The sequence below is a fragment of the Delphinus delphis genome, chromosome 8 (genome assembly GCF_949987515.2).
Source record: "Delphinus delphis chromosome 8, mDelDel1.2, whole genome shotgun sequence".
NCBI lineage: Eukaryota > Metazoa > Chordata > Mammalia > Artiodactyla > Delphinidae > Delphinus > Delphinus delphis.
The window spans coordinates 14,954,778-15,096,436 of NC_082690.1; the positions used below are offsets into that span (position 1 = coordinate 14,954,778).

General features: G+C 55.2%; 1 protein-coding gene across 4 annotated transcripts; it reads left to right on the forward strand.

Annotated features, from left to right (window-relative positions):
• Positions 1-23,124: 23,124 nt before the first annotated feature.
• Positions 23,125-91,616, forward strand: NECTIN1 (nectin cell adhesion molecule 1). Of its 4 annotated transcripts, XM_069540907.1 has the most exons (7): positions 23,125-23,437; positions 62,658-62,737; positions 74,500-74,850; positions 75,383-75,685; positions 76,111-76,228; positions 77,673-77,824; positions 87,316-91,616. In XM_069540907.1, exons 3-7 carry the CDS (start codon positions 74,535-74,537, stop codon positions 87,864-87,866), a joined length of 1,440 nt encoding a protein of 479 aa, XP_069397008.1. In that variant the 5' UTR covers positions 23,125-23,437; positions 62,658-62,737; positions 74,500-74,534; the 3' UTR covers positions 87,867-91,616. The 4 variants fall into 4 exon arrangements, with proteins under 4 accessions (XP_069397008.1, XP_059873774.1, XP_069397009.1 ...); XM_060017791.1 differs by lacking the exon at positions 62,658-62,737 and having other exon boundaries at positions 23,305-23,437; XM_069540908.1 differs by lacking the exons at positions 62,658-62,737; positions 87,316-91,616 and adding an exon at positions 78,367-78,936 and having other exon boundaries at positions 23,305-23,437.
• The last annotated feature ends 50,043 nt before the right edge of the window (positions 91,617-141,659 follow it).

Here is a 141,659-nt window from a genome sequence, read left to right on the forward strand (position 1 = left end):
TTAAAGGCCATTTGTGTTCTACTCATCAGGACCACGCAGTCTAATCTTCAGGAGTCACACCATTCACCCCCTCCACCAAAATTCATTTATCCAAATGCAGTAAATGTTATAAATATCTAATGTGCTCCATTCATTCATTGCTTCAGAGAAGCAGCATAACACTGCTGCTGAAAGCATGGACTCTTGAGCCAAACTGCTTGGCTTGAATCCCAGCTTCACCAGTCGATGGCTGTGTAATCTTGGGCAAGTAACTCAACCCCTCTGTACCTTAGTTTCCTCATCTCTGAAATAGCGATAATATTAATAACTACCTCATAGGAGCACTGTGAAGTTTAAATGGGTCAATATATGTCAAGTGCCTAGGACAATGGCTGACACATAATAAAAGCTAAATAAGTGCTAACTGTTGTTATTATTTATTCAATCATCAAAAAGTTATTGAGCACTGACTGCGTGCTAGATGCTGGTCTAAACCTTAGGATCCCACGATGAGCTATCCAGACGTGGTCTCTACTCTCAGGAGCTTACATTTCAGTGGGGGAGACAAACATCCAATAATCACTAAAAAATTTACGTATTTACAGACTGTGATAAGAGCAGTTAAAGACAAAAATAGAGAGCTGGGGGACTGCCCTGGTGGCACAGTGGTTAAGAATCCGCCTGCCAATGCAGGGGACACGGGGTTGAGCCCTAGTCTGGGAAGATCCCACATGGCACGGAGCAACTAAGCCCGTGTGCCACAACTACTGAGCCTGCGCTCTAGAGCCCGCGAGCCATAACTACTGAGCCCGTGTGCCACAACTACTGAAGCCAGCGTGCCTAGAACCCGTGCTCCGCAACAAGAGAAGCCACCGCGATGAGAAGCCCGCACGCCACAACAAACGGTAGTCCCCACTGGCCGCAACTAGAGAAAGCCCGTGCGCAGCAGCAAAGACCCAACGCTGCCATAAATAAATTAAAGAATTAAAAACTAGAGAGCTGTGAGCGCGTATAGCTAACAGAATTGCAGTGCAGGGAATGCTGTCTGGGGTGTGATGCTTCTCTCACTCCTCCCCACTGAGTCTGAGCACCCTGGGTGCACCATCGCTGTCCGCAGACGCCCACTGAGGACAAAGCCCATCTGTGCCCTTCGTGGGTCTGTCCACGGCCGTGCATCCGTGCACTCTCGGTGTGAGAAGCCCAGGCAGGGCCAAGTCCCCACCACCTCACCTGCCGCCACCACCACACCATTTCTGGACCTGGTTCTGAACAGAACCATAGTCCTGCTCTGGGTGCTCACAGTGTCCAATCGAGAGCAGCCACTTGGAAGGTCATGACTATTTGTCAGGAGTCCTACCTGCTCCTTAGAGACTGTCCTAAATCTAATATCCAGCCAGGAAGATGAAGCAGGGTATTGTGCGAGGTACGTTACAATTCACTTAGCAAATTTATTCAGTTGTCTCATTTAATCATCACAACAGCTTTGTGAAGTCGATATTATTATTATTATTATTAGACCTATTTTACAGAAAAAGAAACTGAGCCTCTGAAAGGTTATACAACTTTCCCAAGGTCACACAGCTTATTTGTGGAACAGCTAGGACCCCAACCTAAGTCTGCTTGACTCCAGACCCTAAAGTCTTAAAAAGCATAGTATGGTCTTTTTAATAACATGAGTAATAATATAATAGCTAATACTTGTATAACACTTTCTATGTGGCAGTTACCATCTTATACATTTTAAGTAATTCAATCACTTAATCCCTATCATAATCCTATGAGGAAGATACTATTGTTATCCCCATTTTACAGGCGAGGAAATCGAGGCACAGAGAGGTTAAGCCGTGTGCCCAGGGCCAGTGAGATGAGTCAGGAGGTCGAGCTGACCATGCTTTGTCACAGAATGGTAGAGTTTAACAACCTTAGCAGCCTCAGCTGGAGGCTGAGAGAGGAAGAGATGGGCTCATGGCTGCGGTGGAGCTGCCGGTACCTGGGCAGAGGCTGTGCCTCTCCCCCACACGGCCTCTCTGACCCACCTGTCTCCAAGTATCCAGGTCCAGGCTTCCCTATGACCTGGCTATCTCCTCCCCTCCCCCAGGTTCACCTGTGTGAGCCAGGGCGTGGGCACCATCCCGTCCAGCTCTGTCTCCTTTCTGTGCTAGAAACACCACCTGGCCCTGGTGTCTCCATCACGGGGCTCCAACTGCAGCTGAGTCAGGTGAGGCTGGGAGTCCAGGGCCGCTGTGACGGAAGAAGCAAAGGTCAGCTGATGGCTGGCTCAGAGGCCTAGGGCAGGGTGGCCCCTCCACCCAACTTGGGTCTCTTTCTCCAGAAGGTGAACTCAACCCAGCCCAGTGGGCCTGACCTAAAAAATCAGACCCCAGAGAGCGGCATAGACATATATACACTACCAAACGTAAAATAGATCGCTAGTGGGAAGCAGCCGCACAGCACAGGGAGATCAGCTCGGTGCTTTGTGACCACCTAGAGGGGTGGGATAGGGAGGGTGGGAGGGAGGGAGACGCAAGAGGGAGGGGATGTGGGAACATGTGTATATGTATAACTGATTCACTTTGTTATAAAGCAGAAACTAACACACCATTGTAAAGCAATTATACTCCAATAAAAATGTAAAAATATAAAATCAGACCCCAGGGCAGAGTGGGGGCAAGGGGTTCCCCCTGCAGTGTCACAGGCTCCACCCAGAGGAGGGTTCAGACAACCAGCTTTCCTCTTCCCAGATACCCCTCCCCCCATTCCAGCTAAGCCTCTGCCCTTCTCAGGCCCCTTCGGCTCCAGCCCTCCCCATAGGGCACAGGCCCCTTCAGCTCCAGCCCTCCCCATAGGGCACAGGCACATCTCTGTCCTCATCACAAGAGGAGCATGGGGTGATGGACAAGGGCGAGCAGGGGGCAAGGACTAAAGGTGGCCAAGGACCTGAGAAGCTGGAGAATGCGTTTTCTTTTGTCCTTGCATCAATGGCACTGTCCTGCGGGCACCACCAGGGCCGTGGGGCCCTCCTACTCCAGCCTGCACACCTTCCAAGAGCTTAGCCTCCTGAAGGCGGAAGGATTTGATCGGGAGTCACCCCGGCAGGAAAGGGGGAGCCCTTCCAGCAGGTGGGGCGGGTGATGTGGGAGCACTGAAGGAGGGGAGCAGGGGCAGGGCGGCGAGGCGCCCGCAGCCCGGCAAGGTGACTTGCCGTCCTTTCTCCCTCCTGCGGCTCCCAGGCTCGAGCCTCCAGAGGTCTTGTGTGGAGGACAGAGCGGAGGTGACGAGAAAGGAACCGCTGTGTGGGGCTGAGAGGGCTCCACGGACTAAGTGCTGACTTTGGCGGTCCCCGTGGACAGGAAAGCAGGGCCTGTGCGGGTTGCGGCGGGAGCTGTGGATCCTGTTGAGGTGGGTTCTCCCTCTAAGTGGCCCAGAAGCATCTAGATGAGGCCTTGTGCTGAGCTGGCTTGCTTCTACCTTCCAGCTGGACCACAAAATGGGAGGAAACATTCATAAAGTGCCAGAGCCGGCTCTGTGGCCAGAAGTCCTACCAAGGGGCTGCCAGTTCCCCCTCTAACTGGTCTTAATTTCCATGATTTGCAGGTCCCAGTCTCACTGAGGGCCCATTCCCCATCATGATGGATGGGCAGGAATAGTCCAGTGAGCCGGCCCCCAAGGGCTCTGGGCCGGTCCAGCAGGGTCCTGTGGGTTGCAGGGCAACCCAGTTCTCCACCTGAGCCCCAGGCACTATGCCCACTAGAGCACAATCCTCTCTCCCAGCTAACCTCCCAGCTAGAGGGCCCCATCCCTTCATACAGCAACAGGATGTGGAAAGAGAATGAGCTTCGTACTGGAGCTTGCACTGGAGCTCTGTCAAACCTTCCCGAAACCCCTCCCGGGACCTGGCATGTAGTCGGTACTCAATAAACTTATTGAACCGCTGCTCGGCTGATCTAGGGGGACCTTGCCTTTCACCACGTGAAACGTGGACGTCTTCTGCCTCCCACTCTCTGGTTCGGCTTTTGTCACAGTGACTATAAGGTACAACTCTGGAGTCAGGCTGCCTTCATTTGAATCCCTAATATATTACCACTCGCAAGGAAACCTCCGGCAAGTTACCTAGCTTCTCTGTGTCTCAGTTTCCTTACCTTTGAAATGGGCGTAGTAACACTACCTACCTCATTGGTCCATCATATGAAAAAGTTCAATTATATTGTGGGAGCAGAATAGTGGACCCCAAAGATGTCCATGGCTAATCCCTGGGACCCGTGAAGATGTTTCCTTACATGGTAAAGGAACTTTGCAGATGTGTTTAAAGTATGGCTCTGGAGATAGATTGGTCTGGATTATCTAGGTGGGCCCAACCTAATCACATGAGAACTTAAAAGGAGAGAAGCTTTTTGGGGAGAGAGATGTGATGACAGAAGAAGCATCAGAGAGATGCAACATTGCTGGCTTTGGAGACAGAGGAGGGGGCCACAAGCCAAGGGCTGCAGGCTCTGGAAGCTGTAAAAAGAAAGGAAATGGAATCACCTCTAGAATCAGCAGGAAGGAATGCAGCCCTTCCTACACCTTGATTTTTAGCCCAGTGAGACCTGTGTCAGACTTCTAACCTGCAGAACTGTAAGATAATTTTGTGTTGCTTACATATTAGTGTGTAAGCGCTTAGAATGGGGTCTGGCACGTAGTAAGAGCTCAATAAATGTCAGCTCTCGATTATCTTCATCGTTATCACCATCGTCATCGTCACTGTTGCTGTGGTTATAATACAGGGTAGAGGACCCACTGTTGCTCCCATCCCAGGGCAGCCGCCTCTCCAGCATGAGCTGCTCCGAGCCCATGTCCCACTTCACTGGGGATCACAGACTGCATGCAAGTCAGCCAGGGGGCAGAAGACATCCTGAAAACAAAATGGCACTTGGTACAGCCACCGTGTGAGTGAGAGACACGTGACCAGCCTCCCTGCGGCCCCGTTCTTGTGGAGAACAGGAGTAGGGGCACCCGGGAGAGTGGCGTGGGCCTGCCTGGTCCGGGCATAAGGCCTGCCTGGAGTCGCCACTGCAGAGACGACAGCTCCGGGACCTAAATGCACCCCATTCCACACCCACCCACCTGGGACTGCTGAGGAGACAGCCTTGGCACCCCAAACTTGTAACTGCTGGGCTGTGTGAGTACGAACAGGACCTGCAGCGCGAACAACTTCGAATTACACAGAAGGCGGTACTTTCTCTGGTGAAGGAGCATCGAATAGCACGTGATGCGGTATTTCAGATTGACTCAGGAAGGGGGAGGGACAGGAAGTGGTCTCCAGAAGCCAGGCTGTGGTCAGCCACGGGTCACCTCACAGAACAAGCCCCCCTCAGGGCCCACTCCCATGTCCCCGCCTTCTCAGTCAGCCCCCGCCAAGTGAAAGTGAGGCTTTGCTCCCCCAGCAGAGTCCCCCAGCCTGCACACCTCCCCTCCTCCCTTCTGGAAGCCCTTCATCCCCATCCCCACCTCCAAAGTGACCCCTACATTCCCCCCGGGTGCTGGGGGCCTCAGAAACCTGTCCCCACTTGATCTCCTACTTCCCAAGGGCCACTAAGGCCCAAGGGAGTAGCCTCTCAGAGTCCCCAGATGCAGGGTAAGACCCTTTGCCTCAGACTGAACTGAGCCCAGGGTAGGGACCAGACTGGCGTCCGACAATGTCCACGGACCTCGCCATCTCAGGGGACAGGGGTCATTTCCTTTTAGACCCGTGGACAAAAGCACTGTTAGACTGTAGGTTCCCTGAGGGCAGGGTCCCTGCCTGTCCATTCACCACAGGGCCTTGCCCAGAGAGGACCTCCAAAGCCATTTGTTGGGTAAGGAACACCCTCTAAAAGTCGACAGCCCTCTCAGAGGGCCCTGGACAAAACCCAACCCCTTCCCATCTCCCTCTAAAGGAGAGCTTGGCCAAAAGAGCCACCCCAAAGGGACTGGCTGCTTTGGGGTGACAGGAGACAGGAGAGAGCTAGGCTGGGGGGGGGCGGGGGACAGAGAGAACCACTGCTCCCAGGGATACCCTGACCTCAGCCCAAGGGCCCATCCCATGTGGGTCACCCACCGTCATTTCCCTTTCTATCCAAAGTTTAGCTCTGAGCTGGCGTTTCCCCACTGCTCCCTGCTCACCCAGCACTCCCTGGACGTTCACAGACCATGGAATCTCTCCTTGTTCCTTCCTCTATCCCCCAATCGACAATGTCACTTTCTGATTAAAAGAACTCCCCTTACCAACACCCCAACTCCGACTCGCGCCACAGGGAGCCGATCTGCGTGGGGAGCTGGCAGGGTCACTGCTGATCCATGTGATTCCTCTGTGCAAATTAGAAAAAGATGCCTTTTTCTCCAGATGCATGCAGGCCCCATCATGGTGCATGGGCTGGTGAGAAGGGCATAGGCTGGATTTCAGCCCCTGTCCACCCCTTGCCTAAGTATCCTTGCACAGTGCACAACCTGCCCACCTGCACACAGCTGTTAGACTTCAGGGAGTACACCCACTGGAGGAGCCTAGTAGACCAATGAGTCTTAACCTCTCATTTTACACGTGAGGAAGTAGAGATCCAGGAAGGAAATGTAATTTACTGAAGGTCACACACCAAGCTGGAGGCAGACCCAAGGCCGAAGATCCAGGCGCCCCGACTCCCAATCTAGCACTTTTCCGTCCCGCTGCTCTATCCAGTTCTCACTCTTGGGGACAGATGGCAAAGCCGAGACAGCAGGAGAGCTCCCAAAAGCAGCGCCTGGGGAAGCCTTCTTGCACTAATTAGAGAAGAAGTGATAACCTCATCCCAAACTACACATAAAACTGAACGTAAAGCTCTCTGAACCATGTACCACTTAACCCTTGGCGGATGTGGGACGTGAATATAGCTTTTCCCCAGTTATTCCCCATCTACAACCTCATCTATCCTAGGCTACTTCACTGTGAGGATGTCCCCAATGTCTGTCTAGGCCAGTACATCTGTCTTGGCCTGGAAACTCCCAGATGAATTTCTTGCTTCCGGAGAACACATACAAGTGCTCAGAAGATGACTTTTAATGTAGATGAAGGTGAGGGCAATGGTGATGAAGAAGGAAGAGAAGTGGGGAGGAAGGGGGTTGCGAGAAGGAGAGAAAGAGAAAGAACAAGAAGGGCAATTCCTAATGTATTATATTAATTTCTTATCCTGGGATCCTAGTTGCCTATAACATCACTGAGCTGTGCTTCACGGAAATGGTGGTGAAGATACACACACGTGTATCTCTCTCTCTGTCTCTCACTCTCTCGGTGGTGCCTGCAATATAATGTGGTGATTAAGCTCAGGCAGAGCCAGACCTCCTGGTTTGGAATCCTGGCTTTGCCACTACTTGGCTGTGAAATTTCAGGCAAGGGCCTTGGCTTCTCTGTGCCTCAGTTTCCTCTTCAATAAAATGGGATAACAACAAACATGACCTCATAGAAGTTTCTGAAGATTATGAGAGTGAATATATGGGCAACACTTAATGCAGTGCTTGGCTGATAGCAGGTAGGCAGTAAACCTTGTCTGTAACTATATTGGGGTGCTGTTTCTTGACACCTTGTCCTGGCCCTATTTTCCTATGGTGTTGGGGGAATTGTCCAGGCTGCCTGGAACAATTTCCACCTCAGTATTCCAATTGTTGGAGCAGAGAGGGACTGCCTTAAGAAGTAGTGAGCTTCCTGTCACCAGGAGCAATCAAGTGGAATCCAGATGAGCACTTGGCATGGATGTGGCAGAAGCAGGGTGGGGGTGGGGGATCTCTTCCAAAGTCCCTTGCGAGCCCAATACACTACGAATATGTGAATAAACACACATCTCCTGGCACCCTCATGGGCATAACCTTGCCCACAAATGGGGACACACATACAAGGGTGCGGTCTCCACACTGGCTTTGGGGACCAGGGAGAAGTATTTTAGGCCAGGCAAGCCAACATCCCCAGCCAGCCCCCTCCCCTAGCACCCAGCCTATTCCTGTGTACACACAGGCGAGCAGGTGGCAAGCAGGAGTTTTCAGGGAGGCACCGAATGGGATTTCAAGGAGCCTGTTTCCTACCACTCCCGGTTGTCTTTTTACAGGCACCAGCTGCCAGCCTCCGCGCCCCCATTGCAGGCCAGCTCCAAGACAGCGTGGGGCAGGTGACCAGGAATGGGACAAGGTAATTGGGTGTTGGTTCTGTCTCTGATGGAGGTGGACTGATAGTGCACCTGGGGTAGCCCTGGCAGGTCTGGCCTCTAAAGGGCCGCAGTGCCCAGAATTCGGATGCTGTGAGAGGTAAGGACTTCCCCATTGCAAAAGGAATGAAGCAAGAATTCGTAGGAGGGTCAGAAGCAGCCCCCCTCCAGCCAAACCTATTCCTACCCCTGCCTTGTCCTGACTGACACCCCACCTCACGCAGTCCCCCAACACTTGTCCTGGGTGCTGTGCGCCATCCATGAGCCATTCTTTGGAGAGTGCAAAGTGCTGCAAAACCGGAGCAGCAGCACATTCGAACCTTCCTATCAGCCCGGGATGCATTACTGCATATTATTTGTCTGCAGCAGCTGCGACAGCGGCTCTTCCTTCCTAACAATATCGGCTTCGCCTGGTATTAAAAAGGGCCCCTAAGTGCCACGAACACCTTTGCTAGGAGAGGAGACCACACACTGGGGAGAATGGGGAGGTGGACCACCCTGGGATGAACATTTTGCTGCGGATTAGTCCAAATGTGGATGCAAAAATTAGGTGGGGGAAGGGGAGGAGGAGGAGGCAGACGGAACAGGAGGGGGACAAGGAGCCCGCCCAGGAGGCAGAGCTTTCCCGAGGACCAGTACACCCAGCCCCACTCTGCAGGAGGCAGGGCCCCCTCCAGCTTCCCTGCCACGGCCCGGTTCCTCTTCCCAATCAATGACCTCTTTGTGGCTGAGAAGGTACGGGAACCACTACAAGAACTGGGGGTTGGGGGGAGGCCACCTCGTAAGCTCCCGGGCGCGCACGATCCCAACTTATTGCCGTCGGAGCCAGGGCTCCCGAAAAAGGTCTCCACACCTCTGGTAGCACGGGGCTGCCAGGGGCAGTGGCTGGAGCCTCTCCGACTCCGTGCGGCGGTCGCCCGTCCCCCAGTCCCGGGAAGAAGCTCTCTCCCCCGGCCCATGCCCGCTAGGTGGCGCTCGGCAGTCATGCTCCTCCCACCCCGGCATCCCAGCAGCCTGAGAGGCCCCTGGACGCCCGCTTGGAGGTGGGCGGGGGGTGGCAGGTGCACCGAGGTGGGGGAGGGAGATAGGAGCAGTATTCCCTCCTTCATTTATTCATGTCCATGGAATTTCTAAGGCCTCAGCCTTCAGTTGCATTAAAAGTGGCCAAGGACCAGGGAAGCTGGAGAATCCGTTCTACATTTTTTTTTTTTTTTTTTTTTTTTGGTACGCGGGCCTCTCACTGTTGTGGCCTCTCCCGCTGCGGAGCGTAGGCTCCGGACGCGCAGGCTCAGCGGCCATGGCTCACGGGCCCAGCCGCTCCGCGGCAGGTGGGATCCTCCCGGACCGGGGCACGAACCCGTGTCCCCTGCATCGGCAGGCAGACTCTCAACCACTGCGCCACCAGGGAAGCCCCCGTTTTACGTTTGTCCTTGCATCTATGGCGCCATTCTCTCTCTTTTTATTGAAGTATATAGTTGATTTACAATGCTGTTAGAAGTGTTAGCTTCAGGTGTACAACCAAGTGATTCAGTTATACATATATATATTCTTTTTCAGATTCTTTTCCTTTATAGGTTGTTACAAGGTATTGAATATAGTTCCCTGTGCTATACAGTAGGCCCTTGTTGTTTATCTATTTTATACACAGCAGTGTGTATCTGTTAACCCCAAGCTCCTAATTTATCCCTCCCCCCCCTTTCCCTTTTGGTAACCATAGTTTGTATCTATGTCTGTGAGTCTGTTTCTGTTTTGTAAATAAGTTCCTTTGTATCATGTTTTCAGATTCCACATATAAGTGATATCATGTGATATTTGTCTTTCTCTGTCTGACTTATGTCACTTAGTATGATCATCTCTAGGTCCATCCATGTTGCTGCAAATAGCATCATTTCATTATTTTTTATGACTGAGTAATACTCCATTGTGTGTGTGAGAGATAGATAGATAGATAGATAGATAGATAGATATCTCCCACATCTTCTTTATCCATTCATCTGTCGACATTGCATGTCCTTCTCTTGAAGGTCTAAATACCCCAGTCCTCCAGAAGCCCACAACCTCTGAGAGACAAGAGATCCAGGAAAAGTTAATCCGAGGTAATCTACGCCAAAGGCCAAGTAGGAAGTACAGCCAGTGCTCTGAGTTCAGAAACAGCCATGGGATAAGACACCACAGAGCTCGGATAGGGGTTATCTTGACCAATCTGCTCCGGACCAATCAGAGCAGAATGGGTGAGAGTCATCCTTCCCTTCCGGTGCCAGGCACTGGACTAGGCCCTGAGTATTTGATTATGACCAGATAACACAGTCCCTGTCCTCAGAAAGTGTGTGGATGAGTGAGGGAGAAAGACACCAGGCAGATAACTACACAAATAATTAACTGACTGCTACTGTCATGTGTGAACAGGTTAATATAAAGACTTCGGGAGGAAGATTTCACACCCACCCTGGGTTGCCTGCTGCAGGCCCAACCAGGGTTGGAAGTGAGGAAGTTTGCATTATACAGAACATGAGCCCACTTCCTCTTAGTAGACATAAGAAACGGTTACCTAACATCCAAAGCATAATCAAGACTAGGGCGACATTTTTCCTCTGGGTAAACTGGGAAAAGAACCCATGTTTACTGAGTGCTTAGCTCCACGTACCAGCATGGTTGATGTCTTCTCATTTAACCCTCACTTCACTCTGTGGAGTGGCTGTTAAGCCCACCTTACAGAAGAGGAGACTGACGCTCAGGGAGGTTGAGGAACTGGCCCTAGACTGGAACCCATAACTGCCTGAGTCCTAATCCCACCCCTCTTCTGCTGTAACACGCTGCCTCTGGGACCATCTCTGGATATACTGCTGGGACCCAACACAGGGAGCGTAGGGGAGGGGAGAGAGAGAGAGCAAAAGGAGCCTGGCAGGCTAGGAAGCCACCAGGTCAGGGCCCTTGTCACCACGTCCTGTTGGCATAGCCAGCCCTTTCTCAGCATCCTGACCAAACCACCACTCACTTAACATTCCGCTCAGTTTTCACTCCTTCCGACTCCAAATGTTTATCAACACATGCTGTAATGTAATCAGCTCCTGGGAAAATACACACTAGGTAACAGATGCTGACAAGAGTGTCAAACAGATGTCCCCTCCTGTCCCTCCCTCCCTCCCAGCCAGAGCCGGCACACCCAGGAGGCTGGGGAGCACCTCTTGCCACTCCACCCTTCCAGCCCCAGCAGGGGAGGCCCTCCTTCCTCAGTAGCCCAACAGTGTGAGGGTCACAGTGCTGGGGCCTCACACATCTCACCTCATGCTCATGGCAGCACTGTAAGGCTATTCTTAGGATGCCCATTTTGCAGAAGCAGGAACTAAGGCACACAGTGATGATGAAACCAAAGTGAGGCAACAGCACCATCAGAAGCAAAAGAAGGGATGATCACTCTGCCTGCTCCTTCACTAGGAGGCCACCTCCCCTGTGGAGCACAGGCCTTTGAAGAAAGCTGTCTCATCACTTTTTTTTTTTTTTTTTTTTTTTTTGTGGTACACGGGCCTCTCACTGCTGTGACCTCTCCTGTTGCGGAGCACAGGCTCCGGACGCGCAGGCTCAGCGGCCATGGCTCACGGGCCCAGCCGCTCCGCGGCATGTGGGATCTTCCCGGACCGGGGCACGAACCCGTGTCCCCTGCATCGGCAGGTGGACTCTCAACCACTGCGCCACCAGGGAAGCCCTGTCTCATCACTTTTAAAGTTGTTGGATCTGAGGCCTCAGGGCCTGGCTTCTACGGACTTGACAGGCCAAGTCAAGTCGGGCTGGCAGCCTGTTCTCCATTTCTGCCCCAACCAGGCCGGGGACAGAAAGCTCAGGACCGAGCAAAATAGGGAGGCTTCAGATGCCGTGCAAGAGGAGAGAAGGGTCTGGGGAAGGGGCAGGCGCCTTCTTTGTCCTTTTCTCTCCCCTTCTTCTACTACCAGAGCTGAAGGACCCAGAGGCCAGCCCAGACAGAGGGGAGAAGAAGGGCACAGAGATGGGGAGAGCCCTGATGGGACAGGACCGCCCCCCAGCTCAGGACCTCTGGACCCTCTGGGATCAGCTCTCTGAGGCTGGGCCATCCTAAAGGAAATCCGTATTTGCTTTTCCCTCCAACGCAGTCAGTTGCTCCTTTCATCTGACAGGAGCTGTAAATGAGACTTTATGGGATTTCTAATGATGGCGGTTTCCCTTTATCAGCCTCCAATTCCCACTTCTCAGCCCAGTTGACTCCAGGAAATGTTTTGACCAGGAATCCAGAATCTAGCACCAGGCCCCCACCCTGGTTGCCGCTTTCCAGGGCGACAGCTAGCAGTTGTCAAACAGGCATCGGAGGCCAGGAGAAGCTCACGACGGAGAAGTCAGATCTGGGTTCCAGGCTGCCTCCCAGATGGTGTATTTAACCTCTCTGGCTTTTGCTTCTTCAACCGTAAACCTGGGGTGATAATGCCTGCTCCACCCACCTACCTCACCGGGCTGCTGTGGGGATCAAATGAGATTACGGGCCTCAAAAGCCTTTGAAAAATATAAAGCAATCACCCAGCCTGGTTTTGCTATTATTATTATTGCTGTTGTGATTGTGTGTAGGTGCCACTGGGAAAGCCGATTATGGCAATCTGTGTGTCTCTGAGAGTGAGCTTGTTTGTGGGCACGGGGGTATATGCACCAGATTTGTGGAAGGACGGAGTTCTTGCATCGTCACCTGCCTTTAAAGGCGCATACAGGCAATGTATGTGGCTATGAGTATATCGGTTCATGGGCACACATTCAAGTGTCTTAGTATAATATCATACTAAAATATAGCAATATAATAATCCTATATGCCAGGCATTTTGCTAAACATTTGATATGGAGGTTGGGCCAGTGTATGTATGCAGGCATCTATGGGAGGCTAGTTGTGGAGCATTTGTACCATCTGTGTGTCAGTGTTGGGCGAGTGTAACGTGATGGGTGCCTACTCATGTCATGCACATAGCAGGGACTCTCTCCATGTGCTCACCTGAGTTGCAGTGAATCTGAGTGTGTGCATGCAAGCATGTGTATGCACGTACATGCATGTGGGCACACACCCACCTCCCTGTACCTGGGTTGATGGTGTAATTGTTCATTATTTATCAGCTGCCTGGCTGTGGGAGCCCCTGGCATGCCCTGAGCTCATTGCCAAGCAGCCATCAGGCCCACACACCCATTGTGGTGACAGCAGCCTGCCTGAGCGGGCAGGTGCCACTCTACTCTCTGGAGCCCCAGTCTGTGCCAGGCAGCAGGGCCCCTGCCAGGGGATTGACTACGCCACACTTGAAGCCGCAGGAGTGCTCAGCAGATGGGCCAGGCTCGAGGGTCTTGGGAGCAGAATAGACAGCTGGCACCTTCAGGTCCAGAGGACGTGGCTGTAACAGGCCAAACCCAGTGCCTGGCCCAGGAACACCATCTTAGCCAAACAGGGGCTGGGGCTGCCCAGTGGCCAGGTGTGAAACATCCTTGCTCTCTCTGCCACACCACCACGGCTCCTCACTGCCCTCAGGATTAAGTCCAAACTCCAGTGTACAAGGCCCACACAACCTGGGCGTGCACCTCCCAGGCCCCCCGCTTCCCACTCCTCTTGCACCACACCCGCCAGACTGAACTCTCAGTCCTTTGATGCACCCAGCCCCCTGGGCCTTCTCACTGCCTTTCCTTCTGCCTGATTTCTCCATGTGACACCCCTGGCTAGCCAGTTCTCACCCCTCAGGGATCAGCTCACCTCTGCAGGAAAGCTTCCTGACCCTAGATTAGGGAGGGGTCCCCACTCACGTGACACGCCCATAGGCCCCTAGATCTCCTTATCATCCCACTTTCTAATAGAACCTTTCTTCCTCATTAGACTTTGGCCCCAGCCACAAAGGGAGCATGTCTCAGTAGTACATGGCTTTATTCCAATGCCTAGCATGGTACCAGGTCATAGGCGGTGCATAAATATTTGTTGAATGAATTGTTTTTAAAAGCCTGTTGAGAGAGAGCGGCTGTCTCAAGCTCTCCATATATCTACATCACAGTGTGCATTTGAACAGGCTCTTGGGTTCTCAGATCTCAAGGCTGGGGAGAACCACTCCTTTCCCCACTCCGTCCCCCCATCCTACCCCACCAATCACCATCATCATCCCAACAGGGCTGAAGATGGTAGAGTTTACAAGCCACTTTTACAAAGGTCTTGGAAATCATCAGCATCCCTTTACAACTGAGGAAACTGAGGCACAGAGAGGTTAAAGTGTCTCGTTCATAGGGGCCAGCTCACTGGTTCGCCCAGAGCTTTCCTAGTTTTAGCACTGAAAGTTCCATGTCCCAGGAACCCCCTCAGCCCCAGGCAAAATGGGACAGTTGACCACCCTTCTTGTCCGGGATGCAAACCTAGGACTCCTGACTCCAAATCTCGTTTCCGCTCCCTGCCCAACTGCCTCCTGAGAGTCCTCAAAATTCAGTGACCCACCCTTTGGATGGCCTCTCCAGACCACTTGGCACTGCCCTGGAGCAAGTCTCTCCAGAAGCATGTGTCCAGGAGTACAGGTCATTAATACTAACCTCAATCAAATAGAATTCAGAGAGACGCTCATTTCTGGAGGGAAAGCACTTTACATAATATAGAAGAAAACTAAGTCTACTATTAAAATAACTTCATAATGATATTAAAGCAAATTTTTAAAATAAAAAAAAACTTCACTCACGAAGCATTTTCCTTTCTCCATGTTGCCTTTGCATTTTTCTCTTTCTAAGCGCGGGGTTGTTACAGAACCGCAATGAAGTGTAAGTATCATGCTTGTTCTCATTTTCACTCCACATTACAGAACTCTCGCTTAGGTTTGCCTCATTGTGGATCCTCCATGTCACTAACACCCATTAGCTTAGATCACAGGGAGTTTGGGCTCAGGGCTGCCTCCTTCCTGAAAGACCCGTTTCTCAGCAGGGATTGCTAACTCAGGGCCCCAGCTGGGCTCCTGCGGGTTGCCATGTAAACACCGTCCTCGGGCATGTGTGCTGTTTGCAGGGCAGAGGGACACAGCTTTCATCAGATCCTGAAAAGATCAGTGCCCTAGAGAAGGACACGCAGCTTCACGTCCACTCCCAGGGCGAGCGTCCACCATGCATTTTCTCTGCAGGGCTGGGCTGACCCAGGAACTCTGTTCCTCCCTTACAATAAATTCCATTTCTCAGCTTCCATATGGCTCTCAAAAAAAATCTGTTTCCTCTCCACGATCCTGATAATTATCCTGACCACAACGCCGCCCTCCATCCTGAATCTAAAGGCAACATGGAAGGGGAGAGAGTGTGGGTGGGAGGTTGAGTGTCTTCTTTCTTTCTCTAAGTCTTTTTCCCTTTCACCTCTTTCTGCACTGGGTATGCTCCAGGCTGGAATTTGACCCATCCTCTTCCCATCTCTTGGTCTAAGCTCCCTGGTCCATGGGTATCCTCACTGAAACCCTCTTCTTAGCACCACTGTTGAATTTTAAGTATTCCCACCCCAAATGAGGAATGATCCCCCCATCACATCCAGAATTCCCTAGGGTTTTGGATGTGGTGATTCACAGGAACGTGTTGAGGGAATTCCAACCAGAGGCAGAGTGTAGACTGATTTACCTTCTGGAATCCCTTCTTTCTGGAGAATTGGGTGGTTCGAGAGGGAACTGTGGCCTTTCAATCATCGCTCAGAGCTCCAGCCCTCAGAGCCACAGAGATGCCTAGGAAACCATGGCCCACAAGGGAGATGCTAGCTGCCTATTAGCCACTGAGGTACCACTTTGACCCAGTAGATCATCGGACCTGGGGGGCAGCTGCATTCCACTGATCTGTCATCTTCAAGAGCAATGGCAGCATGGCAATAGGGAGGCTCTGCAGGGATCTCTGTAAGAATAACAATAATTAAACGTTTCTAAGCACTATGGGATACGGGATACGGAGGCATCATCATAATCACCACAGCTACCAGGGTGATGATAACAGTAATTAGATGCTGTGGTTTCCCAACTACCCCCCGGGAGCACTGCCTGGGGTGAGGCTGGCCTGTCAGGTTAATGAAGGGGGCACCAATGCCAGCCAGTCCTCTCTGGAGCTGGCTAGGGCTTTGGCCACACTTCCTCCATGAGATTCCTCCTCTTCTCTCGCCTTGCCCTCAGCCTCCACTGACCCCAGGTTGGGGACTGGGGACACAGGAGAGGGTGACTCCCATTCAGCATATCACTCTAATGTAGGTTCAAGTTCATCCCGTCCTATCAACAGATTTCAGGGGATTGGGGAATCTTGGGGACTTCTTAACAGGACTCCCCTCACATCAAAGTGGGCTTTATTAGTCAATTAGTGAATGACACAGAGGGGCCTGGGAGATGGCCAGGAGGGGAAGTCTTTATTGTATTGACTTTGGGCCTTCCCCAAGCCCAACAGCTGCCTCTCTGGAAGAGCCTGTGGAAGCCGAGGGGGGACGGTGGGGACAGTCTCCTGGGTAGGACACCTTCCTCAGGGCTGGTCTCTGTCTAGTCACTGCCCTCAGCTGTGGAGAAGGTAAGAAAGGTGAGCCCAAGGGCCTGTCCTTTGAGCAGACTGTTATTCCTGTAGTCATTGAGTCTCAGAGCCAGGAGGGAATGTGGAATTCATCTGGTATACTCTCCGCGTCAGAGCAAGAATCCCATCCAGGGCATCCCTGATAAGTGGACCTGGGGCCTCAGTCTGAAAAGGGACAGGGAGTTCATTCCATTGTCGGTTCCCTGAACCGACAATGGTCCTGATTGAATCAATTGGTCTTGATTCTTCTCTGTGAAAGCACACAGGCTAGGCCTGTTCCTTTTCCAGTCAGGGTTTTGGGAGCTTGTTAATCACACCTCACTTCCACCTCCTTTGGCCTTCTCCTTTATGAGGTCTGAGGCCACCTTCCAGCCTCTCTCTGCAGTTAACTTCAACTCCTACTTGACTGCAATGACCTTATTATTAACTTCCCTGCTTTCCACCCCCAAAACTTCCATCTTCACTGCTCTCTTCACCTTCCCTCCAGGCTCAGAGAAAAATGAGTCCTCTCTTTTCCAAGGCTAACCCCTCCTCCACCCTAGTCCCACCAGCCACGCTTCCTCCAGGGCCTGCCCCGTGAAGTACACCCTCTTTCCCTTCTTACACTTGTTTTGCCAATCCTAGCCGTCCACTAGCTCTCTTCCTTCTGCCCCAGGATGCTCAGGGGCTTTTGAGTTCCCATCACAAAGGGGCGAATAAGCCCCTTGGTCTCTGTTGTGCGAATCCTCTTCAAGATTCTGGTCCATTTTACTCATTCTGTTCACCACCAAATTCCTCAAGAGCAGGGTGGACACCAGCTGCCTCTGCTTTTTCACCTTCCACATTCTTCTGCTCCCACTTTGATCTGGGTTCTGCCCCCAACACCACCCTTTCAAAGGTCACTGGCGTTTTTGCCACTGTATCCAAAGGCCTCCTCTGATTCCCACCTGCTCTCTGAAGCATCAGACACTATTGGAAACTTCCTCCCCCGTTAAAGTCTCTCCTCACTTGGCTTCCATGACAACCCTCTCTCCTCACCCCCCTCCTCCCTCACTGACCAGTCATCATCTGTCTGTCCTACCCACGTCATTGCCAGATTCATCTCCTGGGAGCCCAGCTCCGACAGCTCCCAACGAGCACTTCTCTGTTCAGAAACCTTCAATGGTTCACCATTGCCTGCGGGAAATAAAACAAAAATCATGGAGTTGGGCTTCCCTGGTGGCGCAGTGGTTGAGAATCTGCCTGCCAATGCAGCAGAGAAGGGATCGATCCCTGGTCCGGGAAGATCCCACATGCCACGGAGCAACTAAGCCTGTGCGTCACAACTACTGAGCCTGTGCTCTAGAGCCCGTGAGCCACAACTACTGAGCCCACGTGCTGCAACTACTGAAGCCCATGTTCCTAGAGCCCGTGCTCCACAACGAGAGAAGCCACTGCAATGTGAAGCCCGTGCACTGCAAAGAAGAGTAGCCCCTGCTCGCCGCAACTAGAGAAAGCCCATGCGCAGCAACGAAGACCCAACACAGCCAAAAATAAATAAGTAGAAACAATAAATTTATAAAAAAAAAAAAGAGAAACATCGCAATTTCTTCCAAGAAATGGTCAAGGCTAAATAACCATGACTCACCTCCCTAAAAAAAAAAAAACATGGAGTTACAAAATGATGCAACTATATGCAATGCATAATATACAATGTAATAATATGTCAGGGGGTTCAAACTTTTTAAGCAGCAGAGTCCATTCTGAAGACTCTTTCTCAGAAGCCCAATGTTGAAGAGCATGAAAACAGTATGCTCTTTAAACATGCTTCCTATTGAAGCAGGGAATAGGGATCCCAGGAAATTCTAGGGCTTTCAAACCACAGTTAGAAAACCACTGAAAAAATTAAATTCATCAGTCTGCGGGTGAGAAAACAGGCCCAGAGAGGAGAAGTGACTGGTAGAAAGTTGCACAAGATGTGTTAGTCAATCAACACATTTTCATTAAATGTGCCTACTGAGTGCCAGACACATCCTAGGTACCAGCAATAAAGCAGAGGACAAGACAGAAGTGGTCCTGCCCTGGAGGGGCTGACAGCCCAGCAGGGAGTGAACCAAGTATTATAAACAACTACTGAAAGTGGTCACAAGTATGCCAAGGAAACTGTGGGAACATATAGGAAGGGACTCGCCTGGTCTGAAGGGCAAAGTGGGCCACCCTGGGGAAGTGACACATGTAAACTGAGCCCTGAAGGATAGATACGTAGCTGGTCAAAAGAAGTAGAAGAACATTGAGGCAGCTCCAGCTTCGGTGAAGCCCAAGGAAGCAAGTTTGGTGGCTGGAACCTCAGGAAAGCCCAGCAGCTCCTACTCAAAGCCCTGGAGCAGGCTGAGAAAGGGCTGCAGAAGCAGGCAGCCTCGATGGCCTTACTGAGAACTTGACACTGGCCTCAGAGGCTGGCTGGCCAAGGAAGGCTTCTCAGGCATTGGGACCTAATCATTTGCATTGGAAGACAATCCACTGCTAAATCAGTGGGGTATTGTGTACTGGATCCTGGAACATAAAGTAGACATTAGCAGAAGAAAAAGACATCGGAATAAATTCTGTAGTTGAGTTAATAGTATTATACCAATACTTATTTCTTAGGTTTAACGAAGGTACCACGGTTATGTAAAACATTAATATTAGGGGAAGCTGGATGAAAGACACTTGAAAACTCTGTACCATTTTTACATCTCTTCCGTAAGCCCAAAACTATTTCAAAATAAGAAGTTTTAAAAATACATGTATCCCTCTGGCACTGTGGCAGAGAGGAGCGAAACTGGATGCAGGGAGAGAGATTACAGTAATAACGATGACTAACACTTAAACCGTTCTTCCTGTACACCAGGCATTGTTTCAAATACTTAATGTGTTTAACTCATTTAATCCTTGCAAGTCCATGACTGAGTATTTTATTCCCCCTCATTTTACACATGAGGAAGCTGAGGACAGAGAGGTTAAGTCAGTGGCCCAAGGACACACAGCTACTGAGTGACAGAACTGGAGTTTAAGGATTCAAATCTAGGCAGTCCAGCTCCAGAGTCCTGTGTGCTTGAGCATTACATTGTACCCCCTCCCCTCAGTGTGCACTGGCTCTACTGCAAGGATATTGCAAGGATCAGGCAGAAATCATGAGTGCACGGACTAGGGTGATAACAGTAGAAGTGGAGCCATGTCACTAGACTTAAGACATCTATTGGAGGCATACTCAACATTTGCTTTTGAATTGGAATATGATGGTCAAAGAAGAGGGAAGAAGCAAGAATGACTCCTAGGCTTCCTTCCAGCTTAAGAGTAGGGACCAGAACTTAGTCTCCTGATGCTTGGTCCTATGTTTCTTCCCATCACTGAGGGAAACATTCCAGACCTTTCACAGTCTACTTTCACTTTCTTGTCCCTTTCTCTTGTGATCTTCAAAATGCAAAACAAGCTGGACCACCTGCTGCTCCCAAACAGGCCCCAACCTCTCCAACTTTCATGTCCTTGTACAAGTTGTTCCCTCCACGGAAAGTGTCCCCTCCATCTCCCTTGGTCCAAATCTGATCAACCCTTCAAGGCCACCTCTTCCAGAAGCCTTCCCTGCTCTCCACAATGAGGAGCACTCGGTGTCTCCTCTGGACGCCAGCATCTTTTTGGCTCTCTTTGGCAGCGAACAACTTCCATCCTATAATATAGTTATTTGAGTGGGGTCGTGGCTCTTGCTGTCTTTGGTGACCTCAGTACATAGCATAGTAGATGCTCAAAAAGATATGTGTTCAGTGAATCATCTATCTGAGTAAACAAGCTCTATCTTATTTCTCTTTGTCCGTTCCTGGCTCCCTTTTCTGTCTACTGCAACCCACCGCACCCGCACACCCACGCGCGCGCACACACACACACACACAACACATACAAGCTGGCACCCATGTTGGTACTTTGCATGTTTCAGGGACTGGTTTAATCCGCCTCCATCTTCTCCACCCAACCCATCCCCAGGCAGCCATGCCAACCCCCAGGCACAGTCTCTCTGGAAGCCCATTTAATGGCAGAAGATCAAAGAAGCCTTACCCAACGATGGAGAGATGGGAGAACGTAAGCGGGGAACTAGCAGGCATTGGTGCATCTGGAACTGCCCCTTCAACCTATCCAGTCCATCTCCTACAAGTGGTCCTATCCTGGAGGAGGTGACAGCCCAATGGTGAATACATCAAGTATTCAGAAGCAGAGTCTGAGACCACTGCAGTGAACTCAATCCAGCACTGGTCCTTATAGGGCCAGACTAGACGACCACACACCAAATTGATAAGGCATTCTCCAGGTAAAACCCTCGTGGTGGCTACCTGGTATTCACTGCCGGTCTCTCCTTTCCCCGAGTCTTAGGTTCAGGTACAGCTTAATGCCTCTCTCCTCCAGCACTTGCCTCTGTCTGATAGATAACTCACTCAGCCCCTGTGTGCCTTCCCCACAGAAGCCTTCCCTGATCCCCACCCCACCCCAGACTGAACTGGGCACTTTCTCTGAGACCCGTCAAATCATGTGTGCACATCTCTGGGACACACCACACACATGAAATGCTTGTTTATAACATCTGCTTCTGTTTGTCTTCCCCCTCTGCCCCCTAACTAGACCGAGTGCGCTTAGGGCAATGACGATGTCTCTGTATCCCCAAGCCCGGTATGGTGTTTGGTACAAAGAAAGCCCAATTACATTTGTTAAATGTAAAAGATGGATGTATGAGTGTGAATATTCACATGAGCACTTTAGTCTACAGGCTTCAGCAGGAAACCAACAGACACTCCAGGACCAGATCCCAAATAATGGGAAAGCGGTGTCCTCCTTGCCCATCCTCTTTCTGCTCTGCCTACTCCCAGGAACTAGAAGTTACATTTTATCAGGAATGGGCCACTCCCCCTCTGCTCCTGCCTGCTGGGCAAAGGGCAGCAATGGGCAAAGGGAGCATTGTCTGGTCAGGCGTCCGGGAAGAACTTGCTTCTCCCTAGCGGGAAACTCTTTCTGTCTGTCTCCTCTTGAGGGAGAGGATGGGGTCCGGAGGGAAGGAACAGAGAGCAGGCGCCGGGCTGCCAAGGGCCCAGAGGGCCCAGCAGCCTTGGCAGGAAGCCAACCACACCCGGATGTGGTGGGTGGTGAATGGGATGGGGCGGAGAGTCCCTGCCTTGCCGCGGACACTGGATGGGTCCCTTTCGCGGGTATCCTGCAAATCGCTCAAAACAGAGGTTCCACAAAGGGGGCAGAGCAAGATTTCTTGCTCTATTTAGGGAGGGGAGGGGGCTTCAGTTTTTGGAAAAGGAACTCCTGAAGGGAGCGTGTATTAGAAAAGACCAGAAACCTCAGCGGCCCCATGTCACCCACGAATGCCCACCACCGACTTCCCTGGCAGCTTCCGGAGGATCCCCCCGCATAGCTGCCTCTCCATTTAGCGTTCAGGTGATGCGGAGAAGCAGGATCTTCTGGGCTCTAATCCGAACCCTGCCACTTTCTGCTCATGCCCCTGGGCGAGCCGCCTTGCCCTTCTTTGGGCCTTTGTTTCCTCATCTGTAAAGTGGGGCCAGGGTGGGAGGAGAGGGCCTGGAGAAGACCTTTCGCCTCGGACACTGCTGGATCCTGGTTTCTCCGTACTGCACGCCCGCTCCTCCACAGCCCCGCCTCCACCCAGTCCTAACTCCACCCCCACCGAGCGGCTTCTCCCCTGACGCCGGCCGCTAGGGGTCACTGCCTCCCTTTGTCAGCGACGGAGGAGGGCGGCTAGCCCTTCGGCCCCCTCCCCGGCGGAAAGGCGACCGAAGGGGCATCTCCCGAGCAGTGGGCCTGAGCGCGACCCCACGGCCCTTGCTAGGGATCCGCCTCTGCCAGGGGCCGGAAGGTGTGCGCGGCGGGGCGGAGGCCGGGGCCGAGCGCGGGCCGCGCGTGGGAGCCAGGAGGGGGTTAACGCTAACCCCTCCCCTTCGGGCTGACATCACGGGGAGAGCGGCTGAGAGGCTGGAGCTCGGCGAGTGAGAGAAAGAGAGGGAGAGGAGCGAGCGCGGCTCGACTCGGTGCCCGGGCAGCTCCACATTGTTGCGGATCGCCGGGACCCGGCAGAGCGAGCAGCTGCGGCGCTGCGGGGACGCGGCGCCCCGGATCGCTCTCCTCGCCTGGAGCCGCACCGCCCGATCGGCTGGGCCGCCGAGCCGCGCGCCCTCCGCCTGGGCCCCGAGCCCACCGCGCCGCCCGCCCGCCGCCCTCGCTCGTCCCGCCGCCCTCGGAGGACGGCCGCCCATGGACGCCTTCAAGTTGGAGCCGAGCGGGAGGGTGTGAGCGCGCCGGGGGCCGGGAGCCCGCGCCGGGCAGCCGGGCGCGCCGGGGGTGGGTCCCTCTCCCCAGCCCGGCTCTGCGTGGAAGAAGAGGGCGGGGACCGGCGCGGGGAGGAGAGCGGAGGAGGAGAAGGGGGTATGACTCGTGCAACTTGCGGCGGGCATCTGCCGAGCCTCTGAGCCGGCGGCCGCCCGGGCCCCGGATTGCGTCCGCGCCGATCCCACCCAGCCCACCCCGCCCCGGCCGACGGCTGAGGTTGACCTGGATCTTCAGAGCGCCCGCCGGCCTGCAGGGATCGCCTTCGTCTTCCGGGCTGCTTTCTGGAGCGCGAGGAGCGCTCTCCTCGCGGTCCCTCTCGCCGGACCCCCGGCCCCCGATGGCTCGGATGGGGCTTGCGGGCGCCGCTGGACTCTGGTGGGGACTCGCTCTCGGCTTGACCGCCTTCTTCCTCCCAGGTAAGCACGTTCCGCCTCTGCCTTTCCCTTCCACACCCCCCCCCCCAATCCAGTGCCTCCCCCGGGGCTGGGAGCTGGATCGCAGGCACGTCTGGGTTGTAGGGAGTGAAAGGAGCCAGAAAAGTTGGGTCACGGCTTAGGTAAGGGGGTAACGGGTGGCACGGAGGAGAAAGAGAGGTTGAGCAGCCGAACAGCCTGCCCTGCAGGGAAGCAGTAGGATGCACATCTCTGTGTAGCAAGAAAGCACTTTCTCCGCGCAGTTTTTCACACAAAAATAATAATATGTAATAGCGTTCTATTTATTCAATAACCAGCTCTCAGCTCCGGAAGCAGTTTGCAAACACTTCATGTTACATAAATGCAAAATAATCACCGTCTCGGGGTACGAGACAACAGCCCCAGGGGGAGGGCGTCAGTCTCGGATCTGGTGGGCTGCAGGGCTTGGCGGATAGCAGGGGGGCTTCGTTTCTTCTACCAGCCCCTTTGCCAGATGGTTTCGGGCGCTGCCGCACCGCGTCGCCCCACCACCGACGCGGAGAGCCCGCTCCTGCGGCAGGGCTCACCTGCGGCTCCTTTACCCGGAGGTTGAGGCCCCGGCGGCGCGAGATCGCAACCTCCCCACCTTGCGCAGGGCTGGGCTTCGCCTCGGAACTGCAATCGCAGTTTGCGGGGGCTCTCCCCGCAGGAGGCACCGCGGGCTTCGTGCCAGCCAGGTAGCTGCGTGACCCACTTTCCCGAGGGTGCCCCGCGTGTCCTTCCTTGAGATGCTGGCGGCCGAGGGGTTAACGCGACGCCCGACCCCGGGGGTGGCCCGCGGTGGCCCCTCTGACGGATGGGGTGGGGGCGGAGGCTGGGACTGGCCCGGGCGTTTTGTGCTGGGGAATGAACTGGAAAATGCGTTTAGGAGGCAAATCCGACCGAGTCCCCTCGCCTGGATTTAACCCTTTGTGTCCCTGGGGAAGCTGCCTGGCTCCCACGGTGGCTGGGGACACCGCGCGCCAGTCGGGGCTGGCGGGTGGAGTGGGGGAGGGGTTTGGGGGAGTTCCTCCAGGCTTCGTGAAGGAAACCTGAGACTACCTCCCGCGCTAGCTAGATGGGGGGCTTGGGAAGGAGGCTGGGCAGAGTGGGGGCTTGGCTGGAGCACGTGGCCCCGGCCTTAGGTGGCAAAATAAGGGGTCGAAGTACAGAGAAACCGGCTCCGCGTGGGGCGAGAATGTTGGGTCTCGGCTGTGTCTGCAGCTCCGCGGAGGAGGTACGTGCGGTGTTGCAGACTCGGAGGGCTGTCTGTTATCTGAGGGCCAGCCACGTTGTGTGTTTTGCGGGGCTGGCCTGCACTTCTGGGAGGGAGGAACCTGGCCGCATTCACTTTTGTACCCCGTCCGCCACCAGCTCACTGCCAGGGCTCCGAAAATGCCTCGGAGTGGCCGATGGCGGAGAAAATGGTTTGTGAAAGTCCGCACCACGGTGCCCCCGGCCCTGCAGCCCGGGGGGCGCTGCCCTGCTAGGTGTGCGGGGTAAGGGTAAGTTCCTGGGCACACAGGTGTCACTGCCCATTTCAAAGAGGCACGGTTGAGTCCCTCCACGCAGCAGGATGGCGGTGAGAATAAGAGGTCTTTATCTTTCCCTGGACCTCCTGGGAAGCCAGCAGGAGATGCTAGAAGCTCAGGCTCTAGCACTTGTCCGACACCGGGGTTTGGGCTTCCGGGAACCCTTCAATCCCATATTACCCACACCCAGTACCCAGCAAAAGGACAGCCTTCCTGAGGCCTGTGTGGACCAGCAAACTAGGGGTTAACCTAATCCTGGGTCAGACAAAGAGCGGGAAGGCTTGGGGAGGGGATGTTCACTGCCCCCCCCCACTCTCCCCTCCTTTTGTTACTCTCTTCCCCAGCTTTGTGGTGCTGTGCTTGGTAGTTCATTCCTTCTTTGGGGGGCTGGAGGCCTGCCCTGCTTCCTCCCACTCAGGAAGTGGGGGCAGGGAGGTGACACTGTCACCTGGCTCAAGTGTAGACACTCCTCCCACCAAAAATCCAGATTGAGGGGGTGGGACGCAGAGAAGGAACCACACAGCTCAGACAGGCAGCTAATACGCCTCCTTGATTGATCGTAATTGTCATGACTGGGTAGCGTCAGTCAGCGGGGCAGCCAGAGTTCCCTGACCCGAGAGCCTCCTCTACCCGGTGCCTGTGGCCCTGGTGCCTCTGTGAGGGGAGGAAGGTGGATGTGGTAGTGCCCACACGACACTTGGACAGAGGCTGGTGGGCCCAGAAGTTGCCCTCCCACACCCCGTTTACCATCACCCTCAGGCACCCTCCTGATTGCCCGCTGCTGCTTCTCTCTGGGGACTTGGCAGCCTGATGCTCCTTTCTGGGTTCTCCTAGGCTATGGCAGGGGGCGTGGAGGGTGGAGGAGAGGAGCCTGGTGGGGGGGGAGCCCCCCCCCCGGGCTGTGTGTGGTGGCCCACGGACTTCAAAACACTCCAAATCCGGCTCTTGATGTGTAAGCACAGAAGTATATTTTCAACAACACAGACTTTACCGGGCAGGGTGGTGAAGCCCCACAAGCCTGTGAGATGAATCTGTTCACTCAGAGGACAGGGCCAGTGGGGCACGGGGGCTGCATCCCAGAGGGACAGGAGGAGCCCGGGAGAGGAAGCAGAGAACCTGTCTTAGAAGCAGGTGCGCTGAGCTGGTGTCCCACCTACACCACACCCTCCCTAATTGGCTTCCCCAAACCTTTTGTCTGGAAAGAGAACACACGCCCCAGGTGTCACGCACACCCTCGGAAGACCTGTCGGGGCCGCAGCACCCCCTTCTCTGCAGCCTATGCAGAGCTCGCTGTCATGGTGGGAAACCTGGGGTGTCAGGACTGTTGGGTTATTCTCCTCTCTCCCCATCGCTCACAGACAGTGGTGTGCTCTGGCTTGCTGGGCAGGACGTTATGGCAAAACCAATCCTGCTAGCCTGGGGTTTGCAGTGCCGGTAAGCAGGAATCCCAGTGCCCATTTCGGAGGCAGCGCTGTGGAATGTCTCAGACTCTGATTCAAGGCCAGATCGTCAAGGCTGGAAGGGAGGAGGAGATACGGCAGAGCCTGGGCCCAGCACCCTGGGCTGAGTGGTCTAGAAAGTGTCTCTGAGCCTGACTCTCTGTGTTTACGGGACAGGCCGCCCCTTGTCGCCTGATACTGGCCTAGGCTCTGATATCCATTCCCTTCTCGGCTGCTCAGCTTTGCACAATGAATCCACCTCGTTGGCCTGACCCGGGACCCAGTTGTGCACTGCCAGGATGGTCTCCGGCCAGAACCCTAGTGCTGACGGCTGAGCAAGTGGGCCAGGCTGGGGAGGGTGGGGGGCAGGGGGGCAGCCCCAGTTGCTGTGCCCATGATACTGCCATTGTTTAGCAGCTGACTAATGTTCATTGTTCAGCACAAACAGAAAATACCCAAGGGAGGTGTGAATATACCTTCAATTTTCCTGATTGTATCTTTCCTGGTTAACCTGGTAAACTGAATGGCTCCTACCTGCTGGGGGAGTCAGTGAGGGTGTCTGTATACTCACCTGTTACGCTGATTTGTTTTTTTTTAACTTTGAAGGTTAGCCAGTGAGCCAGGCTAGAATGGCCATCAGCCAGCTGTGGGGCTTAGGCTGTAACATTTTTGACAATCTGCCTATGGCCTCACCTTCAGTATAGAGTGGGTGCACACACACATGTGCAAGACTGTGTGTGCATGTGTTGGTCATCTACAATTTACTGTGCACGTGCAGACCCATGGGGACTAGGACGAGGAGGTGTGTGCACTGGGATCTATGGGTCACCATGGTGCAGGGGCCATAAATACACATCAAATATATATTCACATGCAATTGATTTCTTATGGCTTTCCAACTAGGATTTTGTGAGTGGCCGTGAGCCTTGGTAACACCTGTGTTTATGTCAGAGTGTCAGTGAGGGTGACTTTGGAGGAGACCTAAGATTTGCCCTTAGCCAGCTCCTTCCAAGATGAGCTGTCATATCCTTTGGGGTTGGGAAGCCTGGACACTGCCTTATTTTTCTGCTCTGCCCTTGGCCTTAGACTGGGCCACTGCATCCTCACGGGGGATGCTCACCTGGAGAGACTTTCCGCTGCTTCTCAGGATTCCTGAACGGCTGGGAGGGGCCACAAGAAATAGAGTTTCAGCTACTATTTTGGCATCTTTGCTTCCTGCATGAATATTTGGGGAAAAGGATCAGCTGGAGAAAGGGGATGTACTCTGGGCATTTAAAAAGGAGCTCTTGAGTCGTGGGCTGTGAAAAGCCCTGCTGAACCATATGTGTGCCCAGGTTGGCAACATACATGTACCTGGAAGCATCCCAGTTCATTCAGCAGAAAGCAGGAGCCCCCTTGTTGAAAAGGCAAGCGGGGATGAGGGGCAAGGAGTGGGGAAGAGGCCAGTCCTGGGATCCCAGGACCCTGTGCCCGAGTCCAGCTGGTAAATGTTTCTGCCCCATGATGCCCGCCCCTCTCCATAGAGACCAGGTCTGCAGAGCCAGCAGCAGATGTGCTGGCTGGGGCAGGAGGTAACTTAAGATCTGAGCAGGGATCACCTTGCACAGGGAAAGCCCTGAGCTGGAGATAACAGCCCTTAGTCCGGTTAACCCTTTAAGCTCTGGATTCTCTTGTGCTGTTTGGAGCTGGGAAATGGGGAGAGGGAAAAGATAGGAGAAAACACATCAAACCTAATATCTGAACACTGACAAGGAGAGATGAACTCAGTGCAACAGGAGAGATTCAAGAAGGACACAAAGAAGGTCTTCCTGACAGCAGACTGCAGGCTCTTCAGGGCAATGGATAATCCCAAGGTTTATTCTGGGGTAGCAGAGGGGCAATGCTTATGTATTCTCAGGGACTCATGGGATCTGTGCCTTTCACAGTCTTCTGGGGTAGAGTAGCAGTGGTCCCAGGCCCCAGTCAAGAGGGAGCAGCACATAGCTCAGTTCCTCTTCCCACAACCTGGAGATCACCCCATCTTGGCCACCCAGCAGAGTGAGAGAGCAAAGCAAGGCCAGCTGGACTGGATTTGAATCCCATCTCCACCAATTGCCAGTTGAGTAGACTTGGTTAAGTTGCTTTGTAGGCCTCAGTTTTCCCATCCGTAAAATGGGTTTCTGCTGATACAGCTTTCAAAGGAGGTTTGTGAAGATTAGATCGACAGTAATGTATGAAAAGTGCTTAGTGCATTGCCAGGCATGCGATAAATGTTCAGTAGTGGTAGCTGCTCTTGTTCCCTACACCTTTCCTCTGAGTGGTCCTGGCCCCCACTGTGTCTGCCAGCTGGGCAGTGCCGACTTCACAGTCCCTTGAGAAAGAACCACTCAGCTGCCTGCCCACTGCTGACCTCTCTTCCCCACCCGGAAATGATGGCAAAGGCTGCAGCAGCCCTGGGGGACTCAGGTGGCCTGGTTGGCTGCAGGCACCTACCTGAGCCCAGCCCTGGTGGTCATGTATGGCACGAGCAGCAGGTGCTGTGCACCTTTGTTCTGCAGCCTGTCACCGAGCGCTCTCCCCTGCACCTGCCTCACTCCCTGGCTGGGGCCCAGCTGGGCACCATGGCCCATCTGGAGTGCTGGCTGGGGCAGCAGCCTGAGGCTGGCATGGAGGGCCTGGGACTCAGCCCCTGCAAACTTCCACACTTGGGAGAAGAGTGGGCCACAGGACCCTTTCCCAGCAGTCCACGGTACCGGCTCTTCAGGCAAGATGGTACAGTCCGAGAGGTAGAGAATCTGTCCTGGGGTCATGCCCTTCTCGCTGGCAGAAAGTCCTTTTGGTTTCTCCAGCTGAAGGCTCAGTCCTTTCACCAATAATAATAAAGATGGTTGTGACAGTCTTTTCAGTTCATAGTTTCAGCTGATCCTCTCAGTGACCCCATGTGAAGGGTATCAGTAGCTCTCCCATTTTACAGATGAGAAAGGTGAGGTGTAGGTTTAGTACCTTGCTGACCATTTCATGCCAGTGTAGCCAAATTAGATTTCAAGTCTTCTGACTACAAATTCAGTAGATGAGGAAGATGAGATGGGCTGGGCTGGACAGATGCGGAAGAGGCTGAACCAGGCCACGAGAGAATGTGTCCGGTGAGGTGGTCATTCACTTTGCCAGCAACCACCAGCTTACACTCTCCCCGACAACAAGCAGAGCATGGCGGCTCCCTGGAGAAATGAGGGATAAGTTAAGGATCTAGGTTGGAGGGTGGCAGCTGGAGCTGACCACAGAGCCCAGGTTGGCACAGAGCACAAGATGCCCAACAACAGAACAGCTTGGGGGAGGGGGCATGTCAAGGGGAGCATGTCCTTTCAGATGCTAGAGCACCACTCCCAGGGATCCGACCTGAGACGTGGGCACGACCCCTGAGGTGTAAGCACAGAGCCTCCGGGCACAGGCAGGCACACAGCCAGCGTGTGGGCCTGGCCCGGGGCAGAGCGGTGCTCAGACAGCATTGTGGACTTGACTGGAACAGTGGAGGGGGTGGGGCGGGGATTTGGTAGGCAGAGTCGATTCCCTCTCCTAGGCTATCCCCCACCCCTCTCTGGTCCACGCAGACCCCAATTTCATTCCCAGTTTATGAGAAGTCTCATTACCAAGCCACAGACAATAAAACCCGCCTGGCCACTCTGGCCCGGATCTCATTAGAGGACATTAGTTCCGCTGGCTTGGTGGCTCCGTTGGGACACAGCTGCAGGCGTGGCCCAGGCAGCAAAACAGGCCAATGGCCATGGGCACAAGCATGTCCCATTGGGAGTTCGAGTTTGATCTGTGGGCCTAAGCAGGGTCCTCCTTCCCCACCCGCACCCACACATTCCTGGAATGCACGTTCCCCAAAGCTGGGAACATGGAGTCCCTCCTGCCCACTTGGACCCTCAGTTCTGCTCCCCACCTTAAGGAGGCAAGGACACAGCTCCCTCCAGGGCTACGCATAGGAGTCCGCCTTCTCTGAGAAGCTCAGCAGATCACTGTCATTCCATAGAAGAGGGCACGGGGACAGCACGCCCACCTCCACACACAGATCTGAGAGCCACGTCCTAGCAGCAGAGGTGGCGTCTGGAGCCTTCCACACGGCCTTGGCCTGAATCTTAGCCCATCTTACTGTCCAAAAGGTGGGGGTAGAGACCTGGAGACCCCATGTGAGAAGCATTTTTCATTCCCTATAGATGCAGTTTCACCAGCTGACAGCCTCCACAGGGGCTTCCTGGCCCCTCTCCTCTCCCCAAGGTGGAGTGACTTGCCCACAGTCGCTGTGATGGAGCCCTGGTTCCATCTTGGGGTTCTTCCCACCAAAGACGGGATTCTTTCTTTCTTAGCAGATTCTGGTGTCTGTTGCCAGCCAGCCCCTCTGCCTGTGCCCTCCCCCTCTGCTTTATCTTTCTTCCCCCGCAGACCAGCCAGTCACCACCATACCACCAGGGCTCAGTGAACGTAGCCATGAAAAACAAGACGAGGGTAAAGAAAACCATGCCCCTTCTTGGAGCCTCGGTCTTGTAGAGGAAGGAGAGTGCCAGGCCGGAGTAATTGGTTCTTAGCGCACACGGGCTCACTTGGTGTTCTCCACGCGGGGGTCACACAGGCCAGCCCACACTTCAGCACGTGAGCGCCCGCCAAATCAGTCAGCGGAGGTGGGAGCGCCAAGCTGTTTGGGAAGACATCGGCAAGTCAGCCCTGCTCTGGAGAAACGGGGGCTGGAGATCTATGCCAGCCCCTGATGCTCCCCTGTAAGGCCCTGTAGCTTGTCTGGAATTCGAGCCCCAAGTGGGATTGGTGGGCTGACTCCATGGGCTCCATTCCCTGACCCCTGAGCAGCGCCCCAGGTATCCCCTCCGTCACTCCTGGTCTCTCCTGGGCAAATGCTGTCAGCTGCTGGGACAAAGGAAGTAGACGAGGTGCCTCAGAGCCGAGCCAGCCTTGCCGCCACTTGACCCACTTGACGTGGATCCCACTGCAGGAGGGGCTGGTGGCAGTGTCCTCATTCGGGGACTCCTGCAGCAGCCCCTGGCTCACCTCCATCCCCAACTCCTGGCTCTCTGGCTCCAAACTGCCTACACTGCTTCTTGGATGAATATACCTAAAACGTGCCTGAGAAGGATACTCACACGCCCAGAAGCCTTTGACGGCTGCCCCCTCTCTGGCTCAGCTCCCACCACCTCTCCGGGCATGGCAGGCCCAGCCAGCCACACACCTCATGCTTTCCCACCTCAGTGCCTTTACACGTGCTGTTCCCCCCAAAGCGCCCTTATTTCCCATATCCAAAATGAGGTCGAGAGCTACTCTTATCATGAAGCCCCCAGCTGGAGATAACCTCTCTCACTCAAAGCCCCCACCTCCCGTCCCCAGCACCTCATCCATGCCACCCAAGGCAATAACCACTCTGCATCTTGCTATAGTTATTTGGGCCTGGGATTTATCTTCATAAGACTGAGAGCTCCAAAAGGACAGGGCCCATTGTTGATAGAGCTTGGAATCCCTAGGGCCTTGCACAGGGTTGGCCACACCATGGGCTATCTGATAGCACTGTAGTAGGTGGATACATCATTGCATAGTACATGCTAAGTGGATATGTCGTTGCTTGTTTGGACAGTGATGATGATAACAATAACAGCAAACTGTTATCAAGAGTTTTTAGACACTCAGACACTGTTGTAAACATCTTACGTGTAATAACTTGTTCGGTGTCTTTAACATATGAACAAAGGAGACCTGAGCAGAGGTTAGGTAACTCACCTCTGGTCACATAGCTAGTAAGTGGCAAAGGCAGGATTCAGGTCCAGTGTCCATGATCCTACCACTTGGCTAAGCTGCCTCTCTTCTGGGTGATGGAAGAAGACAGCTTACTAAGCCTGGAGTAACACAGGACCTTGCCTCAAGAATGCCCATCCCCCGGGCTTCCCTGGTGGCGCAGTGGTTGAGAGTCCGCCTGCCGATGCGGGGGACACGGGTTCGTGCCCCGGTCTGGGAGGATCCCACATGCCACGGAGCGGCTGGGCCCGTGAGCCATGGCTGCTGAGCCTGCGCGTCCGGAGCCTGTGCTCCGCAGCGGGAGAGGTCACAACAGTGAGAGGCCCGCGTACCGCAAAAAAAAAAAAAAAAAAAAAAAGAATGCCCATCCCCGCCGCGTAGCATCTTATAGCCTACGCTCCTGCTCCCTTTGATGGTGCAGGAATGACCTGGGGCCTCCCTGGAGCATTGGGGAGTCATTAGTGCTTATCATCAGGGAGTTTCGGCTGTGGTTACTACTTATCCTTCGGATACCTTACAAGTACTAAAAGTACAGTTGTTACATTCCTGGTATATCCCGCCACCGTCACCGTTGTGTCTTGGGAGTATTAATGTGCCTGTGCTAGAGGGAAATGTCTTGACATTATTGCTCTTTCATCCCCTGAGCCTTTGAGCATCACTGATGCCGTTTGGGGGCCTCCCACCATGTTTCACTGTGAGACTAGAGGCAGGTGTAATAGCTCCTCCCAGAGAATCTGCCTGGAACTGCCACCAGCAGGTGTTCCCAGGCTGGCCCCAGATCCTGGGTGGGTCCACAGCTCAGCAAACTGATCCTATGCCAGGGCCTGTCCTAAGCTTCCGGAAGGTTCCCGTCCCTCTTGCCCTCACCCAGAGATCCCAAAAGATGGCAAGGGAGGTGGCCCCTACCTGGGGAGAGGGGCAGGGAGAGGACTTAGGGCGTTCACATGTGCCAGCTGCTTTGATCTCCTGGGATGAAAGGGCCTGGTTCTTCCTGTACCACGGGCAGGTTCAAGACAGGGAGCGGGGGACAGAGGCATTGGCCGCCTTGCAGCTGAGGTATCGAACTGTCCCAAGAAGGAGGATCGTGGGAGCGGAAAAATCAAAACCCTTTCCCAGTGTTGTGGTCGCGGACCAAGAGTGGACTCCAGATGGCTCACGTGTGATCGTCCCCTCGAGGGTCACCTGGGGCCAGTGCTCCTCCAGCACTCCCTGACCCTGCAGATTACCACGGGTGCTCAGGCCTCACAAACTCCCTTGCTTAATTAGGAAGGTAACTCAGCTGCAAAACAGTCATCTGATATGTTTCGACGCCAAAGAGAAATTCCTCCTAGACCCTCTGCTGTTCTAGATTATCCATGCTCCGTTAGTTTGAATTACGGTGCAACTTCTGTGGCCCAGACACAGGCCAGAGCTATGCGATCGGTTCCTGGAGCTGGAATCCTCCCGGCACCCGGGAAGTACTTGGAAGCATAGGAGGAAGGAGGGCTTAAGACCCATCTGCCCTCCATGCAAACCTAAGGATTGCCTTGTCAGCACAAAGGAGCCAGCTCTGCCCAGAGCCTGCCTGCCCCGGAGCCTGCGATGCCCACGGGCGCTTTTGAGTCAAGCCACTTTGGTGCCTTCTAGGCCAGGCCTCCTTTGAGGGTTTTAAGTCAATGGCAGAAGCTTCTACAGCGGCTTCTGGGTAAAACTTGGAGCAGAGGCAGGGACGGGCTTCTCCCTGAGTGTGAATAAGATCCGAGTGGAACAGCCACACTGCACTGGATTATTTTATTATGATTGCCCACCTCCCCCATCCCCAAACCATCCTGATCTCATTGGCCTAGATTGCTGCATATCTCAGAATGATGGATGGGCTGCCTCTCCCTTCCCAGGCAGGGTGGCCGGCCCTGCTACCGAGACACCTCCGCCCCAGCCCCTTCCCAGATTTATTCCCTGTGTTTACGGTGCCCGGAGAGTAATCAGTGTCCTGGGCCGGCTGCGCACCCTGATTATCTCTGCTCGGTTGATGGATGAGGCTTTGGGGAACTTAGATGACAACCCCCTGCCCCTGCTCCCCTGTGCCCTCCCCTGCCTGGGCCTCAGCACCCTTCCCAACCTTCGACGCCTCCCAGGAGTCAGATAACGGGCCTCTGGGCTGGAACCGAAGGAGCGGGTAGTCGTGGAGGAGGAGAGGTGACGGTCTTTGGCCTCCCACCTCTCAGCACTGCTGTGGGGTAACTGGAAAGGGTCTCTGTGGCTCCCCCTTCCCTCCAGGGAGCCTGGGACAGCGGGCAGACAGTGCCACCAGCTAGCTTCTCTGCAAGTCAGCCCCCCCCCCCCCACGCACACACACACAGCCCAGCTCTGCTCAGAAGCACCCTTCCCAGAAAACAGCTCCATTATCCTCTCCCATCTCCCATCACTCCATTACTCCTACCCCCTTGGCACTTGTGTACACAGTTTGCACTGTAATGATAATTTGTGCTGGTTTATGTGTTTCTTTACAAGTGTTTTTATGTCCTCTGTGTGTGTATGAGAGAGGTTTATGGTTTGTGTGTGTATGTGTGTGCCCATGCATGAGGTCACGTGCTCTGTGCGTGTGTGTGTCTCTGCTCCTGATCACACTCTGATTGCCATCTTCTCCCCCCGCGGAGGTGGGGGGCTCTCACCCAGCTCCCTGCGGGGAGGGCAGAGTCTGGATCCTGGGGGGTGAGGGGAAGAGTAGGGAGAGGTAGGCAATCAAAGATGATGGCTGTCGAGGCAGGGTCTGCACTGTCCCCCAGCCACCAGTCAGAGAATGCAGAAGGTCAATCTTAGATAACTGTTTTGTCTATAGGATCACAAACAACTGGTTTGACTATATTTTTCCCAGCAAATTGACTGAACCCACTGTTTGTTTTGGAGCCAAGCGGTCTCTGCCTTTTATTACTTACATGTGGCCGTGTATATACCTATGTCTTGTCTTCTCCAGACTTGAGTTCCCGTCACTGGAAAATGGGGATGTGATACTGGGAGGTTTAGAAGGGGTGAAGAATGCATGTGGCCACGTGGTGTGATTAGCACGGTGCCTGGTACAGAGCGAGTCTTCACACCACTTGGCTGTTATGAGCTACTGCCCGCCTGGGGACCCCGGGTCTAGAGGAAGGTCACTTCCCAGGGGCTGGGAAGCCAGGCCCAGGAGCCCTCCCAGCAGTTCATGACCCACTGGGTGGGGTATCCCTCAGCAGGGCTCCTGTGACCTCTCCATGGTGATGAACTCAGGAAGAGTCAGGCGCTCAGGCCCCTGGTCTCCTGGAAAACCACCCGCCTGCCCAGATGGTCACCTGGAAAGGTGCCTGGTGACCCTTGGAGCCATCCTGTGCCCCCTTCTTAAAGGGTAGTTAGAAGCAAGAGTTACACGCCCTCGACCAAGGTACCCCAGGTGCAGGAGTCCGGCTGCCCCCAGGGCCCGATGCCAGCCCTTATGGAACTCCCACTGCCCTGGGTGTGTGGTGGGAGAGGGGTGGTAGGCCCATTCCTGCACCCACTCAACCCCGTGTGCACTGATGCCTCCAGTACAGCATGGGACAGCGCCAGCCCTCTGACCTCACACACAGCAGGTGACACCTCAGAGTGCCACCTCTGCATGCCCGTAAGACAGTGGCCTGGCTGGGAGATGGAGAGGAGGAGCTGGGGCCTCATGAGGTAATTGCCTAAGCCCATCACTCTCCCTAAACTCTCCCTGCTGGGACATGAAGAGGCGGGGGTGACTATTAAAGGCGGGTTATACATCTGAGCCCACCTGTCCCCTCCCAGCCCCAGGTCTGGGAAGAGCCTCCCAGCCGGGCCCTCAGCTGAGGATACCTCCTGCCTTGTAGGTGAAGGTGGGGAGGACCAGAAGAGTGAGGCACAGAACCTTAGAGTCTCAGGGTTGGAAGGGGAGTCAAATAATGTAACACCCATTCGCTTCTTAAAACCCCCCAACCACATCCCTACCTGTTGGTTGATCATCCAGCTTCAGCATGAATACCCGCAGTGATGGGGAACTCACCACCCTACATGGAAGCCCATACAGCTCTAACTGCCCCCAATTCTTCCTGGTACTGAGCTGAAGCCTGTATCCCTGAAGCTCCCACCTCTTAGTCCTGTTTCTACCCCCTTGGAATCCTGTAGAACACATCTGATTCTGCACATGGGGGTCCTCCAGGCATTTAAAGATGGCCTCTGGCACCCGGAGTCTTCTCTCCCATGAACTCAGCCAGCCAAGTCTGATACCCTCTCCTTCTCAGATGCTTTCCTGGGAACCAAGTTGTCTAGATCCCCGGTAACAGGTGTGGTGCTCCAAACGCCGGCGGACTGGCCCCGGGATTTCAGCCTAGGCGCCCCCAGCTGCAATCGCTGTCCCAGGGGCCAGGAGGAGGGAGTGGGTTAGCTGCCTTCACCCGTCCCCACCTCCACCTCACCTCTTCCCAGCCCCTGTTTTCCTTTGGATTAACAATAAATTGCAGTGAAAGATCCGTTTATCTCCAGTGGGAATTAAGGAATTAAGCTGGTGAGGGGCCTGAGAGAGGGAGCATATTGCAGAGAATCAGGGCATAGAGGACAGTGGGGAGGGCGGGGGACCCTCTGCCTGCAGTCACCTCACTGTGACGGGGTGGGGGCAGCCCCCTAATTCTCCCAGCAGCCTGTGCCCTAACTGGCACAGGTGGGGACCGGTTGGAATGGGTGTGGTCACCGGTGGGAGGCGGTGCCCACAGGGATGCCTCGGGGGTGGGGGGGGTCTCCTGGCAGCCTCTCCTGTCGCCCCTTGGTGTCTCGTGCCATTGTGCAGTGGCTCTGTGGCATGTCACGGCGCTGGGAGCGCGAGCCACGGCATGTGGCGGGGTGAGGCACCTCACCATCTGACCTTGTGATACACAGACTGTGATACAGATTCTGCAGCCGCAAGCCTGTCCCCCCACCACCACCACCACCACCGCCGCAGGCAGTTCATCAGTACCGTCCAGGCACTAAAAGCGCGTCCCCTCCCCACCCCAGAAGACCCTTGCGGGCTTCTTAGCCGTGGATTCCCGTGGCCATTGGTGAAATGAGTCTTTGGCCCCTGGAGAGTCTGGCCTACTCTTTATCCTGAGGGTAAACCAGAAGCCTCCTTCCTGAACCCCAGAGGAGGTTAGTCAGGCTCCGCCCCCCAATGCGTCTCCACACGCCTGAGCCCCAGCACCCTGCCCCCCCAAACCCAGGAGGCGTGGTTTGGAGCCCCTTCTGCCCTGTCCCGCAGGCTCGCTGCTCCTTGCCAACTCCCCTCCCCACCCAGCCTCAGACGGTGGTCCCCTTGCCAAACCTGCCAAACCCTGAGGCTGAGCAGGGAGAGATAAGGAGCTGAGCTACGCTTGGAGGGAGGGGGCGGGGAGGGGAGCAGTGAAGAGGGGATGGCTCCTCCCTTGGCCGCCTCTGGGTCACCCAGACACGCCCCCATATAATATTTTCTATCGCTGCCATCCCTCTGTCTCCTGACACCCCACCCGTGTGGGGAGAAGGAGTCGATATTCAATGGTAGCAGCCACCGGGAAGGGTGGGGTAAGATAAAGAGCGAGGCGGGGCTGGGGGCAGTCTGTGGTGGGTGGGGCGGAGGTGGGGCAGCCTCCGGAGCGGGGCGGGGGAGTTCCAGAGGTGCTCGGGATTCAACACTGGTGTAGGGGTGAAGGCGCAAAGTGGGCCCTCAAGTCCAGGAGTCTAGCTGGTTAATAATTAGTAACTCTGGTTAGTAAATCATTCGTGTTTTCTCCCCAATTTCAGCTCCCCCACCTCCAGCCCTGGAGATCCTTCTAGGCTCTGCCCTCCCCCTCTCCCAGCTGCTTTCTGGTCTCTAGAGCCAGCATGGTGTTTAATCTCCAAGAGTAATTAGTGACCTGCAGGCCTGCTCCCACAGGCTCTTTGGAGCACCTAGATATTGCCTGCTGGGAGGGCAGACCCTTTGACCAGCCCAGAGAGCGTCTCAGTACTCACTCTCCTTGGCTCCCATTGACTGATTTGGTTGGGCCCTTTCTGCTGACCAGATGGGGTCCTGGGGTGATCCTGTGGGTAACTCTTCCCTAATCCTTTAGGTGAGGTCAGTTAGTCTACAGATGTTCGTTGAGCATCTATTAAGTGCCAGGTATGTCAAGAAAAAGTACTTTAAGCCATTCAAATTGACATTAAAGCCTTTATTCAAAGGCTTATGGCGGGGGGGGGGGGGGGGCACATGTCCTTGAGGTTTGGCCTTTGGGTGGCATTTTCATCTGTAACTACTGGAACACTTCCCATTGGGAGTTGTCCTGGTTTCCACACCTTTTCCTGACTCCTGGGTGCAATCCCGTCCTGGTGGCTATCAGAACAGTTCTTTCTAGAACTGTTTTTGTAAGCCGCGTGGTCAGGGGACGGGGAGGTGGCAAAGGAAGGGCAGAAAAGGGAAAGGAGACAAGGGCTGAAGCGAGGGCACCGGGAGCCTCTCCTGCCTGTTTCAGTCCTTGGCAAGAGCTGGGGCTGAGCCCAGTTGTGATGTACCGTCTGAAAACAGGTGTCCTCCTGCTCTGGGCTCTGGGATGGCACACAGAGCGGGTCTAGGGAATTACTCAAGTGATTAAAGTCTGCATAGGGCTGCACTGGGCTGCGAAGGAGACACCTGGGCCCTAACCTGGGGGAGGCTTCCTGCGGGGAAGTGACCTTGATGCTGAGACCTGGAGTCTGAGTAGGAGTGGCTGGGGGAAGCGGCAGAGGAGAATGACCAGGGCATTCTGAGGGAGACCAGATGCAGACACACATGAAAGAAGACTAGAGTCTTCTGGAATGTCTTCAGGATGGGGGAGCCGGGAGCTTGTAGCCATGGAGGGGGCTGGGAAGGCCGTGTGGGGAATTTTAGCCTTCAGAGAACAATCCCCTCTATCTGCTCTGTCCAGTTTCAGCCTGACCTGCTCCCCAGACCAGCTGGTCTTACCGCCAGCTGGACAGTCCCGCTTCAGGCCCCACGTACAATCCTCCTCTTCCTGGGACACAGCCCTCGCTGGACTCTGCCCGTTTCTGTACTTGGAACCGCAATTTTGCATTCAGTGGAGCTCTGACCAATTCTTCTCCATCCTCTGCATCTGATTTGTCGCCAGTTCTTATTGGTCCCATTTCTGTCAGACCCCCACCCCGTGCCAGTCCCGACACCATCACCCTCTGAGACGTCCGGGGGCCTCTCCCCATTCCTGGGTGGCCTGCACACACTGAGAGCAAGGAGAAGTTGGGGCGTGTCATGCTCCTGCCCTGCCTGGAGCCCTCCTGGGCTCCCCGGTGCTGCTGTCTTAAACACAGACTCCGTGATCGAGGCCAGGGCTCTAGCCGCCCCAGCTAGCACTGCTGACCTCCTGGGCCAAGTAATTCTGTGCGTTGTAGGGTGTTTAGCACCATCCCTGGCCTCTACCAGGTGGATGCCAGTAGCCTCCTCCCACCACCCCCCACCATGTGACAAGAAAAAATGTCTTTACACATTGCTGATCATCCCCTGGGGGCAAAGTTACCCCCAGGTGGGAACCACTGGTCTAGGCTCTTGCTGTAGCCAGAACCTACTTTTCCAAAGATATCTCCCCCTGCCTGACTTGGGCACATTCAAGTTTGCAGCCAGAGTTAACTGCTCCTGGCTCCTCCACTCCTGCCCCTGGGCCTTGGCTCCAGCTGCTGGCTGAGCCCAAAGCCCCAACATGTGAAAATACCTGTGAAATACCTGGTTCCCAAATGGCCCCTTCCCCAGTCTCCTGGTACTATGTTGTCTGGCGCTGTCTCGCTTTCCTCCCCTCACCCTAGACGCCGAGGTCTTTGCAGGAGAGGTCTCAGCCTTACAGTCTCTGCAGGCTCTAGCTCAGTGCCCTGTACACAGTAGGTGCCCCGTCAATGTACAGTACACCGATGGGAGCTGCTGGCTTGCCCTCCTTCTCAAGCCCAGTAAGCTCTGCGGTTTCCTTCCCCCGCGCACCTCCCCGTTTTCCTGGCACTTTGTTTAACCCCATAGCCAAGATGCGAAAACTGCTCTGCTTCCCTCTCTCCTGGCACCTCCCATACTCACGTCGTGTTGTTTGTGGCAAACAGAAGCATCTTTTTGCCATTTCGTCAGCATTTACTAAGTATTTACCTCCCACGCCTTGACCCCTAGGGAGCAGGGGGCTCTGTAGTCGCGCGTGTGTGAAGGTGTGTGTGGCTGTGTGGTTTCCCAGGGTGTGTGTTGGTGCATTGCTAGGTGCAGGTGTTTGTGTCTGACTTAGAAGTTGTGCCCTCCACGCCAGGGTTTGTTGGGGGTCTGCTCCTCCACTAGCTACTCCACTGGCCAGGCACCCTGCGCTTGTCCCCTCTACACGCCCTCCCTCACTTTTCATTCCTTTGCTCACGCTGTCCCCTCTGTTTGGTGAGCCTGATTTCACTGCCTGGTAAAGTCCCAGTCATCCTGCAAGGCCCTTTCTTCTCTAACTCCTCTCCCCAAGTTCATCATTTTCTCCCTGGTACCATCGTGGCACTTGTGAACATTCCTACCATAGCACGTGATCACGGTATTAGTTCATGGATTCCGTGTCCTTAAGCCCGGGACGATATCATTCGTGTGTGTGTGTGTGTGTGTGTGTGTGTGTGTGTGTGTGTGAGTGAGTGTGTGTGTGTGTGTGAGTGAGTGTGTGTGTGTGTGTGTGTGTGTTTATAATCCCTATTTTCAGGCACTTGATAGATTCTTAATACATGTTTATTAAGTAAGTTGAAGTAAATTGCTTATTTTCCTAAAGCATTTTCTTTGTACTGTTCTAAGAATGTCTCTGATTAATGACTTTGCTTAATCATTCTGCACGTGCCCCCATGTGTTTCTGTGCCTGCAACCGTGCACATACATCCACGTCTATAACTGCACACGTGTGCTTGGTTGGACATGCATGCGTGCGTGGGTCTCTGTTTCAGTGTTTCTGTAGATTTAAATGTGGCTCCCCACCAGTGCAGCCCCTCTCCAAGCCCCTCACCTTTGAGAATTGAAGGAGTGAGGGTGAGGGGGACTGGGTGGTGACTCCCCCCAGGCAGCTTTCTCCAGCCACCTGAGATCTTCCTCCCAGAACTTCCTTCTGACCCCAGCCCATGGTCTGTTGGAAGTGACCCAGGGCTTCCTGTCCATCCTGGGGCAGCCTAGGGTAGGCAGGTTAGGTTGGAGGGCAGAGCCTTCTGTGGCCTAGTCACATCATACCCCCTTCCCGATCCATCTCTGCCCTGTTTAATTGGAATTTGTCTAGTGGAGACCATCTGTTCCATTCCGTCCTGTTTCCATGACAACCAAGTGGCTTGAGACTGAGGTTTGTGGTGAGAGAAGTGGCCTGGGGGATGCTGGGAAAAATCAGTGATGTCCTCCCCCTCAGACCGGCTCTGCCTCGCCCTTTCCTTTCTGCCCTGCCCTCACCCCCAAGCCCAGAGCAAAAATAAAGCTATTGCCTGCCAGGGCGTGAAGTCCCCCAGCATCCCCTCTCCCAGCTCAGCCCAGCCCTGCTCTCTCCCAGGCTCCTTTGGGTTTCGTATACACGGCTCCCTCCGGCTTCCATTCATAAGCTCTTGCCACCAGCAGACTGGGGAGCTAGCCCTGTCCTTCTACCCACACCTGGGATTAGAAGGGAAATCTGGGGGCGCAAAGCCCTGCAGTTTCTGCCTGCACTTTTGAGCCTCAGCCACCCCTGCCTCCAAACCACTTCCTCGCCGCATCCGGGCATCTTAGATCTCCTTCAGCCAGGGAGGACACACATGCACACCCCTCACTTTACAAGCATCAGAACTTTCAACCCACTTTGATGGTTGATGCATTCCCCCCCCTGCCAGCCAGTGTCCAGGGAACCTCGGTCCCCACGGACCTTCCACATGACAGGACTTTGAGAGTGGGGTCCCTTGCTTCCCTCCCAAGGGAGTGAGTGCTCCCTCTGCCGCCTTAGAGACACTCAGGGCCCCCTGTACCCAGGGCTCTCCCACCCACCCCACCCCCTGGCCCTAGTGAGCAGGGTGGCCCCGGCAAGTGCGTGGCAGATAGAAGAACTCTGAGCCTGGGGGGGGGGGCGGGCAGCTCTGAAGCTGGATGGTCCCTGGATTCCCAGGGGCTCAGACAGACTCGGACACACTGGGATGAGGGTGAGGCTTTTTCTCTCCTATTTCTGGACAGACAGTTCTGTTTTCATAGTGTTATTTTCTGCCCTAATTTCCCCATCTATGGCAAAGCCTCTTCTGTGCTTGCTCTATTACCAGGGGACCCGCCAGTCTTCAAAAATAAGTGGTGTGGCTTGTCAGGTGACCCGTCTGTCGCTCTGGTCCCAGGCATAAGGTGCCACCCCACCTCCTGGATGTGGGGCAGGGAGGCTGCCCAGAGGTGGGGGTCCCAGGATCTCCCCAGTGCCCACCACCCCAGCAGAATCAGTCCGGGGCAGAGGAGGGAAGACCTCAGAACGTCGATGCTCAGAGCAGCTGTGCTGAGCAGGGGACACCCAAATGTGGGGGCTCCGCAACCTTGCAGAGGTCTCCTAGTGGCCAGCCTGCCTGTGTCGGGGTGGGATCTAGCTCCCTGCCACCATCCTTCTTCATGTGCCTCTTCTTTTATTATTGAGACATAATTCACCTACCATAAAATTCATCCTCTTAAATTGTACAATGCAGCGGGGTTTAGTATATTCACAGAGTTGTGAGCCATCACCACTCCCTCATATAGAACATTTTCGTCACCCCGAAAAGAAACCCTGTACCCATTTGCCATCATTCGCCGTTATCCCACCCCCTCCAGCTCCTGGCAATCGCTATCTACTTCTGTGTCTCTGGATTTGCCGGTTCTGCACAGTTCATGTAAGTGGAATCATACCCGGAGTGGCCTTTTGTGGCTGGTGTCTTTCACTGAGCAGCCCATGTGCCTCTTTCCATGTCACCACCCTGATTCAAGAGCACCAGTGGCTCCCAGTTGCCAGCAGGGTGAAGGGGGTGAAGTGCAGACCCTTGTCTGGTACAGAGCCCTCTTTAAACTGGCGGCCAGTTCCCTTGGGTGTCACCTCCGCACCACACAGCCAGCACATTAGCCACAGCCAGGCTTTTAAAGACCGTCTTCCCTCTTCCTGTTCCCTCTTCTGCCTCTGAGGGACTCCTGCTTATCCTGCAAGACCCAGCTAAAAATCTCACCTCTTCTGCGCTCCTCCATCACCCTCAGAATCACTCCTCATCTGAACTCCCATGGATTTTGGTTCATACTTTAAAAAACAAACAAACAAAACACAGCACTTATCACTCAGTAATTATTTGTTTTCATGTCTGGTCCTCTGCTAGACTGAGCTTGCACAGAGAAAGAAAATGTCTTATTCTCTCTTGTTCCTCTGCCTTCCTACCTCTTGCCGCTTCCACCATCGCCTCTACCCAAATGAACTAGCGCTGTGCTTGGCACACAGTATGTGTTCAGTAATGCTTCACAGACTCGAAAGAGCCCGTGTCCAAAGTATCCTGGAGGAGAGAGCCCAGTGCAGGGGACGGCGAGGGCAGCGTGAGGCTTAGGCCGGTGGGGTGAGCGGGAGGCCAGGTGCCCAGGGAGCTTTATGACAAGGTAAGGGTGGTGGCCTTTACACCTGTGTCTGATGAAAACCTCCCCATCCTTCAAGGGTCCCTTCAGGATGAATGGACTCTCCCTGACCACCCCAGCCTGCAGGGATATCAGTGGTCCTAAGTGTCCTTGCCAGATGGAAACTGCTAGAAGGCAAACGATGGATTCTAAAACCCTCTCCCTCTTCACCCAGCCCCATGGGGAAGAATTGAGGGTCCTCTGGGACCGTCTCTCCTCCTATAGACATTGGCCAACTGAGCATAAAAGCGGGATGATAATACCACGTACTTTGAGGATTTCCTTGAGGAGTAAATGAGAGGGGGCGTACAAATGCTCTGAAAGGAGGAGTAAATGAGAGGGGGCGCGCAAATGCTCTGAAAGGGCCGGGAGGACACCTATTCTCACGTGTGCTATCAACACAGATTAACTGAGGGAAGGGAGCGGAGGCCCGGGGTCTCTGGCTTGAAGGAATCACCCCTTCTCTTTTCTTGTCTTTTATGTCATTTCCAAGAGATTAGAAACCCTGATGGGGCAATCCCATACTGTTTATTTGAAACAGGCTGGAAAGCAGACAGAATTGTATTTTCTTGGGAGGACGGTGATGGGGGGGACAAACTGAGCCTCCGCGCCTACTCTGAGCGCTGGGGATGTGGAAAAAAGAGAGTGGTGCTGGGTTGGGGGCGTCGGGAGGTCCCTCCCTCTTCACAGATACCAGCAGTTCTGGAGCAGAGGGAATCGGGTCGTTCCTGCTGCCGGCGGAGCAGTGAGGGGCTGGTGGCCAGGGTGGGGCAGGACCAAGTGAGGCCGGCAGCCTTCTCCACGGGGAGTCACCGGAGCCACTGGCCCTCCCCACGGTGCGATCCGGTTCCCAAGGAGGGTGCCTGGCAGACCTTCTGCCCCTGCAGAAACAAAGCTGCCTAATTGCCTTTAATCTGGGGATGTCAGTCCGATGGTGTTGGTGCTGAATTGTAAGGGGAGATAACATCTTTCCCTTTGAGTGAAACGCTATTTGATCTCTGTGTGTCAGAGGAAGACCTGTGCCCAGGGAAGAGGTGGGACGGAAGGAAAGGTGGAAGGAGAGGAGCGAGGGCCTGGCTCCTGGCTGAGCTGAGGCTCCATTTCTCCCCATAACAATCATAAATAAAGGGGAACAAGCATCGTGCTTGTCTTGGCTCAAGGCCATTGTTAGGTGCAGGCTTCCTCCTCACCCCTGCCCCTCCCAACCTCCCTTTCAGGCCCAGGATGGGGAAGACAGATTGTCTGCAGGGAGAGAGTGGGCTGCCAGCTGTCTTACCTGGAGAGGTGGGAGAGGTGGGCTCCCAAGACCTGAGTGCACCCTCCCCTGCCCTGCCCTGCCTCTGGCCTTGGGTCTCCCTCCCCATCTTTGCAGAGGCTGCTGAGATGTCCCAGGTGATTACAAGGGCCTCCTGACCAGTGCCTCTGCCTCCACTCCCTACTGTGTCGGTAGTCTTGTCCAAACCTAACCTAGTTCTCCGCTTGCTCCCACTCCCCAACGGCTCCCGTCTCGCTCAGAGAAGAAGCCTGGGCCCTCCATCATCTGGCCCCTGCACCTCTCCCCTCCAGCCACACCCACCAAACTTACCAGGCACACGCCCGCCTCAGTGCCTTTGCACCTCTACTCCTTCTGCCTGCCATGCCCTTGTCCCAGGCGGCCACACGGTCGGCAGGCTCGCCTCCTCGGTCCTTCCCTCAAATGTCCTTCTCTCAGTGAGGCCTTCTCTGGTGACCCTTGGTCTGAAGTTAAGCAGCCCTCGCACATACCCACACAGACACACCCACACAGCCCCCCTGAAAGTCCTGCTTGCCACACCCTGCTCCAGGAGCTGTCCCTGACCTGTGCATCCCAATCCCTCCGACGGTGCCCCACTTCCTGCAGGGTTTTATAGCATCTACAGGGTGCTCTCGCCTCATCCTCCTAGCATCCTCTGCAGGTCAGGGTGGGCATCCCTGATTTACACTTGAGGAAGCTTCTGAGAGGTCCAGGACTTGCTGGAGATTTCCACATGTGAGCGGCAGGCTCTTAGCTGGAGCCGTGCACATTTTTTCTAGAAGCTTCTGCCGGGCTGAGTGGAAGAATGTCCGAGCCCTCCGCCAGCCTTGGGTCTGTCACCGTGGCCTGGGATGCAGGCTGTCCTGTCGTGGGAGCGGCTCACCGCCTGCTGCCCCGTGTCCCAGCTCATCTAGGTCCCCTCCCACCTCCTCCCCTCACTCCCTGGCGTGCACACAGGCCCAGCTGATCTTTCAGCCCTTTTTCTGCATCTGTCCACCTGGCTGGAGAGACCCTCCTGGGAGGGGGCAGGGTGTCCTGTCTTTACCCCAGCGAGGAGAGTCAGACCCCCTCTGAGCCCTCGCAACGCTTAGTACTCCAAGTTATAGATGGAGAGGTGGACACTGAGAGGGCCCGGGAGGACCCCTCCGATGCTTGGGTCGGCTCTCTGCCTCCGGAAGCCCCTCTCTCGCAGCTCTGGGCTTTCTCCATCTCAAGAAACTCTGGGGTAGCCCTGGAAAGATCCAGAGGGAGAAGGAAGACAGCCCTGCCCTCGGTGTACCAGCAGGAACACAATGGCAACCAGGGACACCAGCTATGCGGCCTTGGGTGAGGCACTCCTTCCACCCCAGGTCCACGTCCCTGGTGCTCAGGTGGGGTCCCCAAGCCTGGAGCTGGAGGGGCTCACGGGAGCAGGTTTCTGAAGGAGCTGAGCCCAGTGGGTTGGGAAGAGTGGTGACTGGTCCTGGAGAAGAGGCGTGATGCGGTGGAGTAGATGATCTGGAAGGGCCGAGCGCGCGTTAAATTAACCTGGCAGTGAGCTACCTTGCGTCGTATGCGATTGACCCTTTGGGGATCTCACTTGGAGCGTTGCAGTTGGGGGGAGTTACCTTAGCAGTAATGCAGGGTGACAGGAATCAAATGTGGAAGTCACACAGGAAGCGGGATTGCTGACATGGGCCAAGTGTGCTTTCGGGGAAAGAGCGTCAGCCTCGGGGTTAGGAGTCCTGCTCAGCCACTTGTCGCTGAGTCACCCTGGGCACTCTCTGGCCCCAGCTTTCCCATCTGTACAGCAAGAGTGTTAGACTAGGGCTTCCCTGGTGGCGCAGTGGTTGAGAGTCCGCCTGCCGATGCAGGGGGCGCGGGTTCGTGCCCCGGTCTGGGAGGATCCCACATGCCGCGGAGCAGCTGGGCCCGTGAGCCATGGCCGCTGAGCCTGCGCGTCCGGAGCCTGTGCTCCGCAACGGGAGACGCCACAACAGTGAGAGGCCCGCGTACCGCAAAAAAAAAAAAGTGTTAGACTAGCTGTCCCTGTGCAGTCCCTGCTGACCCATCCTCAGTGTACAGTGATGTGCGTGGGACCAGTGACTAGACTTCACCACTCGGGAAAGTCCAAGGCACTCAGAGACCAAGAAGGGCACAGGAGAATGTGGTGCTGGGACTTCCCAGGGGCCAGCTGGTCCCTGAGCCCTGGGGATGTCCGAATGCCTTTGCTGTCAGACATCTCTCTGTCCCTTTGGCAGCCAGCGTGAAGGCCCTTCCTGACTACCTTTGGGCCTCAGAGCAGAGCCAGGCAGGACCTGGCCCCCTCTGTCTCTGCCAGGAGCGATTCTCAAACCCACCAGCGTCCCGGACCCTTTCCACCGGGGTGGGGGAAGCTCAGCACCTTGGCCCCTCCAGTTGTACCAGCATCAATCCGTTCTCAGTGACTGATCACTAAGGCCTGCGTGCAGGCGCTGGCAGGGTGCTGGGATCCAGCCTTGAGCAGGTGGGCGCCGTCTGTGTCCTCATGGAGCTTGTGGTCTAGCAGGGAACAGTGAACAGGTTACTACAGGTGTGGCAGTAGCCAAAGAGATGGCCTGGTGAGAGCACACAGCAAGGAGGCTTAACCCAGTCTGGAGGGACCTAAAGGATGAAGGGACACTGGAGAAAGAGGAGAAGGAAAAGGGAAGAGCACACGTGGGGGCCCTGCATCTGCAGAAGGCATGGTACTCCTGGGTGCTGGTAGGCGTGACGGGCAGCAGCACCTTGAGATAACGTTTCCCGCGCCAGGCTCTGCTCTCAGTGCTTCGCTTGTAGAAATTCACTTAATCTTCCCAACAACCTGTACGGAGTTTACTGGCATTTTCTCCATCTTTATAGATGAGGAAACAAGTACAATACAGAAAGCGTATAGTCACACAGCTAGCCAGTGGCAGAGCTGGGATTTGAACCCAGGAGCCTGATGCCAGAGCCTCTCTGCTGTACAACTCGAGAGAACTGGGATCTCCAGCAGATGCCCCTGATGAGGTAGGACCAGGACAGGAGCAAGTGGCAGGGCCAGGCCTGGCCCAGCCAAACTCAAAAGGGAAGACACGCTTTCTTGCAGCACAGAGCAGGCTTGGCAGTATACAGACAGCCTCTTCCCCCAATCTGGGACTGGCCTGGATGGCATCTGGTGGTGGCTGACCCTCTCCCGGGCTCTGAATCAAAAGGCATGGGGAAATGCACTTGCTTTTCAGTGAAAGGGATCAAGATAAAACAGCAGGAAGAATTTCCCAGCTGTCATGACCATACGCTATTAAAACAGGCAGCCGAGGGAGGTGGAGGCCCCTCACGGAGAAGGTCAATGTCTTGGTTGTGCAGAGCTGCAGAAGAGGGGAGTGGAGGCTGGGGAGGTATGGGATGACCCCTCGGCTCAGCTCCGAAGGTGAGATACAGTCAGACAGATCGCAGGGCACCGTCCCACAGAAAGAGACATCCGCTGTCGCCAAGCTGGTGCCACCCTTTTCCTGGGACCCTGTCTGCCCCAGCCCTGCCATCGGACTTCATTAAATTGCATTTTCCCAGAGCAGGGCAGGCCAGTGACAGAATGAGTCAACGCCAGCTTGCTACAACTGTCGCCCCTGGAGCCGGCGGGCATGGAGGGAGATAATTGGGAGTGGTTTGACAGCTTAATGTCTGGGGTTGACTTCCCAGAGCAGTGGAGGGGTGGGGCAGGGTGGACGCAGGCAGCCAGCACGGAGGAGGCAGGGTGATGGGGGCTGCGTCCATCCAGATTGATTCCACCCCCAACACCTTTCCGTCCATTTCCTTATCAGCAGCTTGTTGGGCAGGAAAATAAACACGGGGAAGGAAATTAGATCTGGAGAATAAATGAGGCTTTCTTTATTAATTTGTCAGAACTAATTAACATCTCTACCAAATTCATCTCCTCTCCAGCTGCCCCCCTGAGCAGAAGGAAGGGAGGAGTCTGGAAGAGGCCGGATCTGGGCTTCGGGGTCCCGTTCTAGGGACTGCAGGCTGAGAGGGACCCCACCAAGTTCTCTTGTCCACTTACCTGGGGTGCTGAGTCCCGTTGTGGTCGGCACAGCTCGGGGTAAAGCCCCAGAAAACCCCAGCACCAGGTCTCAGCGACTTCACCTCTCTGAGCTTCTACCAGAAACCGAGTCAGGGCCTGCCTCTCCACCAGGGGCGTTGGGAGAACGGGAAGCAGCAACTATTGATACCTTCTGGGTGCAAACTCAGCTCTCGATGTTACTATGGGTGATGGAACATAAGTAAAGCACTGGAAAGATCTCACAGTTTCTTCGTATTCACAAGGTCATTTTGGTTTGACCCTAACAGTAACCTCAGGAGGTATTAAGAAACAGTCATTGGTGTTCCCATTTCACAAATGACCCAAAGGGAGCACAGAGTGGTTAAGGACCTTATGGAAAACACACAGCACATCGCTGTAGAGGCAAGACCAGAACTCATCTGGGCAAGTGCTCTGCTCCCCGGCACGGCCCATCCCACCCCCACCCCTGGGCTCTGCAGAGACCTGACTCATAGCCAGAGTCTCACTTACTAACAGATGCCTCACTTCCTGGGTTTGAGCTCAAGGTCTCCAGCCCAGAAGCCTGCCCTCGCTACCGGGCACTCCTTCAGGCTGGCCCTTGACGTGGGCGAGAGTGGGGGTTCGTCTTGCAGAGTGGGTGCCTTCCCTCACCACCCGCCCCCATCCCAGAACCGGGCCCAGCCCCGCCACTTTGGAGAATAACCAGCTCTGAGAAAAGCTTTCCACGCCAGGCAGAGGAGAAGCCCTCGAGAACCAGCCACGCCTTGGTTGCAAAATCCAGTCTGTTCTCTTGCCTGCCATGCTGTGGTAGCATCCTAGAGGTTCCATTCCTGCCAACCGGCTGCTCCCGGGGGGCCCTGGGAACACGTGGAGGTGAACACTGCCCAGCCGGTAGCATCAGCCCGAGAGCTCATTGCCTTCTGCGTGTGGAGCCGGTTGGGGGCTGCCTAGAGAGCAGAGGCTCCCGGACTGGTCAGGCTGGGGGGAACCGGAGGAAGCGTGGACTGTGCAGCTCCTGTATGTGAAATGAGGAAACTGAGACCTCAAAGAAGAAAGTCCCATGTTTGGCTCATGATGCCACCAGGGCCAGCACCTGGGTCTCCTGACCCCCAGCCCCGGCCCCTTCATGAACTAGGTGTTAGCGCTTGGTGAATGGCATCACAACAAGAGGAACGTGTTACATCAGGGACCCTCAGAGCCAAGAACAGGCTGAGGGCTGGTGGCAGCCGGACAGGGCAGCGTCCCTGCTGGGGGAGGGGAGGTGGGACATCTGCCTAGTGGGGCCAGACCACAAGGCCCAGGTCCAGAGGCAAGATCACTACCCCCGTGCCCTCTGGGCCTCCTGGCAGAGCTCTCAGGAGGGGCCTCACCCCTACAGGGCACACGGCCCTGCTCCATGCCCTCAAATCATGGACCGGTAGTAGCCAGGCACCTCATGGGCAGCAGCACCGTTCTCTTCAGAGCTTGTCTTATTTTGCAAATGCCCTCAGCAGACCCACTAGTGCCGGCGGGGTGGGGGTTAGAATTCCCATTGTACCGATGGGGAACGGAGACCCAGAGGCTCTGAGTTTCCCCGTCTTCGTGGGCCTGAAAAGCAGCGTCCTTGCTCTGGAGGCCTTAGAGAGCAGGGGGTTTTCGTCCATGCTCCTCTGCTCACGGACTGTGGTGGTCCAAGCACCTCTGAGCCTCGGTTTCCTCAGCTGTCTCCTAACGCCTGCTCTGGGAGGCAGTGCCCATGCCCAGTGAATCCACCAGTGTCTTTCAAAAGGCCACACCCCAGGCTCCTGCCGCCGTCCCTCACACGTCTGTGAGCGATGAGGGAGCCGGGAGAGATGTCAGAAAGGAGCCCTCCCAGCCGTCCTGTGACTCCAGCCAGGCCCAGAAGCCCGAGGTGCCAGAGCGCGGGGGTGTGGCAGGCAGCTGGGATGGGGGCCTCTGCCCTCCAGGACTCGGGGCCAGGCCCTGACAGCGCTGGATGTGGCCAGCTGGGGTGGTGGGAGAAGGACCCAGGGAGAGAGTGGAGCTGGCAGACTTGGCGTTGGCTGGCTGGATGTGGGACAGAGTCCCAGAGTTCCTGCGAGTACACTCAGAACTTCCTTAGAGGCACTGGGAAAGGAGGTCGGGAGAAGCCCCTCAGCCCTCGTCACACCTCCGGCCCCTCTGGTCCTTCTTTCTCCTGCATCTTCAGGGCCCACAGTATGAATACACGTCTGTGCTGGCACCCACCCCGGAGGCCCCTTACCCTCTGCGGGGAGCACACTCCGAGCTCTCCTGGGTCCCCAACCACTTGCCGTAGGACTCCAGGACCAGGCCACGCACCAGATTAAGGATGCTGATTTGGAAGAAGAACAATTGAGCTGAGATCTATCATGGAGCTTTGAGGCTGTCCATTCTTCTGCAGGAGGGCACAGGGCAGCTTCTAGAATCCAAACAAATGGGGGTAGCCTTAGTGTTTGGGGAGGGTCTGGAGCCTACTTTGGGATGCTAGAAAGGGCCTACTCCAGCCCTGAGGGATGGTCTCAGCTTCTTGGCTCTGTCCATGACCCCTAAGTACCTACATACCAGCTGCCACGTCCTGAGCAATTACTCTATGTCACACTATCCATGAACATACATTATTTTATTGAATCCTTATAGCCATATAGTGATCAAACATTAAGTCCATGTTACAGATAAGGAAACTTATCTCATGAGCGCTCACTGCCAGTGAGTGGAAGAGCTCAGCCCAGGTCTGTCTGCTACCACCCGCGTCCCCTCCCTACCTCTCCCGTTCTCTCCTTAAGAGGAGGACCTGCCTGATCTCCAGCTCTGGCACCTGATCCAACAGGCCCCAGCACACCACAGGATAGAGTGTGCTTCCACCGCAGTAAGAGGAATTGAGGACAGACTTTAGGAAGGACTTCTCCGTCAATGAAGTGTCTAGAACATTTTAGCAGTTTCCCAGGGAAAATGATAGGATCTCCTACTATGAAGACCTTGAAAGAAGGGGAAGAGATTTATTTAGTCACCTAGGTAGAGTTTTGGGGGGTAAAGCCTTGTCAGAGGCAGAGGGTAGTATATGACAGCCCCTCTCTCTAACCTCTGGTTGGGCAGTTCAGAGGCTCAACCTCTGCCTGGGCGTGACTGCCCTCTGTTGCTACCACATGGCCCAGAGGGTCAGGTATGGATGTCGCCTTTCTAAGGACCTGCTTTCTTGCCCAGGTCCACTTGGAGCCCTTGCCAACTGATGCCTGGGGCGGCATGTGGGGCAAGGCAGGGCCTGGGTAGGTGTGGTGCCCGGCTACCTGTCCGGGCACCAGTTGGCTCTATGGGGAGAGCTCAGCCACTCCAAAGCCCCAGACTCTGCTCCTTTTCCCTCCCTTGCTCCCAGAACTGGGCTGGGAGGAGACCCAGACTGGGCAGGTCACCGAGGACTTCAGCCTCTGATGCCCCCCCTGTCCTTTGGGGAAGTCCATCTTATTCACTTCAGCAAATCCGCAGAGAACCTACGAATGTCAGCCAATGAGTTGGGCACTGCCTGCCTAAAAAGCTGAAATCTGGTCTTAGGAGAGGTTCTAACTGAAGAGACAGAAAAACAGAGGGCAGTCTCATTCTGAAAGTGCACAGAAGCCACTTTTTAGCATTGCAAGTTGGCAAATTTCTCAACCAGTGGGCCTCGGTTTCCTCCTCTGTAAAATGGGAACGTCAGTACTTGCTCCAAAAGATGGAAGTAAGAATGATGTGAGATCCTAAACGGGAAGCACTTCCCAGTGCCTGGAACGTAGGAGTGGTTCAATCAGTATTGGAGGAACTAAAACAGCTTGCTGTTAGAATTCTGGGAGGCAGGAAGCACAAATACTAGTACTTACTTTTAGGGGTGAGGGAGCCCACAAAGGAGGGAGGACTGAGCCTCATATAAAACAGGGACACACACAATCTGTCTAATCACTTTGAAAATGAAAAGTTGCTGGGAAATGCCAACCTGTCTGATGGGAACAGGGCTGGAGCAAAGATGAAGAGACACAACAGGGCAGATTGTATAAAATAAAGTGCATATTTTTAATTGCTTGAGTTCACATCTCATAAAAGGAAAGAAACTATAGCACAAGCCTTAGCCATCCCCCCCCCACTTTCTCTGCCATGAGCCAAGAACCAGTGCCCGCCGGCCTGTCTTGGGTTCAAAGCGTCTCCCTGCCCTAGTCCTCACGCCAACCTGCCCACCCCCTGCATCCACTGCGGGTGAGAGGGGCCTTCCCCTGAGCAATGGGGGCACTGCCCCTCCCCGGGCCAGCCCCTGCCCGCTGTGGTGGGCAGCACCTAGAGTTGTCAGGCCTGCTGGGAGATGGGGAGATGGGGGTGGTGTGGGAGATAGGAGTTAAAGGCAGCTCCCCCAACCTCTGCCTGCCGGCCTCCTGTTGATTGTAGCTTGTTGTCAGGGTGAAATGGCACAGCTAGGTCCCTGTTGTTAGGCCTCGCAGGACTTTTCCCCAGACGGTGGAGGCTAGGTGCTGCTTCCTGCCTTGCCCTATCTACAGCCAGCAGTCCTGCTCCCAGGGCGTGTCTGAGCCTGTAACCTGGGAAGCCGGGGCCTTGGGCCAAAGCCCGCTGAGCCAACTCTGCTTCCTTCCCACCCTGGGAACCCACCCTTTCCGTGGTTCCTGCCAGCCCTGGTCCCCACGTCCTCTGAGGTGGGACAGACCTCCCAGCCACCTGCCTGTCGCTCTCTGTTCTCCCCTTCATTCTCCCCGCCCACCCCTGGCCCCCGAGCCCTGACTCACTCCCTCACTTCCCACTCAAGCTGTTCTCTGGGACGTGTCGGGACAGGGCGCCCGGGTTCTGGTCCTCCAGGCTCTGGCTCTGCCCACTCTCAGTGGGGGTGGGGCACGTGGGGAGGATCTGCTTTGACCTGCTTCTTCAGGCTTCCTCCCTCCTCCACCCCGAACCCCGAGGGGGCAGGCTGGTGGTGAGCTCCAGAGCGCCTCCTGATTCACCCTTAAGGGCCCCAGCCAGGGGCCACTGAGGGGAGTAGGGAAGAGGGGCGCTGGCCATCTTCGCCTTGATCTGGGCCAGCTTGGGTCTCTGAAAACAGGACGTGGGACGCCAGCCTGCCCACCAATGACTCCTACCCAGAGGCCTTCACTCAGCCAGGCGCCGTGTCTACACCATTCCTCTTCTTCATCCCTTTGGGACCAGAAGAGTAAAAGAAGCATCAGGAGACTTGGATTCACTCTCTGATCTCAGTTAATTTATTATAGAGCCTCTAGTAATCACCTCACCCTTCTGGGTCTCAATTTCAACATCTACCACATGGGCGGCACCTTCCTCTGGCTTGTTCCAGGATCCAGGATCATCAGGGTAAATGGGGCTGGAAGAGAAGACTGATGGGATTAGCCCTGGCACCCTGGACTGCAAAGGAAGGGTTGGGGTGGGGGGGGTCTTCCCACCTCCCGTTGGGGCCTGGAATTGGATGCATCTCTCACATATGGGGCCTCTCAGTCTTTCTCTTATAGAGAATCCTTCCTTTTTATACATAATCATGGCATTCTCCAGGGAGTCTTTGATCGTGAGCTTTCTAAGAAGTCTTGATTAAAAGATCTTAATGACTGGAGCAGTCAACAGAGCACCCCGTCCGAGTCTGTCCTCTGAGATGTGACTCTAGCTGGGCTCGCAGTTCACTGAGCAAACACAGATCGGGGTCCTGCCTTGTGTGGGCACTGCAGCTTCAGAGTAAGAGACAGGCCACGCTGGGCACCCGGGGAAGGCTCGTGCTGTGGGCGCTTGAGCACAGAGCTAGTGGCCAGGGGACCTGAGTGTTGAGTTGGGTGGGAGCTGGTGTGGCGGGTGGGGACCTCGGAGGGCCCAGAGGAGGAGCTGGGAATACAGGCAGGGGGACAGATTGTGAAGGCTGCTAAGCAGCTCAGATTTGCCTTAGATTTCGCCCGAGGCAGTGGAAAGTGGGGGTGGGGAGGGCACTGGTGTGACAAGGTCTGCTTTGTGTTCAAATCCACTTGTGGCTTAGACAGGCCACTTCACCAGCCTGAGCCTCAGCTTCCCAACATGAACAGGAAGGCTTCACTGGGAGGAATTTTGTGAGGGGGAAATGAGATTCCGCGCCTCACAATACCTCTTAGATAGTGAGCACTTACTAAAGGTCTGCTGTTTTTAGTGTAATCTGTGCCAGGACTCCAGATTAGAAATGGTGGAGGCCTCAATTCCCAGTTGAACTGCAGTGTCAAGGGCTGTATTCTAGAAATCCAGAGGAAGGAGAGTCAAATGGATATAATGAGGTGACTGATGCGATGGGGCCCTGGGAGGGACGGGGGTGGTGAGGGAGCAGCTGGAGAGAAGAGTTCAGTGCGGAGCTGCCCAGTTGACAGGTGCACGCGGGGGGCCCTCAGCACGGAGGCGTCATCAGGGCCTTAGGGGCACGTGGACCCACCTAGAGCTGACCAAACGTCCACAGCCAGGCAGCCGGTCCTCTCCCCTCCTTCATCTCATGCTCCTTCCTCCAGTCTCCTCCCTCCCCAGAATAGTACAAAATCTCTAGGTCACCGTGAGGTTCCAGGGGTGAATGTCTTCATCACTTCAGGATGAGGCTGGTTAGTGTGAGCCAAGCAAGAAAGATACAGGAGATGCCTTAAGAGACGCCCATCTAGGGGCTTCCCTGGTGGCGCAGTGGTTGGGAGTCCGCCTGCCGACGCAGGGGCCACGGGTTCGTGCCCCGGTCCGGGAAGATCCCACATGACGCGGAGCGGCTGGGCCCGTGAGCCACGGCCTCTGAGCCTGCGTGTCAGGAGCCTGTGCTCCGCAACGGGAGAGGCCACAACAGTGAGAGGCCCGCGTACCGCAAAAACAAAACAAAAAAAAAGAGACGCCCATCTAGCCCTTTCCATACAGACCAGACAGGAGAGAGAATCGCAGCTAGAGGAGGTGTAGAGGTCCGTAGCCTTCCGCGACCGGCCCACCGCTCTTTCTTTCTACACCTGACTTGTCTCCCGGCTTGATGAGCTATTCGCTTATCTAATGACCCAGAGGCAGGGCCTTTGTAACCACAAGAGAAACAACCACAGTATATTGCTATGGGCCGGTGTCTGGCTGATAACTGTCCCCAGGTACTCTCACACCCGCTATCACAGTATTGAGTCCAGGTGGCTACAGTCACACCTTCCCACTTCTCTTCTTCCAGGGCCCAGCCCTGCCAGCTCCCCCTTTCCCCGTTCCCACCAACTTCCTGGCGACTTTGAATGAGTTGCTCTTCTCCGCACCTCTGTTTCCTCCCCTATAAGTGGGAGCTTAGGCCAGATGGTCCCCATCTAAGGGGATGCACCACAGCTGAAGGATTCTCAGCCTGTTCCTTCCTCCCTGGGTCTGTGTGAGTTCTCTGTCCCTTTGACTTTCCTATCTATTTATACACAGAATTCACCCACAACATTTCAGTTTTCCAATAGCATCATTAATTACCCCAGTAATTAAACCCAATTAGCAGTTGTAGGGGCCTTTCTGAGTGAGGAGCCATTAGCCGGGGTGAAAATGCATGGGAATGAGAGAGAAAGAAAACCCACCCTTTCCCAGCATTAAAAATGAAAGCCCGAGACAGCACTGCAAAGCAGAGGGCCCCAATTAAAGCTGGGGCCTCACTCGTTAAGCTAATTTGACATGCCATCCCACCCAGCAGCCTCTGATGGGAAGCCCGCTGGTAGAGCTGGCTGGGAGATGTGTCCAAGCTTCCTGCTCACCTTGTGGGCTAAGCTGGGCCCCCAAGTACCCCCTCCAGCCCCCTGCTCAGGGAGGGACATGAAGAGTCTGCCCATTTTTCATTGGCACCCGCTGCCCACTTCCGGGGGCTTCAGGTAGCTAATAGCCCAGAGTGGATGGGGCGGGGCTTGTGGAGGGGACGACGTGGTGGTGGAAGTGTGGTACAGGCCAGCTGGGAGGAGCAGGGATGAGAAATGAGAAGGAAAAGAAAAACCCGACATTTCTGGGGCCTTGGGAAAGGCAGGGGTTGCAGTCACTCTCCTGTCTGGGCCCGAGGCTGAGGGGACTCCCCCCGCACACCCGGGGATGGCGATGAAGAGTAAGTGAGGTTATATATGTCAATGCCTGACACATCATAGGTGCTTAACTGATGGTGGCCAGCGTTAGCCCTTTGCACGCCTGGTCCTCCTAGCTCCACATCCCCGGAGGCCCTGGGGGAAGATGTGAACACCAGGCTTCACAGGTGCGGAATCCCAGGGACAGAAAGAGGAAGATCCAGAGCCAGAGATCAGACTGGAAGTCGAGTTTCTTAGCTCCTGGACTGGGAGGAAAAGAGAGCAGAGGAAGAATGATTTGGGAGTGCCCAGAATTATCCCTTTGGCCAGGGCTGCCCTGGGCCCAGTAGTCCCGCTAGGAGTGGTGTTGGGGGGCTCAGCCTCACCCAGAGCCTGGATGAGAGGGGGGATGGTGTCTGCCTTCCCAACGAAGAGCCCTTCCCAGCCCCATCAGCATGGCTGCCAACAGACAAGGGTCCCAGGTGTCACGTGCACCCTCACCCACGATTCTGGGGCTCGGTAGGTGTGTGCTGGCCACTCGTCTCCTCATGGAGTGGGGAGGGGGGAGGCCGCGGGCAGCCGGTGTTGTTTTGAGGAGCATAGCCTCTGGAGCCAGCCTGCCGTGTCAAATAGGCTTCACCGACTATGTGACTTTGGGCAGGTTACTTGACCTCTCTGTTTCCTCATCTGTAAGATAGAGACAACAAATGGTACGTAGCTCCCGGAGTTGTTGTGAGGATTAAGTGAGTTAATATCTGTAGACATTCAGACCTCGGCCTGGCACAGACAGGTAATATACATGTGTTAACTGTTCTTACCGTCCACTGGCAGGGGGCTGGCAGGGGCCCAGCAGGGAACGTCATCCTTTGGTACTTTCTGTGCTAGGGAGGGAGGGGAGCATGTGAGACCCCTGGCTTCTGCTGCTAAGGGGCTGGGCTCAGCCTTGGGGCAGTTGTGGGTAGCAGGCAACACCCTTCCCAGACTTAGTAGAACGTGGGGGTCTGCTCCCCACCACACGTATACGCATCCCGCCAGGGGCCACTCCTGGCTTTTGGGGGCCGCTCTCGGCAATGCGGTGGGCAGGCGAGGAGGGCATGGGAATGGGAAGGAGAGGGAGGGCGGAGAAGGGAAGGGAAGCAGGTGGCCGCAGAGGCTGGGTATTGTGCCCTGCTGACTACGTGCTAGCTCTCTGCAAGGCAGGACGAGAAGCAGGTCCTGGCATGCCGGGCCCCTACCCAGTGACTCCTGGAACCCTAACAAGTCTGAGCTGGAAGTGGGACTGGGCGAGGTTCCTGATAGATTCATGTTGGGCAGAGGGATGGCGGGGGCGAGAGGGTGGGGAGAATGGGAAAGACCACCCCCCCAGTCGAAACGACGGCACTGCCCGTGTCGGGGGAGAGTGGGCAGGGCTGGGGGGAAGTGACCAGGGCTTGGGGTTTTCGCCTCCTGCCTCTTGGGTTCCCTCTCACCCCACCTGCCCTGGCCCGACAGGGTGGGAAGAGGACAGGCTGTGACAACGGCAGGGACCTTCTCCTCTCAGCATTTTGCCAAGAAAAGGGTGATGATTTCAGCGCCGCTGACAAAGGAAGTGGTGGAGAAACGAGGGGGAGGGAAGATGGCAGCCCCATGGGGCCAGGCAGGAGGGGTCATTTGGCACAGATGCCCTCACTCCATCCTTTCCCCGGCCAAAGAGGTGGATGTGCTCAGGCCCGTTTTACAGGTGAAACAGGCTGGGCTTCGGGGAACGTGTGGGACATGATCGTGGGTCCCACTGCTAGTGACGGCTGCTGCTGAAATCACAGCAGGACAAACTGGGTAGCATGTACCCCATCACCACCCCTTTCAGCCTCCTGGGCGCCGGGGAAGGGACAGCCCAGGAACTAGACATGTCTACAAGGTCCTGGGCCATGGGGTGGCGTGGGGAGAGAGCAGGATGAGCCCCCCGTCAGGCAGATCCACCCACAGAGGGAGGCCTTCTAGCTCAGCCAGCCTATCCCTGCAACTTGATGTCAGGACCCTTTGAAGACCCTGCTTTCTCTGGCCACCCCAGTCGGGGATTACTGGGTAGGACAAAAACCGTGAGCTGTGACTGCCTTCCTTCCGGGGTACCACAGAGCTGAGGCTGAGTTCAGATCTGGAGTGAGTTGAGGTTAGAACCACATGTAGGATTGTGCTTCACTCTGTGGTTAAAAGCAGGAAGAGGTTAGCACAAGTGTTAGGGTCGTGACCCAGGTCTGCGGTCTAGGTTGGCACTGACACGGCGACTTCGCTGGGGCTGGTTTGGGGGTTCATACTGCGGCTTGAGGAGAATGCTATTCTGGGTTACCGTTGGGGTAACAGTGAGTTGGGGGTGTCACAGCTAAGGGGTGTTAGAGAGGTTGGGGATCCAGCACATCCTGCTTATGTTTGGAGGAGAAATGGTCATTTTCACTTAAGCCGTGCGCTGGGGAGAGAAGCGGGGCTGGGGGTTGCAGCTGAGCCAGAGTGGGTTGAGCATGGGGCTGTGCAAGAGGAGGGTGTTCTGGATGTGACGGAAGGACCATTGAAAGACTCTCTCTTCCCTTTTCCCAAAGTTCTGCTCACCTGTTGCATCCCGTGACCCAGGCCACCCCAGGCCTCATTCAAATGCTACTCAGAACGAAGTCCGAATTTCTGAGGCATCGGGAAGTGTCTCCTCTGTGGGGTTTGGGTTCTCCCATCAGCCAAGGGAGCATAAGGACTGAGGTTTACCTCCTCTTCTCTACCCCAGCAGGCCCTCGGCCCTGACCTGAGGGACCCTAGCAGCCTGCCTTCCTGGCCCAGCTCCAGCCCCCCACTGGAGACCCTTTAGGGGAGGCCCCTGGGGCAACACTAGCTGAAGAAGGTCAATCAGAGAGAAACTGTGACCCGAGCATTTGCCGGTTCCCTGCTTCCTGCCCTCGCCTCTTGTCTGCACCCTAGACCCTGCCCAGTACGGTGGTTTAATGCTGCCCGGTGTGCGTGAGGTCAAGACTGCTCCCCGCCCGCCTGAAGCCCAGGAGCGGAGCTCATAGGGTGGCACGGAAGGCTTTCGGGGGATGGAGACAGTCCTGAACTGGGAGGTGTGGAGAGGGAGGCTGACCTGCTGACGTCTGGGGCCAGGTTGTGGCAACCCAGACATTCAGGAGGGGCTTCACCAAGGAGGGGCTGTGCAGGGAAGGGCCCTTCTGCTGCACCCGAGACACTTCCCCTGCACCCGAGTCCAGATGCAGAGGAGGCCCCGTCTGCAGGCCCGGGAGCACCCTCTTCCCATCCCCCATCCCCACAGTCAACAGAAAGCGTCCCAGGAGCCAACGCCCAAGGCCTGGCTCTGTCCTTGTACCATCTGTACAGGGAGGGGGCCCAGCAGAGACCCGGCCCCTCCTGCCCTGCCTGGCAGTATTACGTCTGAGCTAAGCCTTGGGCTGCAGTGTGGCTACAGTATTGCTCATTTGGTCCAGACGGACCCATGTGTCCTGCCCAGGGATGAAATAGCAAGTCTGGCGCCTGCAGCAGCCACCTTCTCCCTCTCAGGCCCCTTCTCCTTCTTAAGCCTCTTCAGAAGCAGGTAGAGGGGAAGAGGTTGTCCTGGGCCCTAATCACTGACCCCACGCCCTGCCAGGAGTCCAGGGTTGCCACTGTGCTGTGGCTACAAAGCGTCGTCGCAGAGGCGGCTGCGTTTCAGCACTAGGGACCAGTGAGACCGAGGCCTTCCTGTGTCTCCCCCCCGAACCCCAGCATCCCTCCTGAGACCCTCAGTGCTGCACCAGCAGGGCAAGTCCCGTGTAGTCCTGCCGCCCTGTCATTGTCCTCTGAGCAGCAGCGGCCCCACCCACCCTGCAGCCTGGACGATCCCTCCCACTCCAGCCCTAGAGTCCCTCCCGGCAGGAAGAATTCTGACCCTAAAGCCTTGCCCAGGAGGAGCCCCCAGAGGCGGGGTGGGCGGGGGCGACAGGACACAGAGCTGCCAGCCCACGTGGAGGAGGCTGGGGTGTGGACGGAGGTGCTGGGAGCCGAAAATGCCAGTCCAGGGTGCGATGGGCACAAGGGCTGGTGCTGTAGATGCCACAGGGAGGGGTGGTGTGTGTGTGTGTGTGTGTGTGTGTGTGTGTGTGTGTGTGTGTGTGTGTGTGTGTGTGTGTGTGTGCGTGCGCACTCATCTCCTGAGGCCTCGAGGCTGAACAACCTGCACAGAAGCAATCAGGCCACCTGCCTTAAAAGGAAAGACAGAGGCGAGCCAGGCCGGGGGTGAGAGGAGCAAACGGCAAAACTTAATGACTTTAATATGAAAGAATTTGCCACTAATTAAGCACAAGCACTCCACTAACGCAGAGAACACATGTTGTGGATTTCACTTAAGCAGGAACCAAATGAGGTGACAATCCTTCCGAAATGATAGCAGTTTACCAGCCGAAGGAAGATGCTGCCGACCTCATTTCTGCTCTTAGAAACACAGCCCTTTTGTCTTTGCGGCCTCTTGGCACTGAGTGTCTCCCTGTCTGCGCCTGTCCCCGACTCCCCCTTCCCCATGCTCTTCTGTCCTCTGAGGACTGCACACCACCCTGTCACCCATGTTCTGACAGCAAGCAGCAGTCAGGTGCAAACTCCCTAGGCCTCCTGTTCTCTCCACCTGTTCCCCCCAAACACGCACCTCCTCCACCGGGTCGGGAGCAGGCTCTCCAGACAGGAGCCGGCAGCTCCTCTGCCCCGAGAGAGATCAGGACACTTCCCCTCCGGAGTGCCCCCAACCCTCTTCCCCACTCCCCTCCTCACCCAGCGGACTAAGGTCTGCCCTGCGCATGCATCCCACACCCCAACACCCCTGCCTGAGCTCCCTGCCCTTTCCTCTAGGCCAGTGGTCTTAACTGGAGGCAGTTTTGCCTCCCGGGGAACACTCGGCAATGTCTAGAGATGTTTCTGGCTGTCACACCTGAGGGAGGCTGCTACTGCGTGGAGCGGGTAGAGGCCAGCGACGCTGCTAAATGCCCCACGGTGCACAGAACGGTCCCCACAGCGAGGGGTTATCAGGCCCCACGTGTCAGCAGTGCTGAGGCTGAGGGCCCCTGCTCCGGGGGAGTGGCCTAATCACAACAGGGACTTGCCCGAGATCACATGGTGGGTTGGTAGAGCTGGGATGGAAACCAGCTTACCTGACTCCTAGGTAGCTCCTTTCCCCAAGACTATAATAGTGACAAGAATACAACCACTTGTGTAGCATAACTGTGCCAAGCACTGTGCTAAGAACTGATGTGAATTATTTAATTTTCACATCCACCCCAGGAGACAGTCCTGTAAGTGTTCCCCTTTTATCCATGAGAAAACTGAAGCACAGAGAGGTTGATGCAACTTGCCCAGTCACCCAGCGAATAAGGAGCTGATATAAGCCTGGGTCTCTCTGCATCCAAAGTCAGTGCTCATGGATGAATGAATTACTTACGTCCCCCCGCCCGCCGCCATATTCCTCTTAACCGCTTCCCCATCAGTCTCCCACCCCAACCCTGCCCTTTTAGATTGAGCCTTCCCTGAAACTGGTACCATATACCCACCTGACTGCCTTCCCTTCCCCGTACAGGCCCAGCCCCCTGCCACTGGGGAAGGCAGCTGCCTGGGCGTCTGGAGCTGGGCACTGGGGTATCCGACAGGCCCCTCCTGGTAAGAGGTAGATCAAGAGACCTCCACTTCTAAACAGGTGGTGGCCACTGGCATGGAACCCACAGGGCTGGGACAATGCATCTGTCACCCCGGAGCCTTGGGAGGCTTGGGGAATTCTCCCTGTGTTCTCGGCAGCCCCCAGCCTCTCCCACCCCACACTAGCCTTCCGAGGAGGCTGCAGCCTACACTCCCCAAAATGTGTCATTAAAAACACACATTTGCTGAGGGGAATCCGGGCTGCCGTGTGTCTGCTGCAAGATATGTCGTCTGCTGCAGCCGGGGTGGAGACGGCCGGCGTCGGCCACAGAGAGGGGACCTGTCTGAATCCTGGCCTGAGAGCCGGGTGGTTCCAGGTCTTTGAAGCCTCAAAAGCCTGACCAGGCCGGGAGAAATCCAGGCTATGTAGTGAGGGGCGTGGAGCTGGAGAGCGTGCAGGCTTTGCAGGGCTGAGACCTCAGGAGCAGGGCCTCAGGGCCTCAGGGCCGCAGCTTGCTTGGGTGAGAAGAGTATTTTTCACCTTACGGTCTGGAGTGAGGAAGGAGGTGGGGCCGGGTGCTAGGAACTGGGGCAGAGGACAGAGGAAAGAATCGGGAGGTGGCAAGTGGGAAGCAAGCGGAGGATATGGGGTTGGGGGGCAGACAAGCGGTCACCCTTTGGGGATGTAGCTTCCTGGTTTCCATCAGGAAGGAGGAGACTCAGGCCCTGACCTGCTTCCCTTCCGTGCAGATGTGAGGCCTCACCTTCTGTCTCTGTCCTCCGGCCCTACCTGGCCACACCATGCTGTGTCCTCCTGTACAGGCCCCCCTCCTTGGCTAATGTGCAATTTCCAGGAAGGTGCAGTCGGACCTGAGAAATGGCTAACCCTGGCCTGGGACCCCAGCTGGCTCACAGCCTTCTCCAACCACTTGAGGCCCCCTTATGCTTACTAGGTGCCTGGCACTGGGCTGAAGTCCTGATCTTTCCGCTCAGTAGGGGAAATGCTATGACAGGTGTATGCTGAGGTCCTGGGACCCTCGGGATGTAGGAACACGTCACTCATGGGGGAAGGGGGAAAACCTCCCCAAAAGTCAAGGCTAAGGTCATTCAGGAAGGATAAAGAGGTGTGGGCAGGTAGCAGGGTATGTGGGTTTTATTGTTTTTTGTTTGTTTGTTTGTTTTGTTTTTAATTATTATTATTTTTTTTTTTTGGCTGTGTTGGGTCTTCGTTTCTGTGTGAGGGCTTTCTCTAGTTGCGGCAAGTGGGGGCCACTCTTCATCGCGGTGCGTGGGCCTGTCACTGTCGCGGCCTCTCTTGTTGCGGAGCACAGGCTCCAGACGCGCAGGCTCAGTAGTTGTGGCTCACGGGCCTCGTTGCTCCGCGGCATGTGGGATATTCCCAGAACAGGGCTCGAACCCGTGTCCCCTACATTGGCAGGCAGACTCTCAACCACTGCGCCACCAGGGAAGCCCCGGGGTATGTGTTTTTAATGGAAGGAAGAATGTGGCAGGGACCTGGTGGTCTTGTCCCACATGGCAGGAGAGAGAGAGCAGGCAGGGGAGAGGCAACTGGAGTCTCGGATGCCCGAGACGAGGTCCAGAGCCCAAAAGGACTTTGGACTTGATCCTGAGGGCTGTAGGAAGCCATGGAAGGGTTTTAAATCGAGAATGCTTTGTATTTTAGAGAGCAGAAAATGGATTAGAGGGGGAAGCCTGGAGGCAGGTATGTGTCCTTGGCATTATAGTACAGTAGACTGGGCGAGAGATGATGGTGGCCTGCACCAGGGGCAAGGCCTGGGGAGAAGGGTGGCAGGGACGAGATGGTAAGTGCTGGGTTCAAAGGAAAGGGGTTGGGATTTACTTCACTGGGGGTTCTCGGCCCAGGAATGTTGAGAAAATAAGGAAGTGAGCCTCTGCTGGAGGTGCGGGTGGGTAGGAAAGGGGCTGAGCCGGAGGGAGGGGACTTAGGAGGAGCCTGGATTGGGGCCGGTGGGGATGGAGAACAAAGGTGGATTCAGAAGCATTTAGGAGCTGGCGCCAGCTGCGCTTGGTGATTACGTGGCCGTGGAAGAGCCCCGTGTGCCCCGGCTCTGCCGTCGTGCAGCCTGAATTTTCCTGGCATTCCACTTAATCTGGGAGGTCTTCCTTGGAGGAGATGGGCAGTATACAGAGGTAGAGCACCCACTTGGTAGAGAAGTTCCAGAGGCTGATCCAGGGAAGGTGCAGAGCAGGGGCAGAGAGAGAGCTGGACAGGTGACGTCCAAAGTGGAGTCCTCCAGGGACATGGGGCCCAGCACTCTCGTTTTACAGAAAAGGAAACTAAGGTCAGAGAAGCAAACTGCCCTACCTAAGGCCGTACAGAAAAAAATGACCAAGTAGTGGGGGCCAGAGCCCACCTCTCCCAATTTCCAGTAAGTACCCTCCCTTCCCACCATCCAGCCAGAGGAAAGGTGACAGGTACAGGATGAGCAGTACAGAGAGGACCGAGAGGTGGAGCCTGAAGGCTAGAGACGGAGGGGGCAGAGCCGAGAGAGGCTCCCTGTTTCTGGGATGCCAGGAGTGGAGTCAGGAGCTGCTCAAGACCAGCCTACCCTGGGCTTTGGGGATGGGCAGCCAGTGTGAAAACAGGCTTGGAGGAGAGCCGTCCAGGTGTCCCTGGCCACTTGCTCCTCAGTGGGAGAAGGCAACACCCAGCTCCCTGATTCATCCCCAACCCCCGACCTATCCTCCTAGGGCTCAGGGAGAGATGGGACCAGAGCAGGCCCCACCGCCACCGCTCCCCGGGGGCTTCCGCACTGCCAGAGAGCAGGGCCCGCCCAGCCCGTCTGGAAGATCCCGGGCTTCCACTCTGGCTCTTTCTGGGGCTCTTCCCAGGCTGCCGCGCCCCCTCCTCTCCCAGGCACTGTGCTCACCCGCCCCAGGCACCGGGCGCCAGCCCCACAGCCCATCATTAACCAGCTCCATGTGGGGAGTTGAGGAGGGTGTGCATTAGCCAAGAGGAAAACATTGGCAGTTGCTGTGACCCCAGATGAGGGGTGGAGACGCCTGGGTTCGGACAGTAGCAATTAGCCCCTGGCTGTGGGATCATGGGATGTTAGCACCTCTGCTGGTAAGGTGGATGTGGAGGGGACGCAAGGCTCCAGGACACCTGGGGCCGTCCCGATAGGCACTGCTCCCAGAGAGAATCCCACCAGGCAAAGCCCCTGCACTGCAGGAGGCCGGGGGGGCATTAGTGCTGAGCTAACAGTGGCACCGGGCCGGGCTGCTCAGCCTGGACTCGGCCCTCACGCCTTCTTGCCATGTCCAGGCCCAGTGAGGGGGGGCTAGGGGTGCAGGGACGAGAGCTGGGCCAGCTGCCACTTCTCTGTTTCCTCACTGAGCCCTCTGCCCTGGCTCGCCCCGGACCCCATCCTGGATGTAGAGGAGAGGCTGGAGGTTGGAGATGCAGCCTGGGCACTTGGGGAGCTCCAGAACTAATAGGGAAACATGCCCAGGGCATAGATACAAGACAGGACAAGCTCAAAGGACTTCAGTGAGAGCCCTGCTCATGTGGGTTCTTGCTGGCAGAACGATTGGGTCCAGGCGACACTGATTGGGAAAATCTTCCCAGAGGAGGGGACCGTAGGAAGGGGATTCCTTCCAAATCTCACCCTCTACCTCACTAGCCTCTCCCCCCTGAGGTTAGGCCGTGACACCAGAAAGTGAGGAGCTAGGCAGCCCTGGGAGTTGACATTTGGAGAAGTCGCTGCACTGGGAGGAGGGGACCTATAACCTTGAGGTCACTGTGCTGACTCAGCAGGGTTTCGTCTGGAGGCTCTCCCCCCTCCAATGGGTGAGTCATTCCCACTTACCACTTAGCTGGTTTCTCACCGGATTTCCTGTTCCTTTCTACCAGTTCCAGGGCAGGGAACAGGGGAGCATCCCTGGAAAGCCCTAGAGATGGATCCCAAAGGATGCCGATTTCAGAGAGGCCCCTTCTGCAGGGCCCAGTGCCTCCCACCCAGGCCAGGCCTGCCACTTCAGCCCACCCGGGCAGAGTCTCAGGAAAGGAATGGGGCACCGAAGAAGAGGTAGCCTGTGCTGAATCCCCCGGCCCCGGCCCTCCCCTTCACCCACCACATGGGCCGAGTCCCAGCCTGCTCGGCTAGGGAGAGAGGGGTCTGAGGTTTCAAAGGTGGGGACAAACTGGTCGAGGTGGGTACGGGGAGGAGAGCAGCCCCCGCTCTGGGCCACACCCCGCTGCGTGGGAACCCGTGGCCCCAGCCTCGGATTAGCTCGATGGCAGGCAGGGCGGGCGGGCAGGGCCCTGGGGAGCAGGTTTGTCGGCCACAGCTGAGGAGCCTTTGTGTTTTGTTGCTGAGCTGGGGCTTTTGCAGGTCCGTGACGTCTCGGGGGCAGGCCTGATGCCTGCCTTGTTGGCTCAGCACTTCTGAGAAGCCACGAAGGCAGCCCAAACTGCCCGACCCCAGCGCCAGTGGGGAAACTGAGGCACGTATGCACAGGTCCCCGGGACCTGGGTCCCAGACCCTGGAGCTCATAGGGTGGCCAGGGAGAAAATAGGCAGGGCATGAGGTCAGGAAAAGAAACAGACTCATTCTTTGGTATCCTTAGGATGCAAGAACTCCTCTGCTGGGACTTCCCTGGTGGTCCAGTGGTAAAGAATCTACCTTCCAATGCAGGGGATGCTAAGATCCCACATGCCATGGGACAACTAAGCCCCCATGCCACAACTACTGAGCTCACGTGCCTCAACTAGAGAGCCCACGTGCCGCAAACTACAGAGCCCACACACTCTGGAGCCCACACGCCACAACTAGAGAGAAGCCTGCATGCCGCAATGAAGAGCCCAAGAGAAGATCCCGCGTGCCACAGCTAAGACCAGACACATAGAAAAATAATTAATTAATTAATTAATTAAATAGAATAGCATTTTTAAAAAAAGAATAAGAAAACTGGAGAGAGAGAAAAAAGAACCCCTCTGCCAAGGACACAGGTCCCAGTGGATCTCTTCACCCTCACTCCCCACCGCCCTGGCTTTTTCCTGCTCTGTACATAGCAGCCTCCTGCAGGTGCCCCCAACCTTGGCTCCCAAAAGTCCCTGTTTCTGACCTTGCACCTGACACGTAGTCACTGGACTCCAATGTGGGCTCCAGCCCTGGCCCCCAGCCCCTTGACCCACCTGCCCGCCAAGCCCCGCACAGGTAGCCCGCAGGCACTGTGGCTGCAGTATTGTAACTGGTATTTTTGTGCCATTTCTCCACAGGAGCAATGGAGGCACTGAGATTACACAGGAGGGACACCACCCAGAATGAGGCCCTGGAGCATTAGATTGAGAACCTGAGTCTATTTTTTTAAATTAATTAATTTATTTATCTTTGGCTGTGTTGGGTCTTTTTTGCTGTGTGCGGGCTTTCTCTAGTTGCGGCGAGTGGGGGCCACTCTTCATTGTGGTGCGCAGGCTTCTCATTGTCGTGGCTTCTCTTGTTGCGGAACACGGGCTCCAGGCACACAGGCTTCAGTAGTTGTGGCACGTGGGCTCAGTAGTTGTGGCTCTCGGGCTCTAGAGCTCAGGCTCAGTAGTTGTGGTGCACGGGCTTAGGTGCTCCACGGCATGTGAGATCTTCCCGGATCAGGGCTCGAACCTGTGTCCCCTGCATTGGCAGGCGGACTCTTAACCACTGTACCACCAGGGAAGCCCCCCTGAGTCTATTTTTATGGCAGGTTAGGAAGAGCACTGGGCTGGGTCCTGCTGTTCTGTGTTCCTGAGCAAGTGACCCAACTGCTCTGGCCCCTTGTCTCCTCCTTTGTAAAATGATGGGTTGCATGGTCCATTGAGCTCCACTGTGCTACCATTTTGGTGGTCCTGGTTCCCACATCTGGGACAGCCTCTGCTTCTCATGTAAGAGGGAGCCTGTGGGGAAGAAGAGATGGTACCTTCTGTGGACCAGCCCTAGCTGCTTGGGGAACGAGAGAGAGTCTGTAGAGTACTCTCCAAGCCCTGGACCCTGCCAGCATCAGCCGTGACATGATCAGCTCAACCCAAGGTCAAACCTGCTCCTTCCCTCTCCCACAGAGACTTGCAGTCTATTTGGAGACGGGAGGATACAGTAGAAAACATGCCAAACACACATGCCAGGAAACAAAAAAGGGTACAGATTCATGTTATATGCAGTTGGGCAATGAATAGACGTGTCAGCTAAGTAGGAGGAGTCCAGAAGGACTTCCTGGAAGAGGGGGACTAGAAGCACACATACAGTGCCTAGTACTGGGTAGGTGCTCGATAAATATTTGTGGGTTTTTTTGTTTGTTTTTCTTTTTTGTGGTACGCGGGCTTCTCACTGCTGTAGCCTGTCCCGTTGCGGAGCACAGGCTCCGGACGCGCAGGCTCAGCGGCCATGGCTCATGGGCCCAGCCGCTCTGCAGCACGTGGGATCCTCCTGGACCGGGGCACGAACCCGCGTCCCCTGCATCGGCAGGCGGACTCTCAACCACTGTGCCGCCAGGGAAGCCCTCGATAAATATTTGTTGAATGAAGTGCCGGGAAGGGAGGCCTCCTGCTTCATAAATGAGAAATGATGATGCTGATGATGGTGATTGTGATGATGATGATGGTGATGATGGTGATGTTGATGGTGGTGATGATGATGATAGCAGCTAACATTTACTGAGCACTTAATTTTGTGCTAAGTGCTGTCCTCGAGTTTCACATTTACTCGTTTAATCATTACAACAACTTTTACAATAGGTATTATTATAATCCCCATTTTACAGATGTGCATCCTCAGTGCAAACTGAGGCACAGAGAGGCTAAGTCATTTGCCCAAATTTTCACAGCTCGTAGGTGACAGAGGGGGCATGCAAACCCACACTGTCTGGCTCTTCACAACCCACCATACTGCCTGATGGGGATGGGGACCTTCTCTTCAGAGGGTGGGAGGAGCTTGGGCAAGGTAGGGGAGACATAAGCATCAGTTTTCGGGCTGTCAGGGCTGGAGTGCTTGGTGGAGAGGCACGGACCAGCCGAGGAAGGGGGCTGTGTGGTCTCCCAGGGGACTCCCCTGCAGTGCACCCCTTCTCTCAGGCCTTCCAGAGAAGGCTTACAATCCACCTCGTCCTGCACAGAGGAGGGCCCTTCTCCTGGGTCCCTGCCCTCAACTAGCCCTGTCTCACTTTCCAGTGGCGCCTGCAGCAGTCTGACCCTGGCTGTCAGAGCCACTGCGGTAGAGTGTGCCCCGCTCTCTGAAAGCCTCCCAACCTGCCCAATCTAAACAATGAGGGACATACTCCCCTCACCCCCGCATCCCCCAACCAAGACACGTGGATTGGGTTCCGGGTCCCTAAGCCTAAAGTGGGGGGAAAGGTAAGGGAGGGTCTTCAGCCCTTACCAGTCTTCTCAGCCCCTCCCAATTCCACAGCTCTAGGATCCCCGCCCTCAGTGACCCCAAACCCCATATTCCAAGCGTTCCCTTATGCCCACCCGCCAGGGTCGCCTCACCGGCCCTGCTAACAGCAGCGGTTCTAGGTGCTTTCACCAAAAACATTTTTACTGCAAACATTTTGCCACATAATTAATTGGCCATGAGGCAATTTTGCCATGAAAGAGAAAATAACTGGTTGACAGTTTGGTTTGACAGTTCGGTTTCAACTAGCTGAGATGCGCTAGCATTTCTTCCAGTTAGTGACGTTACTGATGGCTTTATCAAGCTGACAGAAGATGACGGTTTTCCCCAAGAGTTGGTTTTGTATTTTGAAACACACTACGTTGGAGGAGAAAGAGGCCAAGGGCCTCAAAGGCACAGAGTTGAGCCTACATTTCCCATAGAACTTTTTGGAAAGTCTATCAATGGACGTAAGACAATGTGCTGAGAACACACAGCAGTGCAGAGGCTCTCCCAACGCAACACAAAGTTCAGTTACAAACATGCACCCTAGTGTTCGGAAACTGATACCTCTCTGAATGAAGGAAGGCATTTTAGCAGAAAAGAAAAAGTTCGATACCCAATGAGGAGACGAATCAACAAATGTATAAAATAATATGAACGAAAGACTTGGAAGACAAGTGCTTACTGCTTAGACAAGTACAACCCACAAAAGAAAATCAGTTCTTTGCACGGTATTGCCATGCATCTACACACATTTTATTTATTTATTTTTAATTTTTGGCTGCATTGGATCTTCATTGCTGTGCGCAGGCTTTCTCTGGGTGCAGCGAGCGGGGGCTACTCTTCGTTGCAGTGTGTGGGCTTCTCACTGCGGTGGCTTCTCTTGTTGCAGAGCACGAGCTCTAGGCGCACGGGCTTCAGTAGTTGCAGCACACAGGCTCAGTAGTTGCGGCATGCGGGCCCTAGGGCACACGGGCTTTAGTAGTTGTGGTGCGTGGGCTCAGTAGTTGTGGTACACGGGCTTAGTTGCCCCTCGGCATGTGGGATCTTCCTGGACCAGGGATTGAGCCTGTGTCTCCAGCATCGGCGGGCAGATTCTTAACCACTGCACCACCAGGGAAGTCCCTACACACATTTTAAATTCAAATATTTTGTATTTTGCAATAAGGTCTTTTTAATTTTGTTACTCATTTCTCCTGTTTCATTATGGCCTTTTTAATGTCCCTCATTTAAACTTTATTATTTTATCTTTTTCGGCAAAATTGACTTATGGACAATTAGTTATGCGGCAAGAAATGTGGCAAAGGCATCTGTGGCAAAGATGCTTACAGTGGAAATAGCAGACAAGGCTAACAGTAAGCTGTAGGCAGAGAGGCCCATGTCAGGATGCACCTGCCGGCTCCTTAGAGGTCCTCCCGCCTCCTGCCCGCTCATCTCGGGGGCAGAGGGGCAGGAGCCCAGGGAACCCACTTAGTGCGCAGTGAGCGGGCACCCAGGCACCTTCCTCGCTGCCCCGCCTGCCATGGGGTTGCTTCTGGGAGAGTCACACAGGAGAGGAGACAGCAGCCTCAACCCCAAAACAGACGTGGGATGGGGAGGGCCACCTCAGCCTGGTGAGGCGCTGATGAGAGGGGGCTTCTGGGGCACCTGAGCCCCTTGCAGAAGCCTCTCCTCCCCACGCCCAGGCCGCAGTCAGCCGTCTCCCCTCCTGGCTCACAGCTCTGCAGAGTGAGGTCACTGCTGAGGACGTGGCGAACGAATGTCAGCCTGTGCTCCAGGCCCTGAACGCTGCCTGTCCCTACCTCCCCAGGGGGTGAAAGGAGATGGGGTGGCAGCGGACTTGGTGGGCTGTGTCCCACTGTAGGCCCCACTGTGCCCTGGTACCAATCCCAAGGTAGATCTTGGTGCCCACACCCCTACCCACCCCCCCACCATGGCCCGAGCCTTCCCAACTGGCTTTTCCTGTTCCCGCCTTTGTGTGGTGAAAGTTCCCCAATTATACCCACATTATCTCAGCTGCTGGGCAGCCTCCAGCAGGCTTGGTGAGTAGAGGCTGGGCGTGTTGGAGGGAGCACCCACTTACCCTGCTGGAAGGCCTAGGGCTTAGCCGCTTGCCAACTGGCCAGTCAGCAGGAGTACTGGGCTTACTGGCCCACTGACTTCACTGTGGGACTGTGTCTGGGGTGAGGCCACAGCTGGGCTGGGCTGCAGTTCAGGGAATCAGACTGGCCAGAAGGGACCATTGGCATCGTGGAGTCCAGCCTGCTCCCTTACAGGGGAGGAAAAGAGGGCTCGGGAAGGGGAAGTGACCCGCCAAGGTGCCAGGGTGAGCTCAAGACGGAGCCGGGCTAGAAGCCAGCCCTCCTGACCCCCTGCTGGGTGTCTCCGGCATGGTTCTCCCACCAGCCCACAGTGTTCTCCACCGGGGACATGTCAGAACCCCCCAGACCGGCCAAGGGGACGGCTGGAGGGGTGGGGTGGTGGTACCCCAGGTGGACCTTGAAGGGCTGTGTGGACGTGAGCGGGCATAGAGGAGGGAACCATCAGGGAAGCTTTCAGAGCGTGGCGAGGGCCTAGCTTGGAGGGCCAAAGATATACTTATTCAGCAGGCATGTCTTGAGTGCCTACTGTGTGCCAAACACAGGGGATACCGCAGTGCCTGGAGAGACCTGGCCTGTACCTTCTTGAGGGGAGGCGTGGGGGCCAGCACACTTCACTGACCATGGTCTCGGGACCCTTCAGAAGAGTGTGGCCTGCTCACACCTCCATCACGCAGAGGCAGGCGTAAGCCCCGAGTTCCTAGTCTGCAGCAGCAGACTCCCTTGGAGGGAGGCTGTGCGTTTAGGCCATCCCTCGGGCTCTGGGTCAGTCCAGGGCCTGACACTGATGTTACTGATGGCACTCAATAAAGTAACTGAGTGAAATAAGAATGGAAGGACGGCTGATGACAGAGCTCAGGAGCGAGCCCACTGGAGTGAATGACTGAGCCAAGTTCAGAGTTAAGGAAAAGCTCAAACAGAAGCCACTTGGTAGGGAGGGAGACTAGAGGGGATTTATTCATTCATTCGATGTCACTGATCACTCCCTCCCTCTTGCAAACCTCTCCTCTCACGGCTTCCGGTGCCATTTGTCTGGCCACAAATATTTACTGAGCACCTACTGTGTGCTAGATAATGGGCTAGGCGCTGGGGCTCCAGGGATGGAAAAGACACAGACGCTGCTCTGGAGGAGCTCACCGTCTGGCAGAGGAGAAGCCAGAGGTGTGAACAACCACATTCCCAGGCAGAAAAGAGCTGTAATAGGGTTGGGAGGATCAGGGAAGCTTCCCAAAGGAGGCGGCCTGAGTGGGATATCCATAGGTGGGAAAGGGGCAGGGCCTTCCAGGGAACGAGAGGAACAGGCCTAGACATGTAGCATCTAGGGCTCTGTGCTCCTTGGAGGCTGGGACTGAATCGCTCATTGACGTAACTCCAGTGCTGATAATAGACTCAGAAATTGATACCTAAATGGGAAGAGGGAGAAGGAAACACAGAAATATGGCACGTTCTGAGCAGGGGTCCAGTCTGACCTGGTTGGAAGGCCTCATGTTTGGAGAGACGTGGACAGAAAGGCAGGACCCAGGTGATGAGGACGTCAGATGCCAAGTTAAGACATCCAGGCTTGATTGTGAAGGCGAGTTAGAGCAGAGAGGCTGAGCCTCGTGCAGCCGCCTTGCTGGGTAAGAGGGGCCAAGCCAGTGCACCCCAGGGCCCGGGCCCTCAGCCCTTCCTGAGTGGAGGTGGCCATAATGATGGCCACTGTGGGCCCCGGTGCTCCCCCAGCGCTTCCTGCCTCCTGACACTTTCTCATCCGTCGTACCATTTGGTTCTCCTAGCAACCTGTGAGCTAGAGAGGACTGCATTACCCGCCCCATTTATCAGACGAGGGAACCGAGGCCCAGGAAGGTGAAGCAGCTGGTGGCTCCTCTGCTGAGCCTCTGCTCAAAAAACAGCACATTCAACCCTCCTCAAAAATCAGGGTGTGGACGGTATTTACTGCCATGGAGTGACACTGATGATATATCACTAAGTGAAAAGACAGTTTATGGAACAGATTACGGTACGCTTCTGATTTTGTGTAAAAAAACCAGATGGTTACCTGGATATATAGAGAAGAATGTAAAAGAGAACACTTCCTATCAGATGATCAGTGATATGTCTGAGTGGTGGGATCACGGGTTGTTGCCATTTTCTTCTCAGTATATTTTAGTATTGCCCACAACAGTGTTTCTATAACAAGCAATTATTATTTTAGAGTCAGAATTTTTTAAATAATGACTACTGGAAAATAGAAGACCAGCGCACGGGGAGTTGGGGCGGGGGCTGTGGCTGTCCCTGACCCCCCTCTGCCATCTCCCTCGACCAGGCGCCCACACCCAGGTGGTCCAGGTGAACGACTCCATGTACGGTTTCATCGGCACGGACGTGGTGCTGCACTGCAGCTTCGCCAACCCGCTGCCCGGCGTGAAGATCACCCAGGTCACGTGGCAGAAGGCCACCAATGGCTCCAAGCAGAACGTGGCCATCTACAACCCGGCCATGGGCGTCTCGGTGCTGGCCCCCTACCGCGAGCGCGTGGAGTTCCTACGGCCCTCCTTCACAGACGGTACCATTCGCCTTTCCCGCCTGGAGCTGGAGGACGAGGGCGTCTACATCTGCGAGTTTGCCACCTTCCCTGCCGGCAATCGAGAGAGCCAGCTCAACCTCACTGTGATGGGTAAGCTGACCGGACCACTCCTCCCTGCTTGGGTGGGGCCTGTGGCCTGGGGGCTTGGCCATCTTCAGTGGCCCCAGATGTGCTCCTTGGGTCGGCATGTGCTCTGGGCTTAGCACTTCTGGCCTCTTCTAACCAGGCTGTCTCAGTTCACTGGGGATGGGGGCTGGGCCTTCGCTGTGGACAGAGCTGAGGATCAGTATTCAGGTTGGAGCCCCACCGTGGGGCACTTTCCAGGTGGCCAGGAAGCAGGCAGACGCCGTGGTAAGGGAGAGTGCCTCCTGAGCACAGCAGGACTCCAAGAAGACTTCCGCGTGACAAAAGGGGATACAAAGACTAGAGCAGGAAGGCTGCGGGTTAGACCCGAAGAGGTCCCTGTGAGAAGTGCTGGGAGGGGCTTCGGTGAAGCGTAGCTGAGAGGCATGGACGGCCAGGGTGACCTGAAGCAAGGCCTGGCAGGTACCTGCCCTCCTGGCCTGTGTGTCCTTGATAAGGCAACAGAGCCAGACTCATGGCTGTCTCTGGTTCCCCGCAGCCAAACCCACCAACTGGATAGAGGGCGCCCAGGCAGTGCTTCGAGCCAGGAAGGGGCAGGATGACAAGGTCCTGGTGGCCACCTGCACCTCGGCCAATGGGAAGCCTCCCAGTGTGGTGTCCTGGGAAACGCGGCTGAAGGGTGAGGCGGAGTACCAGGAGATCCGGAACCCCAATGGCACGGTGACCGTCATCAGCCGCTACCGCCTGGTGCCCAGCCGGGAGGCCCACCAGCAGTCCCTGGCCTGCATCGTCAACTACCACATGGACCGCTTCCGGGAAAGCCTCACCCTCAGCGTGCAGTGTGAGCGGGGCAGAGTGTCGGAGGGCTGGGTCTCCCGGGGTGGGGCAGGCGCCGTGGTCCCCTCCCACCACCCCCACCCTCGCCAGCCCTCCCTCCTTCGCTTCTCACCTCTCATCACTCTCCCCACCCCTCCTTCCCTCACCCCCTTATCCTTCCTCTTTTCCTTCCTCCTCCCTCTCTCTTTCTGGGGGTTCTTCGTCCTCCCCTCCTCTTCCCCCTTTGCCCACCCTCTCTTTCCCCCTTCCTCATTCCCCTGCTGTTTCTGCTCCGAGGGTCCGTGACCTCCACCCTCCCTGTCATTCTACCCCCTCCTCCTGCTGTTTCCATGTCACTTCCCCTTCCATCCCCTCCCCATCAGAGCCTCCCTCACCCAAGTTCTGCTCTCCTGACCTCACCCTTTTCAAACATCACCTCTTGTCCCACAGACGAGCCCGAGGTGACCATCGAGGGGTTTGATGGGAACTGGTACCTGCAGCGGATGGATGTGAAGCTCAAGTGCAAAGCTGATGCCAACCCCCCAGCCACCGAGTACCACTGGACCACGTAAGTGCTGCGGGGCTGGCTGGTCGCTTTGCCAGGAACCTTGCTGGTCACAGGGAGGCCCACCCACCCCACCTCCAGAAACCTTGGGCAGAGAGGAAATGAAGGTCTAGGCTCAGGTGCTCGGTGAGAAGGGGAGAGGGGCCATGAGAGACACGCACACACACGCACACATAAACCCCCTTGTTGGACAGCATCAGGGTCCGTGGGACAAACCATTCTGCCAGGGGGGCTTCCCTTGTGATCTGCCTTCCTTCTGCTCCCTAATAAAGAATGCTGTGGTGATTCAGTTTGAGTCACTCCCACCCCAGCCCCCACTATTTATTTTTATCGAGATGTCCCCAGGGAAGCTGGCTTTCTGGAGGATCCCAGATCTTTCTTTGTTCCTTTTCCTTCTCTCCAACACCCCCAGATTCTCAGGGAAGAGGCAGCAGTCAGCCCAGAATGCCTGTGTTCATAGAGTGCTCGTCCCAAGGCCCATCCTCCCATTCTTGGCTTCGTGGTCTTTGGGCCTGGACCTCAAAGGGTCTAGTCACACTCCCCCCAGAGCCAGCTCTGATGGCCTGAGCCAAGGTTCCTCCCAGAGAAGAGCTGGATGGGACACACAGAAAGCAGAAAGACAGGGGCGTGGGGAAGCTAGGAAGCAGGTTGACATGGGTGGCCAGAATACGGCTGCCCAGATCGTGTCTACGTTCTTTTTCTGGGGAGTAGAAGGCACTGACATACCTTAACTGTTTGCTACCATCCACTTCCTGGAACCAGAAGTAGTTCCGGAGGTGCGAGTGGGCAGGGCCCTGCTTGCCAAGTTCAGCTCCGGGTCCAACAGAATAATAGTTTTGTGGCATGAAGGATCGGGAGGAAGGAAAAGGTCTCCTGTGTTCAGGAACCTTCTAGGACTCTCCCCCTGTGAAAAAGACCTGTGACATGCCCAGCAAGAAAATGAGCTGGTGAGATGGAACATAATTCCTAAACGTGGGTCACATCTCGTTACCTGAGTAACTTGTTAAAATTCTAGGCCGTGACCCAAGTGGTGCAGCTTTAGTAGATTTGGGGTTAGGACCCCAGACTATTAACCAGCTACCCAGGAAACCAAGGACCAACTACCAGGAACCAGTGTGGTGGAAAGAGCACTGTGCCAAGAGTCCAGAGCTCTGGCTAGAGCTCCAACTGTCACTTTCTAGCTATGTTTCCTTGGCCTTGAACCTTGTTTCTCTTTTGTTAAGTGGAACCAGTATCTGCCTGTCCTGTCTGCCTGTCAGTGCTGCGATGAGCAAATGTGAAACACTGAATGATTGTTGTTTTTGATTGTTTTTACCCCTTCCGAGACAGATGCTGCCTATTAACTCAGCCAAAGGGCTGATTGTGTTGAAGTCCGGTGGGTGACACAGGGGCAGCTTCTCGGGGCTGGAGAGTCATAACCCTCTGCCTTGTCTCCCAATCCCTGCAGGCTGAATGGCTCCCTCCCCAAGGGTGTGGAGGCCCAGAACAGAACTCTCTTCTTCAGGGGACCTATCAACTACAGCCTGGCAGGAACCTACGTCTGTGAGGCCACCAACCCCATCGGCACCCGCTCGGGCCAGGTGGAGGTCAATATCACAGGTAGGAAGCTGCCCCCTTCCCTGCCACTCCCCGCCTCTCTGCGCCCGCCGCCTCCTCCACTGCCAGCATCTACCACCTATGGGCTGTGTCACTGTAGGAAATTTGCGTCTCCTCTCCCTGCTTCTCTGGTTCTCCCTTGAGCTCTAGCCACTGGTCTTGCTTTGCTTTTCTCTTTCCTCTCTGAAGGTTGTGTGTGAGATAGGGTGACCCCCCCGCCCCCGCCAGTCAGAGAGGGGCGGGAGGGAGGCTCCAGGAGTGAGGAAGGAAGTGCTGTTTACAGCAATGCTGTTTTGGGGGTGGGCGTGGTTAGAGCCTGCCCATGGGTCTGCACACCTGTGATGCTGCCTTGGTGGGGTGGGCTTGTGGGAGGAGCTCATCTCCTCCGAGCTTTGCTCCTGCAGTTCAGGAAACCTGCGTGGGCTGGAGGGCGAGGCTTACCTCAAGCAAAGATACAGAGGGAAAGCCAGGCTAGAGCCCAAAGCCATGGTGGTGTGTGTGCCCTGCAACTGAATTGCTATTTTCCCTGCATTTTTCTCTCTCAGGGCAGATGGGAGGGAGACAGCCTCCTGACCTCTTAGAGCAAAGGGAACACAGGGGCTGGGATGTTCTGGGGGAGACATCACATGGAACGTGAAAGGAGCATGGGCTTCCGTGTCAGACAGCTGGACAAGCCGTCATCTGTAAAACGGGCACAGTATGACATGCCTTGAAGGCTTGTCGTCAGAATTTATATAACGTAGGCCAAGCACCTAGCACAGACCAGTGTGTCAATAAATGGCTCGTGTTATTATCTTGTCTCTGTCATTATCATTATTAATGGAAAGATCAAAACAAGCCAACAGAGGGGTAAAGTACCATCACGACTTCGCAACCAGGGTGTCTTTAACCCTGTATCTGAGCCAGTTCCAGGGTGAGAAAGTGACAGAAAGACCCTCCTAGGACAGGAAGTGACATCATGCTGCTACTGAGCTGGACAGGAAGTGACCTCAGAGAGATGGTGAGCTAGGTTCAGGGATACTGGATGTTGGGCGGCGGTTCCTGGCTCCAGGCACAGAGCTTGGGCAAGTCCTGAGGATTCACTAGCTCTGAGCCTGTTTCTCAGAAGTGGGAGCCCTCACCTGTGGGTACATTCAAGGCACAGCTGCTGATAAAACAGCCCGAAGCTGTCCGAGGGCTGCACCCACCTGTCTTCGGGGCTGTTCTGTCACCTCTGTCACCAGGGTTGGAAGGAGATGGAGTCACTTGTCACTTGCTCTTTTCTTCAACTCCCTGCTCTGGGCTCTCGGACTAGCTAAGGTGGTAGAAATGTCAGAGGGGACACACAGTTTTCAAGGCGTGAGCCCGCTGTGTCCCCCTTTGCCTGGCAAAGCGATAGAGCTATTCTTTTCTACTTAACGCCCCCCCCCATAAAAAAAAGAAATGTCAGAGGTGGAGCCTGGGGAAAGCTGAGACAGCCCCTCCCCCACTCTAGGGTCTGGGCGTTCCCGTAAGTTGGCAAGGATGGTAAGGCCAGTGTCACACACTTCTCGCCCCCTGGAGAAAGTCTGAGCAAAGCTCCGTAAGAGCCTCCTAGGCGCCTGAGCTCTGGCCATGTGGCACATGAGGGTGAACAGTGTCATAAGGGAGCGTGACCACCTGGGGGGATGGGGGTCATGTGACGGACAGCACAGACTTGGCCTGAATGTGTTCACACACTGGCTCTTCCTGGCTGTGTGGCCTTCACCCCTCTGAGCCTCAGCTTCCTAGTCTGTAATACAGAGATCATCATACTTATCTCAGGCTTCTTTTGATCACACCAAGTCCGTATACCACGGCCTAGCACACAGCATGGACTTCCTGCATGGGAATACCTTCACCCAGCAGTGGAGCACCAACGCCACCACCGCATCCCCCTCCACCACTCAGGCTCTCTGGGGAAACTGCTGATTGGGAAATCAGGGGCGGAGGCCAAGAAACCCTGGAGCAATGACCTCCCATTGATCCCACCGCCCAGCATAAGCGGACCGGCCAGAGGCCCACGAAGCTTACGGGGCTAAGTGGTACTGCCCTACCCCAGAGGCAGGGCCGGGACAGGAAAGTCAGGGCCTCCCTTCTCCCAAAGCCCAGGAGAACGCAGGACCACCGTGAGCGCAGGACTGCTCAGCAGGCAGCCACAGCAGGTCCAGGAGCAGGGAGGAAGGAAAGGGAGCAACTTCCCAGGCCCAGGCTGGGAAAAGAGACGAAAGGAAGGTAGGGAAACCAGCGTGGAGGTGAGCCATCTCCTTGGGCATGTTTGCTCCAGTGGTGCCCTCAGTGGGATCTGTGGTCAGGCCTAGGTGGCCTTGCGGGGAAGGTGGGCCGGGGCCGTGCAGGGCTCCAGCTGGAAGAGGCATGCAGCGTGTCCTCGCGTGCTCGCCAGATACAGAGCGGGATGGGGGTGGTCACCAAAGCCACACACATGGGTGGTGAGAAGGGCCTTGCGTAAGGGGACTCTGTCGTTGACAGCCCAGTTAGGCAGGAGCCAGGGAAGTGTGATGCTCCCTGAATCATCGATGGGCCCAGGAGCTGTTTCACTGGCCGTCCCGAGGGAAGGTCTCTCGGCCCCCTCAGGAAGACTCAGCCGGCCGGCCTGAACCTTTTCAGAGCTGTTCGCTCTGTTCACTCTCGTACTCACGGGCAGCCGCCGACCCCATCAGCCTTCCTCCCACATCGGCTGGTCTCCGGGGGGCACAGCCGTGCCCTGTGCTCCAAGCCCCGCTGGTCTGGAGGGAATGCATGAACGAGATGGATAAGTGGAAATTTAATTTTTCATTCTGGGCGTCGTACAGGTAATAGCTTTGCCCTGGGCGCATCTGGTGAGGGAAATGAAGAGCAGAGCAGAGGAAGGCGTGCAGCAGGGTGCGTGCCAGACACACGTGTGCGCAGGGCACACCTGCACAGACACACTTTGTCACAGGCTTCTTGGGATCGCAGATCCCGGAGGAGGTGGCCTTTGAGTTGTTCCTCGAAGGATGAGTGGCGGGTGAGCCGCAGCGATGGAGGAAGTGTGTGGGAGGAGAGTGGCTGGGGCCGAGGGGGCGGGGACAGAGGGAGCAGAGCTTCCTCTCTGTTGGCCACGGGCGCCCTCCGAAAGCAGCAGCGTGGCAAGGAGGGTGGTCGAGACTGAGCGCCTGGGAGGCTGTGTGGATAGCACCTGGGGGACCAGTAAGGGGCTGTATGTACAAGGAGTGTTCTTCTAGAGGGAAACGACAGGTCCAGGCTGTGGCCGTGCAACTGACAGCAGAAGAGACAAACACACCGGAATTTGCGGATACACTTCACGGGGCCCGGGCCCGCAGAGAAGCCCATTTCCCAGGGGCGGTTTCATGGGGTTGGCCCCTAGTCACAAAACAAACCTGTGAGCTCCCCTCCGTCCTCCCTCTGGGGGCAACGCTGAGGACGGGGAGGGCTGTGAGGGTATGGCCTTGACCAGACGAAAGAGGCCAAAGAAGGCAGCATCTGCCCCTGGGACTGGGTTTGTCCAGAGAAGAGTGTCCAGGGCACTCCCAGGAGCCAGGCAGGAAGGCCACCGGGATGCAGGGTGTCCCCAGTTTCCATTTCCAGCGCTGAGCCGGCTCAGCCACCGGGGGTGAAGGCAACAGGGTCTGCGCTTTAGGCCGGGAGTCCTTCAGACCAAGGGCTGGTGGGGCTTGGAGGTCCATCTAGAAGGGAGGGCTGTGTGAGCCTGCGAGCGTGCGTGCCCGGGCGTGCGTGTGGGCGTGTGCCTCTGAGCGTGTCAACGTGCACAGGCGAGCAGGCGAGCGATGTCTGCGTGCTGAGTGTGCAGAAGGGGCCCGCAGCTGTGCTGTGAGCAAATGTGGCCGCCTCCGGGCCGCCCGTGGCAGCACTGAGGAGCCTGTGGGGAGGCAGCTGCGTCCACACCCCTGGGAGGATTCAGTTCCCCTCCACCGCGATGAGGCCCTGCCCACTGGTCTGCGCAGTGCACGGCTGCTGCAGCTGCAGGAGCAGGAGAAGGGCTTCCCAGAGCTTGACCTCAGGCCTTCCCCCCTCCCTGGGCCCGCAGCACTGCACACTGGGAGGTGTAGTTCTCACAGCTTCCCGGCCTAGGCTTCTGGTGCCAGAGCACTGCCTGCCTGCCTGCCTGCCTGCGGAAGCAGCAGGCGTTGGTTTGAGAAGCCCGAACATTCTCTTTGACCTCAAACCTCCTCTGGATCCTAGAACCAGACTAAACCCTAACCCTCGCTCCACCTCCCATCCATCCAAAGCCCCTGTACTAGCCCACCCACCTCAGTCAGGAGACCCCCGGCCCCAAAGGAATGCGGAGCCTCCACTGCCCCAGGGTCCCAGCCAGCCTGCCATCCCTGAGGGGAGGCTGCAAGCCTTCAGCAATGGGGCTGGGCTGCCCCCTTCGTAAGAGGAAGTGAGGGGAGCCGGCTGGTCCCCCACCAGGAAGCGCAGATGACCCCACGGCCCAGCTCTTCTCTCCCACCAGCTGCGGCTTTGAGGCTCTGCGACTGGCACAAAGACGGGAGCTACTGGCTGAATGTGACAGCTGGAGGGGTGGAAGGGGAGGGCGCTCCGTTCCACACCAGACAGCCACCTCTGCTTACAAATGAGTTAGGTCCCCACGTGCACTCCTTCTGCACCCTCACTTGGCATCTCCACACAAGTCTGCGTTGCTGGAAGGTCACCTTAACCGGTCTTCTGCCTCTAGGCAGGCTGGCCCTAAAGTAGGCAAAATAACCAGGGTTCCCTTTGGTCCCAAAAATCTCCAGGGAAGAGTAAACATACTTAGGACTCAGGTGGGGAAAAGGTAAACAGAAGGCCCTAGAGAGGAAAGAGACCCAGAGGCTCCCCTCTGAGCCATGGCCTTGCCTTTGTAGAATTCATTCACCAAATGTTCTTGAACTCCGGCCACGTGCCAGGCCGTCCAGGGGGCGGGGGCTACGTCAATGAGCCAAAGTCCCTGTCCCCGTGGAGCTTACGCTTTAGCAAAGGAGGACGGACAACAAAGAGCAGATAAAGTACGTTTGAAAAGTTATGTGGTCATTTTGAAGGTGATCAGGAAAAAAGAAAAGCAGGGTGAGGGGTTCACAGTGCTGGGGGCGGGAGTTGGTGAGCTGTGATTTTCGATAAGGTAGTCAGGGGAGGCCTTGGCGAGAAGGTGACCCCCGTGAGAAGTTGGAGCCAAGCCCCGAAGGCGTTGAGGCAGTGAGCATGGGACACCGGGGGGAGGAGCTTTCCAGGGTGCAGAGCCGCCAGTGCAAAGGCCCTGAGGAAGCTGGGAGTGGAGCGAGCTGGGACGAAAGCACGAGATGAAGGTAGAGGCACAGATCATGCAGAGCATTTTCAGCTCAGGTTTCACAGGATCTTTGTGGCTGCCGAGCTGAGAAGAGCCTGTACAGGGAAGGAGTGGAATTGGGGAAGCCAGTTAGGCAGCTACTGCAACCATCCAGGTGAGAGATGATAGTGGCTGGGATCAGAGTAGTAGTGATGGAGATGGTGAGAAGAGGTCAGGTTCGAGATTTACTTTGAATTCGAATTTACAGACTAGTTGGGACAGCAGCCACTCTCGTGAAACAGGCAATACAGTAAACTCTACCATACTGTGATTAGTGGGGCCCAAAAAATTCAGTCTAGTCAAGTGAAATGTAGGAGGGATTTACTTCTCCTTGGGTCTCTGTTGCTACTGAAGGCATAAAAGTAAATATAGTTGAACTAATATTGTACACAATGGGAACACACCGAATTGAGTCGGTCCCAAATTATCATGACACTGCCGCTTCCTCAACCCCTCTCCCTGTTCCTGCAGAAGAAAAGAACTTTAGCCGCTTGAAAACTGGCAGAAGGACCAGAGCCAATCATGGTAGATCCTAATTTGCATTTACTGTGGGTTGTTCTGTCAGGCCTTACTGTAATATGTCAGTGTATGATTAACGAAATGGAGTAAGCTATTGTTTATACCAGAATGAAAGCTGCAGACCACTGGTATGTAAACATTCTAAAGAGAAAGAGAAGTGTGAGCTGGAGAAGAGAAGGCTGCACAGAGAAGGGAACCGAAGCACTGAAATAGGCAGAAGGAGATGAGGAAGGGCATTCCTGGCAGGGGAAACAGCATGAGCAAAGGTCTGCAGTAAAGAATCTACTTGGGGGCTTCCCTGGTGGCGCAGTGGTTGAGAATCCGCCTGCCAATGCAGGGGACACGGGTTCGAGCCCTGGTCTGGGAAGATCCCACATGCCGCGGAGTAACTAGGCCCGTGAGCCACAACTACTGAGCCTGCGCATCTGGAGCCTGTGCTCCGCGACAAGAGAGGCCGCGATAGTGAGAGGAAGCCCTCGCACAGAAACGGAGACCCAACACAGCCCAAAATAAATAAATAAATTTAAAGGAAAAGAATCTACTTGGACAGCAAGAACGGTGAGTTGGCCAGACCCAAGATCAAGTTGCGTGATGGAAGCTTTGAAGACCAGACTGACGTGGTCCAACAGGCAATGGGGAAGTCATTGCTAGTCTTTTGAGAAAGGGAATGGTAGTGTCTACACAGTGAAAATTAACCTGGTGACTGTGGATGGAGTGACTAAAGGCGGGGCAGAGACCAAATGAAGGTGGGAGATTCACGGATCTGCTGTAAAAGTAAAACCTGGTGTCAAGTGAGAAGCGATTGAACAGGAAGAGCCAACAAGATTCGGGGGCAGATTTTGACCCAGGAGATGGAGAAGGAAGAGTCAAAGGTCAATAAGATTCTAAACTGGAAGAGCAGACAAATGATGGTGGAGCTGTGGTGCTGAATGGAGTGGGTTTGGAGGGAAGACGGTGAACCATGTTGGGAAGGATGGGCCTTGAGTGGGTGGAGAGAATTCCAAGTGAGGTTGTGCTAGATAGAAGAGTGTTCAAAGTGTGTCCCCAAATACTTCTCCTGTGAATGGTCTTTGAGTCAGGAGGCTGGGGTTTGTGTTCCAGTAGGCTGGGAAACTCTTTGTGTTCCTCTTACAGTCCACAGTGTGCATGAGAAGATGAAAGGGCTCCGATGCTCTGTCTCCACAGACATTTCCCGAAGCGTTTGACCCCAGTATTTTTGCCAGCCCTCTGAGCCAATGGCTTGAGGTTCCATGGCCACAGCTTGGGAACTGCTGTCCCAGAGGCCTTTGGAGATAAAGCCCCAGAGTTGGGGGAGAGCTAGCTACCCGAGATGGTTTGGAGAGCCAGCAGGATCAAGGGAACTCATGATACTGAGGCCAGGTCTGTCCCTAGGACAGAAAGCAGAGGGTAAGGTCCAAGGATGGAGCCCCCAGCCAGGCGGCTGGAGCAGAGAGAAGGCCCAGCAGTGCAGTCTGCAGACAGAAGGCTCCAAAAAGAAAGCTGAAGGTCAAGGACTCCTTGTATGTATTGGAAGGCAAAGGAAACATGTCAGAGAGGAAGGGCAGGTTCCTCCACCTGATGCCTTTCTTATTCCGCTGGCCTCTCCAAGTCCTAGTCATCCTTCAAGGCTTGGCCTAAGTCTTCTCTCCTCCAAGAAGCCTTTTCAAACTCCAGGCCGCAGGACTTTCCTGCACTGCACTCCTGAAGCCCTTATCGGCCAGCGCCCTTGATGTCCACATGCTGCTTTGCCTAAGAGTGTCATCTGGTTCCTCAGCTGGGCTGTGAGTTCCTTGTATCCTGTGACTAGCGAAATAGATGCTCGGTACATGTTTGCTGAGTGGATGGGTGGGTGGGTGGATGGAGCGATGATGAGGCAGGTGGCGAGAGGAGAGAGCACACAGGTACGGGGTAAGAACTGAAGAGGGAGCCGGCAGGTTGAACGTACAGAGGTGGCTACGTTCCCGCCAGCTGCCTCTTGGGCATTTCTTGTGGCAACATCTCCCACCTCGCGGGAAGCAAGTGTGCAGCCCTTTTCAGGGCGGTAAACAGATGGGACCTGGTGAACCAGGAGAAGACGCTTGAGGTTCAGGGAGACTGTTCTGGAAGTGGGCGGTGAGGACAAATATTCACTAAATATTTATTGGGCGGCCACTCGGTGACCTGCACTGAGGACACAGTGGTGACAGTGGGAAGCTGAGTCCTCAGTGGTCGTGCTTCTCTCTGCCAACTCCCGCCCGTGGAGAGGCCCGAGCAGGAGCCTCTGGGTGGTCCCAGCTCAGCCGTGTGACGCAGGCAAGTCGCCTCCCTTCTTCGGCCCCCGTGTTTAATTAGCCCTTCCAGCCCGAACTCGTGGAATGCCCTTCCTCTTCTCTTCTAGAATCCTTGCCCTGCTCCCGCTGCAGACAGCACCCCACAGGCTCACACACCAGACCGGCTCCACCTCTGGGAGGAGGGACTGGTCTCATAGGAGGAACAGGATTCCCACGGAGTGAGTGATGCTGAATCGGGGGGTGAGCTGGCAGAAACAGATTCCCAAAGGCCAGAACATATGCCCAGATTGACCGCCTCCCTTGGCCTGAAGAGAGGAGGGCTGAGAGCAGCCGAGGTCAGCCCTCCAGGCCTGCCCTGGACCTGCCCACCGGCTCCTCCTGTCCAAGGCCAGCCGTGGTCTCCGGTGCCACCCTGTGGTGGTGCTGGGAACCGCCTCCCTCAGCCTCACCTGGGGACCCCTTCGGCCTCTGGCCCGACCCCACTGGCAGACAGACACCGGCCCAGCCTTCTCTCCCTGCCCACCCACTTCCTTTCTCTTTTCACCTTTTCTGCCTTTTTGTTTCTGCTCTGTCCTCAGTGTGTACATATTTGTACACACACGTTCATCACATCAGCACGTGTGTGGGCCGGTCGTGACAACAAGGGTGTATGCCGGCACGCGTGCTCGCTCGTGTGTACTTGTCATCTTTGCCGCTGACGTACTCTCATGCGCCCTTTCTGCACAGCCGTGCTGAGCGTCTTGTGCTCATAGCCCAGCTTGGCTACACCCTGGCCCCCACCCTGCCCTGCAGGGCCAGACTGCAGCCAAGAACCACGGCCCGGGCGTCTGGCACTCACGGGGCATCTACGGGGCCAGCACCTCGGAGCAGATGAAATCAGGCGTGGGGCACCCGGTCTGCTCCAGGCTCCGAGTCTCAGAAGCCAAGGTGTGGTGCTGGGGCGCAGTGACGTTTGCACAGGCTTTTGGTGCAAGAGAATCAACGACGCGTCATTGGCTGATGGCCTCGGACAAGTTATTTGACTTCTCTAAGCCCCGCCTCTTCGTGTGCCGGAGGGAAATTAATAGCATACTTACTTCACGGGGTGTCATGGCGGTGACTGGCGTCTACTGGACCCTGGGTCGTGGGTGGGCTGGCTCCACATCCAAGGAGAAAGTCAGCATGGGGGCTCTGGGGCTACGAGGCTGTCTCTGCCTCCCCCTGGCCCCAGCTACCCACGCTGCAGCGTGTTGGGCTCCTGGATGGGTGGGGTGCTGGGGGGGGCCTTCGGAACTGGAGCTGGCCTTGGGCCCACTTCTTGGCTTTCCCTCCCCTGCCACCCCTGCTGACTCCCCAGGAGCAGACACTGACAATGTCCCCCTCCATCTCTCTTCCTCACCCAGAGTTCCCCTACACCCCGTCTCCTCCCGAACACGGGCGTCGCGCCGGGCCGGTGCCCACGGCCATCATTGGGGGCGTGGTGGGGAGCATCATGCTGGTGCTGATTGTGGTCGGCGGGATCGTGGTGGCCCTGCGCCGGCGCCGCCACACCTTCAAGGGCGACTACAGCACCAAGAAGCACGTGTACGGCAATGGCTACAGCAAGGCCGGCATCCCCCAGCACCACCCGCCCATGGCCCAGAACCTGCAGTACCCTGAGGACTCGGATGACGAGAAGAAAGCCGGGCCCCTGGGCGGCAGCAGCTACGAGGAGGAAGAGGAGGAGGAGGAAGGCGGAGGGGGCGAGCGCAAGGCGGGCGGCCCTCACCCCAAATACGACGAGGACGCCAAGCGGCCCTACTTCACGGTGGACGAGGCGGAGGCCCGTCAGGACGGCTGCTACGGGGACCGGACTCTGGGCTACCAGTACGACCCGGAGCAGCTGGACTTGGCGGAAAACATGGTTTCTCAGAACGACGGGTCTTTCATTTCCAAGAAGGAGTGGTACGTGTAGCCCCGTCTGCAGAGCCCCTGCCCCAAGCCCACACCCGCACGCCCCCTGCCCGCCCCCCACCGTCCACTGCCCCAGGAGCTCGGCAGAGACTCACCCAGCTGCTCGGGGTACCTGGGAGCCCAGGGCACACGACCTGGCTTTGTTTTGATTTCCTCCCTGCCCCCCCACCCTCCCCCCTGGTGTGTGTTCACTGTGGCTTCGGTGTTGCTGGTACCTTTCCTCCCCTGACCCCACCTGCCTCCCTCCGCAGGGAGCCCTAGTCCCGTCTTGTGTACCTAGATGTCCCCTCCCGGGTTTGGGGAGACAGCCCTCCCCTGCCCCCAACACTGGAATTTGTCTGTGTCCTCTCTCTGCGAGTGGAGGGCTGAAGGGGCTCCAAGAGGAGAAGCCCCCTGCCGCCGACCCCAGATGCTGCTCCTTTTTCCCTGGGAGAGGGAACCCGGCACCCCCTCCCCCATCCCACCGTGAGCTGGAGTTCGGACCCCGGTCGAGGCAGCCGTTGTGCCCAAGGGGGAGGGGAGGGGGGTGGCTTTTCTGAAGCATCCAGGGTTGTCTTTGTTTGTTAAGGGAATCAAGCTGAGGTCCCCACCTGAGGCCTTGGGCAGTGTGTTTACTTGGCAAGGTTAGTTTTACATTTGTTTTCCTCATTGGCCTCCAGGGAGTTAAGGTGGCCCAGCTCTGGTGTGTCCCTCCTCTTTACCCCAGTCTGCTGCCCACATAATGGGACTCCAGGTAGACTCTGGCCCACACTTCCCATACACTTCTACCAACACGTACACACACTTACACACACACACACACACACACACACACACGCGCGCCGCTCATGTCTACCCCTGTGCTCCCCCTGGGGCCACATGCCTTACCCAGGCTGGACACTGCCCAAGGCCCACCTCTCTGCTCCACCTCTCCCCCTTCCTTCCAGCTGAGGATGGGGGCAGCCTTCAGAAGCTTCCAGTGAGAGCTGGCACTAGGCCCTTCGGTGCCTCCACCCTAGCATCTCAGGCTGGCTCTGAACTGCTCCTTATAGCGTGGAAGTTTCTTGAATTTCTCCCTATCAATCAAGTGCTAGCAATTCTTGATTCTCTTGGGGAGTCAGAGCTGGGATCCCAGAAGGGAATAACCTCCAGGAGCTACAGGTGAAGGAGGATCAATGCAGAGGGCACCGGAGAAGGAAGCCCGCACAGTAGGAGCTCTGCAAACACAGGCTGATAAGACTCTGCGGAGCGCAGGTAGCTCCTGGCCCACAAAGGCCGATGCAGCTGCTCCGGGCCTGCCAGAAGGTGCGAGCGGAGTGGGGAGCCAGGGATCCTGAGTTGAAGCTCCTGCTCGCCACCCTCCCCGTCCCGCTTCAGCCATCGCTGGTCTCCATCTGGATGAGGTGGGGAACCCTGGAGAAGCTTTCCCTTTGAGTTGTAGATTCCCTTCCTGAATGGGGCTCTGGGTCCCTGTCAATCACCGGAGACTGATGGTCTTCCCCAGGATACCATGGAGGAAGGCCCCGCCCAGCCCCTCATTTGCTCCCCCAGCTCCAAGTGCCTCAGTTCCTCCATTTGCCTACCCCATCCCCCCGGCACTCTAGATGGGAAAGACCCTGGGATGGGAGAGGCAGGTTCACGCCTGCCCATGAGGATTCCAGTGAACTCAGCCCAGGGTGCAGGGGCTCTGTGGGATGGCAAGTGTCGGGGGGAGTTAGGCAGACCACTCTGTGCCCCACGGGCACCAACCCACCCTGCCATAGGCTTCCCAAGGGAGGCGCCAGCCTCCCGCCCTACTCCTCCCCTCCCTGGTGCTGCTATGGGACCCCCAGCCAGCTCCATCTCTGCCCTGGCAACCCTGGACCCGCCAGCTGGGTCACGCTCCTCCCCCCAGCCCCCACTGCCCTCGCCCCAGCCCAGACCACCCAGTAGCCACGTAGCAGAAGTCTGAAGCCATGCCAGCCCTGGGGCGGTACTCCCCTCTCTTGGCATTGGGAGTACTGGATGGGGTGGAGTTGGGAGAAACTTCTGGGGTCTTTCTAGCCACAGGGCAGAGGGGGTGGAGGAGCTGGGCTGCATCTCCCAGCAGTAGTAGTGTCCCCCCCCCCCACCCCAGGGCAGAGGACCTTTTCCATGTTACATCACTACCCCATCCCACCTCACACCACCCTGGCCCCTCTGCTTGGTCCCCTTGCCCCCCAGGCAGGAGGAAATCCCAGGGGCCTGCCTGATAGAGGCATTCTCTGTCCCCTTGAAATCATAAGACTGAAAGGACTCTTCCTCTGTGTCTCCTTTATCTGCACTGCCACCCCCTCTTCCTCCTTATATGATGGACTTAGGAGGCCCCCGGGCCTAGCCAAAGCACTGAGTCCCCCTTAAGACACCTCCAAGCCCTCCCCTCCAGCAAAGCACAAATTGTGGGGTCCACACCAGATGTGTGGGCCACGTAGAAGGCTCCTGCCTCGGCAGGGACCCATCAGCAGCGCGCCCAGCAAGGCAGCTGCTACCCGGGGTCAAGAGTCGGCACGAGGCCAGGGTCAGCACTTGGGCCTGGGGTGACAGGGTTTTCTGTGCCCCAAGTTTGTGGGGCGGTGGGTACTACTGCTGGGCCCATAGCCACAGCCGCTGGCACAGGGAAGGTCTGGCCCAGCAGAGAGACGAGGACGTCTTGCTTCTCCGTGCCCCCAACGTGAGCTGAGCTTCTGCCTTTGCTGGAAATGAAATAAACTTGGTCTGCATCGTGCCAAGGCCTCCCCACTTGTCATCCTGCCTCTTGTTGCCCTCCCCGTCCTTGCCCGCCCCCCACTCCCCAATACCCCTCTTTCCTTAAGATTTTGATATTGTTCTAATGTGTAACAACCCTCTGAGTCCCCTTTGATCAGAAGCATCTGAAGAGCAGCAGCGTGGAATCAGGGAACACAGGCGCGCACGTGCAGCTGCGTCAGGCCTGGCCCGTGCGTGCACGAGGGCGCACACCCCCCGACAGACCCAAGCACAGGTGCCCCAGCCCCACAGACCTGCCAGGGGGCTGGGCTGGTCCTGCTGAAAGCCCTTCAGGAAAAACTGATTTCCCAGCGCTCGGGCCATAAGAGAGACTCACGGGGGCCCTGTTTCCCAGGCACGTGCCCCCATGCCAACCCCCTCCCGCGTGCCCGAGTCACTGGTGCAATAATTTTTCTGCCGTCCTCCAAGCAGAGGAATTGGGGATTGTGTCAGGTGGTGTGGGCAGCTCACGTGAGAGGAGGGGAGGGCTGCCAGGCCTCCCAGGGGCCAGACGGAGACCTTCTAGGCCTGACTGCCACCAGGAACCCTCAGGTGGGCCCCACCAGGCCCCAGGCCCACGGGGAGACGTGCCCAGGCCCCTGTGCCGTGGCCCAGGCGGTGAGGGCTTCTGGGACCTCGCTGCTGCAGCCCGATTGTACGGCCAGAGGAGCCTCTGCCCCACCCGTGCTGCTGCTTTTCTGACTCCTGCTGTGAGGAATGGGATTCTTGGCCGGAAACAAACAAACAAACAAAAAAATGGTTTTCTTTTTTTGTATAAATGGAAACAAAATCCAGGAGAAGCTGCCCCCTCCCCTCCCCCCGGAGTGTGATGCACTACCTTTGCTTCAATTTCTTAGTCACTGTTTTCGTCTTTGGTCCCAGGGACGGCCCAGCAGATTCTCCTGGTTCTAACCCAGGGGGTGTTTGCATCACCCCCTTTTACTTGTATAAAAAAAAAAAAAGATGGGTTGAAAAATGTACTTTTTTATAAATAAAGTCTTTAAAACAACCCCGGTTGCTTCGTGTCCCTCGGGAGCTGGGCCCTTCCCCACGGACCTGGGGGCAGGACAGGGTACGCGGGGATGAGCCGGCACCCTAATGCAAGGAAGGCAGCTTCCACCCCGGGCCCCGTTCCCATGGCTCTGGAACACTGACTCGGACCCCGGAGGAGCCCCCTGCCCAGGCCAAAGGAGCCCCAACCCGCCCTCTCGCGGGAGCCCCAAGGGCAAACGTGAGGGTCCTGCCTGAGTCCTCAGCACAGCTCCCGGGCTGCCACTGAACCGCCTTCCACACAAGTGGCACCACCGTGGACAGCTGCATCGGGAGGGGTTGGCCGCTCAGACACAAGCAGGGAGCCCTTCAACATGCGGCCTGAGAGGCTGGGGACCGATGGTGCGGAGGGAGTCCCCTGCCCTCCTGCCCCAGAGCTCCTACTCAGGCCCCTCCAATTCCCCTCCTCACCCCCCCCCGCCCCCCCACCGTCCTGCTCCTTCCTGCCAAGTCCCCTCCTGTGGCGGTTTGGAGAAGAAAACCAGCAATGTCACACCTGTCGTGTTAGATCCCTGGGGACAGGGCAGAGACGGGAGCTTTATCCTCTCATCTTTTGGGAGGATACTGCCGACTGCATCCCCCACAAGCTCTCAGAGACCCCGCCCCACCTCCCAGGGGGCTGATTGGAAGGAAGGTCTCCTAGTTCCTCGGTTACCTCGCCCCTCCCCGCTCCAGCACCATCTGCTTCCCATCTTCTGGGCTGGAATGCAGGACAAATCGATCCAGGGGTGGCAGTGGCAGGGGCTTCAGTGACTGCCCCCTCCCAGCCACCCCCAGCAGCATCTCCTTTCACTGAAATCCACACCATACACCCCTGAGAAAAGGGGGTGGGGACGCTGGAAGCCTAGGTGGCTGCCCGGCAGCAAGCACTCCCGCCCATCTGGGGCAAGACCACGCCCTCCATACATAGGACTGGGGCGGGCGGAACTGGCGGGAGCACGAGAAGCCAGCAGCTGTTGGCAGCTGGCTGGGTCCCTCACTGGAAAGTCAAACCCAGCACCTTAGACTGTGTTTGGATGTCGACACTCGAGTGAGATGCAAATTGGTTGTTTAAGCGGTCACTTCCTCAGTTCTCTAGGCTGTCCATTTAAGTTAATTTTTAATTTGCACAGGCAATAAATGCTTAATTACATTATTAATATATTGGAAGAGAGCAATGGACAGAATGTCCTAATTGGCATTTAACTAGAACGTTCCGGCAAATTAGGCAAGACTTTCTCCGGCAGCCGAAGGAGGGCAAGCCAATTAGTCCCAGGCACAGCCCCATCCCCCAAGATACCAGGAGGCCAGGACACACGTAGCTTTCTAGTTGAGCTAGGCTTTGGAAGGACCTTCTGCTAGTTAGGCTACTTCTGCCCAAACTTCAACCCTTGCCCCTGTGCTCCACCCACACCCTCAGCAGAGCAGAGGACAAAACGCTGGATGGCTTGGAGACAGGATCCACCTGAGAGGCCAAGGTCCCCCTGGGGTGTGCCCACCATTGCCTTACCTCGACTGTGGGCCCAGAACTGAGATAGCTGGGCAGCCAAAGCTCCTCTCTGGATACCAAGGAGTCCTCTCTCCCATCCTCCTTACCTTACCCTCTGCAGATGGTTAAGGGAATGAACTTGATGAATTGAGGGATTCATTTATCCACTCATGCATTCCTTCATTTGGCCACCCTGGGCCAGGCACTGTGCGACCCTGTGACAGTCCCACCCAGAGTCCCTGGTCTCAAAGAATTCAGAGCCTCCAGGATCCCAAACCCCAAAACAGTGCCCTGCTGGCCATGGACTGAAGCAGAGCTGTGTGTAAAGTGCCGTGGTAGCACAGAACGGGAATGACTAATTTTGTTTGGGAAGGTCTGAAAGGCTTTATAGAAGAGGTGAATTTTCCCCTGGGCCTTGAAGGATGTGTAGAAGTTCCCCAGACCAAAGGTGTGTTAAGAGTATTCCAGGACGACTTGGAATTTAGCATCTTATATTAATTCTTCTAATAAAAGAGATCGTTCTAGTCCAACACACTCGTTCAGCATGTGGAGAACTGGAGCCTAGAAAGAAAACTAAGGTTTGGTAACCAGACCATCAGAACGCATGTGCTGAATACCCTCAAGGACAAGGCCATGTCCTGGGAGCAGCAGGAGGAGGAGGAATCCCGGGGAAGGGGTGGCACCAGCCTGACTCCCTTGGGGGTATACTAGATGCGACCCAAGGCTCAGTACCCCTCCCCCACGGCCCCAGAATAGGACAAACGCCCATGGGGTGTAAACTGGGCTTTTGGGAGCCACACTTGGTGTTGAGTGGAACCATCGGTCAGACAGGGCCCATGGGGAAGACTTCCTGGAAAAGGTGGTGTGATTCGGGTCCCGGTGCTGATGTAGTTTTTTCCCACACCACCGAGCAATCAGCTCAATTCTAACAGTATTTACCTGGAGGTAGCATCCGATCTCACAGTTCAGGGCTCAGTCGCACAAGACTCCTCCCACTTCAGCTGCTAATCACGAGTCCAGGGTGTTACCTGTGCTTCTGACTGGCTGGCTATAAATCAGAGGTCCCCGCGACCCCCTCCCTGCGTTCGATTAATTTACTAGCGCAGCTCACAGAACTCAGGAAACCGGTTTACTCGCTAGATTACTGGTTTAGAGTAAAAGGATCCCACTCAGGAACAGTTAAATGGAAGAGATGCAGGGGGCAAGGTATACGGGAAGGGGCGTGGGGCTTCCATGCCCTCCCAGCACCAACCTGGAAGCTCTCCAAACCTGTCCTTCCGGGGTTTTATGAAGGCTTCCTCACATAGGCATGACCTATTAAATTATTGGCCATTGGTGACTGAACTCAATTTCCAGCCCCTCTCCCCTCCGCAGAGGTCAGGGGTGGAGTCGGAAGCTCCAAACTTGGTTCGTTTGCCTGACACCCAACCCCCATCCTTAGGTGCTTTCCAAAAGCCAGCTCATTAACATAAACTCAGGCGTGGTGGAAAGGGATGTCCTAAGAATGACAAGACACCTCTCTCACTCTTATTCCTTAGGAAATTCCAAGGGCTTTAGGATTTGCGCCAGGAACAAGACGAAGGCCATATATACACTTCCTGTTAGAAGTCAGAATATCACAGGTGGTATCTGCAATGGTTTGGAGGAATGAGAGGCACATAGGTTGGTGGGAAAATGGAAGAGGAAAGGGCTCTGTGAAAGCTGGAGGAGAACAGCCAGGCCCTGCTCCTAGACCCCCTCTGTCCTCTCCCCACAGCCAGACGCTACTGGGGAGCAACGCTTGGGCTCCAGCTTGGTACTGGCGTATAGGGCCCCCAAACCCTATTTTCTGCCTCGGCTTACAGGCCGGATGGCAGAGCCAGGCCAAATCCCAGTCCCCAAGCCCAGCATCAACTCCCAGATGAGAAGCTGCAAGCACTGCCCCCTTCCCTCCCTCCTCTCTGCCAGCCACGCCTTCCCTAGCTGGAGGGCACCCTCGCTGCATTGCCTTGGGCCACATCTAAACTGGCCCTTCTGGCCAGACTCATCCCAAGCTAGGAAAGGTATAGGAATGGCCTTGCTTGGCTCAGGAACCAGCCCCAGGGCATCATCAACCCACACCGCAGGCTCCATTGAGCCAGGGAACTAAACCCTGGACACACAACCCAAATCACCGGGGGATTTACAAAATCAAATATCCAGGCCCCACCCCCAGGCCAATAGGGTCAGAGCTCTAGGGTTGGGACCCAGACAGCTGTATTTTCAACAAGCTACCCAGGAGGTTCCAGTGTACAGCCAGAGTCAGAGCCGCCGGTGTGGAGGCAGAGGCCGTCCAAGGTGTCAATCATGAGGAAGAGGCACGTCATGAGGTGGGAAACTGGGACTGAGGGGTGGTAGTTAGGTGATTCGGTGAGTTAATACACATAGAGTTTGGGTACCAAATATGCTCTATATTGTCACCATCATCAATCATCTTCATCATCGCCATCCTCATCCCCTCTGAGATGGGATCCCGGATGACAGTGACTGCAGTGGAGGCCAGTCCCTGGAGGCAAGTAGGGAGCCAGGGTGGACCCGTGATTGTAACACTAACAAAGCAGGTTTTCTGGGTTTAGAACATTCCCCAGCGCTTGGCCTCTGCGCACCTGTGAGAGGGAAAGTGGGATCCTGAGTTCAAAGCTCAGGCAGGCAGTCTCGCAGGCCCGCCCCGAATGGGGATGTCGCTCCTCAGTGATCCCACCTTAGAAGAAGCCAATGGGGTTGATGAAGGACAGTGATAGTACCCTTAGAGTCCAGTTCGGCAGATGAGGGGGGACCCTCGGAGAGAGACAGAGGGAAGGTGGCACACCGGGCCCCGTATGCCCTTTCCTCCTTGCCCAAGGTCTAGCCGAGGGCCCCTCCAGAGCCTTCTCTGAGGAAGGTATTCCATTCCACAGGGAGCAAAGACCTTTGGGGGAATAACTGACTCACAGACCGGCAGGCTGGGGTGCCCTCAGCCTGAACTCCTCCCACCCACTGTCCCCTCAGTTAGTGGCCTCAGCCTCGAGAGAGCCTCCATGGATGAGAAAAGAGTCAGCAAGTGATAGGACCACACAAGCTGCCTTCCTGCCAGGCTGTAAGCCCCTGGAGGGCTGGAACCCCATCTTATTCATCCTCAGCACCCAGCCCTGGGTGGACAGAGTGGGTGGTCAGTAAAGGTTGAACCAAACGGAACTCGTCCAAGTGAGAGTCAAGAGATCTTGCAGGTGGCATGGCCCAACCTCCCCAAGGCAGGGCTGTCCTCCAAGCATCCCAGGTGCCTCTGGAGAGGGGCACCGCACTGCCTCTAGAGCTAAGCCCTAGCATCAAAGGGTAACTTCTCCATTCAGACAAATTTCCCTCCCCTAAGTTTCACCCATTGGTCTAGGTATTTCCCTGAGAAGCTACATGATCTGGCCTTCCTAGGACAGTCCTTCAGGTATTTGGAGATGATTACTCCCAGCCCAACCTCTTTTTCATATGATTCTCCCTCTGCTCTAGTCATCAGGCCACTTAGCAACACATCTGTTAGGAACCTGGACTTAGGAGTCAGGCAAACCTGGGTTCAAGCCTTGGTGGAGTGACTTGTTGTGAGTTGACTCACATCAAAAATCCCAGTTATCTTTGGACTTTGGGTGTTCATAATGTATCTCTGGAGGTTCACTGATTGTAACAAACGTACAACTTTGGTGAGCGATTTTGGTACTGGTGGCTGTGAATATTTGGGGGCAGGGGGGTATATGGGAAATCTCTGTGTCTTTCAATTTTGCTGTGAACCTAAAACTGCTCTAAGAAAAAAAAGAGCCTTTAAAAACAACCCCATTACTCCAGCTGTTCCTGAAGAAAACCCATTACCAGCTCCCTCCCGTTCTGAGGGCCAGGGAATACATGCTGTTTCCAGGAACTGATCTGACCAGCAGGCGATGGGGGTGGAGGGGTGGGAGACTCTCTGCATGTCCTCCCTGAACCTGGTGTGCTCTCTCTTACTCTGTGACACGGCCAACCCAGCTGACCTCATGGTGATGGTATGGAACACAGAGGGGCTCCGTTGTGGTGGTTAAATTTCCGGATGCATGGGTGGATGGATGGGTGGATGAATAAACCTTTGAGTCTTTTTCACGTGTGCTGCCTCTGAGCAGACCTCTCTCACCTGCACTTGGGCTGCCTATTTTTCTCCCGAATGTGGCGCTTTTCATGTATCTCTGCTCTGTTTTATCTTAATGGCAAAGTCAGCATTTCAGCCTGTTGGGCTCCTTTCAGATGCTGGTTCTATCATCAGTTGAGTTCACACTCGACATCTATTGAAAACCTGGTAAAAGGAAAGAGGCAGGGCCTTAGGGTCCATTGATCTCCATTCAATCCCTAGTCCTACCACTTGTCCGCTGTGTGAACCTTAGGCGAGTTGCTTGCTTTCCCCCAGCTTTATTTCTCAATCCATGTGAACAGACTGCTGGGATGAATAAAGATAGTTAGAGAGAGAGAAAGTTAGTTGTAAAGCAGATAACACCGGTACCTACCACAGAGGGCTGCTGTGGGGATTAAAGGAGAATCATCCCTTTATAAAGCACTTAACACAATGCCTGGAACAGAGTAAGTGCTCGGTTAAGCTAGGATAATATTAGCTCTTACTATTATTTTCCCCACTGTGCAACTGCCCTTAGCAGCAGCAAATTGCAGCATGGAGACAGAACCTGTCATAGAGACGACATCAGGCACTCGGACTCTTGACAAGTCCAAGTAGAATCCCAGCTCTGCGCCTTCCTGGCTGCGGGGTGACCATCCCCTTAGTTCCTTTCTCCCTGATTTGCATCATCCCACGCAAAGACCCACCAGCTAGTGGGAGGGACACAGGCATCAAGGGGCTGCGATGTGCCCCTCAAGGGCACGGCTTTGGTGGGGATTCCGATGCTAGGTCACCGCCAGTGGGTGGGGGACTGGGGCCAGCCATGGGAACAGGAGGCCACAGTTACTCCAGAGCAAAGGCTTCCAGCATACCCTCCAGAGTTTCGTCTTCAGGAATGCCCCAGAGCCGCCTGAGGTGGGAGGCAAGAGGATGGGTCTCAACTTTCCACTGTTTTACTTTCCAGGATTCTGTGTCAGGTTTTAACCCTTTGTTATTTTGAACTTAAAGGAAAAATTGTATTGAGGGATACAAACAGTAAAGTGTCAAACCTTAAGGGAACAGCTCCACATTTTTATAACCATGTTATATGTATACCCTCACGTCATCAGCCCCAGATCAAGTCACGGAGGCTCGCTCAAGTTCCCTCTCAGGCACACACCCCCATTCTGGAACTTCACATAAATGGAATCATGCAAAGCGCGCACTTACTTGTGTGCCTGGCTTCTTTCACTCAGTACAATGTCTATGAGATGTACCCGTGCAGTGTGCCTCTCCTCGCTGTGTAACGTTCTATCGTGTGAATTTGCCACAATGTAGTCCTCTATTCTGTCATTAGTGAATACGTGCGTGGTTTCCAGTTTGGGGCAATTATGAATAAAGTTGTTGCAAACAGTCTTGTATGTAACTTTGGAGCACTTAACACTCATTTCTGTTTAGAACGGAATTAGGATTGATAGATACAGCCAAACGGTTTTCCAGTTTATGCCCCAGTGTAAGAGGGTTCTGATGCCTCCACTTCCTTGCCCACACTTGGTATCATCTATCCTTCTAGGTTTAGCCATCTGGCAAGGGCATAGAGGTACCTCGTGATTTAATTTGCATTTCCCTGATGACTAAGGATGTCAACACTTTCATATGACTATCAGAGATTTGGAGTTCTGAAAGGGTCCTAGACTTAAAAAAAAAGTTTTTTTGGAAAATCCATTGTCATGCATTCCCTGGAGGATGGGTTAGTGTCCATCCAGCCACTCTGTGGTCATCTGGGGACAGGTCCCTGTTCTAGGTACCTAGGAGGCCCTGGGGAGGCGGGGACAGGACAGGTAGAGCCAGAGGAGGAGGGAGGATGGTGTGTGCTCTGGAAGAGTCCCAGAGTAGCAGGAAGGAAGGGCCAGCCATTGGCAATCGGGAATTCTGACACAAGACACAAAGCAATGCCCTGTGGCTGAAATGAGCTGTCGAAGTGTCACGATGATGACACTGGGTGGAATTAGCTGGGAAACCTTCATCTGCTCCCCACGATCGATTCCTAAGCAATGCAGTTTTCCTGGAGTTTCACCAAAAAAAGGGCAGGAGACTGTGAGCCACACCCAGATGGGCTTTTCGCTGATGATGACAATGGGTTGGCAGGGAAGTGCAGGTGGTCAGGGCTGGACCGAAGGCAGGAGGCACGTAATGTGCTGGAAAGATGCCTGGACTGGGAATCAGGAGGCTGAGCTCTGCTTCCTCTCTGCCACGTCTCACCCAGTAACTCTGAGCAAAACCCTTCGCCGCTCTGATTTCATGACTTTCTACGTGTGGAACAAAGAACCGGGGAGATGGGAGCTTGGTGGCCTCTCCTGGGCTACCCCTGGAGACAAAGCGGGGCTGGGGTGAGAGGTCCCCTGCAGCCCTGACAGTGATGAATCACCACGCCCCATTCCATTGCCTCTATCTACTGTAATTGATCCTGAGGCCAGGTGTCTGGGGCGATAGTGAGCAGGGGTAGCTTCCAGAGGAGTCTGGCTTGCTGCAGGAGGGGAAATATGGCGGAGGGTGGGCAGCAGCCCCCTCACTGGTGAGAACACCCCACGCCACCCTCCTCTGCAGAGAAGGGACGGATTTGCTCTGCTAGAAGAGCAGAGATCCAAGCCTTTACAAGGTCTGAGCAGAGAAGCGGTCCCCACTGGGAAAGCCACAGTGGGAGTGGGCTCCCCATGTCTCCTCTGACAGCGTACTTAGGGGGTGTCAGCTGCTATGTGTCTCCAGGGTTTTCCTCCGGAGTTCACCCTAGAAAGACTTGGAGTTTCGTTCAATGAAAAGTGTAGGTCCCTTACGTGCAGCTCTTTCAGGAGACATCACAGGCTCACAAGGGAACTGGGGCCCAACGCTGGTTGGTACTGGCCTTCCCGCAGGCTCTGGGTGAGAACGGCACACAGGAACCCCCTGATTGGGAAGACTCACCCTCCAACACCTGCTGCCTCCTTTTAGGTGTTTTCTGCCATCACCTCCCAGCAATCATCCTCTCCCTTCCTGAGCCTGGGTCCTGGGGTGCCCTGCCCTTTGCCCTATCCTTTTGCCCCTACAGCACAACACGTGCAGATCCCAAGCAAGACATCTATCTACCTATTTTAGAATTATAGACCATTAGAGCCAGAGCAACCTCAAAGATCATTTGCCCCAACCCACAACTGGGGAAATCGAGTCCCAGAAGGCTAACAACGGTAAGAATTCCTTACATTTATATAACATTTGGAAATTACACAGTGAATCAAGGGCTTTTACTAGGAGCTAAGACTTATAATATCACTCACAAGTGTCAAGCACTGTTCAAATTACTCTATGATATTAAATCCTTACCTCAGACTTAGAATTACTATTACCATCATTACCAGAGAAATGAAGAGAGTTGTCCAAAGTCACAGAGTTTGCTGGGCTTCGAACCCAGGCGGTCTGGCCTCAGAGGCCATGCTCTAACCATTGTACCACCCTTCCCACGGCCTGCAGCCCTCCTAAAGGGCAGAGTCGTGTCCTGACAACAGAGTGGGAGAAGAGCCAGGAGAGGGGGCCACACCAGCCTAACTCCTGGGGGGATCCTGGGCCTGACACAAGTTTCAGCACACAAAGCAGCAAGTATCCCAGGCGGGGATTGACTGAGCTTGTGGGAACCACGTTTGGTATCAGATGGAGTCATCAGGGGCAGGCGGGGCTCACAGGAAAAGCTTCCTGGAAGAGATGGTATCAGAGATGACTTTGGAAAACGAAAGTGATCTGGAGAAGACATAGAATACCCAGCGTGGGGAGGACCTCCAGGTAAATGTTTGCATCGGGAATCAGTTAGACTAGACCAGGCGCTTTGGGTAGCCGGAGGGCACTCGGCACCCCAGGATCCTCACAGCCAGCTGAGGAAGTCAGCAAGGAACCCCATTTAGCTGATGATTAACCCGGGGCTCAGGGATGTTAAATGTTTGGCCCAAAGTCACACAGGTGGCGGGTGGTTGACTCATAACTTGGACCCAGGCCTTCTGACTCCAAGCCAGGTGCTCTTCGCTCCCTACTGAACCTCCCATTGAAAAGAAACAAAATGCCACCATGGTCACAGTTTTACACCCGCTTATAACTTACGAAATGTGTGGCACACACACAGGCCCCTTTGAGGTGGTACTCCGGGACCCCGAAGCACGGCCTAGGCACACGCAAGCATGGGTGGGCGGGCCCAGTTTGGGAGTCATACAGACCTCGGTTCAGTCACCAAATCTGTCTCTTATCAGCTTGGTGATTTGGGGCAAGTGGGGTAAATAGAGACAATAAGGCCTACTTCGCGGGCTGCAGTGAGGGGCAGGTGTTACGAGGCACGTGGCCTGCGCACAGGCAATACCATCCCACACCTCCCCCACCCAGACGCCCACCCCCAATCCAAGTCTGACCTCTTCCAGTGTTCTTCCCAAGAAGGACCCAGAGTCCAGGTGTCCCCTGTTTCTTTTCTTGAGATTGTTTTCCCCTCAACTGGAGAGGGGTGAACAAATGTATTCAAATCTCTCGGGCTTGCCATGGTGCCACTCAGAGAACTTGCCAGAACTAGCTGTTCCTCTCCTCCTCACCTCCCCAGAAGGGTCCAGATCCTGAAGGCCTCCAGATCTGCTGCGTCTTCCGAACCCCTGGCCCCCAGCGACCCCAGGGCATTGGAGCTCATCCCCCCCCGCCAAGCCCAGCGCACCCCCTCGAAGAACCAGAGCTCCTCCTGTGTGTGGTGCATTCCCCACCTTGGCAAGGCTCAGAGAAGCACCATTGAATTTCACAGCATTTTAACGTAGAATTTCCATATCTAAATCCCCTCGTTTTGAGTACTACTCTCAGTATATGCTTGATTTGAGAGATCTGCCACAAGGAGAGGGGTCCTGCAGAGGACCCCTGCCCAGGATGGACAGACAGCTAAAACATCAACACCCGTGACTCGCAGGGAGACAGACACAGCCCCTCAGCTCTGGCTCTTTGCTTCCAGAATTCTAGCCTTTTCAGGTCTCCTTCCCCACCCAGCCCCTCCCAGAAGCCTCAAGAGCCCCCAGTTTATCTGGCTAATGTGTCCCTCTAGAGGTGTTTCCACTCTCCCTGCTGAGGCCCCATTAACTCCAGAATCACCTCCAGCCACCTCCTCAGTACCCTGCAAATGTGGTCCAACCCTGGAGGAAGGGGCAGGTAGGGGGCATGGGCGTCCACGAGAGACTGAGTCAGGAAAGAAGCACGGGCGCCCTGAGGGTGGAGCAGCTCTGCCCTGGTGGCTCCACATGTGGGTCCCAGCAAGTGTGGCCTCCACTTCCCTGTGACCTTGGGAGAAGCCACTTCTCTCTTGTCCCTCAGTTTTCTCGTTTGCGAAACAGTGATGTTAATCCTTGCCGTGCCTAATTCCTAGGATTACACCAAAGACTCCAGAACGCCAGCGAAAGCCCTTTTGTAAACCGTGAAGTTCTATGCGGAAGTGAAGGACCATCATTATGTAGTGAGATGTCAAGGTCATTCCCCACCAAGGAAGCATCAGGGCCCTGCTAGAATACCTCCAGTGACAGACCTCACTTCCTCCCAGGGCTTTCTGCCCAAGCTTTCTGCCAGCAGCACTGACCTTCGGAGATTTCTAGTGAGTCTGTGGCTAGATGGTGAATTACCTTAGGAGCAGAAGTGGGTCCTCCATGAACTTGGCCACCCCTGTATGTTTTTATTTCCTATTCTTCTTATTTTCCTAGTAACACTCCTTTTGGAAATGGCTCATCTTGCCCCAGATAAAATAACATGGAAGAAGTTTATCCTCATAGGCAGTGACTGTTGTAGCCGGAAGTTTAGGCAGTAGGTGAGGGGGGGTGTGGGGACCATTATGGGTCCATAATGAGACCCATGGGACCCCTCCCCAAAAACCAGAGCCTGTTCAGAGGGGGAGCAGCGGGGAAAGAGCCTGAAAGAGCTGGAGATGCAGCCCCTTCCCCGGCCATCCCTCAAACCGTGCAGGGGAAGTCCTGGGCTTTGTGGGTGGTGACGGTCCCCCTGGGCACCCACCAAGACTGGGACGAGTGATGGGTCCCCAAAACGGGGAGCAGGGGCTTGGACGATAGGCTGTCTCCGAGACCCTGGGCAGCGTGCATGTCGGGGAGGGGAAGGGGCCGTCAGTCTGCTGTCCCCTCCTCCCACCCACCACTGGTGCCCTGAACCAGCTCCAGACCATGCCCTGGGGCTGAGCCTGCTCTGGAATCCACCGGCTACCGTAGCCTTCAGCCCAGCCCCCAGACCATGCCTAGGAATCATCTCAGCTGCCCTGGACCTCACATCTTTCTGCTCCGCGCACAGAGCTGATACCATCACGCCACAGTGGGTCAGGGCCAGACGTGACCCTGTCACTCATGACGTCTCATCCCAACCCCAGGGAGACAGGCCATGGCTGTAATGGCTCCAGCCAGACTAGAAGAGAGAGGAGGCTCCCGCAGGGCCACCCTGACCCCCTGGTCTCTCCCGCTCCGCAAGGGACAGTGGAGGCTCCAACAGTGCAGGAAGTCTCTGTGCAGTGCCCAGCAGCTGAGAGTAGGAAGGGGGCTGGGGAGCCTGCCTGAGACGTCAGGTGACACCGACCCCAGCCCAGTGAGGTTTGGTTTCTGTGAGGACAGAGCCCGGGGCCCCTTGCTCTGCCCAGGCTTCCTACTGCTGGGTGCTGGACCGTGGCTCCCGAGGGCAGCAGTGAGGGGTAATGAAGGAATACCTGCTGGGGCTGGAAGAATCTGGAGCTCACCAGAGGTGGTCAGTCCCTCCCCCACAATCCAGGCAAAGGAGGGAACCAACATTGTGCTTCAATGTCGGAATCGCCGAGAACACCACTGATGTTAGAACACTACTATTGCTGCTGCTACAAGTCATAGAGGCCGCTCTACCCCAGGAGCTCCGTGTGTGTTATCTCACTTATTTCTGCCATTTCTCCACTTTACAGAGGAGAAAACTGAGGCTCAGAGCAGCTAAGGTCACAGCACTAGAAATACTGGAGCATCCAGGCCATTATTTTCCCCACTGCTCTGTGTGCCTTCTCAGATTTGTCCTTCTTTCCCCTTCAAAGCAGCCCTTTGTGAGAGAGGGAGGAAGGAGTTAGGAGCTGACAGATAAGGGGAGAGGGCACCCAGGGGGGCGGGAGGGAGTGCCCAGCCCAGCCCACAGGGTGCATGACAGACAAATGGCTTCCCTGTGCCCCCCGGCCCTCCCCAGCTCACTGGGCAATAGCCTCGTTCATCTTCCTCCCTCTGAGAGGGCTGGGGCTCAGGGTCCTGCCTGGCAGGGTCCCCAACAGGGAGATAGTCCCTCTCCCCCCAGGAATGTGCGTGAAATCCCAGTAACCCTCTCCAGCTGGGCCCAACTTTGCAGAGGGCTCTGGGAGCAAACCCTGTGGCGAGGAGCGGGCTTCTGGGAAAGTTAGCCTCCCTCATGTTCCTTTTTCCCCTTAATGACAACTCAAGGTGTGATGGGCTGGGTGGGAGGGGCTGGGACCCTGGTGACACTGGGGAGAGCATTCCAGATGGCGGGAATTCTGTGTGCAGAGTGGGAAGTGACCGCCCTCAGCCCTCCCCAAGGAGTGTCACAGTCTCTCTCTCTGTGTCACACACACGCAAATGTAAACATACACATACACCCACATACACACGTATACACCCATACACATATACATACAGACACCCATACACACATAGACTCACACACACATACACTCACACACACTTGGATGTCCTAAGGCTCGCACAGGCCTAGACAGGTTGGCTTTGCAGATCGTGACCAGCAAGGGACTAGGGAAAGCTGAGGGCGGGGATGAGAGCAGGCCACAGGCAAGATTAGAGGAGGGGTCCCAGCCCGAGCTGCCTGGGAGTTGCCCAAGGAGCAGACATGTCCCCTGCCCTCCTTGAACCAATGCTTATTAAGCACTGAGTGGCGCAGGCACTGTGCTGAGGGCTCTGACATGCATTAGCTCATTTACATCTGACAACAACCCTGTTGTGATTGCCATTTTACAGGTGAGGCTCAGAGAATTTGAGTGACTTGCCCAAGATTCTACAGCTAAGTAAGTGGCACACTAAGGAAGGAGCTGGCCTGTCTTTCCCCGCAGAGGAACAGGGAGAAATCCTCATCAAGGCCGCTCAGAGCTCTGCACTGAGGACCCGGACACCTGGGTTCCTACCTCACTTCCATCATCAGTGAGATGTGTGACCTTGAGCATTTTATTAAATTTCTCTGAGCCTTCAGTTAGCCATCTGTCAACAGAGGCAATGGGGTGGGGGCATCAAATGAGGTAATTCAAGTAAAAGCACATGGAATACAGGTATGGTATCACATATATGATAGTAAGCTATGGTGGCCACAGGTGTAATTTGGCCCAGCATGCTAGCTCAGGGAAGAAGCCAGGACTCCAGGGAGGGGAGAAGCAGCAACATCATCACCACCAACCTCATCATCACCACGAACATCATCACCACCATCAACATCATCACCACCAACATCATCACCACTATCAACATCATCACCACCATCAACATCATCATCACCAACATCATCACCACCATCAACACCATCACCACCATCAACATCATCATCACCAACATCATCACCACCATCAACATCATCACCACCAACATCATCACCACTATCAACATCATCACCACCATCAACATCATCATCACCAACATCATCACCACCATCAACACCATCACCACCAACATCATCACCACCATCAACATCATCACCACCAACATCATCACCACCATCAACATCATCACCACCAACATCATCACCACCAACATAATCACCACCATCAACATCATCACCACCATCAACATCATCATAACCAACATCATCACCACCATCAACATCATCACCACCATCAACATCATCATCACCAACATCATCACCACCAACATCATCACCACCATCAACATCATCATCACCAACATCATCACCACCAACATCATCACCACCATCAACATCATCATCACCAACATCATCACCACCAACATCATCATCATCAACATCATCACCACCATCAACATCATCACCACCATCAACAACATCATCACCAACATCATCACCACCAACATCATCATCACCAACATCATCACCAACATCATCACCACCATCAACATCATCATCACCAACATCATCACCACCATCAACATCATCATCACCAACATCATCACCACCATCAACATCATCACCACCATCAACATCATCATCACCAACATCATCACCACCAACATCATCACCACCAACATCATCATCACCAACATCATCACCACCATCAACATCATCATCACCAACATCATCACCACAAACATCATCACCACCAACATCATCACCACCATCATCATCACCAACATCATCATCACCAACATCATCATCACCAACATCATCACCACCATCAACATCATCATCACCAACATCATCACCACCAACCTCGTCATCACCACCAACAACATCATCACCACCAACATCATCACCACCATCAACATCATCATCACCAACATCATCACCACCAACATCATCATCACCAACATCATCACCACCATCAACATCATCATAACCAACATCATCACCACCATCAACATCATCACCACCATCAACATCATCATCACCAACATCATCACCACAAACATCATCATCACCAACATCATCACCACCATCAACATCATCATCACCAACATCATCACCACCAACATCATCATCACCAACATCATCACCACCATCAACATCATCATCACCAACATCATCACCACAAACATCATCACCACCAACATCATCACCACCATCATCATCACCAACATCATCATCACCAACATCATCATCACCAACATCATCACCACCATCAACATCATCACCACCAACATCATCACCACCATCAACATCATCATCACCAACATCATCACCACCATCAACATCATCACCACCAACATCATCACCACCAACCTCGTCATCACCACCAACAACATCATCATCACCAACATCATCACCACCAACCTCGTCATCACCAACAACAACATCATCACCACCAACATCATCACCACCATCAACATCATCACCACCAACATCATCAACATCATCACCACCATCAACATCATCACCAACATCATCACCACCAACATCATCATCACCAACATCATCACCACCATCAACATCATCATCACCAACATCATCACCACCAACCTCGTCATCACCACCAACAACATCATCACCACCAACATCATCACCACCATCAACATCATCACCACCATCATCATCACCACCAACATCATCACCACCATCAACATCATCACCACCATCAACATCATCATCACCAACGTCATCACCACCAACATCATCACCACCAACATCATCACCACCAACATCATCACCACCATCAACATCATCACCACCATCATCATCACCAACATCATCACCACCAACATCATCATCACCAACATCATCACCACCATCATCATCACCAACATCATCATCACCAACATCATCACCACTGTCAATATGTGTTTATGGAGTAGCTAACAACAAAAATAGCAGCCATTTACTACATATTGACTATGTGCCAGGCACAGTGCTAAACACTTTCCATAATTCATGTGTGCTGCAGACAGATGACATGGAAGTCAGAGGTGAGGGAGAAACGAGGGCAGGGCTGCAGAGCCCAGAGCCCCTGGTCTCCATCCAGAGGGGCCAAAGAAGGTGATTGCAAACTGACCTCCACCTGAGTGCAGAACCAGAGAAAATTCTGTGGTCAAAGGCTTTCTGCACTAATACTAACCCACCAGGCCAGATGCAAAGCCGAAGGGCAACCCAGCCCAGGGCAGGGGGAATGACCAGGAGCCCACCTCAGGGAAGAGGGAGGCAGGGTCTCCCAGCAGCTCCTAAGGTCAGCCTCTTTGGCCTGTAGCCCAAGGCAAGGAGAAGGCAGAGATCTGGCTGAGTCTGAGTCGTGCTGGCCAGGTAGTCGTGCTGGTTGCATCGGGCTGAGGAAAGGGCTCTGTGACTCACTCAGTTCCAGGCCTCTGAGTGGGCTCCCTCACCACCTGGGTCACAAGAAAGCACATGAAAGGGTGCTCTTCTGTATGGACTGAGCAAGGGAGGAGAGGGATGTATCCCCTCCTGGGCAAGGAGAGAGGATATTCCCACAGTCCCACATTGTGATGGTGCAGCAGCCACCCCACTTGGAGTCATGGGAAGAAAGCATTGAAATGAGAGAGAGACAGGGAGACAGGGAGCTGGAGCAAACTGAACACAAGGACTCGAGTCCTGGCTGCCCACCTCTGGCCAGCAGGAAGGAGCCACTCCCGCACCCCTGGGCTGGAGAAACGGCCAGAGGGACTCTGACCCGGTGGGTGGGCGGGCCCTTGGCAGTGAAATCAGCCCCACCCCCAGCCAATCCTACCTACCAGCATCCGCGCCAAGTCCAGACACCCAGCTTCCTCTGAGCTCCTGGTCCCCCAGAAACACCTCTTCGGCCTGTGCCACAGAAGGCGAGCAGATGGCGGACCGACCCAGGACAGCTTCGTGGGCAGGAGGGCCAAGTGCTCCCCAAGGAGACCTGGAAGGTCAGCCCACAGAGAGCCCGGGTCAGTCCAGCTCCTGAGAAAGCAGCATCTCTGTCCCCAGGCAGGGGCAGCAGGAGAGAGGGGTTACATTACCTATGGATAAAACCTAACCTCTGAGCCAGGTCCACTCCCTACATACCTCTCTCCAGATTCATGCCCTGTCTATCCTCTTTTGAACCCAATTTCCAAGACATAGCCAATGCTTGGAATTTCCCTTATACACCCCACGTCTCACACACGTGTCCCTGCAACACTCCTTATCCTGCCTACAATGTTCTCCATTTATTCTCCTGGAGAACTCCTATTATGCTTTCAAAACCCTGTTCAGAAGGGCCCTCATCTGTGAAGCCAAGAACTCCCAAAACTAATCACTCTCTTCCCTACACCTGTCCTGGACCTTGGACAGACTTCTCTTGGGGCATGAATCATAAAATAGAGTATTTGTATACATGTCAGATTTCCCCATTAGCCGGGGGTAGAACCCCCAGCAGCTGGCACAGTGCATGGCAAATGAAAGGTGTTGGGATGTGTTTATGGAACTGAGCGGGGGACAACAGGTAGGCAAGTGAGCAGGCTGTGAAGCAGGATGTCTGGGTCCACTGCTCATCACTGAGCAAAGGCTGGGACTCAGGACCAACGAGGTATGGCTGAGAAGGGGGGTGGTAGGGAGAAGCAGACTGAGACTGTTGGACCCTTGGGTGGGACCTAAAGCTCCCCCCACCCCCACCATGGGGCCTCAGGGCAGCGGGCTGGTCTGGTTCCAGGAAGAGCCAAGAAGCCCCTGACTGTCACTGGCCTGCAGCCCCCTTGACAAAACCCAGGTCTGTGTTTACTTCCCAACTGGGGATTTCAGTTTCTCAGTCTGAGGGACCCAAAAACCAGGCACGCTGTCCCCAAGTGACAGGTGAGAGCACTGAGGCATAGGGGATATCACTGGTGTGACCCCAGAGACAGGTAAGAAGGAGTTGGTTGGGGGCCATCCTTGAAGCCTGAGCCAGGGCAGATGCAGACTGCATCTGGGACGCAAAGCGACCAGCCCCTGCTGACAGAGTAGGGAAAAAAGGGACTTCAGAAGTCGACCTGGATCCAATTCCAGCTGTGAAGTTCCTGGCTGTGGGACTCCAGACAACTAACTTAACCTCTCTGAGCCTTTTTAGTAGAACAAAGCCATGTGACCAACCTCAGCCCAGCACCCAGCCTGGCTCACAGCAGATGCTCCCGGGAGGCCCCTTGCCCCCCTCTCCCTCACAGAGATTCCCAGCTCTCCCAGGCCCTATGCTCCAGCCCTGGCCAGCCCCGCTGCCTGCAGGTGACTGGTCCTGCCCTAAAGCCTGTGGAGCTGGGGAACGGATTTGTCCCGGTGTAACCAGAGAGTGTCTGGGGGCTCAGTTCCAGGGCTCCAGCTGGGGTCAGAGCCAGGCCCCCACCTCACAGCTGTCAGGGGGAGGAGGCCCGGAGACAAAGCAACTGGGAGTGAGGGGATAGGTAGGGCTGTGTCTGGTAAGGGAGAGGGGGTGGCAGTTCCATGCATGTGAGGGACCAGGACTGCTAAGAAGACGCCATGGCCTGATTGGGGAATGTTACGCAGATGCAGGTTCCAGGGCCGCTCAGCCACTGACAAGCTGGGTGACCCTGGGCGAAGCGCTTAACCTCTCTGAACCTCATTTTGCTCACTGAGAATAGCATTATCTAATGTTGCAGGCTTGATATGAGGATCTAACCCCAAATCAGCCAAGGCGCCGGGCAGCGCCTGACATGTTGGAGACTTCAGAATGATTCTCCTCTTTGCCTTCCCCTTTTCTCTTCCCCATCTCTCATTTTCCCTCCACTAGTATTTCTTCCACCAGGGTGGGGCCCTCCATGTGGAGCAGGCAGGGCCCAGGGCCTCCAAGGGAATTTGCACTTATATTTTGAGAGGGACATGGAGAGAGGGCAATTTGAGGGAACAAAATCAGAGTTATCCACTCTGGCCCTGGCACCTTTGAGGCCCTGCCCGCAGTATCCCACCCTTTTTGGCCCTTGCTTTCTCTAATGACCACGTTAGTGCCTTTACAAACTCATTTGCATATATTAGTGTTTGCACTGTAAGCATGCTATAAGGCCCCTTAGAAGGACGGCTGCCTCCCTGCCTAGCTGAAGTGGCCCCAGAGTCACTGAGGGGGTGACGGGTGAGAGAGCGTGGGAGAGGGCACCTGGGAGCAGGGAGCTGAGGGAAAGGGCTGACGTGAAGCTGTCTCTCCCTCCCGCCTGGATCCCACACAGGGCTGGCCCACCCAGCTGAGCTGGCTATGGCAGGAGAAAAACGTGAACTTCAGGAGCCAGGCAGGGTATGTGCACTTATGCATCTCTGCTGCTCAGGGTCAGAATAGTGCCTTGGAATACAGTAGATCCTCAATAAATGCTTGCTAAACCAAAGGAGAGGCAGAGTCAGAGGCTGCAGGAGTGGATAAAGAAGAGGGACCGGAAGGAGATGATGGTGGGTGCTAAGAAGCTAAGGTTTAGAGAAAAGAGGACAAAGTTTGTTTAATTGATTGCAGTATCCCAGCCCGAGAGGTCTGTGAAAGGAGAGGAGAGATGGGGGAGGGTAAGGGTCCATGGAGGAGTCTGAGGTTCCTAAGTCCCTGTGATACACACACGCAGACACTGCCCTCCCAGCAGGACCACAGCCCACCAGCTGTGGATGGATAGGTGCTGGGCCCAGAGCCTTTGCAAAGAGTCCTCCTTCCAGTCACGGTCAGGAGTCCAGCCAGAGGGGCTGCAGATTCACTGGGAGCCAATCTGTTACGGAGGACTCTGTCAGACAGCCCCTCCTTCAGGGCATTGGAATGGAGCAGAGAGACAGAGACAGAGAGAGGCAGGTGCTTGTCAACCCCGCTTTAGGAAATTGGCTCCGTGATGTTTATTGCAAACTGCAATTTAGCATCTCTATTCAGGAGCTCTCCTGTTTAATTACGTATAATACGTGTGGGGAGGAAGGAGGGAAGGGAGTGCATATGATTTTCTCCTCAGTCCCTTCCTCCCTGGTGTTGGGAAGGTCAGAGGTGAGAAATGGAGCCCAGCAGAGGGAGGGAAGGGAAAGGCCTGGCGTCATCCACACTTCCCATTCCAAGTCTGGGCTGGCAGGGCTGGCCAGAAAGCAGCACGTGCCCCTGGCCACACATTCAGTTCCAACAGCTCTGGTGTCCTTGTCTTCAGGGACCTCCCCCAGTGGCCGCCCCTCAGGCTGAGAAATCATTCGACAAAACTTCACAACTTCCCAGGCCCTTTTCTTTCCAAGGCCCAGAGAGCCTGGGTGATTTGCCCAGGTCATCAGAGAGCAAGCTGAGAGGGATTGCCACCTACCCCAGCCCCACTTCCCACCCGTGGAGCCAGGGCTCCCGGAGCAACGCCCGGGCGGGTCCAGACAGCGGGGCGGGAGGCTTAGTCCCCTCCCCTTAGACTCCAGCCCTATGTGTTTTTCAGCTTCTCAGGCACTGGACAGACTAGGTTTCCCCCAAGGATCCCCATTCATCCTCAAGCTCCCATCTTCCCCTCCCCAGATCCTCACACTTTTCCAGAGCTGGGAGGGCAAAGCACCAATTAGTTCATTTGCCTGTTTAATTGGGTAGGAAAGGGAAGGAAATTAAACTCCTCAACAGAGATCTTCCCTGCAGGGCCAGAGATGGAATGAGGGTGTGGGGACCCCCACCCCTGAGCACCTCTGAGCCTGGCCTGTGTTCCCCAGCCCCCATTCCCACCTCCATGCCCCAGATCCCAAGATCAGAGCAGAGGCTGGGATTACAGGGCCCTGGGGAGCCAGCATATGAGGTCTGTCCTGCCCTAACTGGGACACCCCCCGACAACTGGAGCATGATGGGGGAGGGGAGCTGCAGGTGAAGGGGTTAGGGCAGGACACCGCCTCAGCCTCTGATTCTTACTTTTTGCCCACCTCTCTGACTCCAAAAGTTTTCTTTCTCTCCCTCTCTTCTCTCTATGTCTCCCTCTGTCCTACTCTCTCATCCTCTGCCTTGGTCTCTTGGTTCCAGAAAAACCCCTCCCCCAGGGGGGCCCAGGAAGTATGGCCAGGTTCCTGGGGTGCACCGCGGCCGTGGTCCTCATCCTCAGTGTGGCTCTCACTGTCTTCTTTCTGTATCACCGGCAGCAGAAGAGCAGGCTGGAGGTGGACGGGGGCGGGTGAGTGCAAACCAGCCCATCCTCTGTCCCCCCAAACCTCCCCCACCCCACCCGCTGCCCACCCCCATGGGCTCCTGCTGAAGCACTCGGACTTGTAAGGGGCTCAGGGCTACCCCGCCCCCCGAGGCCCTGTCTCCTCCTCCTGCCGCCTGAGAGGTGGGAGGGAGACCCTAACCCTCCTGCGGTAGAGCTGAAGCCTTCGGAGGGCTCGCTGCGCACAGGCACCTCCCCACGTCTACGCTGCTTACGAAGATGCATTTTATCCTCTCAGCAGCTCTGAGAAGTACGTGTGCGATTATAATCCACGGTTTACGGTGAGGAAGCTGAGGCATAGAGGTGAAATGCCTCACACACGCTCACCTTCTCCCAGCTGGACCAGGGTGAGCTGAGTGGCCAGCAGGAACTCGCCTCTGACACCAAGTTCAATGAGGCACCAAAAACCTCCATCATTGTGAGAAATAATACTCTAATGCAATATTTTAAAAATATCCAAATGAGGGCTTCCCTGGTGGCGCAGTGGTTGAGAGTCCGCCTGCCAATGCAGGGGACACGGGTTCGTGCCCCGGTCCGGGAAGATCCCACATGCCACGGAGCAGCTGGGCCCATGAGCCATGGCCACTGATCCTGCGCGTCTGGAGCCTGTGCTCTGCAACGGGAGAGGCCACAACAGTGAGAGGCCCACGTACCGCAAAAAAAAAAAAAAAAATCCAAATGAATGCCCAAAATACACAATGAACAAAATATCAACACTTTAAATAAAGACAGGATCAGTAATACTGATTTTTCTTTTTGCCTCAGGCTCTGATATGGCTTGGTGTGGCCCTATTACGTACCTTGTCTTTACTTAAAATGTTGATATTTTGTTCGTCATGGATTTTTGCATTCATTTTGTTTTTTTAAATATTGCATTAAAACATTCTTTATCGCGATGACTGAGACTTACAGCACCCCCATAGGCTTTGCATCTGAGGCCTCAGTCCCCCCGCCTTGGTCCCGGCCCCCGCTGAGGGCCCATGTGGATTTCCCACTGTCCTTCAAGCTAGGACACCTGACTTACTTGGCTCTGGGCCCAGGCTGGAGGGAGGGACAGGTTGGGAAGATGGGCGAGCCTTTCTCAGCTTCCATCCCACTACGCTGAGTAACCATCTCCCAATCTCTGGCCACTCAGGAGGCCACCTGGGCCTCCTGAGCCCGGGGCCATCCTTGCGAGGGGGCCTCCGGGACCAGTAACTGTCAGGTGGCCTGACTGGGGCAGAGACCCCCATGTGAGCCTCATTCTGTTCCCCCAGGACTACCCTGCCCTTCGCCCAGAAGCTGGAGCCTTCTCCCAACAGGCAGAGCCACCTTGCACCTGAGGACATCCAGGTGGGCCTGGGTGGCTCGAGTGAGGGAGGGGGTTGAAAAAATGGGCTCAGGGTGGGGGCCCAACCTGAAGGCAGAGCCCTCCCAACTTCATGAACTCCTGGACAGTCCCAAGTGCACCACTAGCCCTGGCCAGTTCCAACAAGGCCAGCTCCAGGCTAGAGACCGTGGTCAGGGCTTTCCCCTCCTCTACTCTGAGAAATGACACACTAGGACCATTCCTACCCAGGCCCCCCACCACCACCCCGAGGGGAACCTCTTTTTCCACCTCTCAGATCATTCATTTAAAAATAACCATTGATGCGTGGCCCCGGGCTGGTCAGAGAGAGCCTGCAAAGCCAACGGCTCAGGCTGCCCTGTGCCGCCCAGATGCCACCAAAGTGGTGAATGCAGGATGGGGGCGCGTGGGAACCTAGGAGGGGAATCCACGTCCCTCCTGGAGGGCTGCCTGGAGCAGGCCCGTGCAAGAGTCCGTGCAGCCGCTCAGCCCCTTCTCTTCCAGATCCTTCGCCTGGAGCCTGGGAAGCAGCATCCCCAGCAGGAAGAGGAAGAACTGCAGAAGCTGCCTGCCCAGCCCCCCTACTATGGTCTGGGGACCTCCCCTCCCTACTGCCCCTTGGTAAGGACCTCTGAACCTTGAGGATGCTGTCCCCAACCCAGCTCCACCCGGCCTGGCCACAAGCCCAGCTGCCTGAGAGAGCAGGGGGTCAGAGGAGGCTGAGGAGACTGGACAGGGAGGGCACAGGACAGCCCCCCGCTGGGGGGGGAGGCCCCTCCTTGTTGCACCACCACAGGCACCGTGACGACCAGGGCAGGAGGGTGGGGTTTCCAGCGAGGGCAGAGCCCCAACCTGATGTGCAGCTCTCCCTCCCCCAGCCCCACCCCCTGGTTCGGTACCCTGTACCCCAGTCCCTGGACCTGCCAACGACCACCAGAAAGCCAGCCCCAGCCCTTCCTCATGGTCCCACTCCCAGCTGCTCGGAGGGCCGGCGTCCACTTGAATGGCTGCCACCTCTGCCCAGAGCCCACTCCTTTCAGCGGTCTTGGGGCCAGGGCAGTACCCATACAGTGCCAGTCCAGAGACCCAGGCCAGACCGCCTGGGCCCAAAGATAACACGTTCTCTCCTGGCACTAGGGGGAGAGCCAGGTCATGGTCTCCACAGCTTTGCCATCCTCCCTCTCAGTTGGAGGTGCCAAAGTGAGCCCGTCCTGAGATGCCGAATCCTGCCCCCAGGGAGGTAGCTATCCCAGGGTGCCAAGCCCAGAGGACCCACCCAGCGCCCCCTTATGATTCTACGCAGGTGGTAAGAAGACTACCAGCCGTTTGTAATTCTTCAATCAACCTCGAGGCTGGGAAGTGAGTTAGAACTCACAGTGGACACAAAGTCCATTCTTCACACAGCGGCTGGACAACCTCTTCCTGTGTGAGGGTGCCCACACCCCCGTGTCCCCGGCTGGACTGCCTGGCCCTGCCGGTTCCAGCAAAGGGAGTCTAGTGACAGTTCTGAGCACGGACTGCGTGCCAGACACTTTGCTGAGACTTTTCAAACACGACTCTGTTTAGCCCTCACAGCAATCAGTGTGATAAATCCTATTATTGCCCCCATTTTATAGATGAGGAAACTGAGGCTCAGTGAAGTGACGAGGTTTGCCCAAGGTCATCCAGCAAGTAATTGTGGAAAGCATCGTTCAAACCCCTGGTCCTCTGGCTCCCAAGTCCAGGCCCTACCACACAGCAGCCACGGTGATGGCCACACCTGTGGGGAGCTTACCTGGAGAGGCTTGAAGAACCTCAGAGTGGGCGCCAGCCCGGGCAGGGCCCTCCAAGGCCCCAGGCTTCCTGCGCACAGCAGAACGCCCAGCTCTGCTGCCTGGCTGCCCCTCAGCTCTAGGGGCCTTGAGAGCCGCAAGGTGGCCCTGAGAGCTTGGGTTTAGAGTCCTGAGTGGGAGATCGGGTGTCACTTTGGGCCACACAACCAGCACCTGGCAGGGTGGAATCTCCCACCTGGAGAGCCTCATCTTACCCACCCCTGCCTCAGGACAGTGAGAAAACACTTTATCCCCAGGCCTGAAAGTGGGTAAGGTAGGAGGGAGTGCGGAGACCCCAATGTTTCCAGAAAAGAGAAAGTTATTCCCCCTCAGGATTCTCCAAATCAGCCTTCCCCTTCCTCAGCGCAGCCCCGAGTTAGGAGTCAGTAACCTTGTCAGAGCCCTGGGTGAAAGGAGAAAGCGGGGGAGAGGAGAAAAAAAACAGGAAAGGGCGGGCAGGGGGCCTGAGGCCTGGGGGAGAGGGAAGATGATGGAAGGGAGTGATTTGGAAAGTCATGGAAGACTCCAGCAGGATCTCCTGAGGAGTGGGCCCAGGCTCGGCATAAAAATCGCCGTGATGTAATGGGACAGCTGCAGCTGGCCCTAATTCCCGCTAACGACTTCTCGGCCCTGCTCTCTGACTGCTGCCCCCTCCGCCTGGCATGCACAGCCCTCCCTGGGGGCACGGCGGGAACCAGGCCAAGCCTGGCAGCTCCAGCTCCAGGACAGCCCCCGCCCACCACCATGACCCCTCCTCCCGCTCTTCTCTTTCATACAAGCCCCAGACCCCAGCACATGGCTCTGACCCTGTCCCCTCCCTGATAGCCTTGCCTCCCCAGGTTCTGCCGTATTGGATTGACAGAAACCCCAAATGAGTTGAAGCATTCGAGACACAAGGCGACTACTTGGGACGAAGAGCAGAGTGGGCTAGTGTCCACCACCTCGCCACGGGCAGGAGGGGCTAGGTGATGGGCACACTCTGTGTCCTGCACCCAGAGGCCACGGGATTAGGGCATCAAGGTGGATGGACACTTGGGAGAATGGCCTGTGGGGTGGTGTACGCAGGTCGACTCCGGCATCCTGGGGAGGCGCTGGTGTTGTTGCCAAGAGGAGTGTAATTCCTTTTGGCTTACAGAGCAATTGCCGGGCCAGGAGAGGATTTATCCCCGGCGCTCGGGTTTGTTGGCAGTGCAGCTTGTAGACAAGTCACATTATTGATGATGTCATCAATTCTCCTTCCCAGCAAGTAGTGAGAGGGAGCCAGGCAGATAGCATGCGCCATTCACCGAGGCAGGGCTCTGGAGGGGAGGCTGCAGCGGTCTGGGGGGCCAGCAACCAGAGGCTCGTCCCAGCCCAGTGGCCCCAGCCTGGGTGGCCCAGGCCCCATGCTTCCCACACACGCCAGGGCACTAAGCAAGGTGTGACCCTCCCCTCAATTTCTGTCGAGGTTTCTGGGCTAAGAGTCCGCTCAGGTGGCAGGTACAATTTGAAGAGCTGGCTGGCTCAGGACTAGATCTCAGGGAGGACTTCCAGAGTCTCCAAAGTAGATGTCTCGCAGTGGTGGGAGGAAGAAGCACTGCCTTACCTTTAAGGAGAGGGGCTTGCATCTCCTCAGTCTTATGAGGATGGATAGCCCAGGCTAGAAGCAGAAGACCGGGTGCAACAACATTTGGAGGGATGGAGTTCTGAAGCTTTTGTGTTGGTTCAGGTCCCCCAAGAAGGAGACGCCAAGATGGAATCAGACACACAGAGTCATTGGGGGGGACACCGGCGAAGGATCAAGGAGGGAGGAGAAGTAGACGGGGAGGGGGGAAGGAAGGAAGGTTGAGTAGGAAGAGTCTCGAACGGCCACACTCTCTACAGAAGCTCTGGGCAGGCCACAGAGAGCCCTCGAGCCACAGCTGCCATTAGAGGAGCCCCGCATCCCGCAGGGATGAGCTGCACAAGGTCCCCATCACATTCGGTCATTGGTGGGAGCAGGCTGGGGAAGTGTGGGTGCAGCAGAAACGCTGAGGTGGATCCAGAGGGGTGGCAGCTCGCTGCTCACAGCAGAAATCTAAGTCGTGTGTGCCCACAGCTGCCACGGGTCACCCTGGCACCCCGGGGATCTCCACCTCCATGATTCCGGGGCCTCTCTTCCTTGAGGGTGTAGCCCCTATTGCTCCAGTAGATCTCAGGGCCACAACTGTGCACATCCTCTCCTTCCCGAAACCGTTCTAAATTCCCCTCGCTCAGCTGTCACCTGCCTTCATTCCTGAGGCGTCTGAGCCCTCGACGACGACACCCTTCGCAGCCCAGGGCTGTTGCATGTGTCCGTTCACAGCTAAGGCAGAAGAGGCCCAAGTCATCACCCATGCCTGTCACATAGCCCTCCCCGCCTCATGTGTGACAGCAGGCTGACCTCCTCCTGCCCGTCAGGGCCAGTTCCACCTGCCAAGATGTGACTCCTTGCCTGCTGGCCTGGAACACGAGGAGTCCAAGTGTGCCCAGCAGAGCCCAGAGGGGCAGGGATGGGAAGCACACCATCCCCACACTGGGTCATCGGGAGTGATGGTGAGTGGGGTCACACCTGTCTTCATCCCTTGTATTCTTCCTGTTCGGGCCACAGCGCCATGTAGAGGCCTTCCAGAGTATTGCCACCGAGCTGGCATTTCAGCAGGCATTGGGAGCTACAGCGGGGCTGCCGCGTGATGGAGCCTAGGGTGGTCGACAGTGATCCTCTAGCATCCTGTGCAGCCAGACTGAGGAATTAAATGGAGATAAGACAGGGACCCCCATCCCTGCGTTCTTTAGGGCTCTACGACGACACCTATCTCTCCCCGACCTCAGGTACTATATCACTTTTGATTGACTCTCTTGGCGGGTGGGAGGGGGGGTGGGGGGGGCAGTCGCAGAGGTCTCCACTTGGCCCTTGGCCCGCAGACCATGGGCTAAGTGTGGTGTCAGCATGTCAATTCCACTCCTGCACTGGGGAATACCGTATCCCCAGCAGTGAATTTGCCCTGTTCTCTGCGGTCCTTGCCAGGCTGTTGAATCCCATATCCTGAGAAAGTGTCCTGCAGGTCAATGCAGTCTCGTTTATCCCCCCAGATCCCACCCAGGAATGCTCGCCTGGCTTCTGCTGGAACGTGCTAGAAGTGTGTGCCACCCCTTGCTCCTTGGGTGTAATCTCTCCTCCCTCATCAGGTCCCGCTGTCCCCAGCTTAGTTATTAGCCTGGCAGCCAGGAACACAGGTAGGGGCAGCTCTCAAGGGGGGCACCTCTAGCCCTGCAGGGCAAGCCTGGAATGGTGTTAGCCCTTACAGGGGAAGGCTGGGCACCTCCATGTGCTCTGAGGGACACATCCTCCGGCAGGGTGGGGGGCTCCTATCCATTTATCCTCAACACAGTTTCAGAGCTGCAGATTTTTCCAGCCGGAGCTCGCACTTAGCATAACAAAGCCGGCGTGCCTGAGCATCTCTGGGGCCCTGTGATTCCCGCTCTCAAATCCTACATCTGCTCCGCCGCTATGTCCACTGCTCCACAGCAGGAGGAGACGGGGCCTCTGCGGAAGCTACCTGAGAGGGTCTCTAGCTCTCACATTGAGTCTTTAACGGTCAATGGCCCTCAGTTTCTCATGAGCCCTCTGTAAGTGCCAACATCACTAAATAATAACCAGCCAACTCTGCCGCCCCTCCGGCGTCACTTCCCGGGCATCTCAACGCCTGATTCACTGTGCCTGAGAGAGCGTCCCCTCCACCATGATGTCCTCCCAGGCCCCCGCTGGTGGAAGCTTCACCACTGGGCTGCCACACTGTGCCAGGGACTCTCCGGGCCCTCCTTTCCACTCAAGGTGGGGCCTCCTTGCTGCGAGGCAGTGAGTGAGCCAGGCCCAATCTCCACTCTCCCTTTTGCATCTATTTTCTCAGACACTCCTGGTACCACTTTGGATCACCCGAGGCCTCCAAGAAGAGACAGCAAGACGAGATTTGATGTACAAGAGCTTCCTTGGGGGAAACACCTGTGACAGATAAAGGGGCGGGGACAGGAGAAGGCGGGGCAGGCTTCTGACCTCCACACAGGTCTGGCCCTGAGAAAGGAGAGGGGAAGGAAGGAGGGGCCTCAGACTTCAGCTCAGCTCTGGGAAGCTTGCCCCGGGCCAAAGGGGAGTCCTCAGGCCAGCCTCAGAGGAGGCCTGCCCTTCAGGAATGGGTCTCCACCAGGACAGCCATGCTCGGTCACTGGAGGGAGGAGCCAGGGGACATGAGGCCTCTGCAAATGCCATGGTGGATCCAGCCAGGCGGCAGCTGGGTTGTTGTTCAGCCACGCTCCCCACGGCAGATCTGAGCGCTGCGTGTCCATGGCTGCTCCAATGACAAAGCGGGGAGTATGGGAACTCCAGGGCAGGAATGACCTTGGGATGGAATTGATGGTTGAGTTTGCCAGGGGCCAACTCAGGGTGAGACTTCTACCAGTTCCCCAAACTTATACCAAGAGGTGTGTACCTTCTGGGATGAGATGGGGAGCAGAGCCTGAGAAAAGCTGGTGCCTGGGGCCAGAGACACGCCTGGCCTACAGGGTGCTGACTCCCCGACCTGTCGCCGAAGTTCCCCCAGTCCAAGCAGGAGTCTCGGGGCACTCCTCCCTTGCCTCTTTGAGATGGATTCTTTTAAGACAGAAGGCAACGTGCCAGGGCTTCCAGGGCAGCCCCACCTGCCCTGGAGAACTCCCCTCCACCCACCTGCATGAGATGGTCCCAAAGCACCTTTGCCATCACCCCATAATCTCCCAGGCCTCTGTGGGGATCAGAGCCGAGTCTGCTCCATACAGATGGCCCTCAGTTGGGAAGGACCCATGTAGAGAAGTTACTGGGCCCACTGCTGGTGGTCTCTCAGCAGACAGCCTCGGTGGGGATCCCCCTGAGGGGTCCCTGCCTGTGTCTGGCAGCCCCAGGACACCCCCGGCCTCACATCCCGCTGAAGCACCTGTCCACAGGCAACCTCATGTTGATGGGAAGGTCAAGAGGTGGGGTCCGTTCATCCTGCCACCCCTGGGTGTGTGGAATGAGGACACCCAAGGTGTGGCATCCGTCCCCAGCCTAGGCAGGATGGTCTTCACACCATCCCAGAGTGCCAGCCACCCTCCCACCTTATGGGAGTCCCGACTTGTGGCGTCCACGCTCCGCCTGCCTCCAGGGCCCCGCGGGGACAAAGCGAGTCAGGGCTTTCGCCCTCAGCAGCTCCTACTCACATGCCGCCCTGCTTGCCTTGAGTCCACGTGCCCAGCCCTGGGCCACCCTCATCGGCCCTCCAATTCATGGCTTGGGAGACAGACCTCCCATCTGTTCAGCCCCCTTCCCCTTCCTCCTACCTCTGGCCTCTTGTACCTCCAACCTCCTCCCCCGGACCCCTTCCTCCTGGAAAAGAGGTGTTTCCTCCACCCTCACCTCCAGGCAGGCTCTGGAAGCACAGGGGGCTGAGGAAGGAAAGGGATCAGGGCGTGACTTTCACTTCTGAGAAATCAGGAGCTAATTGCTCTAATCTTAGCCCAGCCACGTGTTCCTGACTGCAGTCACGGATGGGCACCAGACAGGCGCTGCTGAAATCAGGACACTTGCCCTTCCTGCCATGCAGGCAGCCCCGCCAAGAGGCAGAGAGTGGGCACCAGCCTGGGTCACAGGAGCCTGCCTCGCATGACGTGGAGCCCTCCTCCCTGCCCTCCGACCTGGGGAGAGCCCTCTCTCCCTCGGCCCCTGCTCTGCGGACAGGTCCATCCGTCTGCCTGCCTAAACGTCGGCAGTGAGCTGGGGAGAAGCTTGTGAGGAATGGTCCAGGGCTGAGAGCTGGAAGCTCCTCAGAGGTCACGGATCACTTTGCCAAAGGGGAAACCGAGGCCCTGTGAGGGAGAGGGGCCAGGCACAGCCATGGCAGGGGCCGTCGGTAGAGCTAATGCCCACGCAAGGCCGGGAGGGTCTCTGCCCTTTCAGCTTCATGGCAGCCCCTGCCCTCCGAGCCCTCTTATCCAGTAATTTCCAAATCAACTTAAGATCAAGTAATACAGAGCCGCCAGAGAGCTCAGGGGGGAAGTTGGAGCTCGGGGTTCTAACAACAGTGATTCACGTAATGAATTGTTTTATTGTTTTATTTATTTAGGCTCAGGTGGGTTGAATCATCTGACCAGCCACAGCAAGTGGTCCAGCTGCAATTCAAAGCCAGGTCTTCTGACTCCAAGTTTGACTTTATGCCACCGCTGCTCTGCCAGCTACTTCCATGTGACCTTGGAAGGTCGCATCACTTCCCCCCCTCCTGGCCTCACTCTCTTCCCTCTGCAAAATGAGAGGGGTGGCCCAGATAGTCTCCAGGAGGCAAGTGCAGTGGGCCCAGGAGCGGGACCCACCCTCCTCTGCCCATCCCCACATCAGTCCAAGGGGACACAGCGTAGCGGAGCATATACAAATGCTTGGGGTGACTGATTGTTTTTCTGGTTTTCTCTCCTTCTCTCCATACTGTGCAATCCTCCCTGGTTCCCTTTTCTCCTCACGCACCCACCTCACTCCCACACCTCCCCATCTCATCCCGACTCCTGGCCCTGGGGCGCTTCTTCTGGTCCTTACTCCCCTCCCCCACCCCCTCCTGCCATCTCTCCCTTCTGCCTCATTCCTAGGGCTCTGGTCCAAAGAACGCTGACATCCACTATGCAGAGCTGGACACATCAGCCCTGGAATTCATGCCAGGGCCACGGAGCACCATGTTAGGGTCTGAAGAGGTTGTGGAATATGCCACCATCTAGCTGAGCCCACCCTAGCACATGACCCCTAGCGGCCCACCCTGCCTCTGGACCACAGGTACACGCTGCCCACTACACTTCCCAGCAGTGCAAATGCCCAGCTGCACAGAGGCCTGGAGTGATGCAGAGCTGGGGCCTTCAGTGATGGATAAAGGGGGGTGGGGGGGAGCCAGACAGGTACAGGAGAAGGAATCCTGGACCAGGAGCCCAGAGGTCTGGAATGTAGTCCCCTTCTGCCACCAATGTACTGTGTTACCTTCATTTCCCCTTTTGGAACCTCAGTTTCTCCACCTGTGAAACAGAGAGGTTGGAAATAATCTCTAGGGCTCCTTCCTGTTCCAGCGGCCCCCATTTATCCTTCTGCGGGTCCAGTGGGAACATGCCTCTCCCAGAAGTGGCCTCACTCCCTGCGACACTGACGCCCCTTAGCCATCATGGGCACCTGGGTGCCACATTTTATTTTCTTACCATGGCTCAAGGCTGCACCCCCAGATTTCCTCCTGACCTTGACCTCTCTTGGCTCAGCTGAACAGTTTGAGGCAAAGTTCCTATCTCCTGAGGGGCTCCCAGCAAAGTGACAACCCAGGGCCCCTGAGGTGAAAAGGGACCAGCTGGGCTCTGCAGGGCGCGGTGAGCAGGCCTCTCTCTGCAGCATGGATCCTGAGTCACTCAGAGGCCACAGGGTTGAGAACTCAGATATTGGCCTGGGGAGATGGTGAGGTCAGAGGGGTTTCAGCAAACACGTGAGCTTTCTTGAGGGATTAAAGTAAGCTGAAGGCCCCTCAAGCTGAGAAAGTAGAATCATAGGGCTGGAGACTTGGGTCAAAGGGTCCACACACACACACACACACACACACACACACACACACAACCCCCCCCCCCCCCCCCGCCCAGCTACAGATGAGGAAAGCTGACCTTGGGGCCCTGTACTTGAGATGGCTGGGGTATGAGCAGGGTGGAAGAGGATAAAGAAAGAGGAGGAGGGAGAAAGGAAGGATCAGCCAGGAGAGACATGGCAGTGCTGAGTGTGAGAAAAGTCCCACGAAACCTGTGAGGGCTGGCATGGGGGCAGGACCCAGGAGGGACTCACTGGCGGCCCCTGCAGACCGTTCCCCACCGACTAGGATCCAGCTGGGTCCTGGGACCCAAGAAGGGCCAGGACTCTGCTCCCACCCATGCCACCCATCTCCACCCCGCTGCCTCTCAAGCTCTGTGTTCCTGCGACACATCATCCCCCAGCCGCCTCTGCAGATCGATTTCCTTGAGCCTCAAACCCCCGCAGTGGGTATGGAGGAGTGAAGACCCAGAGGGATGCAGGGACCTCCCCCAGGGCCCTGCACAGCCACCCTTGGAGAACTTGCCGCTGGGATCGGCTGTCTCCCTACTCTGACAGGGCCTCCCCCTCGCCAAGGAAAGGGTGCTGCGGCTGGCGTGAGGAAGGGGCTGGGCGCCAGGCGGGGTTTCTGGCCTCCCCCCCCCCCCCCACTAACCAAGGGAAGCAGCTCAGCTATTGCAGAGCCTTCTTGTGAGGTCTGGGCCCCGGGGAGGGCCCCCGCCACCGCCCGGGAGGAGGGCATGAGGCTTGCAGTGAGGGAGACAGGCAGGGGGAGGCAGAAAAAAGCCATTAATCCCATAAATCCTAATTTGGAAGCCCTCCCGGCCCCTCTGAAGTACAGGGAGTTGGGGTGGGTGTAATCCTGGGCGCAGCTGGCAGAAACCCAGGAAAGGGAGGGGTTCTGCTGCCTTTCCCCTCCCCCACTGCCCACCCCACCTCACCCACATTCCCACCGTCAGCAGAGCTAAGGGTTCCATCCTGAGCCCCGGGGAGACCCTCTTTTTGGGTCCAGGGTCTGAAAGGTGCTGGACCAGGGTGCCCAGGACAGGGGAGAAGCTGTCACGAATTGACAGCTTCCAGGGAGGCTGGGCAGTGTGGAGGGGAGGGAGCGCAGAGCTAGGGCCAGGGTCGGGTGGGCAGGGGCCTCCGAGCTGGTGGCTTGGTGGAGCGGAAGGAGGCTGCCAGCCGGGAATTAGCTGGCCCCCCGCCCCTGGCCCCTTCCCACCACGTGTTCTTACTTCCCCTCCCGGCAGGAGGAAGGAAGATGTCAGACAGGAACAGGTGCACGGGCCGCAGGCAGAACACCACCCCCAGTCTCTCCCCACCCCCTTGCCTGGGCACAGGCCTGAGCCATAAACCCCAGGGAGATCCCCTCCCCCTCACTCCATCCCTTGGGCCATCTGATGCCATCAATGAGGCCTTGGCCAGAAATTTGTTGGAACCTCCAGACCATTAGACACCGACAACTGGCGAACTAGTCTGAGAGAGAGGTGCCTGCCCTGGAAGGAGAGGGAGGATGAGAGGTGAGGGACCAGTGGGCCCCATGCCACAGGCTCACCCCGTAGCCCAGATTCCCGGGCAGAAGAGGCTGGAAGCTGGGACCCCGGGATCCGCCACTGCCCCCAGGTCACCCTCTCCCACGCCGCCTCCTTCCTGCCCCACGCAGCCCACTCGGCCCTGTCTCCTTTCTCCGCCCCAGGACTGGCCAGTCCCTCTCTCTGCCCACAGCATTTCCTGTCCCCCAGTCCCTCTTCCCCACCGGCCTCTCACTCTCCCTTTCACCAGCCGCCTCACCCCCTTTCTCGGTTCACATCTGTTTCTCTCTCATGTCTCTTCACGGCCCCCCACGCCCTCCCTTGTCTCTCCCACCCCGGCTGCCTCTGCCCTTTCATCTCCCCCTTCCCTGGGCCCTCCCCACTGAAGTTGCCGGTTCCAGGGGCCGTAACTTCAAAAGGAGATCAAAGCTGGGCTCCCCCATCAAAGACCAGACTCTCCAGGAGCGCACCCCCCCCACAAAGACTGTAACTCTTCCTGACAGGCCAAAGTCCTGCATCCCAGCACCCCGGGAAGCACATTCTCAGCCAGAGTCCGGTGCTGGAAAGGCCATTGTGTTTGAAGGAAAGCTCCCAGCACTTGGGATTCAATAAACAAGCTGGAAAACTATAACAGCCACCCCCTTACTGGCTGTGTGACCTTGGGCGAGTCACTGAACCTCTCTGACACATAGCTACATTATGTGTTAAACGGGACTATAATCTACTTTATGGGACTGTTGAGTGGATTAAAGCAGAGAATGCAGGTGAAATATCTAGTGCGATGCCTGTCTTGCAGCTGCTGGTCAGTAAGTTGATGCTCTTAATACTACTGCTACTACAATAGTACTCCCAGGGCTGGAAGTGTGTAGAGACCAGGACAGATGTGCCCAGGGAGTAAGGCCTACTGCTGCCCTGTAGGACAGGAGTCCTAACACCCCCAAGGGGGTCACAGGGCACACGGGCTCCACCTGAACCCAGACCTCTGCGTCTCATCCTCACCAGGACGCAGTGGCCCCTTGATAAGCCCCCGCCCATCACCCCCACCAGACACTCAGCTCTATCTCCAGACTGGGCTCTCCTGCCCCGGCAGCCGCTTCTCGCCAAACCTCTGGCCCAAGTCCCCACCCTCAGCTTCGGCCCAGCCCCACATCCCTCAAGGGGATGATGGCGTCTAGATGGGGTGGGAGGTGGAGCTGGAAGGCCGAGGCTGCATTTATGAAACTTTTCTTGGCTCCAAACATCGGGGAACTTCAGGAAGACGTGACTTGAGTAAGTCCCTAAACCTCCCGAAGCTTGTTTTCTCATTTGTAAAATAAGGGGTTAGCGGCCTCAAATCCTCCTTTGGCAGCCGGCTCTGCATGCATTATAATTTTAAAGAACCTAGGAAGTAGAACTCAAGGCCCTCTGAGGCCCCCTCCGGACGGGGAGACACGGCACAGATCTTCAGTCTGCACGGCTTCCCACAGCCAACAGCCCTGAGCTCTCAGCTCACCGGAGCCTCCACTGGTCCTGCTTTTCCAGGGAGTGACTGAGGCTCCGGAGGTGACGGGACCTGCCCCCAGGCCACACGGCCAGCCCTGGCCTCTCTCAGGCCCCCATCCCTACACCATCTGATGGGAATTATTCTTCCCAGGTTGTAAATGCGCACATGGGGGCTCAGAGCCTAGGTACACAGGCCGGGCTCGACGTTGCTGGCCTGCCGCACCCGCTGGGACCCGCTGGACCCTCCCTTGGATGTCTGCCCCCCTTCCAACAAAGCCCGTCCCTGACTCCCTAGCCCCAGGGCTTCAGATGGCAGCACCCCACCCTCCAGATCACCTGCCCCCCCGAACACACTGTGAGGAAATCCTACCTGCTTCCTGGCTCAGTGCCCCCCACACACCCCAGGGCCCCCATAGGACTGTCTGCGCTGATGGAGGTGCTCTGTATCTAAGCTCTCCAGTACACAGCCACCAGACTCGGACTTGGATGTCAGTGTAATCTTATTTTTCTTTTTAATTTAAACAGACACACACGGCTAGGGGCTGCCACACTGGACGGCACAGATAGAGGCGCCACCGAAAGGCCTGGCCTCTGCCCGTCTCCTCCGCACGCGCATCCAGCAGTGGAGACTTTTGAAGTGTGTCTGTGGAACGTTTAGGGTGGCGAGGTGGACAAGGGAAGTTCCTGCCCCCGGGCTCCCCACGCCAGGCCAGCCTCCTCGGTTGAGCCCCGATGGCCCAGATGCGGCCAGGCACGGGGCACGGTGGGAGGTGGAAGGCGGAGTGATGCCCGGGGAGCCAGTGGCCACCTTACCCGCTACCCCCAGACACACACCCGCAAATCCCTGCAGGGGGTGTGCAGACTGAGCAACCTCCCAGGCCCTGGTTGCTCTTTCCTCCCCTTCCCGAGGACGGCCTTTTCTCCCAGGACCCCTCACAATCTCACATGTTCTTCCTCCCCTCTAGGCCTGGAGGAGGTGGGAGGCCCAGGCTTACCCCTGGAAGGGGCTTGGGAGCCGAATGGCCAAAGTCTTTTTCTTTTTTTTTTTTATAAATTTATTTATTTATTTTTGGCTGCGTTGGGTCTTTGCTGCTGCGCGCGGGCTTTCTCAAGTGGCGGCGAGCGGGGGCCACTCTTCGTTGCGGTGCACAGGCTTCTCACTGCGGTGGCTTCTCTTGTTGCGGAGCATGGGCTCTAGGCACGCGGGCTTCAGTAGTTGTGGCACGTGGGCTCAGAAGTTGTGGATCGCGGGCTCAGTAGTTGTGGCGCACGGGCTTAGTTGCTCCATGGCATGTGGGATCTTCCTGGACCAGGGCTCGAACCCGTGTCCCCTGCATTGGCAGGTGGATTCTTAACCACTGTGCCAGCAGGGAAGCACGGCCCAAGTCTTATGTCCAATCTCTTGGGAGGCCAGGAGTTGTGCAGGCCAGGCAGGCCAGGGAGAATAGGGCCGGGGAGCCTCCCCCAGAGCCGGCCAGGCTCCTCCACTCATTGGCCTCAGCTGTCTTCAGAGGGCGGAATGGAAGCTGCTGCATCGGCCCCTCCAGCCCTGTCAGACCCTAGGAAAGTGGGCTGGTGGGGCAGAGCTCCCCCTGCTGGGCAGCCCTGGAAGCGTGCCACTGCAGCCAGGGAGTCCTCAGCCCCAAGGTGAGCTCCCCCATGGAAGCAACTGGAGGACTTCAGGTGGGAGTGGGAACAGGATGGAGTGACTGGGGACCCCGAGACATACTGGCCAGGGCTCAGGGTCGCGGGGATCCAAGTGAAGATCAGTTCAGGATCCCAGTCACCCCATTGCTACTCACTTCTCGCACCAGAGAGAACGCCCTTCTCCTTCCCCCGCTCCATTCGTCTAAACCCTCCTCTGCAGCACGGGGAGGTCAGCCCTGGACAGACCTGAGTTCAGGCCCTGCTCTGCCACTTACTTGCGTGTGGCCATGGGTGAACAGGTTAACTCTCCCCCACCCAACGCTGGAGTAGGGAGAATAACGACCCCCTCCCACATTGCGGGGAGGAGGGGATGGACTGGGAGGTGCCCAGTGGGCGGCACACCCCGTTATCACCCGTTCTTTTCCCTGCCCTCCCTCTTCCCCTCCTGTCTTTCCCTGGAGCTCCAGGATGAGACCTGCCAGGCCCCTGGCCCTCCAGAGCTACCCTTTCCTCTGGGAAGACCGCTACCTGGAGCTGGCCGCCTACCTGACCACTTCCCCAAGCCTCTTTTCACTGACCTCCCTGGGCTCTGTACCCGTCTCTAATGGCCATCCATGTAGAGGACACTGTCCCCTCTCCCATACTCATCCCAGCCCCCAGCTGCTGCTCTGGGCCAGCCCAGGACAGAAGCCTCATCCTGTATGCCTGTCCCCTCCCCCCAGACCTACAGAGCCCTCAGGCTCCGCTTCCCTCCGGCACACACGGGGCTTTTTTGTGAGTCAACAGTAGAATATTACTCAGCCGTAAAAAGGAACGAAATTGAGCTATTTGTAGTGAGGTGGATGGACCTAGAGTCTGTCATACAGAGTGAAGTAAGTCAGAAAGAGAAAATCAAATACCGTATGCTAACACATATATATGGGATCTAAAAAAAAATTGTTCTGAAGAACCTGGGGCAGGACAGGAATAAAGACACAGACGTAGAGAATGGACTTGAGGACACGGGGAGGGGGAAGGGTAAGCTGGGACGAAGCGAGAGAGTGGCATGGACATATATACACTACCAAATGTAAGGTAGATAGCTAGTGGGAAGCAGCCGCATAGCACAGGGAGATCAGCTCTGTGCTTTGTGACTGCCTGGAGGGGTGGGATAGGGAAGGTGGGAGGGAGGGAGACGCAAGAGGGAAGAGATATGGGAACATATGTATATGTATAACTGATTCACTTTGTTATAAAGCAGAAACCAACACACCATTGTAAAGCAATTATACTCCAATAAAGATGTAAAAAAAAAAAAAAAACCAGTTGGTTGAATGCATGGAATCTGGTGGAGAGTGAGCGGGCGTGCCGAGTGCGTACCTCTCCCCTGCACCACACACTCCCCATCCTCTCTCTGATGCTTCCAGACAGAGCCCCAGCCCTGACTACTCTCTGCCCCCCACCTCCCTGAAGCCAGGGCCGAGACTGCTGCCTCTCCTCTCCTGCTGGGGAGCTGACCGTTAGGGTCACAGGAAGAGGACACTAGAGCTGACCCCATGAGGTGGCTCCCCCAGGTCTCCAGCCCCCCACAAGTCACCCCCAAACTCAAATAGCAAGTTCCTTCTTCCCATTCCCACCAGCAGAGGCATTGCAGGCAGGTCACCAAAACAGGTCAAGCCACGCGCTCTGCTGGCCGCTCAGAGCTTGGGATACCTATCGGGCCAGGTGCCCTTGCTCACCATCAGGGGAAGAGATCCAGGAAACCTGGGGGCTCCCAAATTATGAGATCCTCCTCCTGCAGGAGCTACACAGCTTCTGTTCCAACCGGGCTCTCCTGTGACTCGGAAAGAGCCAACCCAGGAGGCCACGGAGGGGCTCCCATCTTCCAGCAACCTCCAACCCTCGGGCCTGGAGCAGAGCTCATCTCCAGAGTGTCAAGTGCCGTTGATCGAGAGGGTCCTGGGGGCATCTGGGCTGGGCCTTATGAAGGTGCCGTCTGTCCCCCGTACTCACATCTGCCCACAAGCTAGCAGGCCCTGGAGAGCTGGGAGCGGGCAGCGGGGCCTGGCTGTCCCAGTCCCCAGATCACTGGACCGGGACGTGGTCATCTCAGAGTCAACCTTCTTCTTGTTCCTGGGCCAAAGAATGCAAGGAGGGGACCAGGCTGGCTCTTGTACACAATCTTGGGTGGAGAGCCAGAGCGGGTCACTGCCAGGGCAGCTCAGGAATGTCCCTATCTCCTGGATAGGATAAATCTTTTCTCCCAGAATTCCCAGTTTCATCTAGGCCCCCTAGATGGGCTGAAGAGGCTTCAGGGGATCTCCATCTCCCCCACCAAGTCTGTCCTTCTCAAGAGCCCCCTGGGGATCTATTTCTGGGATCAATCAGATTGAGCCCTACCCTGGCAGAGGTCCAGGAAGCTCAGGAGGAGAAAGGTCCAGCAGAAGGCAGCCAAAGTGTGTGTAGCTCGTCTGAGAGGCCTGAGATAACCTTTCTGGCCTTTGACAAGAAAAAACTTGTGCTATCGTTCTACATTTCCAGCCAGCAGCCCAGCCTCTAGCTCTGCCCGCCTTCCCCCACCAATCCTGACCTCAGTCCTCATCCCCAAACCAGGACTGTGGACCCAGCTACGTTTGCAGAGAAGACTGACCATCCGCCCACCACATACAAACTTGTACAGAGAAGGTCATAACCCCGGGAGCACACTGACCCAGCGTAGGTCTGCTAATTTGAGTTCCACTTTTTTTTTTTTTTTTTGACGTACGCGGGCCTCTCACTGTTGTGGCCTCTCCCGTTGCGGAGCACAGGCTCTGGACACCCAGGCTCAGCGGCCATGGCTCACGGGCCCAGCCGCTCCACAGTATGTGGGATCTTCCCGGACTGGGGCACGAACCCGTGTCCCCTGCATCGGCAGGCGGACTCTCAACCACTGCGCCACCAGGGAAGCCCTGAGTTCCATTTTTATAAAGCGGGGTGAATCAGTATATCATAGTCACTACATCCTGATTTAAGCAAGGCATTTTTCCAAAGGTGGGCAAGATAGAGAAATATGGGCTACCTGGTACAGCAAGGTAGGCTCAGAATGTCTGTACATTGGTGCCCTGGGGTTTCCAGTGTAGTTGTACAGACTCTCTCTTTTGCTTTGCTTCAGCTCTCATCATTTCTTTGGATGAAGAAAGTGTGCTTATTGAAACCTTATGGGTAAAAGAGGTAGAGTTGAAAGGAATTAGGAATATTCTGTATCATTAAATTGGTCATTGAAAAGGTCTGTAAAAGATAAGAGCTTAGATCAACTAGATCGAAACCAAAAAATAAAATTTAACAGAAATGAAAAAAAAAATTTAAGAGACAAATGTAAAGTCCTTTATTTAGGTTCAGAATTCAGTCACATACATTTAGGTTGAGAGAGTCCTGGTTTGTTTGCAGTTCACGTAAACTTCATTGACTACGTGTTTCAAATGAGTTAGCAGCTTTTGAGGTTTGCTTAAATTGGTAGATACAACCCAATGCTGTTTAACTTAGCTGTTCAATGACTATACCAATTCCCCCATTGTTTGTTTGTTAACTTGCTTCCTTGTTTATTTGTTTTATTTTTAAATGTTTTTGCTCTGTGAGCCTCAGTCTTTCCACTCTGCCTTCAACAGAGCTTCCCTCATGGTCACAGGATGTGGCCACAGTTCCAGGCATCACATCTAAGCTCAAATTTCTACTAGAAGAAGAGACCAGCTCTTCTTGTGTCTTTTTTAAAAGGGAGGAAACCTTTCCTAGAAGCCCTTAGCAGGCTTCTCCTCCACCTCATTAGCTAGAATTATGTCACGTACCCATGCCCTTGTCAAAATCATTCACTGGGAAGGGAAATGGGGTGACAGAGAGAAGAGATACGATTAGGTAACCAAAAGTTCCTGCTCTGATGGCAACGAACTTTCTATCATTAGAGATGTTCAAGACTGAATAAAACCTGCCAGAGATATAAGAGGAGATTCTGGTAGTGGGTCGGAGTTGGATGTGATGAACTTGAGGCCCTTTCCAGCCTAGAAAATGTCAGTCTTCTATAATTCAATAATTATACATGGCTCACAAGTGTACACACTTCCTCAACCAAGGACCATGTCTCTGGATGAGATCTCATGAAGTAGACTTTGTGACTGAAGGTAATCTCCATGCCCTAGGGGTGTCCCTCACTTCACACTGCTCACCCTTCTCTCTCAAAGACCCCCTTCTTTGTCTCTTTCTCTCCATGACCACATCTGGGCACCTCAGAATATCTCAAGAGACTGGAGTAAAGAAACAGACTAAAACAGAACAGGGGCTGATCCCAGCCTTCTGCCCAGGTGCGGGCTCTCGGGGCCCAGCCAGGGAGGGAATTAACACCCACGGTAGCAACACACCTGTGGAGCCACTCTTGTGTGTAAGACAAAAGGAACCAAAGGAAAACTGTCCGCTCGATTTCTGACTCAAAGAGCTTGCAGTATAATTGGAGGCAGGAGACAGGATACACCACGGAACCAAAAAATAGTCGTTCTATTTCCATAAACCACACGTGAAAACCAGCCAGGTTTCTTATATCTAAAGAGAAAAATAATGATCTAAGATTAGTACTCAGCGACAGAGGATGGAGACAGACAGTAAATGCTCTGCGGACACAGAGGATGAAGAACAGTGTTTTTAAAAATAATAGTAGCCGACAATAACAACAATGGACATTTCCAAATATGGTAAGACCGTCCCTTGCCTGGAGACTGTGGCCAGCAGCTGTGCATCCCCACCAGGGAGACTGGGTGCCAGGGAAGATACAGGAGAGGTCTGCAGCTGCTCCTGCAGATGTGTGCCCACCTTGCTTCTGATGAGATTTTTGTACCCTTGCCAAATATAAAACAGAACATTATCATGTGTTTGAAAATTAGCAACTCCCAAATTTTGAAGAGTATCCTAGGTGTTGGGCTCAGTGCTAGGAGCTTTAAGTACATTATCTAATTTAATTCTCAATGAGCTAAATGCTCTCTTGAAGCCCCTTTAAGACTTTGAGATTCACCCTTTCCTTTAGTCTTCAGATTAATATGGTTCCCCTCCCCATGCTCTCCAAGATTCCTGAGAATTGCCAGGACCTGGTGTTTTCATGATTCCCTCTCGTTCTGACGATGTCCTCTTCTCTCTCAATCCTGTTCTGCCTCAGTTCTGGAGTTCATGCGTTTTTGTCTTCTTGTTGATCTACAGAAGTGGGGTACTCAACCCGCGGTGGGGTGGGTGCAGGGAGAATCCAGGAAGGAAGGCTTCCTAAAAGAAATGGCAGGTGGAGTGGCTCTGCTTTTCCCTTAATTTTCCCCCAAACATTACTAACGTAAGGAGGGACTTGGAACTTTACCGAAAGTTGAGAGTAGCTGGGGAAAAGATGGGCGCTTCTCTAAGCCCAGCAAACAGCTGGAAATTTAAAACCCACACCTGTTCTTGCAAGTTCCACCCCCCCCCCCATCCCCAGGCACATCCTCTGAGCCCTCTCTTCAGCCTCTGCCCTCCAGTCCCACTGCTAGACCCTCCCCACACCTGTGCCATTTTGGCCCCCTCTTCCTGGATTTCACTCTGCGGGGGTGGGTGAGAGAGCAGGCTGGAGAACTTTACCTGTCACACTCCAAAGTGTGTCATTTTCAAAACAAAGATTCCTGTCTCCTGCCAGCAACTGGCACCTTTCTCTAGAACGCAAACCAGCTAGAGACACACACTCCATTGGCAACAATCTGCGATACAGTGACTACAGTTACGCAGGGAGAAACCGAGCTTAGAGTGATTATGAAATTTGTCCAAAGTCACAAATCATGATGATCTCTGGTTTGAACCAGGTCCGTCGGCTCCAGAACCACTCCTTCTAACTCTGGCAGTAATCTTCAAAGAGGTGAGGCTTGAGGGAACCTTGAAGGAAGGGGATGTGCCCGACAGAAAACAAAAGGCATGAGGCAGAGCCTGAGACCGGCTGAGCTGAGGGGAGTGAGCAGAGGTGAGCCCGGAGGCCGGGAACCCAGGCGGAGGCTAGAACAGAAGGAGGCCTCCACGCCAGGCTGGGGACCACTGGAAAGGAGATAAGGGAGTGGATTGGGAAGCTAATTAGGAGGGGAAAACCTCATGGAAAACTGGATCAAATCAAACAGGACTGAACTTGGAGGGTGAAAGAGAGAATGGCTCCAAGAATCACGCCCAGATTTCTGACGGATGTTCACTGAGGGGGTGACCATGGTGGGAAGGCAGGGAGGGGCCTTTACAATGCGTTCAATCAAGTGTGCGCGTGTGCTGAGGGAGGTGCCTGTGGGGCATCCACGCAGACATGTTCACAAGCTGCTCTGTGTATGGGTTTGCTGCTCCTGAGACAAGCCCACACTGGAGAGGCCGTCATGGGCCTACAGATGGTAATTAAAGCCACGGGAGGATGAGCTCAGGCTGGGACAAGGTGTGAGAGAGGAGGCGAGGACCTTGGACAGAACTCCAGGAGCATCCCCAGAAAAGGGAGGGGCCCAGGGAGAAAAACCAGCAAAGAAACCAAGAGAGGAGAGGCCAGGTGGTCAGACAGAGTGTGGAGGACTCATGTCAGGGAATCTGGGGACGCAGGAGGGTCGGGGGGTGGGGCAGGAGGCAGAGGTCCACGTTGTCCAATGCTGCTCCAGAAACATCCTGAGAATGACCATTGGATGGATTTAGAAACAGGGTGTGGGGTGTTGGAGTGGGGCGGTGGTGGTGGGGGGGGGGGGTACTTCAGAGACCACTGGCAATTCCCTTCAGAGGAATATCACCTGAGAAGTAAAGGAGAGATGAGAACATAAGACAGCAAGATATGGAGGAGAAAGGATAAGATGTTATGAGACGAGACAGGTAGGGGTGAGGGAGATAGGTTTTGGTTTTCTTTTGCGTAAGGAGAGTTGAACAAGGGTAAATGATGGTGGGAAGGAGCCAGACAGTGGGTGGAGGAGGCTGTAGACAGCAGAAGTGAAGATGCAGATGGAGACCGACCAGAGACTTCTGAGGCTCGGAGACGGAGGGTCCCACTGACCTCTCCTAAAGACAGGCTCTGTCAAAAATATCTGACTCCACAGAAATCCATTAGAGATCTCTGCACGAATCCATGGTCCCAGGAGGGTCATAGGAGGAACGGAGATGCTCCTGAAGGATCATTCTAACCCCTGGTGAGGCCAGGCTGGCAGAGAGGCAGTGTTCGGGATATCCAGTTGCAGTTTGGGTCCTTCTGGCCATCGGTGACCACCCCCCCAACCCTGAGCACAGGGGCCCCAGCAAAGCTCTCTCTGCCCACCCCCCAGGGGCTGTGTGCATGGCCCTTGGACCACCCACTTGAGCTGCCCCTGCCGGTCTGCACGGACTTGGGCTTCAGTATCCCTCTGCACTCTGGGGCTTACTGTGTGCCTGGGTGCAGAGTAAGCTGGCTCCTGGCCCCTTGAATCAGAGCAGAGGTGTCCCAGAGAGCCTTGGTGCCCAGGAACTCAAGTCCTTCCTTGAGCCTGTCCTCCTCACAGCCACCTGAGAGATAGATGTCTGCAGACCCAGCGCCTCCAGCCTCCCTTCCATGTCCCCAGACTTGGTTAGTTCACAGGCAACCCCATTTCTCCAGCACAATTACAATGGTGGCCCTTTATTGAGCACATGCTACTCATTTATCCGTCCGTTTAATGAATACTTATGGAGCACCCCCGTGTACCCCGCGCATTACAGATTGCTGGGGATTCAAAGGTGAACGAGGCAGGTTCGTCCCTGCCCTCGTGCAGTTTGCAGCCGTCTCCCCTAGTGCTGTGCCCGACATTTGGCTTCCTTTATCCTATTTATTCTTATAGCAACCCTGTGAAATAGACATTACTACCTCCATTTTACCAAAAAAGGAGAAACTGAGGCCCACTGTGGTTAAAAATCAGGCAGCTTGTAGTTGAAGAACCTTGATCTACCACCCTCAGAGGCTCTGTCTCCTCCAAGCACAGCAGATCCCAAGCTTCTCTGCGTTTGGGGTCTCCCAGTTCCCTTCTTTAGAGCGACTCCTTCCCCTCCTTCCATTTCCTCTCTCCTTCCTTCTCTCCCTTCTTTTGCTCTTTGGAGGAAAGCGTGAGTTGTTTGAGTCCAGAGTCCCAGGTCTAGCTGGCGAACCTGGAGCTAGCAAGTTGTTAGTTTCACTGCTCGGGGCCCACATCCCCTCCTCCCTGAGAAGAGCATGACTATCCCGGCCCTACCCTCTCCAGAAGGCGCTGGGAGGATTAAATGGGGTCAGAGATGTGACAGTGCTTTCCAAGGCACTCACAGGCAAGGGGTTATTCTTATCAAAACCTTCTCTAAGCGGAAGCCCTGGGATCAGCAAATTACTTGTTAACGTACATTGCAGTCACTGTATTTCCTGTCCCAGGTTGTTTACACTGCAAGCCCTTCGCTAGCTGTGTAATGAAAGGGTTTTCCTCTTCTGAAGGAATTTCAGGTGTCATCTAACAGGGAGCAAAAGGAAGTGGGGGCCTTCCTCACACTTCTGAGATCCCAGCCAAGGAGGGATGAAAGACAAACACGTATCAAGTATTTATTACGTGCCAGGCTCTGGGCTAAGCACTTTGTCCACAGCACCTTTGTTTATTTCTCACAACCCCTTAAGACTAAAATACTACTATTTTTACTTTACAGGTAAGAAAATTAATTTATCTGAAGTTGCAAAGCTTTGAAGTGGTAGATTTAGGACTTGGACCTAGACCTGTCTGATTCCCAAACTCATGCTTTTCCCACTGAGAAAAACCCAGTCCTGCCTGAAATCCCTGCTGAAGCCACCTCCTCCAATGCAGCCTCAGCAATGTCACTCTATGACAATCGCTGATTTGCCTCCCTGCTTGCCCTGTACCAGACAACCAGCCCTGTAAGGACATGGACTGTGTTAAATTCATCTTCGTATTCCCAACCATCAACACAGTTTGCCTGGTTCACGGAAGCTGAATGGTTAATGGTCAAAGAATAATTTCTGTCTTAAAGATAAAATCATGACTGTCACGTACAAATATAAAATCAATCTGTATCAAAAATCTTATTTCACTCATTAATTAGTGAGGGAACCCCGATGTTACAACTCGTTCAAAGGAAAACTCAAAGAACCTCAAATATGTATGTCTTTGTCTCCTCGGGCTGTCATAACAAAATACCACAGGCTGGGTGGCTTAAACAACAGAAATTTATCTCCCATAGTTTGGAGGCTGGAAGCCCCAAATCAGGATGCCAGTAGGGTCCTTTCTGGTGAGAGCTCTCTTTCTGTCTTGTAGGCCGCTGCCTTCTCACTATGCCCTCAAGTGGCCTTTCCTTGGTATGTGCCTGTGCAGGGAAGGGGGAGAGAGAGTGAGGTCTCTGGTATCTCTTCTTAAAAGGACACTAATCCTATGGATCAGAGCCCCACCCTATGACCTCACTTAGCCTTAATTACTTCCTTAGAGTCTGCATCTCCAAATACAGCCACACTGGAGGTTGGGCTTCAACATACGAATTGGGGGTGGGGCGGGGGTGGGGCGGAGGTGGGGCGGGGGTGGGGCGGGAGTGGGGCGGGGGTGGGAGGGGCCCCACAAACATTCAGTCCATAACAACAAGCAAATAAGGAATGCTGGCATGAATTTACAGATAGATGTAAAATGGGTCTATCCACAGGCAATAGCCAATTGCATTCCACTGAGCACAATTCAATGACATTTTTAAAGACAGCAAGCCTTTGCATTATTATCGGTTTTCTACCACTTGCAGAGCGGTAAAATAGCTCAAAGACAATGAAAGGTTGAACAAAAACAAGAATATGCTAGTCAGGACACCTAATTATCTTTTTGGTCCATTTCAGCCTTTCACAGTGTTTCCCTGTAGAATGAATCAATAAAAGCAGTTGTCTGGGCTGCCACAGGAATTGTCCAGTCCCCCAGCCGTCCCCTTATTCTGTCTCTCTTGGATTGCATTTTTGCGCATGTCTTTTATCACCCTATTTCCACCAGACAAGGGGTGGCCCCACAGCCTGTCCCCTGGGCCTTTCAACTGCCAATCAACTCCCACTCACAGTGACACTAACATCCCAGACTCACAACTACAGCTGCCTGTGGAACATCTCCTTTGTCTAGACTGGAGAAAGTAGGTTGCATCACAATGTACTAAAAGGCAGAGGGCCTCTCACATCAAACAGCCAACATCAAGGGCACAGGTGGGCTGGGCAGATGAGGGTCCTGCAATGCTCGGATTTCCTAGCCACTCACATTTGCATTGGCCCATGGAAGATCTCCATAGCCCAGGAAAGAGATGCATTACACAGTCATACAGGAAAGGGGCATCCCCGGGTCACTCAGGCCCCAAGGGCTCCTTTACCAGCTGGGCACTTTGAAAAGTTTCAGGTCTTTGCCAGAAACTACATCTGACAGAGGACTGAGAATGTAAGAAAAGACCGGGGATGTGGAGAAGGCTTCTGCTGGAAAATCAATGGAAAGCAAACCCTGGGATGTCTAAATGCCAAGTGGAGCCCAGCTAGCTCATTGAGAAATTCAACCTTGACTTCAGATCCTCTGGAAATCCAACCTTTGCTCTGGGAAAACAATTTCTGATTCCTTTCTCTGCCTTCCTTTTACAAAGGTCAAGTTCTATCTGCAAAATGGAATTTGTGGTGCAAGTCCATGGTGTTTATCACTAGAATAGTCCATGCAAACTGGACAAGGTCCACAACAGCAGTTGACAGCCTCACATCTCTAGCCTGGACTAGCAACAGCCTATAACCAGTTTGCTGGTTAGCTCGGGCTGTTAGCTTAGTCAGCTCAGGCTGTTATAATGGTGTACCATAGACTGGGTGGCTTACAAACAACAGAAATTTCTTTCTTACTATTCAGGAAGCTAGAAGTCAGAGATCAGGGTACTAGCAGGGTTGGGTTCTGATGAGACCTTCTTCCAGGTTGCAGACTTATTGTATCTTCAAATGGTGGAAAAGAGAGTGAAAGCGCTCCCTTGGGGTCTCCTTTATATAGGCACTAATCCCATTCATGAGGGCTCCATCCTCATGACCTAATTACCACCCAAAGGCCTAGCCTTCTAACACCATCACATTGGGTGTTAGAATTTCAAATATGGATTCAAGGGGGACACAAACATTCGGTCCATTGCAGTGACCTCCAGTCTCACCCCTCCAGCTCATCTCATAGAGACACCAGAGTTACTTTCTAGATATATTTGCCCGTATCATTTTCCTGCCTAAAACTTTTTGATGGCTTCCAATCGCCTATAGGACAAGGCCAGTGATGTTCAAGGCACTCCACAGCCCTGCTCAGTTCCCCACCCTCCTCTCTCATCATCACTTCCTGATCCCCACCTTATGCTCCAGCATCACGAACTCCTAGTAGTTCTCTACTCATCCCAGGGCATTTCTCCAGGCCTTTACTCATGATGTTTCCTCTGCCTGGAATACCCATCTTACATCCTTTCCCTTACCAACTCCTATCCCCCTAGGAGGCTTGGTTCAAATGTCCTCCTTTCCCCTCCTCCTACTCTCCCTCCCCCTGTCATGAGCTCTCTGCTCCAACATGCCCTTCACTCCATCACTCCTGTTAGTGTGTCTGCTCCCCCTTCCACTAGACAATGAACTCCTTGACAGCTGGAATCATTTCTTGTACTACGTTAAATAGTCTCCCCGCAAAATTCAAGCCCACCCGGAGCCTGTGAACCTGACATTATTTGGAAATAGGGTCTTTGCAGATGCAATTAGTTAAGATGAGGTCATACTGGAGTAGGATGGATTCTAAATGCAATGTGACTGGTGTCCTTTTAAGAAGAGGGAAATTTGGAAACAGACACCCAAGAGAATGCCATGTGAAGACAGAGACAGACTGGAGTGATGACTCTACAAACCAAGGAGTACCATGCATTGTCAGAAGCCACCAGAAGTTAGGAGAGAGGCATGGAACAGAGTTTCCTCTTGAACCTCAGAGGGAGCATGACGCTGCTGTCACCTCAATGATGGGCTCCTAGCCTCCAGAACTGTGAAAGTGTGCATTTCTATTGTTTTAAGCTGCCTAGTTGGTGGTACTTTGTTACTGCGGCCCTAGGGAAGTAACAGATTTCTTATTAAGGTCCCTAGCATGGTGTTTGGTTCACCAGTATGTGGTCAGTAAATGTTGAAAGAATGAATGAATGAATGAATGAATGATCCTACAGTACTACTATCTGCCTCACTCCCTGGTCTCAAGGAGCAGCCAAGGGAGGGAAGAGGGACTCAGGGCTAGAGGACTCATTCTGACCAAGGGAGGCAGGCTTAGTCAACACATCTTTATTGAGTACTTACCACGTGCAAAGACTCTACAAGGTATAGTGAATCAGACAGGGCTCCCATGCTGACAGAAATGCCCTAAAACCACAGATAATTCAGCCAGTACCCATGGGTGGATCTGCCTTACAAGGAAGTCTAGGTGATGCTCCCATCAGCGTGGGTGACTGGAGCAGAGCAGCTGAAGGAAGTGAAGACGTGGAGTTTGCAGAGGAGAGGCTTTTAAGGGCAGAGACTCCGAATATGAGACAGACATCGTGGATAAGAAATGTCTTTACTGTGGCTGCAAGACCGGATATTTGAAATTCACAGAGAAACAAATTAAGGGTCAGTCTAAGACAGAACTTTCTAATACAAGGAGAAGGGAACGAACAATGTTGAATGCCTGCTCTGTGCCAAAAAACCAAATCTGGTTTATTCATACAATGGAATATTATTCAGCCATAACAAGGAATGAAGTACTGACACATGGTACAACACAGATGAACCTTGAAAACACGATGCTAAGTGAAAGAAGCCATGCAAAAGGCCACAGGTTATATGGTTCCATTTAAATAAAATAGGCAGAATAGGCAAATCTACAGAAATGGAAAGTTGATTAGTGACTGCCTAGGAATAGAGGTGTTGAGGGGATATAGAGAGTGACTGCCAATGGGTACCAGGTTTCCTTCTTTTTGGGGTGATAAAAATGTTCTAAAATTGATTGTGGTGATGGCTCAGCAATTCTGCGAAATTACTAAAAATCACTGAATTGTATACTTGAAAATATTGAATTTTATGGTATGTGAATTATGTGTCAGTTTTTTAAAAATAAGCCCTTAAAAACCATTCAGGGGGCTTCCCTGGTGGCGCAGTGGTTGGGAGTCCGCCTGCCGATGCAGGGGACACGGGTTCGTGCCCCGGTCTGGGAGGATCCCACATGCTGCGGAGCGGCTGAGCCCGTGAGCCATGGCCGCTGAGCCTGAGCGTCCAGAGCCTGT

Bases quoted from the DNA above. Each gene is read 5' to 3' on its own strand.
- NECTIN1 (XM_060017791.1), top strand. From the start codon at position 23,359: ATGGCTCGGATGGGGCTTGCGGGCGCCGCTGGACTCTGGTGGGGACTC. The intron at 75,686-76,110 runs GTGAGCGGGGCA...CTTGTCCCACAG, and splicing joins CCTCACCCTCAGCGTGCAGT to ACGAGCCCGAGGTGACCATC. The intron at 76,229-77,672 runs GTAAGTGCTGCG...CAATCCCTGCAG, and splicing joins ACCGAGTACCACTGGACCAC to GCTGAATGGCTCCCTCCCCA.